Raw genomic sequence first — 143,288 nt, forward strand, 5'->3', positions numbered from 1 at the left:
ATTTAATCCAATTTGTGTTAGCCTATATTTTCTTTATTTTAGAGGAAATAAACCTATATGTTTTGAAGGAAAGTGAACATCTCTAATGGAAATGTCATAGAGGGTTCCATAAGTTGACGAATTCGTATCTTGATTTTTCAATCCATTGGAGTTAATATTTAAATTTGAGACCATCTCATTTCATAGAAAAAATGATTTATGGAGACTTTTGCATACACTCGCAATACTTGTTTAATTACGTGTAAAAATATGGTTAATTCAGTTGAATTAAAAAACAATTCAATTCACATAAAAAATTGAGGTCGATTCATGTAGTTGAACTAACCATAATTTTTGTCGTAAACTAAATTAAACAAGTACCCCGCGGGTGTACAAAAAGTGAATGTTTATATATCGTTACGGTTTAATAAAATCTAAGAAATGTGATCAAAGATTTCAATTTTCTTAGATATGTTCTCAGGCGAAATTCGAACGTAAACAAAATTTGGCAACCACTTCTTTTGTGTCAAATTCAAAATAAGAGAGAATGTTAGATAAATGATTAAAATAAGAGATGAAATAAAACTTTCAAGCATATGACTCTCTCTAACACCCACTCTCTAATTGGCTTAAATCAATGTGGATCATACGTTTTGAAAATAGAACTCACATAAAGTGGTGTGACGTGACATATATTGATTTCATCCAATAGAAGAGTAAATGTTTGAGAGTGTTAAAAAGAAAATGTTGCTAGCATTTCTCATGCTCACATACCACTCTCGAGATGAAACAAAACTTTTAAACAACTCAACCCATTCCTCCATGTTATTATCCTCCTAAATTTAGATTCCTCTTGAATTTCTACTTCGATACATACCTTTAACTGCTTCCTCGGTGATTCGAGAACCAAAAAACTTGCATACTCAATAATCTCAATTGATCAACTCCCGTAGCACCTTCAAGTTGAAAATTTTCAAGCGCTGAAATCAAATCTTTCTCGGTGAGAATCTCAGATGAAGACATTAGCACCCTCATCAGTCATCACATATATTCCACATGAGGCGATGAATTATGGAGACCAACAACTCTCGCCCTATTTGTATCGATAAAATCCTCTAAGTACATCTTCCAATGTCTTTATTTTCCTTTAAACCGTCACTAATTTACATTTTTTAAGTCAAAATTTTACATCAGAATACAGTCAAGTAATCTTCCAATGTCTTTAATTTCATTTAACCTTAAAGGGAGTTGAGTTTACCGAAAGAGACAAGAGTCTACAATGTAACAAGTTAGATTCACGTCGATCCAAACACATGGACATTTTATAGATTAAATCCAATTTGTGTTAGCCATCAAATAAGCTTCATATGTTTGAGCATGAAATGTCATAAAAGGTTCCATAAGTTGACGAAATCCATATCTTAATTTTTATTTAAATTTGAGACAACATCGAGTAGAAACAAAAAAATATATAAAAAATGAGGATTGCTTAAAGAGTTGCACGGTTATTTTATTACTTACGATTAAAGCAAAATGTTTATGAGTAACACAAGTATGATGTGGGATTGTGAGACCACCTACGGAAAGTATATAAAATTCAATATGAATTCCTTTAAAAAATAATGATAATGATTAATAAAAGAATAGTTGTTGATAGATGAGTTGTTTGGTCCACCATGGAACATTACTTAAAATTATAAAATATCGAGTATAAGAAAAATAATTCATGAGCTATACCGTGTTTATGGTTAAGACTGTGATTTGATTGATGTCGGTTTAGAAGTCAACTGGAGGTCGGACCACTTATGAATGATCCATAATAGTTTGGAAGAGAAATTTAGTAAAGCAAAAACATAAGGAAAACACTAAATCAGATTCTAGTAAATGATAGTGAACAGTCACTCGACACAACAAATAATCTTAACATAACACTCAACACAAACATAAAGAAAACAAAAACAAACATAAAAGAAAGGATAATGAAACCAGATTGAATTATGAATATTCATTCATTCACTCAAATGCCCATGCGTTTTCGTTTCGAACTTTTGCTTCTTCCTCCGGAGTGTAATCATTCACGATGTGAAATATCTTGCGAATTTCCTCTGGTGTCTTATCTTTGACATCGTCCGCCACAGTCTGGCAGCAGAGTTCCGTCAAGTTCTTGATATCCAAGTAGTTTGAAGCAAGGAGGATTTCGAAAAGTGTAGGCTGATCAACCTGCTTCGCAAAATCAGCATCCCAGTTCTTAAGATCATCCTCCGAACCTTTTTCATCAGAATTCACCTTAGTGTCAGCCTCGACATGCTTCTTACAGTATTCAATCACCTTCGCCAATATCTTGCCGGTGACGTTAGGAACAGGGATTGCGTTGTTGGCACAATCATCCTCGATCATGTGCTTGATCGTCTGCGATTTGAGTGCCACCGCTTCAGAAACCTCAAAGGTTTCGCCGTCTTTACTCGTGAGAGTGATCATCTTCTTTGTTGTTGAAGACATGGTGATTGGCGAAAAGCCGAAAGGTGTGAAATCGCTAACCCTAATTTTTTTTCTTAATTAGAGAATTTGTGAGCTTAAACCTTTTCAATCGTATTCTCTTATTTATAGGCTATTTTGTATACATATTTTTTTAACGAAATATACGATTTTTCCGATTATAGATATATATTTCCAATTGAAAAATATACGCTTGGATTTAAAATTTTGATTAATTTCAAATATATTTAAATTAGTTGATTATTTCCGTAAAAAAAGACATTCAAAAATAATTTTATACTTTAATATTTTCATTCATGCTTTACAACATATATTTGTTGAGACCACAAAAAATATTTGTTGAGGTATTTTAGGATTCAAACAAAACGTAGATGCATTCCCTTAGTTATTATTTTAGTTGAAAGCAATACGATTTCATTGGGTTTTATTGGTACTTTTGTTCTTATCTTTTTTTTTTTTTTTATGGGATCTATATCTATAATCTTATTTATAAAAGGTCTTAAGTCTTTTGGACAACTTTTTGGAGCCAAAAATGTTGTTGCACTTTTCCTTCCTAATTTTTTGCTGTTTATTTATATTTTTAAAAAATGATCGCGTATCTTTTCTTATCTTATTTATAAAAGTTCTTAAGTCTCTTAGACAACTTTTTTAGAGCCAAAAAAGTTGTTTCACATTTCCTTCCTAATTTTTTTTGCTGTTTTTCTATATTTTTAGAAAATGATCGCGTATCTTATCTTGTTTATAAAAGTTCTTAAGTTTATTAGACAACTTTTTTGGAGCCAAAAAAGTTGTTTCGTATTTGCTTTCTAATTTTTTGTTGTTTCTTTATTTCTTTAGAAAATGATCGCTTATCTTATTTATAAAGGTTCTTAAGTCTCTTACGTAACTTTTGGATCCAAAAAATGTTTTGCAAATTTCCTTCCTAATTGTTTTTTTTATTTAGAAAATGATAGCGTATCTTATTTATAAAAGTTCTTAAGTCGCTTAGATATCTTTTTGGAGGCAAAAAAGTTGTTGCACATTTCCTTCCTAATTTTTTACTGTTTCTTTATATTTTTTGAAAATGATCGCATATCTTATCTTATTTATAAAAGTTCTTATGTCTCTTGGACAACTTTTGGGAGCCAAAAATGTTGTTGCACATTTCCTTTCTAATTTTTTACCGTTTCTCTATTTTTTAGAAAATGATCGCGTATCTTATATCTTATTTGTAAAAGTTCTTAAGTCTCTTAGACAACTTTTTACCAAAAATGTTGTTGAAGTCTAAATTACTTCGGGGGATTAGTTATTTGTCTTTTGGAAGGATTGTCAGTGGTTTTTTCATAACAAGGATTGGACCAAGGGTCAACCATAATGCATATGAATGATTTTTTCATAACAAGGATTGCACCAAGGGTCAACCCCAATCCTATATTTTTTTACATTAGTTTATGATGTACTTACAAAACATATTCAATAGCTTGCACCAAGATGTATGGATTTGGTACATGATGTAGTCTTAATTGGAGAGTCGAGGGAGGGATTGAATGGGATGTTGGAGACTTGAGACAAGTTTTAGAAGCGTAAGAATTTCATTTGAGTAGAAGCAAGACATAGTATATGTAATGTAATTTTATCAAAAGACGAAGTAGTTTGACCTTAGAGGTGAGAGTTAGAGATCATATCATTCAAGTTACACAGTTTAAATATCTTATTTTTTTAGATGCACGTTTCCTTTCTAATTTTTTGCCGTTTCTCTATTTTTTAGAAAATGATTGTGTATCTTATATCTTATTTGTAAAAGTTCTTAAGTCTCTTAGACAACTTTTTGTAGCCAAAAATGTTGTTGAAGTCTAAAGTACTTCGGGGGATTAGTTATTTGTCTTTTGGAAGCATTGTCAATGGTTTTTTCATAACAAGGATTGGGCCAAGGGTCAACCCTAATGCATATGAATGATTTTTTCATAACAAGGATTGGACCAAGGGTCAACCCTAATCCTATACTTTTTTACATTAGTTTATGATGTACTTACAAAACATATTCAATAGCTTGCACCAAGATGTATGGATTTTGTACATGATATAGTCTTAATTGGAGAGTCGAGGGAGGGGTTGAATGGGATGTTGGAGACTTGGAGACAAGTTTTAGAAGCGTAAGAATTTCATTTGAGTAGAAGCAAGACATAATATATGTAATGTAATTTTAGCAAAAGACGAAGTAGTTTGACCTTAGAGGTGAGAGTTAGAGATCATATCATTCAAGTTACACAGTTTAAATATCTTGGGTTCATTCTTTCAACAAAAAAATATTTGGTTCATAGTACAAAATGACGGAGAAATAAAAGAAACTGTAAATTATTGTATTCAAGTTGGGTGGTTGAAATGGAGAAGAGCGTCATCTGTGTTTTTGTGATACAAACGTGCCGTTTAAGTTGAAGTGCAAAAATACCAGAAAGTTGTTAGAACAACGATGTTTTATGGAACATAGTATTGGCGGTTAAGAACCAACACGAGAATAAAGCAAGTGTGCGGAGATGGGAATGTTGTGTTGGATGTGTGGTAAGACTAGATGTGATAATATTAGAAATGGCAACATTATAGAGATAGTTGGGGTAGCACCTATATTATAAATATTGTGGAAAATAGGTTTAGGTGGTTTGGACAATTAGAGAGAAAACCTGTAGATTCAATAGTAAGAAGAGTAGATCAAATAGAGGATAGTCATATTACAAGAGGTATAGGAAAACCTAGAAGAACCATAAGGGGGTGTTTGTTTCAAGGTTAAGGATGATAGTCTCGGGAAAACATGGCTATAGGGAATGATTATACTCATGTTTGTTATGAGGTTGAGAAAAAAATATTAATGTGTATAAAGGTTCCTGGGAATGAAGTAACTTCCCATAACTTCCATTATTCCCATCTAAAGAGATGGGAATGTGCATTCCCATGATATTTTGCATTGATTTGAAAAAAAAAATTGTAACTTCCAATTTTCCCAGGAATGTCAAGTTATTTGCCAAACACTTTTTTTAACAAATACCCGGGAATCAAATTTTCATATTTTCATTCCCAGGTATGTTATTCTTGGGAATAATTTGTGTTTCCCCAAAACAAACGCCCCCTAAGAGAAACTATTTGGAAAGATTTATAGATTAATGAGTTGGATGTAAATATTGTTTATGATAAATATAACATATTTCGATCCATGTAGTCAACCCCATTTAGTGGGATAATGTTTGGTTGTTGTTGTCGTCGTCTTTTGGAAGTATTAACTCATGCTCAACAACAACTATTATTTCATTTCATGATCAACTACCACATTTATTAGTCAATGATATAATCAACTTCCGGTGCATCGCACGGGTCCAAATACTAGTATATATATAAAAGAAAACAGTATTTCGACTCTTTTAGGCTGACTTTTTTGTTATTTCAAGTATACCCTTAACCATATTTTCCTATAATAATGTTATTGATGTTATTAAAAAAATATAAGAATTTTTATTATATTATTGTTGTCAATATGAAAATATAAATATGGTTTGTTGAGCTTGTTACATTTGAAAGCCACAAATATCTATACTTATAATTTTAATCTATATCAAAAAAATTATATAAATATCCTTATTTATTAATTTTGTTACGTCTGCAGCAACTTAATCTAATTTTTTCCCGCTCATTTGCTTTATTAGGTTTGCAATTATTTAACCTAACAAATTCTTTCTAAAAAAATGCATTGCGCACCAATTTTATTCTTATCCTCTTGCCTCTTTTTTTTTGAAGAAAATATTTTCTACCATATCAATGATCTTACGGGTTAAAGATTATTTATTGGTCTCTATTATAGTTGAAAAAACTTGTGCGACGCACTGGTCAAAAGTCTAGTTGTTTGTAATTTACACACGTTAGCGCAATAAAAAAACGGAAAGACGTGCACGTGAGTGTCCGTCTTTTCGCTAGTTATATACAAAGAGAATAGAGTATTTTGGGCTAGTCTTTTTGTTATTACAATGATATTGTTAAACAAATTTTTCTATAATAATGATATATTGTTGTTGTTATTAAAAATGATAAGAATTTTAGTTATATTATTGTTGTCATTGAAAAATATAAATATGGTTTGTTGAATTTGTTACATTTGAAAGTTGTAAATATCTTTACTTATAATTTTAATATATATAATTTTTTTATATAAAATATCGTTTGTAATTTACATGCAATTACTTTTTTTTATAAAATATCGTTGATAATCTACACGCTTTAACGCAATAAAAAAAGCGGAAAAACAGGTGTATAAATAATTTATTTAAATTATTCATCTATTATTCTCTCTCATCTAAACAAGGATTCTCATGTAGAATAGAATAGCCAAGACATATCAAATAATAGAATTTCAACTTGTTTTGTCTCTTCAAAAGAAGATGAAAGAAATAAACGAGGCACCTCATTTCATAAATGGTTAATTATGTTTTTGGTCCCTATAAAATTGAAACCTTTTACGTTTAGTCCTTACTTAATTTTAATAGTTTTTTTAGTCCCTAAAAAAAAATTTATGCACTCAGTATTAGTCCCTGCTCAATTCAAACTTGTTTAATTTATGTGTTAACTCTTGAGTTTTTGAACAATTTTTTGCATACATGTTAAGAAAATTACTAAAAGGTCTTTTGCAAAAATTTGTCACAAAATTTGATTTCTACGTCCTGATTTTGTTAGTTTTATCTTTTAACTTTTGTCGTTTTAAAAAATTCATATTTAATTCCTTTCAAGTTAAAAAATTCAAAATTTTAGTAAATGAACATTTAAATTCAAAATTTTAGTAAATGAACATTTCATAATGTTCTAAACTTGTCTCAAAAAAATCGTTCAAAAATTTAAGAGTTTAAGGATAATTAAACAAACTTTGTTTTAGCAGGGACTAAAATTGAAAGTAATTTTTTTTGTAGGGACTAAAAAACCTATTAAAATTAAGAAAGGACTGAACTTAGAAGTTCCCAATTTTGTAGGGACCAATAACATATTTAACCCTTTCATAAAAAAAATTGATTTATGGAGACTTTTGCATACACTCGCGGTACATGTTTAATTACGAGCAAAAATATGGTTAATTCAGTTAAATAGAAAAGCAATGCAATTCACATAAAAAATTGAGGTTGATTTGAACTAACCATAATTTTTGTCTTAAACTAAATTAAACAAGTGCCCCGCGGGTGTACAAAAAGTGAATGTTTATATATTGTTACGGTTTAATAAAACCCAAGAAATATGTGATCAAACATTTCAATTTTCTTTGCTATGTTCTCAGGCAAAATTGGAACGTAAACAAAATTTGGCAACCACTTCTTTTGTGTCAAATTCAAAATACTAGAGTTCTAGTTTTTGTTGAATCATAATATTAACCATAGTATCATGTCCATGAGGGCCAAGGTTTTTTCAAAAAGAATTCTTGATCGCGATATGTGACATCAAGATCTTTGTTGTCTCTGCAACCACAACACAATTACAACTTCGACCTAGTTAAAATGCCAATCAAAACACATGTTACTCTTGGATTCTTAAGGCATGCATATTCAAGATTCCATGACTTATGTCTAGTTAAGCTTTCATAGTTCGTTACGGAAAATTTTCGCAACTTGGTTTATCCGTCCACGGCAAAGAGGGCAACTTTTTAAGCGCGAGGAGCAAGTTGTACAGCAACACATATGCCCGCACCTGAAATTTAAAGATAGACCTTAGGGATTATGAATTGTATTCACATAAAGATATTGTTTTAAGAAACAAAAATACTGCATAGCTGGGTGACTGTAGCATACAATATTAGATGACAAGATTCGAGTATGATACTATATTATAAAGTGAAGTTGAATGTTACATTACCTAACCTAGCTGAGATGGTCCACCATTGCCAGTTTAATGAATTGAAGATTAAAAATTACTATCATACATATAATGTTTGTGCATCATTTGGCAAACATACATTTCCATGTCATGGTTAAATAACAATCAATAAAGATCAAGCTGAAAAACTGCATGAGAAATTTTAAAGTTGTTGACGAAGTATCACATGACATATTGATTTAACGACATTACTATAAACTACGAACAAATATTGGCAATGCTTTGTGCAGTTTATGATTGTGTTGTATAGGTGACAGGGGGTTGTATTTAAAGCAACATAGCATGCTACTAGCCTACTACCATATAAGCAAAATAAATTTGAATTTGTGACTCAATCGCAGATTGAAAGCTATGGGGAGTATAAGCATCAAACGAGAATAAGATTAGTGACTTACGGGAGAAAAGCAGCATTATATTTCTCATCAAGGCATATCACACACAAATCTGGCAAGTCTCCTTGACCACCTGCTGACAAGTTGTCATCCATTTCACCTTAGAAATGGTCACAAATTCTTACACCTATCGAAACGATCATTACAAAGTTAATAGACTTTTAGCAATTTACCTTCAATACCTTGTTTTGACTTCTTAGCAGCTGCATCTAGTACCCTGCATAAGATTATCAAGTACTTTGTTTAGAATGATCAAGAATAAGCAAAAGAGGTGTATTGGAATGTTGACTGGCGTAGAATCGTAAAGCATATACTTTCACTTAAACTCGGGTGAGATTCCTAAGAGAACAACATTGTATAACTTTTTCTGGTACAGCATCTTTCAATAGTATGTGGTTTTTAACCATTAATAAGAAGAATGTTCAGCATTGTGTACCTTTTTAGTAGTTTACATTGTCGTCGCCTTAACAAGAAGTATTGAATAGTACGGTTAGCTATTAGACACGAACCAACTATTGCTAAGCCAATGGATGCATACTTAAACCACCTAACAAGGACATCGCAGTAAGAGACACTAAAAAAAGATAAAGGCACTTCAATCCAAAACGTATCGTAAGAATCTACCAATTTTTAAAGCAACCTCGACAAATTCCCATGATTTGCAATTATAAGCTGATCAATTGTTTTGGGAGAGACATAAAATGGTCCTGTGCGGGGTTGTTGAATCCGAACGGTGCCAGCATCATCTTTAGCAACCTGATCGTAAAGTTCAAAATTATTTCCAAAGAAATATTAAAAAATGATTGATTAGTAGACAACAAACAACAAGTTTAGAACAACTTACCTCACCAACAACTGTCAAGGTAGTGCCAATAGGAAGTGTTCGTTCAGTTATATTGAAACCAAGCTCCTAAAAACATGGTTTCAATTATATTAGTTTTGCAAAATATTTTTGGGGATGATGACGGAAGAAGAGATAATGGGGGAGGAAAGAGTAACATTCCCACCTTGAGACCTCGGATATAATGCAACGCTTTACTTATAAGCCTTGGATTTGACGGTTTAAATACTTCATGTTTAACAGGTAACACAAAATCTTTGGCCGACTGAGCTCCAACTACATCCACACGATCAGTTGTATCTTCCTATAAATAAAAGTGATGAAATTATATTGAACAACAGAAACAACAAATCGAAAGAAGAATCAACTAGACGGAGAAAGAAAAAGTCACACCAGATACCAAGGAACCTCTTTACTCGTGAACGATGTTAAAGCAGAATCTTTTATCCAGGAATCATTGTGTTTGTGTTTGAGAAAATGTTGTTCTACCTTTTAAAAAAATTATACAATGAGTTAGCAATAATTGTAAAGATTAGAAACAATTATCATGATTTTAAGAATACTATATGTCCATATGTACCGCTTCTTCCACAATTACACACTTTAATCCACTTAGTTCACATTCAATTGTGCTTTCAGATGCAACTCTTCCAGAAATTGCAACGACCAACGGTGAATTTTGAGTATCTAGTAGTTTCTCTGCAATGTGAAGTGTAATTGAAAGCGTGATTAGTCGCGGCAACAACACAACTTGAATAACTACAAGTCTAAGAGTACAAAGTAAAGCAATTCACTTATTCATTTATTTATAGTTAAGTTAAATGCAAAAATAAAGAATTAAAAGTTTTGATTCTATGCACTATAGAAATAGGCATAAGTTTTGCATTAACAATAAGTATTTGTAGGACTAGATATTAACAAGATCTCCGATTTGCAAATGGACCTATTTACTCCGTGAAAACATTTTTTGATTTCATTTTAATTTGTTAATAAGAAGATGAGATACTTTTGAAGTGAGGTTTTGCTTTGTAATTAACTTTGTAAAAAAATAAACTAAAATGAATAATTAATGACAGAAAAATAGCTTCTGACATAAAGCTCAGCAAAAACAACATGATCACAACTAATTATTGGCAAGCAATCCAAATAGTTATCTCAAGGCCTACTAGCACTTTTCAATGAAATGCTACCAAAACTTAGTCCTGGTAGCTACCAATCATAAAAGAATAAAATCAAAGTACCAACAACAATCTAATTCATTCGGAGCGAACCAAATTGATTGGCGTCGGAGCTGATGTATCTGGTTGTTTAACTGATATGTATTTGGTGCAGGTTTATCAAGTTTCTCAAGTAGGTAATATGGACGGGATTGTCACGAAAATATCGGAGCCTAACTCATCCTTGCAAAACTAGCTTGTAAGTTGAGGAGTGCCTCCTCTTTATAAACTCTTCTCAAGAATCCTATCTATCCGATGCGGGACGAAATCCACCCAGTGAGTGTTGGCTGCTAACAGGGATCAGTACAGTTTCTTTTTTGCAATTCTTCATATTGCATCTTGGTTGGTTTGGAAAGAGTTAACTCATAGATGTGTTGATGGATTTTTCTCATAAGGGGAAAGTGAAACTAACTCATGTCTTAGGAGTAAACAAGATACAAAACTAAATTGCTTTAGTCCTGAAGTAGCAGTTTGGAAGGCGGTTTACATGCTTGGTTGCTCACTAGCATGTATGTATGCCCATTTATTGTGGCTGAGGCATCGGACTCAACCGTGTATCTTCAGTTTAGTTGGATGATATGGCTGTGGTAGGGGCTGATTTTCTGCTGCAATTTTCCTTATTTTTGTAGTGATAATCTGCTGATTTTTGCCGTAGTTGATATAGGTTGGGGAGTTGTGGTTCAGTTCTGCGGTGTGTTGGATCAATTAAGCTTTGGCTCAATTATTTTATTCAAACCATTTGTTTATCTAAGTTTCTGGACAGTGAAGGTAATGTAATTATAATGCCATAACAAGCATGTCATAGCCTCACACTTTCAGCAAGTATAACAAGAAAAGAAAAAAAAAAAATTGCAATAATAGTATAAACTAGGCTACTTTGAGTTTATGAAAAAGACACATACCTAGCTCCTTTAACCGATTGACCCGGGTCACAGATTTAAGAATTTCCGCATCCCTGCCCACCAGTCATGAAAAAGACACATACATAGTTCCTTTAACTATTTTTAACGAGTCTTATGCATAGGTTCTAATGTAACAGTTTTCATTGAAGAAAAAACAGCAGCAAAATACTTACTTGCAAATGGTTATTCCAAGATAGTATAGAGCAATTCCACTAAAGTAACAACCGATTCCGTCCCAAGGAATCATTATCATCCAGCTTCAATGGTGATCATACTTTCAATCACCAACATGCAAAATCATTCCAAAACCATCAAAAAATATAAAATTAACCTCCCATTCCCACCCCCAAGATTAAAGTGAGAGAAAAACTTACAAGGGTTTGCAGCAGATATTAACGTGTGTGACTGTTTGTGCATGTTAATTGAGCAAGAATGGTGTCATTTTCAATCCAGGGTTTTTACTTTCTTTTTGTTTGGCAAAGCGTAGGGTTTATACTTTTTTTTTTAAAAAAAAAAAAAAAACAAAGCGTAGGGTTTATACTTGTTGACCAAGAATTATCATTTTTTTTTATTTTTAAGGAAATTATCAATAAACCATATTACATTATTAATTATTTTAAGAGTGTCCTCACGAGAACTTAGCTCAGTTGTAGGAACAATGCATAATATATGCAAGGTCTGGGGTTCGAACTTCGGGCACCACAAAAAAATAATTATTTTAAGAGTGAAAATCCAACAATCATTCGATCGGTGAAAAAAAAAATCCAAATTAGTCCATGGTATTTGCATATGTGAAATATTAGTCCCTAACTCATTGTGTTAGATGGACTAATTTGTCCCCAATATAAAATTGTCGTGAACTAATTTAAGTTTACTTTTATCAAGGAGTGAATTGATCCGCGAAAAAAATAGTGAAGAGTGATTTGGGTCTTCAATCTAATTTTAAAGTAGATTTTAACAAATACATAAAATAAAATATATGTAAAATGGATCCTATGGACTTAGTGTATTAAGTGAATCCACACATTCATGCATTGCTGACTGTCATACTTTCTACATATAAAAGAGAATGATCGATTAAAAAAGAGATAAATACAATGACACCCAAATGAAATCCTAACTTTTGACCCTATTTTAAATCCTAAAATATCACTACCAAAAAAAAAAAAAATCCTAAAATATGTTTTTTTAAGGACTCGACATATATATGTTGTAAAGTATGAATGAAAATGTAATAGTAAAAATTATTTTAGCAAAATAGCTTTTTTGGTCATTTAAGTTTGACAAAAATACCGCCTTAGTCTTTAACTCTTTTAAGTTTCAAATAGGTATTTTAAGTTTTTTTAACTTGTTAATTTAATGCACCTATTTAAAGTTTTTTTAAGTTTTTAAGTATCAAATAGGTCCTTAAAACAGTAATAGGTCCTTTAAATTTTTTAAAGTTTCAAATAGATCATTTATGTTGTTAATTTAATGCTCGTATTCAAAAAAATTAAGCTTTAAATGGGTCCTTAAAACGGTAATAAAGACTTATTTAAAACTTGAAAAACTTAAAAACTAATCCGGTATTTTTCAAACTAGTAAAAGACTAAGAGGTCCTTAAAAAAAAAAGACTAAGAGGTATTTTGCCACTTATTTTTGCATGTCACGGAAATAATCAATTAATTTTAAATCCGAAGCATATCCTTTTCAATTGGAACCGTAATCTGAAAAATCGGAAAAATAATCGGAAAAATCGTATATTTCGTTTAAAAATATGTAACAAAATAGCCTATAAATAAGAGAATACGATTGAAAAGGTTTAAGCTCACAAATTTTCTAATTACGAAAAAAAAAGTTAGGGTTAGCGATTTCACACCTTTCGGCTTTCACCAATCACCATGTCTTCAACAACAAAGAAGACGATCACTCTCACGAGTAAAGACGGCGAAACGTTTGAGGTTTCTGAAGCGGTGGCACTCAAATCGCAGACGATCAGGCACATGATCGAGGATGATTGTGCCAACAACGCAATCCCTGTTTCTAACGTCACCGGCAAGATATTGGCGAAGGTGATTGAATACTGTAAGAAGCATGTCGAGGCTGACACTAAGGTGAATTCTGATGAAAAAGGTTCGGAGGATGATCTTAAGAACTGGGATGCTGATTTTGCGAAGCAGGTTGATCAGCCTACGCTTTTCGAAATCCTCCTTGCTTCAAACTACTTGGATATCAAGAACTTGACGGAACTCTGCTGCCAAACTACGGCGGACATGATCAAGGAAAAGACAGTGGAGGAAGTTCGCAAGACATTTAACATCGTGAATGATTACACTCCAGAGGAAGAAGCAGAAGTTCGAAACGAAAACGCATGGGCATTTGAGTGAATGAATGAATATTCATATTTCAATTTGGTTTCATTATCCTTTCTTTTATGTTTGTTTTTAATTTCTGTGTTTAGGGTTATTTCTGTGGAGTGTTATGTTTTTAAGATTATTTGTGTTGAGTGACTGTTCACTATCATTTACTAGTTGAGAATCTGGTTTTGTGTTTACATTTTGTTTTTGCTTTACTATTTTTTTTTTTTTCCTTTCAAACTATTATAAATTTCTTTTCCAAACTATTATGGATCATTCATAAGTGGTCCGACTAATACTTAACAAAATATTTAAAACTTCCAATTAATGAAATATGTTTGCTTTTGAATCAATATCAATCAAATCACTTTCTTAACCGTAAATATGATATAGGTCTTTTTTTTTTTTTCCCTTCCAAATACTCAATTTTTTGTAATTTTAAAATGTTCCATGATGGACCACTTACAAAGATGGTCCACCAAACAACTCATCTATCAACAACTATTCTTTAAGGAATTCATATTGAGATTCATAGACTACTCCTACGTGGTTTTACAATGCCATATCATTTGTGAGAAATCGTGCAACTCTCTAAGCAATCCTCATTTATAATGAAATAATCATGCTACTATTTAAGCAATCTTCATTTATATAGGGAGCGTATCCGGTGAGAACTAATATCTATCGTGAAAAATGAGAACTACTATAACATCAAATGAGTTGTGTCGCACTCTATACCTACATCTCGTTATCTTCCTTGTAAAAGTGTTTTGGTAAAAAGTATCGATGGGGCAGGCTACGGTGATAAAATTCATATTTAATTAAAAATGATAAAGTTCCACCTTTAGACATTTTTGTTATGTTGCCACTCTGTATGTCAATTGAGCAATATCTAATATTGTCATGTCCAATGCAGGGTTTGATACTTGTTGACCAAGAATCAATTACCAACTTTTTCAGAGGAAAGAATCATTTAACAATTATATTATATTTATAAAATAACAATTATATTATAGTGTTGCGAATTAGGGACTCCAAGACTCGCACCTATTAACTTAGATGTGCGGAACAAGTATACAACCAATAACAGAGACAATTGAAAGCAATAGTGACATATTTAGATATAATCTATAAATTAAGTGTGAAGCGAAAATACAACGGAACCAAAGAACAACAAGAAAAAGAGTAGAGAATAGAGAACAACACACCAAGGATTTGTTCACCCAGTTTGACCCAACAATCACCTACATCTGGAGGAGAGATATCTCCACTTCACTTTCAAAGAGTTCCTTTTTAAAGAGATACAAAGATTTACAACAAATTAACTTCAACAAGCTCTCCTAGAGCAATCCTAATTTCTTCCCTTTTCCCCAAATCTTTTCCCGTGATCAAGACTCAATGATTTCACTATCCAATGTGTTCCCTCAATTGTTCCCCAACTCTAGAATCTAACCCCATAATGCACCAACCCCGCCTTTGATTTTGGTCTCCTAAGATTCACCCAAGTTGCTCACAATGACTCAACCTCTCATGTGTTTCCCATCCCATGAATCTCTCCCCAAAAAGACACCAACCCTTTCCCAAGAGTTCCCTCTTTTGGTTCTACAAGATTCACTTCTTAAACTTTTGAATCTTACCCAAAGACCCCCTCAACCCTTAGTCTCTAAGATCCCTTTACCCAAAGATCCCTCAACCTTCTAAGATCCCTAAATTTTCCTCCTTTGGTTTCATGAGTTTCACTAATCCCCTTCAACAAATAGGTCAAAGACAGCTTATATAATATTTTAGATCTAGACAAATCGCACCACGATTTTCCAAATCACACCACGATCTCCCAATCTTGTACAGAACACTCTTTTCCATGTATGTCAATTTAGAAATATCTAATAGTGTCATGTCCAATGCATGATTTGATACTTGTTGACCAAGAATCAGTTACCAATTATATTATATTTAATAACCAAAACAATTATATTACATTATAGTATTACTTTTTTTTTACAAAAATAAACGAATATTCATTCATTCAAATTGATAAAGTACATCGATATAATATAAATCCAAAGTCGCTAAAAACAAAAAGGATGAATTTACGAACAAACTCACAACATCCATGTTAATAGCATAAACGACAGATCTGCAACGTTGACGACGCAAACGTCATTGATTGAATCTACGCTTTATAAAAGCTAATATTTCAACCTGAATCAAATAAACACCACACTATAGGATAGGAAATAAAAAAACACACCACATAAAAACGGGAAATCAAAATAAACAAATTTGTGATAGACGATGAAATCACCAAAATAAACGAAAGAATACTGAAAATATGTGAAAATCACATATTTTACTAAAAGAGAAATAGAAACAATTCGGAGAGGTGATTGTAGGTTAAAATTGACCTTAAATCACCCTTAATTGGTAGATCAAGAAGAAGAAAAGTTGTATAGTATTACATTATTAGTTATTTTTAAATAAGATTTTAAGGAATATGTGACTCAATTGTAACGCCCAAGGCTGACGAAGGCGGGGAGTGTTCGCCGGTGCACAAGGCATGACAATGTGCGGCTTCTGGCAATTTATAGGCAAACCGTATCACATCAGAATGATAGGGATCTTGACGATGTACAAGTATGTGACTGCATAGTTGAAGGAAGACTTATAAGAATTGTTCGGCATTATCTATATCAACAAGATACATCGTCTTTCTGGTAGCTCGTTCCATAAGAAGTCCACGTTAAGCGTGCTTGACTTGGAGAAATTATGAGATGGATGACCTTCTGGAAAGTTTCTCAAAAACCATGCGAGTGAGGACAAGCACGCCGAAAAGACCTGTGTTTTTGTTAGGTCAATCGACAATACTTAAAGTCGTGCACAAAGGCTGATGAGGGCGAAGAGTGGTCGCCTGTGCATAAGGCATGACAATGTGCAGCTTATAGGCAAACTGAATCACAAACTTATAAGAATTATTTAGTACTACCTATATCAACAAGATGCATCTTTTTTTTTTGGAAAGTTACTCATAAAGCGTGTCAGTGGGGGATGGGTGAACTTCTGGAAAGTATCTTAGAAAACGAGCAAGTGACGACATAACTCGATGAAAAGACTTGTGTTGGTTTATGAGGTCAGTCTACAATACTTAAAGCCGTCTTGGATTAAAAAAAATTATGTCATCTAATTTTATAACATTAGATGAATGTGTAAATTTTTTATATATGAAGTACTATGTCTTACATTTTTTTTTTCTAGATTTAGAAAAAAAAAAATGTTTTTTTTAGTATATGCTATATCTTTTATTTTTTGACGGAATCTACAAAATATCTTGTTAAAAAATATGTATATGAAAACGCCATCAGATATAAGAGAAATACGATTGAACGGTTGAAGCTCAGTCGATCACCATGTCTTCAACAACCAAGAAGATCACTCTGAAGAGTTCCGACGGCAAAAGCTTCGAGGTTTCGAAGGCTGTGGCTATGGAATCGCAGACAATCAAGCGCATGATGGAGGAGAATTGTGGCGACAACGAAATCCTTATTCTGAACGTGAAGAGCAAGATATTGGCGATGGTGATTGAATACTGTAAGATGCATGTCGAGGCAGATTTGGATGCTGAATTCGTTAAGGTCAACTATTCTGATTATCTTACGGTTAAGGCTATTGAGTGCTCTAAGAAGCTCTTCAATGAAGTGAATGAGGCTTGGGGAGTCACAGGAAACGTTTTGGCTAAGGGAATTGATTACTGTGAGAAGCATGTCGATGATGCAGCCGCCAACGCGAGTTCCAGTGATCTTAAAGTTTGGGATGCTAAATTCGTGAGGCATGTTGATATGGATACGCTTTGCGATCTCATGCTGGCTGCGAATTACTTGAACATCAAGGGTCTGCTGGATCTTACCTGCCGGGCTGTACCGGATCACGCTCGTAGGGAAAAGGAACAGATATTTTTTAAGTTTGCTATTGCTTTGGTTTTGTTTTGGATTTTTTTCCGGTAGATTGGGTTGAGGGACTATGTTCACTAGATGAGACTAGTATCTATTATGATTTATTTATGTTTGTTTATGTTTTCCTTATCTTTTTTATTATTGATTATGTTCATTAGACGAGTCTATGAAATTGTAATTGATTTATACTTTATGTTCTATAGTTGGTTTCAATTATGATTGACTGCATCTATTAATTTGATTTCAACAAGCTCTAGTCAGACTGATCTAATTTGAAATATTGTTCAACAAACTCTAGTTCTGACTCATATATTAATGTCCCATGTTTTGGCAACAACTATTTACCTTTTTCTTTAGGGAACAACTATTTACCTGTTTTGGTTCAACTTGGAGGATTCTTTACATGTCCCTCTCCATGTTCCATGGATTTGGTTTCAAAGCTGAGTTCACAAGAGAATTATATGAGTCTTAAGCACATGTTTGAAAATTCTATGCACGTATCAATCATGAAAGGCACATTTATCACTTCTTTGTATATGATTGGCTAATCAATTTGGTCCACTTGATCAGTGATTACAACCACAAACGTTTCTAATGGGGCCAAAACAATACAGTTAACAAGTCAGTGCTTAAGAATCAAGAATATCACATGAAAGAAACATATAAAGTTTAACTTAAAAGTTTATATGATTGCTGCAACAGTTTGATCTCCGTTTATAGAATATTCATGTTTATATTCTTGCATCATAGTTTTTCTTTTTCACTTAAATAATCATATTCAAATATATAAACATCTCTTTCATTCAGAATATTAATCGATCATCAGGCCCCAATTTCAACTTGGTATCAGAGTTTGTCGAATTTAAGGGTCATCTACCTATCTACGCACCAAGCCCAAAAAGAGTGTTGGGTGGAAGGGATGTATTGGGAAAAACCCAAAACCAACATCGGATATATAAGACTCATGATCAGGGACGGACCCAGGAATTTTTAGTAGTGTAGGCCAACCGAGAGGTAGCAACGAAGCTACATATTCCAAAATATATTCAATAAAAAAATCAAGGATAAAAAAAGGGGGATTAGACGAAGACATCATCAGAAAGAAACCTAAGACTTTATTACTTCATCCGATCACAATTATAAGCAAAAACTTTTTATGCTCATTGAATAATTAATGTATCTAAACACATTTATAGACCCAATACATTGATTATTTAATGAATCTAAAAAGTTATTCTTTATTTATAAATGTGACATGAGGAAGTACATCACAATTTTTCTCTACAGTTTTCTCATATTTTAAAAACATTGAATTATTTTCTCATTTTGATTGTCAATTAAAATATCTCTTATTTTCTCACTTTCTAATTTTTCTATGCCTGTTCTTGTTGTTAATGCTTCTTCTCGCTCTCACGGTATAAAATTAGAGTTGCTTTCATGTTTATTTCGATTTGGGGATTTGGTACAAAGTAGTCTTACTATTAATTGGTTTATTTAGTTTATAACTTGGTGTGAGTCATTATTGCCTTATCAAAGTTGTTGATCACACTACTATATGATCATTAGGAAGTGTATGGGTAGTATACTAGTATTTATTTTGGTTCTTTAAAACTAGTGAGGGCTCAGGCCCACAGGACCCTACACGTGGGTCTGTCCCTGCTCATGATAATAGTTTATAAAGAGAAAGCACTCCTCACCTTATAAATTGGTTTTGTAAGTTAGATCCCAAATTTCAACATTCTCTTTTTTGACAAAATGTTTTACATTTATTACTAAAGTAGTATTTTTTTTTTAACATCGAAAAACAATCATATTGATATTGGAGTATTTCTTCCTAATAAATATACATACTCCTGTGTCAATGAAGAAACCATACAGATTCTAGTGTGATTACAGAGAGGTTTGGTTATCTCCTCTAAGAAATTTTGCACTTTTTGGATTCATGTCAAATGTTTTAGCTGCATTTGGAAATAGTGTGGTGTTAAATTCTTTAACTGCTTAGTTGAAGGAGGAGTAAATACTCATGCTATTATTCTTTGGATTAATATATATATATTTACCTTTGTAATATTAGCGGTTTCTGGTTTACTTCTGTAAAATTATTTTTTTAAATTAACCTTATAATTTGAAGATTATTTGATTTTGGACCTTCATGACATAAAATTTCAAAAATTAAGGTACTTTCACACTTGTAATTTGAGAGAATTTTGGTTTACCCCCCTCTCATATCATCGATTTTGTATTGTCAAAATTCATGAAGGTCCAAAACCAAAAAATCTTCAAATTACAAGGTTGTAATCCTTTTTTTTACGGGGGTAAATCAGAAACCACTAATATTACAGAAAGTAAACGTATATTAACCCTTATTCTTTTAAACGGTAGAAACAAATTAACTTAGTTCTCATATTATTAATTAACTTTTCAGTAAGATATTCACAATAGCAAAATATAATCAAATTCCTATTTAGGTGAAGATTTGTTATCAAATATATGTATGATTATGTTTTTCTATCATGCGCAAATTTACACATGTTAAGAATTTTGAATTTGTAAGTTTGTTTTGGAACTTGTGCATTTTACCCTAAATATATAACTTTTTAATAATTAATATTATTTTATTTTTTTGAAGAAGCTAAAATGAAATTTATTCAAAACGCAAAGAATCCTAGCAAGCATAAGGAATGCTTGACTAGGAGACTTAAGTAAGAACATACAAAGGAAAAGTGTGCCGTATATAATGCTTGTCAATATTAATATTATTAATATTAATATTAATAATTAATATTATACTAACAATACTGACATACATTAATATTATACTAACAATACTGACATACATTAGATGCTGAATTCGTTAACGTTGATCATTCTGATTATCTTAAGGTTAAGGTTGCTGAATACTGTAAGAAGCATGTCAATGATCTTAAGGCTTGGGGCGTCATAGGCAAGACATTGGCGAAGGGAATTGATTACTGTGAGAAGCAAGTCGATGCTGACGCCGCGAATTTCAATGATCTTAAAGCATGGGATGCTAAATTCGTGAAGCAGCTTGATATGAATACGCTTTGTGATCTCTTGCTGGCTGCCAATTACTTGAACATCAGGGGTCTGCTGGTTCTTACCTGCCGGGCTGTACCGGATCACGCACGTAGGGAAAGGATAATTTTTAAGTTTGCTTTTGGTTTGCTTTTGCTATGGTTTTATTTTGCTATGTTCACTAGATGAGACTAATGTCTATTATGCTTTTATGTTTGTTTTTGTTTTCTTTATCTTTCGGATTATTTGGATTATTTGTGTTGACTATGTTTACTAAACATAGATGGATGAGACTAGTACTCTATGATGTGTTGTCTTCTACTTTTTTTTTACTCAAGTTCTTTATCAAACTATTTACAATTATCAACAACTTATCCTTTTTATTCATCGTTATTATAGATATTGTTGCATCTACGACCTTTACACTTTCCTTCGATTTTGATATACGAATTAAACTCGGTTTAGTGTGTTTTACGGTGACGAGAATTGATTTTGATAAACTTGATTTCAATTAAAGAGTTAGCAGTAATGAAGATTTGAGACCTAGAAGTGTGTTTCTCTCTATAAATCTCATGTTGGATGGTCAGTTAATACAAAGTTTTGTTCCAACTTCAATTGAACCATCCGCTAGTGGATGGTAAGGTTAATCCTCCGAATGAGTCAGTTATTGAGTCGGATATACAGTTTTCTAACCAATAAATTAAAATATCTCTAAAATTTATATTTTAAAATATTATGCACTTCTAAGTTATAAATTTCTTTAGAGGAAGCTATGCAAGAATCAATATAGAAGAGTTGCTTAACTTACTTTTTATGGGTCATAATATACCACATCAACTTTTAAAATAATCTTTTTAAAAGGAATTTAAAAATAAAAAAAAACAATGGAACAAGGAAATGATGAGTGTCTGTCAAAAAAAAAAACGATGTGTCTTCAAACTGATGACCTTGGATCGTTTTTGTCAAAATCTCAAGGCGGATGAAGAGTTAGCGTGTATCTGATAAATCTCATTTGAAGTTTTTTTTTTTTAATTCTTTGTTAAAAAAATTTAACAAAAATATGTTACACTATAAAAATCTATTTAAAAAAAAAAACCTAAAAATAAACGGGCCAGAATGACATAGTAATCGATTCTTGACAAAAAAAGAATAACCACATAATCTAGCATAATTTATTTTTTTGACAAATATATGAAAGTATTGTAATTTTCAGGGTAACAAATTTATTTCCTACTTATTTCAAAAAAAAAAAAATCATCCCTATTAATAAAAATAAATATCAGTGAATTCAACAATAAAAATAGAATAGCATTGGATACACGTGTATTAAAGTCTATCTACCCTAAAAACACGTAATAAACGCAAAACATATGGAAAAATGTATATACTCATTTTTATATTTTTCTGACATGTTATTTTTAGACAGCAAGAGTGCCCTAAGCCCTAGTGTGGGCATATTTCATTATTTTGCGTTACATTCAATCGATAGGGATTTGGAGAAATCGGCGGCGGCCAAAAGCACCAAAGGACGAATCGTTAGCAAAACGTCACTATGCTTCGTTGTTTTTTTGTAAGTGTTTTGCTAAATGTAATTTTTAACACCTTCATATTTTTGTTTAGAGTAATGATATTTTGACATCCATTTGATGACAACTTTGTTGACAATTTTGTTTTTCTCACTTCTTATTGATCAAAAACAATGGAGAGAGAAAAAGGAAGAGAGAGGATAACAACATCATGTGAGTATGAGAGAGAAAGTTGTCCAAAAATTGTTAAAAAGTAGTTGTCAAAATATCATTTCTCTTTTGTTTACTATAACAACGTGATTAGGCTTAACTCAAAAACTTGATTTTGATTGTGATCACTATTTAGTCAAAAGGTGCACGTGCACGTGCACGTGCACGGGAGCCTGTTGATCCCGAAAAAGATGATGGTAAGAATAGCCCCATTCCTGTGGTGATTTCCAACCCTAAAGTGCTTGATTGCTACATTTGTTTTCAACCCTTAAGCATTCCCGTCTTTCAGGTACGTATCCATTTTATTTTTTATTTTTTGTTCACTCTTTTCTAGTGTATCTTTACTCTAGGGAGCGGATCTATTAAGTTTTTGGTGTGACTAAAATAATAGTGTAAAAAATAAAATTTAAGACTGTACTATTTCACCTAAAATAATAGTTTTAGTAGTTTTATGTAGGCTAGTTTTATTAGTTCAAATTTATTAATTGAAACAAAATAAACAACCAACTTCCTCTAACATTTCATTTTTAAAGACATCTTTCATATGTAAAAAAAAAAAAAAAATAGGGAAAATTTTGGTATAGCCACACCAAGCCATAGGATAGGTCCGCCCATGACTCTCAAGTGCAACGTGAAACTCCGTTGTGTTGTGGTTTTGAGTAGTGTGGTTATAGCACCAAGGGTGTAGGACTCTAAACACACCCTTTACGCTATAGATTTGATATCTATCGACAACGGTAAACTAATGGTATGTAGTTCAACAGATTTTAGATGGACTTTGATATTATCTTTTAGGTTGAATGTAATTCAACCTTACAAAACTGGTTTTTAAGGTAAGGAATATCCCTGCTTATAGACTCATATTTAGGCTTTATCTCATACAATGTGGGAGTCTTAACAAGTATTTCACTTTAGAGGGTAAAGTAATTAATATCAACCATTTATTAGAAAATTAAGGATGAATATTAGAGGTACTTCGTTGCAATCAAGAGTTTATAATTTAACGATACTTAATTTTCTCACTTCAGAAGAGGCAAATTCCTCCACATCTTATGCGGCTTTCTAGGCAGTAGAAAAGAAAGGAGGACCAAGTTGTCCATATGGTGACACAAAATACTTGGACAAAAAAGGAGAAAGATGCATAACAAATTATGTCTAGTAGTGAAGAGAGTGAGCATGATGGTGACGATGAATAAGCTATGAAGCACGGACATGGACACCGGACACGACACGGACACTGACACGCCGACACATTTAATAATTTGAAAAAATCACATAATTCAGTGTAATTACAAGTGTCGGTGTCAGACACAACACGTGTCCGACACTGGGACACGCCTAATCCGAGGAGTGTTCGTGCTTCATAGTGAATAAGTGATTAGAGATAGTGATTCTATTTAAGGAATCACTTTTATTTCTTTTAATTTCTTGAATGAGTTATTTTAAGCCTCAGAGAGGCTTGAGGCCTATTTGCTTTACATTTGGTTTGAATATCAGTAACAATGAACTTTGAATAATAATTATGAATGCCTACAGTTTTATACATCCTTCTACTTTTGAGCTTTTATGTGTATGGTATTAACATCTTGTATTGTTTCCCTAGACTTTGATAAAGCGTTTTCGGGGCCAGACGCAATCCGTTGTTGGATACATATATGTTGGTTATACTTTTGATTGCAGAACTTGCTAACAACCCTTATAAAGAATTCTCTTATTTTATTTTGTTTTAGCAAGTGGTTCAAAGTCTAATTTGACGATTTTCTTTTTTGTTGCAATTCAGTGTGATAATGGTCATATTGCTTGCTCTACCTGCTATCCTAAACTTAGGAACAAGTGTCCCAAGTGCTCATTGCGCATTAGCTCAAAACGTTGTAAAGCCATTGAGAATCTATTGCTATCTATTGAATTGTCATGTTCGAATGCAAAATATGGTTGCAGAGAGAGAATAAGTTACATTGGAAAGAGGAATCATGAAGAACAATGCATCCATGAGCCGTGCTACTGCCCTCTGCCAGATTTTTGTTGCATCATCAGAAGTGTTGTCTAAGCATTTCAGCCATAAACACAGGGATTCTAATACCAAATTTTCTTATGGTCAGTCCTTCATTGTCTCCTTGAAGTCTAATGATGAAACTATTGTTCTTCAAGAGAAAAGTGATGGCAAACTATTTATTCTCAATAATAGTACTATGCTTTTTGGAAATGCAATCAATATTTGTTGCATTGGTCCAAAGTCTTCTCAGTCCGAGTATGGTTATGATATATTGGCTAGATCTCAAGCATGCAAACCGAAATTTCAGTCGTGTGCGAATAATGTGCAACGGTTTACTTTATCAACTCTTTCATTAGAGTTCCTTGTGATTCCATTTGGTTCTTCTGAACCTCTCGAGCTAGAAATTTGCATAACCCCCATGGTACCTCCTATATCCTTTTCTTTGCTTGTTTTTTTTCCTATCAAAATCTTATTATTTTCTTTTGTTTTGAATTTATACCCTAGCATTTAATCTCAAATTCATCAGTTTTTCAAATGCCAAAAAAAGAATGTTACTGTTTTTCTATTTTTTGGATTAGTTCTTGAAATATCAGTCTCAACTCAAATTTTCTTTTATTCATTTTATCATGAATTTCTTTTCCCTGTTGTGCTGTAATAAATTTTGCAATGGATTTTGTTTTCTTTCTGTTGCTTTTATCATTGATTCATGTGTTGGCAAATGTCTTGCAGATGCTAATATACATATTGACCATCTCTGGAAAGAGGATCGCCCTGAGGGTTAAGAGTTCAGACACGATAGCCAGTGTGAAGGAGAAGATTCTTGACAAGGAAGAGATCCCAATGCATATGCAGCGTCTGATCTTTGCCGGTAAGGAACTAGATAACAGCCTGACCCTTGCCAATTACAACATCCAAGAGAAGTCAACCGTCAAATTAGTCCTCCGCATCATGGGGGATTAGATGACCACCGCACAATCCCCCGATTACTACATCCAAGAGCATGCAACCATCCACCTCATTGTCTGCCGCCGTTGGCGACCCTTGTCATGAAGACAATCACCATAGAAGTTGAGAAGTCATACACTATTGATAACATTGGGTCTTCGACTTTTGCATTTCATATTAAGAATTTGACTTTTGTTCTTTTTGTTTTATCTTGAACTGTATAATGTTTATTTTTACTTGGGATGATTTTCAGCAATTGAATTTTCAACACTAGCTAAAATCGTACAGTATTTCTCACATGGATACAATCAGTGACTTCTGCAGTAGAATCTGATTTAATCTTAATTGCAATACCGAAGTATCCTGATAGATAAGAGTTGTGTAACTTGAATCACTCCCTTTGTTTGAAATAAAAGTGGTGAACTGAAAAGAACTTAAGTTGTATTTGTTATTCTCTGAGTGAGACAAAGCTAATTTTGTTAGTAAGTGTGATCATGATGGCATCTATCTTGAAAACGGATAGGGGTGATGGCATTGTAGTTAAAAGTGCGACTATGCTAAAATGCAGGGTAGGGGCATACGATAAAATGTTAAGTTGTTGATTCATGCAAGAGTATGGCAACACAGATGGATTTGGAGTCCCTGCCGTATACTACAAATTGATCTAGAGGTTGGTAGGTCACTGAATCTTGGTAGTCTGAGTTATCTAAAATCTAAATATAGTTGGTTCCGAAAACAAGTTTGAATTCTTCATTTTGTAGCGGAAGCTGAAACATTAACACTACTACTACTACTACTATCAGGGTCTCTATGAAACTAAATTCCAATAAAGGTGTAATCCTCAACACAAATCAAAAAAAAGGTAATCATATTTAACTGCAGCGAAAAGCGGTTACTTTTTTTTTGCGTTGACTTTTTATGAGTCATGTCCGACAGTTATTAGTCAGTCGGTTGGGTTCTTGCTGATATGTTAGAGTTGTTACCCCTCGTTTTATTCTGGTGTTGTCTTTTTTTTCATGGATGTACGGAGGGACTAAATTGACCATAAAAAAATAACATGTAGTATTTGACCTTTTCAGCATTACAGGGAATGGTTAAGTATAATAAGGAAATGATCTGGCAGGTAGTATTCATTTGAACATTGTCACCAATTATGACCACAAAATGATTATGCAGTTACTTGAAGTTTCCTAGGTAACATTAAATGTAACATTGAAGTAAAAGGAATCAGCACAATCCAAAATTTCATATCTTAGTGCCTTTCCAACTCTCTGAATCATCATAGTGGCAACCACTGCATTGTTAACCGTGGGAACAAGTGTTCTCAAGTCGAGATTCTCATAGCACAAAGGATATTTAGCACATTTGCTAAAAAATGAACAAAGCAGCTAATATATGGCACAAGCTCTAAGTATTAATCATCGAGAATATCTGCACATCATAACACATAATCAGTACCTGAAGATTTCACTTTGTAGCAGTAAAACATGTTCAAAACTAAGTAACTATCAGTTTGCTCAAATTCTGCTACGCTAGAGTGCTATAGCGCTGTTACAGACGCCGTTTGACTACATTTTGTCGTGAACCATCACAGAACATTAACGATTGGTTAAAATTCCATTATGCTGCATGAAACTGAAAAATTTGTTTTCACTCGGCACCATCGAAAATTGTCACAAACCCTCAGAAAAACTAGTATCAAAGTAAATTTATCAAAAAACAAAACACCACAGTTCATGAACGACATGGATGACAATATAAAGAAATAGCTTAAGAGTGAAAAAGCAAATCGAAAGCTTTGAAACTCGAAACTCATAACATAGCATCATATAAGCACGATCAAATCGTGGATTTAAATATAGATACCATAAATATAATGTGTGCGTCATTTGGCAAATCTTGCGTATTCATGCCATCGTGGTTAATAAATTCAATAAAGATCAAGCAGGTATTTTTAAAAAAATAAAAATAAAGATCAAGCGGGAAAAATTGCAGGATAAACTTTAGTGTTATATTGAGAAGTATATCAAATAACAAATTATGATTATTAACCACATCACTATAAACTATGACCAAACAAACTATTTAGATCAAATTACATCATGATGCCATTTGTTTGAATTAGTTCACAAGAATTCACATTAACTTGGAGACATTTTATATCACAAAAATGTGAATAGGACTGGTGGCTAACGGAACAAAAACAGAATTATATTTCTGATCAAGGCAGTAAGATGTCTCTTTGACCACCTATTGAGAAGTTGCGATCCATTTCACCTAATAAATAGTCACAATTTCTTAACACATATTGAAACAATCTTTACAAAATTAATAACATAGATCATTAGCAATTTACCTTCAAGTAATTGTACTGACTTCTCTGCAGATGCATCAAGTACCCTGCACAAAAAGATATTAAGTACTTTTTTCATAATGCAAAGAGGTGTATTTAGAATGTTGACAGGTGTAGAATCATAATCCAAATACTTTCACCAGTGTTATTGATGGCGGATGGCAGACCATGGCAGAAAGCAAAAAACCCGCCATATAGAGCCGCAGTATCATCCATGGCGCTGCCATACTTCATGAATTAGCCATGGCGGTTGTCGAAAAATCTGCCACCGGAATCCATCATGGCAAATATTGCACAACACCGAATTGATCAGCTTATAATAGCATACTTAGCTATTATGTTAGCACAAAATATTGTTAGGTCTACGGACGCATACGAAAACCACCTAACAGGGATATCTCTGTTAGATCCGCTAAAATATATAAAGATGGTCCAATCCGAAATTCATTTTAAGAATCTATCAATTCTTAAAGCAACCTGACCAAATTCCCTTGATTTGCAATTATAAGCTGATCAATTGTATTAGGAGAGACATAAAGTAGACGCATGTAAGGTTGAATCCAAATGGTGCCATGCCAACATCATCTTTAGCAACCTGATGATTAACATTACTAAATGCAGGGTTTGATACTTGTTGACCAAGAATCATTTATCAATTTTTATTTCCAAGAAAAGAATCTTACCAAAATTATATTATATTTATTAAATAGATTTTAAGGAATATGTGACTCATTCTTACCAAAAAAAAATAGATTTACTCTGTCATCTATTTTTGGACAGAATCTAAGAATATCATCTTAAAAAATATGTATACAAAAACGCCTATGAACAAGAGAAATACCATTGGAAGGTTAGGGTTAATGATTTCACACCTTTCTGAAAAATCTCAAACGACCATCATGTCTTCAACAACGAAAAAGGTGATCACTCTGAAGAGTTCCGACGGCAAAACCTTTGAGGTTTCCGAGGCAGTGGCACTTGAATCACACACGGTCAAGCATATGATTGAGGAGAATTGTGCCGACAATGTAATCACTATTCCAAACGTCAACAGCAAGATCCTGGCTAAGGTTATTGAATATTGTAAGAAGCATGTGGAGGCTGCTGCAGAGGCGACTTCTGATGATCTTAATTGTTGGGATGATGATTTCGTTAAGGTTGATAACGCTATGCTTCCGGAGCATGCGAGTTTGGATGATCTTAAGGGTTGGGATGCTGATTTTGTTAAGGTTCATAAGGCCATGCTTGAGGTTCAGGAGAATGAGGATGCAGGTTGGGACGCTGCGGCGAGTTTGGATGATCTGAAGACTTGGGACGCTGAATTCATGAAGCAGATTGATCAGGCTATGCTTTTCGAACTCATTCTGGCTGCAAACTACTTGAACATCAAGAGCCTGTTGAAGCTTACCTGCCAGGCTGTGGCGGACATGATCAAGGGGAAGACACCGGAGGAGATTCCCAAGACTTTTAACATTCATAATGACTTGCGTCCAAAGGAAGCCAGCATGATCAAAGGGAAGACAACACCTGAGGAAATTCGCAAGACTTTGAACGGTCAGAATAACTTCAGTCCAAAGCCAAAGGAAGAGGAGGCAGCTCGTCCCGCGGAAAACCCATGGGAATCAATAATTGTGGTTATTTTTGTTTTGTTTTTGTCCTTATATTGCCTGCGTTCGTAAAGGGAAAACAAACTAACTATAAGAGAGGGCCCTAGAAGAAATTCTTATTTACCCATGTTGATTTTGATTGGTACGCATGGTAACTCTACTCACCTTTTATTGATGGATAATGTCGTTGTCACCTTTTTTCTACCTCAACAATATGTACGATACTAAAGATATGAACATCTCTTTTAACAATGATTTATCACATTGTGGGAGTTTAATATCTTTTATTAGACGCAACTCCCATCGATAACATAGTGATGTTTTTACATGTACTAATAAGATACTATTTTTTGTAGATCGGAAAATAATCAGTACCTTGGGTACATCTAGCTATATCTATACATACTGTTGTGTCAAAAAGAGAATTTTATTCTAGTGCAAGTAGAGAAAGGTTCGGTTGTCTGTTCTTATGCAATCCTTCACTTTATTTTGATCAAATCTTTTTGCTGCAGTTGGAATTAGGGTAGTGTTCATTTGTGTAACTGCTTAGTTGAAGGAAGAGTAAACACTCAAATTATTCTTTAAAATTGTTAACTTAGTCCTCATGTTATTAACTTTTCAATAAGATCTTGAAAATAGCAAAATATTAATCAAATTCATCTCTATGTGTAGATTTGTTATCAAATGCATCTATGATATTATTTGCTTAGGTTATGTTTAATAACCTCTCAAAAAAGGTTATGTTTAATAAAAAAAAAATAGTACATAGAAGATAAGTTAATTGATAGCTGATGAGAATATACTAGATAAGCTAGTCGTCAGGTCATATATAGCAGATAAGCTACCATATTGAATTTGTAGTGTTTAGTAATTAACGATTGATGTAATTATAGTCACGGTAAATATCAATTGATGGAGGAAACTAATTAACATTAATAGATCATTTTGAAATATTGATGACATGGTTACATGGCTGGTACAATTCATCATTTTCAGGCTATCAAATTGAATTACTCGTGACTGCCTATGGTGTTTTCTTAACAAATTGAGAATCGAAATTGTGAGTGTCGGACAATTCGGGATTCTGTAATGAGTCAAAGAGTTGAAAGGGGCATTATAGGAAATGTGAATGTGGACTCTTATAAATAAGAGAAAGCCAAGAGAAAAGGGCATGGAAATTGTGATGTCAACATTCTTCTCCTAACCTCTTCTCTTGTTTACTATCCTTATTTTCCTGCAATTTTATTTCCTACCATTGTACTCTCTCATTGTGTTTTCAAGTGAAACATTATCAATTAATTGAGATTTCCTTATATCAATTTTAGTACTGTTACATTGGTGCTTTCATTGAGAGTTGGACCACGGAAAGGGCTACCTATAGGCTGGATTAAGGTGTTCCACCGAATACTGATAGGTGAGTGAAGCCGCCAAAAAGGAAAGGGCTACCATCGGGTCAGTGCCGATAGAGTGAAAGCCGCCGTGGACGTCAGCTCTTAAAGGGCGTGGCAATGTTAGGAGTCCCACATCAAGTATATCAAAGTGCTTGATGTGGTACTTAAGCCATGAGGTTCTCCCACCTATTGGACTAGTCTTTTGGGTTGGGCTCTCCTCATGGGCTTAAGTCCTAACAATTGGTGCTTTCATTGGTGCTTTCATTTTCACCATGGCAGAGCATAGATTGATGACTGATGCTGAATATGCAGAAATGGAGGAACGCCGCAATAAGACATTCGATCGAATTTTTGCTGTATTGGACACATTATTGCAGCGACAGGGTTTACCACCAGTCTCTTCCCATGGTGTTGAGAACTCATCCAAGGAAATTTGTAGCTCTTCCCGTGGTGCGATGAACTCGTGTCAGGAAACCCTACAACAACCATTACATTTCAATTACATATCCCCTGTTGTTGAATCGTCAAGAGAAATTAATCTCCGTTCGGCGGAATTGTCGCGACAAATCAAGCAATCTTATACAAGAATGATCAATTTGTTGCAAGAAGAGATCGATGCATCTGAATCAGCGAAGGATTCTCTACCAACTTTGAACAACAACTTTTCTGTCGTTGAACCAATTGAGCGACATTCTATCACCGGAGAAGATTATGTTGGTTTGACGATAACGACGGAGACGGCGGATGCTCTTTTGGTACCGACGGTTTTGCTTCCCTCAACGGAACAACTTCAAAAGGTACAAGTCACACAAATTTCAGAATCGTCGAACAATCCAATTTCATACGTAATTAATGTGCAAGCTACGGATCAAAAGAAACTGGAAGACGATGTCGTAATTATACCACTTCTACATGATGCGACTTACTATTTCACCACTCATGCGTTAACCATACATAACTTCCCATATGACCCAGGATCATTCGACACACCGGCGGCAATACCCAAAGTAAGCAACCCTCGCGATTCCTTACTATTTGAACAAGAGGTAATGTCACAAACCCTGTCTCACTTTGACAAAGAAATTCATCCTCAAACTATTACCATCTTGTGGAAAACAAACTGTGCAAGAGTTGCTACTGGTTCACTTCTTATTCCAACTTCTCTGTGTCCTATTGTGATTCATATGCTTAGTGCTGGTGGTTATTTTGGGTATGGAACATGTGCAATTGATGCATCCAACAATTATATGTCCTCATGTGAAGCACACAATGTGTTTGTTAAAATGCCACTGAAAACTAATTTCTCTTGGGGTCCTCTTACAAGCTTGCTAATTAGAATGCACATCCATGTATTTTTTATACAAAATGATATGGTGCCATGGATTCATGTTTTGCTTTGTGTGAGTGTACATAGTAAGGTTGTGCCTGCTAGGTTTTGGATGAAATCATCGGAAAATGCAGACTATGCTTGGGCTGTTTTATCTCATGGTAGTGTTCCCGTATTGCAGAGTAATTTTCATATTGTGATCAGGCTTCAAAGTGTAAGCCAATCCTTCAATCCTAGAGCTGATTATTTTTCTGTTGTGGATCTTTCTTCTACCAAGTATACAATATGTATGGTGAAATTTTCTATATGTTCTGGTTCCTTGGTTTATAAACAAAAAGGGGTTGGTTTCATTCACATAGTTAACATTAGCAATATGGGTCTTCCGAGTGATTATGGCCAATTTGGATTTTTTGATCTTTTTCATCATACATTAAATCCAATTACCACACCATTTCCAAGTAGAAAAATTTGTGTTGTCCCCATTTGTGCACACATTGTTGCATCTCTTATCAAGGATATATGCACATGTCTTGGAATTAAGGTCTTTGATTGTGTTCATATGATACCCACTTATGAATTGCATTTTGCCACAACTATTTTCATTTCGGTGCATTTTGACTTGTCAGAGGCATCATTATATGTAGAAGAGTTTATTACATGTGTGATTAAAGGTGATTCAGATGATACTGTGCATACAAAGCTTATAGTTGACCCTATGGTTATCATTTTACCTATTGAGAAGCAGGAGGCTCCAATCAGTTTCTTTTTGCCACTTTTGAATAGTATGTTGATGCTTGATTGTAGAGGTAAAAAGAAGAGTAGTGTTGGAAATGACCACTTTTATGTTCATAGGAACATGTATGCTTCTCTTATTCGCAAGGTTCCCAATATCAAATATCATGTTAATACTAATCCTACCTCATTGCTTGTCTATGTTGGTAGTTATATACAAGATCTTTTAGTAGTTTTTGAAGAATTTTCTTGGGTCTCTTATTCTGATCAAGTGGCTCTTGCAAGGATGTGTCCTGAAGTTAATATGAATTCTGCATTGTACTTGATTGTTGATTGGTTCTATCAGAATTTTTGGTTTCTGTCCCTGTCCATATTTGAGCAGATACAATATCAAGGTTTTCCTTCTCAAGTACCATACGATGGCAGGGAGAGTGATATCAACAATTGGTGTGGTTTGTGTTCTAGGTTCATGTCATGTGGTGATTGGTATGCAATGATGGGGCAACTTGAGAGTTCTCTATTGTTTTCTGCAGTAGACTTTGGTCTTAGATTTGGGGGCTCTACACTTCGGACACTGAATGAAGCAATGAAAGACATTCAGTACCAAGGTTCTATTATTGCCAAAAAATGCTTCATGGTTCCTTTTGTCACAGTAGCCTATTTTGATGAGAATATATACAATGAAATTCTGCACTGTTCACATACAAAAGGTTGCTGCTATTTCAAACAATGGGATCCGGGTGGTAATGGCTATTTTTTCTATACCGAATGGTCTCTACAATTTCATCAATGGGATCCGGGTGGATGTTCTCTTGTTCATGGGAAGGTCCATCTGACTTGGAAGCAAAGGAAAGAAATTACTATCACTCAACAAACATTGAGTCAACCTTGAGGACAAGGTTGATTTTTAATGGGGATGGTAATGTAATGAGTCAAAGAGTTGAAAGGGGCATTATAGGAAATGTGAATGTGGACTCTTATAAATAAGAGAAAGCCAAGAGAAAAAGGCATGGAAATTGTGATGTCAACATTCTTCTCCTAACCTCTTCTCTTGTTTACTATCCTTATTTTCCTGCAATTTTATTTCCTACCATTGTACTCTCTCATTGTGTTTTCAAGTGAAACATTATCAATTAATTGAGATTTCCTTATATCAATTTTAGTACTGTTACAGATTCCAAATTTACTAAATAGTTAATTACTCCCTCAATTGAATGATGTCGGTCAAAAAGTTTTCTTTGTTAATTAACACTATTACGGGTACTAATGTGTCACAATAAATGACATTGTAGCTTGTTCATGTTGATGACACGAAATAAATTGCATGAAAGCTTAAACTTTGTTGGAAAGTAAAGGACTCAAAATAGAAATGCTTGAAAGTTAAAAGACTTGAAATTAGATTACTTGAAAATAAATTGCAAAGAAACATAAAAGTTTTGATTGAAAATAGCAATTGGTGGAAGTTTAAAGGAAATTAAAGACATTAGAAAGCATACTTAGATCCTCATAGCTTGAATCTTTGCTTTAAAAGTGAAACACAATTTTTTTCAATCTTATTGTTATTGCCAATACACACAAACTTGCCATGTTCTCTAGTCCCCTCGAAGTTATTCTTGGATCAAATGTGAACCATCAAATGTATTACCACATTCTTTGTGGACTTAGGAATCTTGATGTTATAGATGGAATTAGTACTCCTTATGCCAAAGGTTTGATCAAATCATTTGGTCTTTTGTATTAAAAATTTGAGCAACTGTGTGCTGATCTTGATGGCCGTTTTCCAAATCAAGAAATTTCAGATTTAGCAATGAGGTGAGGGGTAATCAACACTATCGGCGGTCCTCAATGTGAATTGTCAATTAGAATAAGATTAGTTTGTGAAGGTGTATGAATTGGGTTGAATTGCACGTAGATCTTTCACAATTGTTTGTTTTATGAGATATGTTACGACCGGAAGTATGAAGCAGTACTACAAAGAAGAAAAAGCATAAGCTTTATCCAGAAGAAGATGTACCTATTTTAGGAGGTTACTTTGCTTCAGAGTGTTGTGTAGGTTAAATTTAGACATAACGTAACCAATGAAATATAATAGGACTTTTTTGGCTACTTTTGGAGTATATTTCATGAACCAATGAAATCAACACAACTGATGTGAATTATAAACAATCACTTGCATATTCCTTTGTTGTTCCACCAAACACCGCAAATCACAAACTTCCTACGCGTTAATGGCTGACTGCAGTTGTTCAAGGCTTTTACCTTTGGTTTCTGGAACTACTAAAACTATAAATAATATAGCTAGTGCGTTGTTTGCAGCATAAAGAATGAAGGTACCTGAAAATCATTAAATAAGTAAATTGCATGTTCTATAGAATTCTTGAACTTAAATCGAAAAATAGTTGCCATATAATAATGATAATTGCTCCTTTAAATGAAATAAAGCTGGGAAAAAAATGTATTTACCATAGGAGCTCCAACCCATGAGAAAGTTGAAAGTATAGGAACATAACCATGCACCAAACCAGTTCACTAATGTGGCTATACTTCCGGCCTGCCCTTTAATATTGGCAGGAAATATCTGAAACATAAGGTAATATTTGAGCAAAACCATACTGATTCAGATAAACCTGATAAAGCATGCACGTTTTAGGACAGGCGTATATAGCTCCTCCCGAAATCAAGGAAAAAGAAAGTACGGAGGCGTACCTCGGACATCAAAACCCATGGAATTGCTCCCATTCCTATTGAAAATGATCCTACGTAGACCTAATGTAGAATGAATTCATATTTCTGAGACACATAATAAAAAGGCATCAACAGAGAAAGAGTAGTGACCATACCAGTATACCGGTTACAGCAAGTACTGAGACTGCTCCCATAGCCACATCATGAACCTGTTACTCACATATGGATATCCATTTTACATAAATATTAGGATTAAAAACTTGAAGCTGTAATGTTCTTAGTTGGGATGTACCTTGAGATAGAATGCAACTGCTGTAAATATACATCCTGCTACCAATCCTGATCCAGATACCTAATTGAAACCAAGAAATAGCAATAACAATATACATGAAGAGGTTAAGAAAATGAAAGTTTTAAGATAAGTTTTTTTTGCTTCGAGTTTACCAAAACTAGGGGCTTCCTGCCTGCTTTATCTATGAGGACTGCTCCAACACCTGTGATCACAATCTGTGAAATTAAAAAACATAATTGAGTTGGTTTGAAGGGCGGAAAAAATCAGATTTTCCATGAACTATTGGACGAGTTAAAAATAAGAACCTGAAGGATAGCAAAAAGTATGCTCCCGGTCGTGGAAGGAAAACCTATGACAAAAATACACAAATACACCAGAACAAAATAAAAATTTCATGAAATTAAGTTTTAAAACATGATTTCATTGGGAATTATAGATTATATGCAAATGTAAGACTTTGAATAAAGAGTTACAATTAGAGACGTACCTGCTAGGTCAAAAATACTGCTAGCATAAAAGCTAATCCCATTGATTCCACCCAATTGCTGGCAAGCCATAAGCCCTACTCCAATCTGGTCATGAATAGATCAAAAATAATTATCTCTATGCCTTTACTCTGCACTTTGTTGGATTGAAGAAAAATAGGAAGATTAAAATTTTGATTGGAAATCATGAAATTTGCTTAATACAACAATATGCGAAAGTGAAAAATATACTATCATTTTCCACACACGCGTTGAAGAAAATGAACTGATATCAAAAGTGGAATTTTAGTTACCTACCGTGACTGAGCGCAAATATCTTTTTTGAAACAAATCCAGCACCTTCGGTTTCGCTAGCTGTTCTAAACTAGTTATATAATCCTGTGTGGCAGTGACAGATACACAAACTTAAAATGGCATTATATTTAGAGTTCCGTCTTTAATATTGTGCATGAAGGCAAAGTCACAAAAAAAATATATCCAACAATAACACATGTTAACCTGAATTTCTTCTGCTTCTTGAGATATATCAGCACCTTTACCGCGAAGTATTTGCAATGCTGCCACAAAATCTTTTGTGCGTCCTCTCTTTGCCTGCAGTCATTATTTGGTCGGTATGTAGCACTCTTGGTGTTTGGTGTTGTGCTACTAGCTTCATACTTCACTCTAAACACATTTATATGAAAATTTATTACTTACCAACCATCTAGGAGACTCTGGAATGAAGAACAGACCCAAAAGCAACACAGCAATGGGAATAAGGCCTGCAATTGCAGACACTTATCAAATATTAAAAAGTTTCAATTAATTTATAGTATTCTAAATTTGTATGTTCTCCATATAGTCGTCAAATTGCGAAGAGAACTGACCGATTATAGATAAAGCCCTCCATGAAAGTACTGTTCCAATTATAAATGACGTAGATGCCCCGATAGCAATCATGAACTACAAAAGAAGACGAAGAAGAAGAAAACCAAATTTATAAATCATTGATACCTTATTGCATATTGATTTGGATACCTATATATAAGTTATTAACTTATTACCATGAATTACAATGTGTAGAAAAAACATACCTGATTTAAGGTAGTCAAGGCTCCTCGGTGTTCTTTTGGCGCAATTTCTGCTACAAAGATAGGAACCTTGTATATATTATTCATCAAATGTAATGTCAGTTTAATAACTTGAATATATGGAAGTGTCTCAAAATGGATTTTTCTGAATCAAAACTAGAACTAAAACCAACCACAAATGAAAAAACTCCCATTCCATATCCTGTTGCTAGTCTCCCAATATCCAAAGGAACTATACCCTATATATATAAGAGGAAGAAAAAAAAGTTTGGTTAATCCTTGTAGAACAGTTATGAGTTATGACAAAAAACATCACAAAAGTTTAGTAAGAACCTCAGAAAAGTAAATAACAAGCCACCCTACAATACAGAAAGTGCTTGACACTCTCATTGCCTGCATATATATTGCAAAACCAACTTTTTATTTACCTTGAATACACCAAATAAAAATAATTAACAATTTGGAGGTTAATCCCTGAACAACCATAATAATTTTCCTGAAATTACCCCCTTTCGTCCAACGAAATCGGCTATAGGTCCACTTGTTATTGTGCCAATCATCGCACCGAAAGTCAAGATGGAGCCAAACAAGGAGTACTGCATACATTCATTCAGCGAAAAGCAAAGAAAGTTACATCAAATCCAGGTCTGATTTTCCTGCACTGGAATCAATTCCATTAAGTAAAAGTTATACAAACATGTTGAGCAAATGATAATCATGATTCATGAGTTTGCCACTAAATATTGCGTTGTCAATGTTTGTGTATGTTCTCTACATCACTAACATGCATTTAAGTTTTGATAAATCAAACTTTATACTTTAAGTACATTGTATTAATTTCTTGCTGCTATTTCTTAATTTCAGTCAATTTCCTATGTTTTGAATAAACCATCAATTTGATCCCTATACTATCACATTCTCTCCAATTTGGTTCCTGAACTACAGAAATATATTAAATACTCCCTAAACTATTATTAACCCATCTAGTCATTAGATACCTTTAAACACCGGGGAGAGAATGATAACTCAGAGACTAGATGAATTTAAAAAAATATATATATTAGGAACTACTTATTATATCTCTATAGTTCAGGGCTTAAATTGGAGAGAGGTTAATCGTTTAGGGTCAAAGTGATGGTTTATTCCACGTGTTTTCGTTAGTCCAAAGAGTTGTGCAATTAAATTAAAATTTCAATAGCTACTGGCTTACCTCTGCCAAAGAAAGATTAAGATCCTTCCTGATAGCATCTTGAGTTGGAGATGAAAATCCAGTCTAGAAAAACAAAAATTCTATAAAACTCTTGAAATTGTATAAATTAATTGCTTTTTTGTTTTTGTTGATTTTCATGTATGCAGAGAGAAGTAAAGACTTACACAAGCACCAAATTCATAAGAACCACAAACTGCAACGAACATGGTGAAATAAAGCATCCATGGATGATGATGATCATTGTTTGCATGGACAAGTTGGTTGTTGTGTTCCCCTATCAATGGTTCTCTCATTCCTTTCTGCTTGCCACCTTCCACATCCTCTTTGATTTCCATCTTCACTCCTAATTACTTGTGTGTATAATCTTAGTTCCTTGTAGTATTAGTGGCTATGATAGTGACTGTCTATACAGGAAAAACTGTAATGAATGCTGCTATTTGTTTTTATTGGCCTAATGGCAAACACAGATACTCAAATAAATACAGAAGGGAGAATGTTATGACCGGTTCGAAATTGGAATTCCACATAAAATGTCCTCAGATTCGAACCACTAATCTATAACAAATGCAAGTATTGCTATAAAAGGAAGGCAATTTATTTAGGTATATTACTTTGGAAATCTCTTAATAATTCAAAGACATTTAACATCTAGGACCTGGCTGGATCTTACCTGTTAGAAAAAATGGTAAAGGGGAAGATTGACAGATCTTTAACATTGAGAATGGACATTTGAATGTAGGAAAAAAATCAATGGGCATTTGAATGGTTTTCTTCTTTAAGAATCACACCTTATGCATCTCTTATTCTCTTCATTTTAAAAAAGCGGTTTTTTGGTATTTCTGATTTTTTCATCTTGATGCGGCATTGTTTGATTCTATATCTTGTTGCGATGTTTGCTTAGTTTAGATTTACAGGTTATTTTAGATTCATTGCACATTCAATCATTTTTGATATTTAGGTTACTTTAGTGTTATCACTTTTCTCGAGGTATAACAATTTTATACAATTAACACGAACAATCATGATATTTGGACACCACATCATTTCCTACTCATTCAACATTTTATTTTTTATTTAACTCTCTCTTCTTATCACATCACAAATTTATCACATCGCAAATTTATTAGCTAGTATAATGTGTACACCAAATATTTTCCGAACACAGGTGTGTTTTAACTTTTAATGCATATTCATCTTTTTCATTTTTTAGTTTTAATTGAATTTAGTTTTATTTTGGATCTACACTACTTATTTTTTTTTTTTTGTTAACCCTCCAATTCATACAGGAAATGAAACGCACTCTAGCAATCCAGAGTTCAGCCGAGAGGTAAGTAAAATCTGCCCAAGAATCGTTCCCACCAAAAATTGTTGCTATTTTTATTCTCAATAATTGTACTATTCTTTTGGGAAATGCAATCAACATATATTGCATTGGCCAAAGTCTGCTGCGTCCAAGTATGGTTATGATATCTTTGCTAGATCTCAAATATGCACGAAATTACAGTCCTTTGTGATGAATGTCCAACGGTTTACTTTAGCAACTCTTTCATCAGATTCTCTAGAGGATTGACGAAGTGTATCCCATATTGCATGTAAGACATTTAAGGTGATTGAGGAGCAACATGACATTTGGAGGGACACTAAATCCCACCGAATGAACCACGTAGATCTAAAACCTTATTCAGAACTGGAAAATATATTTGCATTAGTTCCAACATGACATTTCAGGTGATTCAAACAACCCTAATCGCCACTAAAACTGTGAAACCAACCCTTCTGATTTTCTGTAATCAATCCAACTAATTTGCGCAATTAAATCATACTTAGAAAACTTCACCTAACTGCCTCGTCGAAACTACAATCCATCTGGAGACGATTTTACTTACTACTTTATTACTTAGAAATAGTTTGATGCACTTGCCAAACTTAGTTAGTTACTTACTACTTTATTACTTGGAAATAGTTTGATGCACTTGCCAAACTTAGTTGTTTTTTGACGCCATTACTGGGATTTTTTATATTTCAACAAAGCAATTCTCTTTGCTTGTATATATTTAGCTTATTTTTATGTTTGATTTTATTTCAAATAAAATAAATAATATATTTTGTATATACTGGGATGTACGTTTCCTTTTATTTACAGTTAGTTTTTACCTTATTTTTATGGTGGATTCTAGGGTGAGGGATCAATTAAGTCCCTCACCGGTGGACCACAAACAAAATACCATTAAATTTAATGAACGTCTAAGATTGATTAAAATTAAATAGGAGAACATCTATACTTTACCACATACAACCAAACCTCTATCTCATTTCCATCTTGGACCTCTTCTTCTCAATAAAAATCTGCACGAGATGGGTTGCTAGAAATGACAGGAAACTGACAAAAGAGTGCTTGAAGCATCATACTACAAATTATGGTAGATTATTTTAAACAAGAAACATTCCAGCATAGACTTTCAAGCCTTAATCACAAGTTGGCAATGAAATATAGAAAACATAAGCAAAATCAGTCACCTGCAAAACAAAAACATCGTAGATAATTTATCCAATAAATTAATTTCTTAATCTCTGATAATCTAATAACTACGGTTTTAGATTTTTATGGTAATTTGGTTCTACAATCGCTCATCTAGGTGAGAATGGTCCTTCTTCAATTTGAATTTTATAAATTCTTTTGCGGCAATAACAACAACTTCTATTTTAATTTTCACTCATCAACACCACACTGATCAAAATAATAAATAACAATTAGAGGGCAAAGATGATGTAGTTTGAAACTCCTTGTTCAAATACATTAATGGGTACTCTTAAATTGCGTGCTTGCAAAATTATTGTCACAATTTTTTCTTTTCGCCAACCAATTTCTGGAGATTTTTGACAAGTTAGAGAAGTCCCAATGGAAAAGATAGAAGCAAGATTATGTGTGGGAAAGTATAGATATTCTTCTTTTTAATTTTAATAAATTTAGACCATTGATTATATCTGATGGTATCTTGTTGGTGGTCCACCGATGAGGGACTTGATTGATCCCTCACCTTAGAATCCACCTATTTTTATTTTCCTTTGAAGAATGAATCTTAGCTTTAAAAATGAAACACAATTTTTTTCAATCTTATTGTATAATTTACACTCCACTACTTCTTACCCCAAATTTTGTTTCTTTGTTGTGATTGTTGTACTTTTCAATATTTTCCAGAATCACCAATTATTAAGTCTATAAAATTGTAAGGAATTATTTCAGAAACTCCCAAAAAGATTAATTTCAAAGATTAGTTTGAAATTTTTTTAGTATCAAATCATTCAATGTATAATTACAAAATTTTGGTCACCGGGGCAGTATCACTGTTCTTCAAAGGTAAACAAAATTAATCAAAATAATTTCTTTAAAAGTTCCACCCAAAAATTTGAGAGATCTATTGTTTGATTAACAATGAGTCAAAATTTGAAACCACCATACAGCTGTTTCCTCCCGGGACAAAATTACTACTACAGCTAAAAGTGGCTTAATGGTTATGGCCAACCTCTTCACACCCGTTACAAAGTGTAAGCTAACTTTACATTGTTGTGTGGGTTTAAATTTTGACATAACGCAACCGTCCGAAGGGTTCATAATACTTCCTACCTTTGCCTACTTCGAGTTTCTTCTGTTTTGAGATGAATGAGAATGATGAAGGTGTTGTAGGTGAACAAACAGAGTTATTGGTTTTCATAATTCATCGCGTCAAGTGGAATTGTGACGAGGGTTGGTTAAGTCTTCAGCTGGGCTTCTCAAAGAGAAAGACTTGATTTCCTCAGTTGAAAATTGTCAGCTTGCACTTAAAGGTGCTATTGGAGTTGACTCAATCGGAATTGTTGAATATGCGAGTTTCTTGGTTCAGGAATCAACGATGAAGCAGTTGAAGGTAGTTATTGAAGTAGAAGTTCAAGAGGAATCGAAAACTTTGGGAGGATAAGATGTTTAAAAATTGTCTTTCCTCTCTTGAGAGTTGAGAGTGGTTTAGGAACATTTTGCTAGGTGCAGAGGGATAAAGCTCAGTTATAGTATCAATGGATGAAATATAATAGTTTTTAGGCTGCTTTAGGAGTATATTTCATGAACCAATTGTGAATTATAAACAATAAACATTAAACAATAGTGAATTCAATCATCAAATATAGAAACAAACAGTACAAAAGATATGGATATCATCAACTTGCATCCTTTGTTGTTTCACCAAACACTGCAAATCGCAAACTTCCTACGCGTTGATGGCTGACTGCAATTGTTCAAGGCTTTTACCTTTGGTTTCTGGAACTACTAAGACTATAAATAATATAGCTAGTGCATTGATTGCGGCATAAAGAATGAAGGTTCCTGAAAATCATTAATACAAGTAAATTGCATGTTCTATAGGATTCTTGAACTTAAATGGAAAAATAGTTGCCATATAATAATGCTTATCATTACATTTTTAAATGAAATAAAGCTGGAAAAAATGTATTTACCATAGGAGCTCCAACCCATGAGAAAGTTGAAAGTATAGGAGCATAACCATGCACCAAACCAGTTCACTAACGTGGCTATACTTCCTGCCTGCCCTTTAATATTGGCAGGAAATATCTGAAACATAAGGTAATATTTGAGCAAAATCGGTGCCATCTTTTTACAAGTAGAATCATACTAATTCTAATGAACCTGATAAAGCATACACGTTTTTTATAACAGGCATGTATAGCTCCTCCCAAAATCTAAGTAAAAGATAAGCAAAGAAAGGATTGGATGGGGACGTACCTCAGACATCAAAACCCATGGAATCGCTCCCATTCCTATTGAAAATGATCCTATGTATACCTAATATCAGCAATACAAAGAGTAATGTCACATGTAGAATGAATTCATAATTCTGGGACACAATAAAAAGGCATCAACAGAGAAAGTGTAGTAGCTATACCAGTAAACCGCTTAAGGCAAGTGCTGGGACTGCTCCCACTGCCACATCATGAACCTGATACTCGCACAAGGATATCAATTTTGCATAAATATTATGATTAAAAACTGGAAGCTGTAATGTTCTTATTTCGGATATGTACCTTGAGATAGAATGCAACTGCTGTCAATATACATCCCACAACTAATCCCAATCCAGATACCTAATGGAAACAAAGAAATAACAATAATAATGTTATATATGAAAAGGACAAGCAAATGAATGTTTGAAGATAAGCTTTGTTTGTGCTTTCGAATTACCAAAATTAGAGGCTTCCTTCCGGCTCTATCTATGAAGGCTGCTCCAGCACCTGTGATCACAATCTGTGAAATTAAAAAATAAGGACCTGGAAGATAGCAAAAAGTATGCTCCCGGTTGTGGAAGGAAATCCTACGACAAAAATACACAAATACCCCAGAATAAAATAAAAATCTGAGTTCTTCATGAAGTTATGTTTTAAAACATGATTTCATTGGGAATTATAGGTTATATGCAATTGTCAGACTTTGAATGAAGGGTTACAATTAAAGAAATACCTGCTAGGTCAAAAATACTGCTAGCATAAAAGCAAATTCCATTGATTCCACCCAATTGTTGGCAGACCATAAGCCCTACTCCAATCTTGTCATGAATAGATCAAAATTAGTTAGCTCTATGTCTTAACTCTGTACTTGCTTGGATTGACAAAATATAGGAAGATGAAAATTTTGATCGAAAATCACATGAGATTTGCTTAATACAACAATATGAGAAGGTGGAAAATAAACTATCATTTTCCACACAAAAGCCTTAAAGAAAAAGAACTAATATCAAAAGTGGTATTATAATTACCTACCGTGAGTGAGCGCAAATATCTTTTCTGAAATAAATCCAGCCCTTTCGGTTTTGCGAGCTGTTCTAAACTAGTTATATAATCCTGTGTGGCAGTGAAAGATACACCAACTTAAAATGGCATTATATTTGGAATTCTGTCTTTGGCATTGTGCATGAAGCCTGATGACAATGTCACAAAAATATATCCAACAATAACACATGTTAACCTGAATTTCTTCTGCTTCTTGAGATATATCAGCAACTTTACCGCGAAGTATTTGCAATGCTGCCACAAAATCTTTTGTGCATCCTCTCTTTGCCTGCAGTCATTATTTGGTCGGTACTTAGCACTCTTGGTGTTTGGTGTTGTGCTACTAGCTTCATACTTTACTCTAAATACATTTATATGAAAATTTATTACTTACCAACCATCTAGGAGACTCTGGAATGAAGAACAGACCCAAAAGCAACACAGCAGTGGGAATAAGGCCTGCAATTGCAGACACTTATCAAATATTAAAAAGTTTCAATTAATTTATAGTATTCTAAATTTGTATGTTCTCCATATAGTCGTTAAATTGCGAAGAGAACTTACCGATTATAGATAAAGCCCTCCATGAAAGTACAGTTCCAATTATAAATGACGTAGATGCCCCGATAGCAATCATGAACTACAAAAGAAGACGAAGAAGAAGAAAACCAAATTTATAAATCATTGATACCTTATTGCATATTGATTTGGATACCTATATATAAGTTATTAACTTATTATCATGAATTACAATGTGTAGAAAAAACATACCTGATTTAAGGTAGTCAAGGCTCCTCGGTGTTCTTTTGGCGCAATTTCTGCTACGAAGATAGGAACCTTGTATATATTATTCATCAAATGTAATGTCAGTTTAATAACTTGAATATATGGAAGTGTCTCAAAATGGATTTTTCTGAATCAAAACTAGAACTAAAACCAACCACAAATGGAAAAACTCCCATTCCATATCCTGTTGCTAGTCTCCCAATATCCAAAGGAACTATACCCTATATATATAAGAGGAAGAAAAAAAAGTTTGGTTAATCCTTGTAGAACAGTTATGAGTTATGACAAAAAACATCACAAAAGTTTAGTAAGAACCTCAGAAAAGTAAATAACAAGCCACCCTACAATACAGAAAGCGCTTGACACTCTCATTGCCTGCATATATATTGCAAAACCAACATTTTATTTACCTTGAATACACCAAATAAAAATAATTAACAATTTGGAGGTTAATCCCTGAACAACCATAATAATTTTCCTGAAATTACCCCCTTTCGTCCAACGAAATCGGCTATAGGTCCACTTGTTATTGAGCCAATCATCGCACCGAAAGTCAAGATGGAGCCAAACAAGGAGTACTGCATACATTCATTCAGCGAAAAGCAAAGAAAGTTACATCAAATCCAGGTCTGATTTTCCCGCACTGGTTTCAAATCCATTATATAAAAGTTATACAAACATGTTGAGCAAATGATAATCATGATTCATGAGTTTGCCACTAAAAATTGCACTGTCAATGTTTTTGTGTATGTTCTCTACATCACTAACATGCATTTATACTTTAAGAACATAGTATTAATTTCTTGCGGTTATTTCTTAATAAAAGACTAGGAGCCAAGGTTCAACTGTATATTAATCATTTTCAGTCAATTTCCTATGTTTTGAATAAACCATCAATTTGATCCCTATACTATCACATTCTCTCCAATTTGGTTCCTGAACTACAGAAATATATTAAATACTCCCTAAACTATTATTAATGCATCTAATAGATACCTTTAAAAACCGGGGAGAGAATGATAACTCAGAGACTATCTTGATTCTTGATGAATTTTAAAAAAATAAATATTAGGAACTACTTATTATATCTCTATAGTTCAGGGCTTAAATTGGAGAGAGGTTGATCGCTTAGGGTCCAAATTGATGATTTATTCCATGTGTTTTCATTAGTCCAAAGGGTTGCGCAATTAAATTAAAATTTCAATAGCTACTGGCTTACCTCTGCCAAAGAAAGATTAAGATCCTTCCTGATAGCATCTTGAGTTGGAGATGAAAATCCAGTCTAGAAAAACAAAAATAACAAAAATTCTATAAAACTCTTGAAATTGTATAAAATAATTGCTTTTTTGTTTTTGTTGATTTTTCATGTATAGATCAGAGTAAAGACTTACACAAGCGCCAAATTCATGAGAACCACAAACTGCAATGAATGTGGTGAAATAAAGCATCCATGGATGATGATGATCATTGTTGGCATGGACATGTTGGTTGTTGTGTTCCCCTATCAATGGTTCTCTCATTCCTTTCTGCTTACCACCTTCCACATCCTCTTTGATTTCCATATTCACTCCTAATTACTTGTGTGTGTATAGTCTTAGTTCCTTGTAGTACTAGTGACTATGATAGTGACTGTCTATACAGGAAAAACTGTAATGAATGCTGCTATTTGTTTTTATTGGCCTAATGGCAAACACAGATACTCAAATAAATACAGAAGGGAGAATGTTATGACCGGTTCGAAATTGGAATTCCACATAAAATGTCCTCAGATTCGAACCACTAATCTATAACAAATGCAAGTATTGCTATAAAAGGAAGACAATTTATTTAAGTTTATTACTTTGGAAATCTCTTAATAATTCAAAGACTTTTAACATCTAGACCTGGCTGGATCTTACCTGTTAGAAAAAATGATAAAGGGGAAGATACAAGAGGAAATTGACAGATCTTTAACATAGAGAATGGCCATTTGAATGTAGGAAAAAAAATCAATGGGTATTTGAATGGTTTTCTATTTTAGGACTCACACCTTATGCATCTCTTTTTCTCTTCATTTTAAATAAGCGGTTTTCTGGTATTTCTGTCTTTTTCATCTTGATGCGGCATTGTTTGATTCTATATCTTGTTGCGATGTTTGCTTAGTTTAGATTTACAGGTTATTTTAGATTCATTGCACATTCAATCATTTTGATATTTAGGTTACTTTAGTGTTATCACTTTTCTCGAGGTATAACAATTTTATACAATTAACACGAACAATCATGATATTTGGACACCATATCATTTCCTACTCATTCAACATTTTATTTTTTATTTAACTCTCTCTTCTTATCACATCACAAATTTATCACATCGCAAATTTATTAGCTAGTATAATGTGTACACCAAATATTTTCCGAACACAGGTGTGTTTTAACTTTTAATGCATATTCATCTTTTTCATTTTTTAGTTTTAATTGAATTTAGTTTTATATTGGATCTACACTACTTATTTGTTTTTTTTTGTTAACCCTCCAATTCATACAGGAAATGAAACGCACTCTAGTAATCCAGAGTTCGGCCGAGATGTAAGTAAAGTCTGCCCAAGAATCGTTCCCACCAAAAATTGTTGCTCTTTGAAGTCTATGATGAAACTATTGTTCTTTAAGAGAAAAATGATGGAAAACTATTTTTATTCTCAATAATAGTACTATTCTTTTGAAAAATGCAATCAATATATATTGCATTGGCCTAAAGTCTGCTTCGTCTGAGTATGGTTATGATATCTTCGCTAGATCTCAAATATGCACGAAATTACAGTCGTTTGTGAAGAATGTCCAACGGTTTACTTTAGCAACTCTTTCATCAGAGTCTAGAGGATTGACGAAGTTTATCCCATATTGCATGTATGACATTTAAGGTGATTGAGGAGCAACATGAGATCTGGAGGGACACTAAATCCCACCGAATGAACCACTTAGATCTAAAACCTTATTCATAACTGGAAAATATATTTGCAATTAGTTCCAACATGACATTTAAGGTGATTCAAACAACCCTAATCGCCGCTAAAACTATGAACCAGCCCTTCTGATTTTCTGTAATCAATCCAACTAATTTGCGCAATTAAATCATACTTAGAAACTTATAAACTTCCCCTAACTGCCTCGTTGAAACTACAATCCATCTGGAGACGACTTTACTTACTACTTTATTACTTGGAAATAGTTTGATGCACTTGCCAAACTTAGTTGTTTTTTGACGCCGTTACTTTGCTTGTATATTTTTTTTTTTTGACAGAAAGAAGCTTATAGCTTTTCATTATTAATCAAAGTAGAAATACAATGTGGGATGTTAAGATGAACATGGAGACTAGCATTGTATAGTGCTTCCTTAGCTAAACTATGAGCAGCACCATTGGCTTGTCTCCTAATGAAACTCACATTAATTACTTTGCTTGTATATATTTAGCTTATTTTTATGTTTGATTTAATTTCAAATAAAATAAATGATATATTTTGTATATACTGGGATGTTTCCTTTTATTTACGGTTAGTTTTTACCTTATTTTTATTTTCCTTTGAAGAATGAATCTTAGCTTTAAAAATGAAACACAATTTTTTTCAATCTTATTGTTATTGGCAATACACACAAACTTATAATTTACACTCCACTACTTCTTACCCCAAATTTTGTTTCTTTGTTGTGATTGTTGTACTTTTGAATATTTTCCGAATCACCAATTATTAAGTCTATAAAATTGTAAGGAATTATTTCAGAAACTCCCAAAAAGATTAATTTCAAAGATTAGTTTGAAATTTTTTTAGTATCAAATCATTCAATGTATAATTACAAAATTTTGGTCATCGGGGCAGTATCACTGTTCTTCAAAGGTAAACAAAATTAATCAAAATAATTTCTTTAAAAGTTCCACCCAAAAATTTGAGAGATCTATTGTTTGATTAACTAGGAGTCTAAATTTGAACCCACCATACAGACTGTTTCCTCCCAGGACAAAATTACTACTACAGCTAAAAGTGGCTTAATGGTTATGGCAACACACCCGTTACAAAGTGGTAAGCTAACTTCACAGTGTTGCGTGGGTTTAAATTTTGGCAGAACGCAACCGTCCTAAGGGTTCATAATACTTCCTACCTTTGCCTACTTTGAGTTTCTTCTGTTTGAGATGAATGAGAATGATGAAGGTTGTAGGTGAACAAACAGAGTTATTGGTTTTCATAATTCGTCGCCTCAAGTGGAATTGTGATGAGGGTTGGTTAAGTCTTCAGCCGAGCTTTTCAAAGAGAAAGACTTGATTTCTTCACTTAAAGGTGCTATGGGAGATGACTCAATTGGAATTGTTGAATATGTGAGTTTCTTGGTTCACGAATCAACGATGAAGCAGTTGAAGGTAGTTATTGAAGTAGAAGTTCAAGAGGAATCTAAAATTTTTGGAGGATAAGATGTTTAAAAGTTGTCTTTCCTCTCTTGAGAGTGGTTTAATTTAGGAGCATTTTGCAAGGTGCAGAGGGATAAAACTCAATTACAGTATCAATGGATGAAAAATAATAGTTTTTAGGCTGCTTTAGGAGTATATTTCATGAACCAATGAAATCAAGACAACCAATGTGAATTATAAACAATTAACATTAAACAATACTGAATTCAATCATCAAATATAGAAACAAACAGACAACAAAAAATATGGATGTTGATTCATCAACTTGCATCCTTTGTTGTTTCATCAAACACTGCAAATCACAAACTTCCTACGCGTTGATGGCTGACTGTAATTGTTCAAGGCTTTTACCTTTGGTTTCTGGAACTACTAAGACTATAAATAATATAGCTAGTGCATTGATTGCAGTAGGGGTGTTCAAAATATTCAGTTAACTGAACCAAACTACTAACTGAACTGTATTGAACCATATTTTAACTGAACCACTTAATAAAGTTTTGAACTGAACCATTTTTTAAATACCAATTTAAGTTCAGTTTAAAACCAGTTTCTGAACCGGTTTAAGTTTATGAACCGTTTTTTCTAAATATCACAAAAACAACCTCTGAAGCCCAAATTCACAAAATGCCAAAATGGAACCCATGGCAAAAGCGATTGCAAAATCGATGATGAAGATCGAACCCTAGCCCCAAATCGATCCCAAATCACAAATTCACAAAATCAATTCACTTATTTCACATTTTGGCATTTTGATGAGATTCTGAATTTGGAAGCTGGTCTCTGTAAACATGTTCTATGTATTTTGATATTGCTCTTTTGCTTGAACCGTCTTTCTCCTTCAATGCTTCAATTGCTGTGTATATCATCTGCAACAAACAAAACAAAGATAGTGAATCTTGTTAGTTAGTTCATAATTATAATTATTTATCAAGATTTAAGAGAGAGAAACATAGGGTTTAAAGAGAGAGAAGATTACCTCAGCATAAGGTGGGTGGTTGAAAGAAGAAGGAGGAGAAAGTTGTTGTGGTGGTGGAAGAGGGTGGTTGTTGGGTTCGACGGCGAAGGGGACGGTGTTGGGAGGCGGAGCTGGATGTTAGGCTATTTAGAGAGAGAGAGTGTGAAAAAGTTTTTTTTTTTTTTTTATTATATGAAGGAAGAAGAGATAGATGATTGAAGGGTTAGGTGGAAATGTGAAATAAGTGTGAGGTGTGTGTGGTGAAAACCACATCAAGAATAATCTGGTTCAAAAATTGGTTAAAAATGAGCAAACCGGTTTAAAACTGTAAACCGGTTCGAAACCGGTTCGAAATAAATAAACCGGTTTAAAACTGTAAACCGGTTCTGAACCGGTTCTAAACCGAACTGGAACTGGTTTGAAAAATTAACCAGATTTTTTTAAAGTGGTTTTAAAAACTGAATTGTATCCATTAATGTGGTTCAGTTCCAATGCAGTTTAGAGCCATGAACACCCCTAGATTGCAGCATAAAGAATGAAGGTACCTGAAAATCATTAATTCAAGTAAGTTGCATGTTCTATAGGTTTCTTGAACTTAAATGGAAAAATAATTATCATATTATAATGCTTATCATTACTTGTTTAAATGAAATAAAGCTGGAAAAAATGTATTTACCATAGGAGCTCCAACCCATGAGAAAGTTGAAAGTATAGGAGCATAACCATGCACCAAACCAGTTCACTAATGTGGCTATACTTCCGGCCTGCCCTTTAATATTGGCAGGAAATATCTGAAACAAAAGGTAATATTTGAGCAAAATTGGTGCCACCGTTTTACCAAGTAGAATCATACTATTGCTCAAAAAAAAAAAAAGTAGAATCATACTAATTCTAATAAACCTGATAAAGCATACACGTTTTATAACAGGCTTATATAGCTCCTCCCGAAATCTAAGTAAAAGATAAGCAAAGAAGGGACTGGATGAGGGCGTACCTCAGACATCACAACCCATGGAATTGCTCCCATTCCTGTTGAAAACGATCCTATGTAGACCTAATATCAGCAGTAGAAAGAGCAATGTTACATGAATTCATATTTATGAGATACATATAAAAAACGCATCAGCAGAAAAAGATAATGTAGCCATACCAATATGCCGGTTACGGCAAGTGCTGGGACTGCTCCCACAGCCACATCATGAACCTGTTACTCACACAAGGATATCAATTTTACATAAATATTAGGAATAAAAACTTGAAGCTGTAATGTTCTTAGTTGGGATGTACCTTGAGATAGAATGCAACTGCAGTAAATATACATCCTGCAACCAATCCTGATCCAGATACCTAATTGAAACCCAAAAATAATAATAAGAGTATCATACATGAAGCGGAGATAAGCAAATGAAAATAAAATTAAGTTGTTTGTGCTTTTAATTTACCAAAAGTAGGGGCTTCCGGCCTGCTCTATCTATGAGGGCTGCTCCAACACCTGTGATCACAATCTGAAAATAAAAATCATGATTGAGTTGGATTTGGAGGAAACACAGATCAGATTTTCCAAGAATTATTGGTTAATTTAAAAATAAGAACCTGAAGGATAGCGTATATTATACTCCCCATCGCAGAAGGAAATCCTACCATAAAAATACACCAATAAACCAAAACAAAATAAAAATCTGAGTTCTTCATGAAGGTTATTGAAGTTTTAAAACATGATTTAATTTGGAGCTATACGTTACATGCAAAAAGTGATATGCAAGAAAGTATGATGGTGTTAAACTTCGAATGAAGAGTTACAATTACAGAATTAAGTACCTGCTAGATCAAAAATACTGCTTGTATAAAAGCAAACACCATTGATTCCCCCTAATTGCTGGCAGACCATAAGCCCTACCCCAATCTTGTCATGAATAGATCAAAATTAGTTATCTCTATGTCTTAACTCTGTACTTGCTTGGACTGAAAAAATATACGAAGATGAAAATTTTGATTGGAAATCACATGAGATTTGCTTAATACAACAATATGAGAAGGTGGAAAATAAACTATCATTTTCCACACAAAAGCCTTAAAGAAAACGAACTAATATCAAAAGTGGAATTATAATTACCTACCGTGAGTGAGCGCAAATATCTTTGCTGAAGCAAATCCAGCCGATTCGGTTTTGCGAGCCGTTCTAAACTAGTTATATAATCCTGTGTGGCAGTGAAAAATACACCAACTTAAAACGGCATTATATTTGGAATTCTGTCTTTGACATTGTGCATGAAGCCTGAAGGCAAGGTCACAAAAATATATCCAACAATAACACATGTTAACCTGAATTTCTTCTGCTTCTTGAGATACATCAGCATCTTTTCCACGAAGTATTTGCAATGCTTCCACAGAATCTTTCGCACGTCCTCTCTTTGCCTGCAGTCATTATTTGGTCAGTACTCAGCACTCTTGATATGATAATCACTTCATACTTTACTCTAAATATATGAAAATTTATTACTTACCAGCCATCTAGGAGACTCCGGAATGAAGAACAGACCTAAAAGCAACACAGCAGTGGGAACAAGGCCTGCAATTGCAGACACTTATCAGATACTGAAAAGTTTCAATTAATTTATAATATTATAAATTTGTATTTTCTCCATATAGTCTTCTTCTTAGTGGAATTATATTCAAATTGCGAAGAAAACTGACCGATTATAGCTAAAGCCCTCCATGAAAGTACTGTTCCAATTATGAATGACCCAGATGCCCCACAAACAATCATGAACTACAAAAGAAGATGAAGAAGAAGAAAAACAAATTTCTATGTCATTGCTGTCTTATTTCATATTGATTTAGATACTTATACATAAGTTATTAACTTATTATCATGAACATGAAGTTACAATGTGTAGCAAAAACATACCTGATTTAAGGTAGTCAAGGCTCCTCTGCGTTCTTTTGGTGCAATTTCTGCTACGAAGATAGGAACCTTATATATATAATACATCAAATGTAAGGTCACTTTAATAACTTGAACATATGCAAGTGTCTTAAAATGGATTTTTCAGAATCATTTCATTGAAAAACTAGAACTAAAACTAACCACAAATGAAAAAACTCCCATTCCATATCCTGTTAGTAGTCTCCCAATATCCAAAGGAACTATACCCTATATATATAAGAGGTAAAAAAAGGTTCGGTTAATCCTTCGAGAACGGTTATGAGTTATGACAAAAAACATCACAAAAGTTTTGTGGTAAGAACCTCAGAAAAGTAAATAACAAGCCACCCTGCAATACTGAAAGCGCTTGACACTCTCATTGCCTGCATATATGTTGCAAAACCAACTTTTTATTTACCTTGAATACCTCCAAATAATAATATAATTAAACATTTGGAAGTTAATTCCAAAACAACCATCTTATGTTTCCTGAAATTACCCCCTTTCGTCCAACGAATTCGGCAATAGGTCCACTTGTTATTGCACCAATCATCGCACCAAAAGTCAAGATGGAGCCAAATAAGGAGTACTGCATTGTGCATACATTCATTCAACGAAAAGCAAAGAAAATAAATTAAATCCAGGTCTGATTTTCCAGCACTGGGATCAAATTAGCTCAGTTGGTATGGACAATGCGTAAAATATGCAAGGTCCGGGGTTCGAACCCCGGCCACCACCAAAAAAAAATTATACAAACATGTTGAGTACATGATAATCATGGTTCATGATTTTGACATTCTGATCAATATGTTGAGTACATGATAATCATGGTTCATGATTTTGACACTAAAAATTAAAATTGTGTTGCCAATGTTTACGTCTAAGTTTTTTACATCACTAACATTCATTTTAGTTTTGATAAGTCAAGGTTTATAATTTAAGAACATTATATTAATTTCTTGCTGCAAATTGCTTAATAAACTAGGAGAAACTTGATGAATTAAAAATTGTTTAGGGAACTACTTATTATATTTCTATAGTTCTGCCGGGATCAAGTTGGAGAGGGGGTCATAGTTTAGGACCAAATTAGTAGTTTATTCTCTATGTTTTCATTAGGCCAAAAGATTATGTAATTAAATTAAATTTTCAATAGCTGCTGGCTTACCTCTTCCAAAGACAGATTAAGATCCCTCCTGATAGCATCTTGAGCTGGAGATGAATATCCAGTCTAGAAAAACAAAAATAACAAAAATAACAAAAATTCTATAAAACTCTTGAAATTGTATAAAATAATTGCTGATTTACAGAGTAGTAAAGACTTACACAAGCACCAAATTCATAAGAACCACAAACTGCAATGAATGTGGTGAAATAAAGCATCCATGGATAATGATGATCTTTGTTTGCATGAACAAGTTGGTTTTTGTGTTCCCCTATCAATGGTTCTCTCATTCCATTATGCTTACCATCCTCCATTTCCTCTTTGATTTCCATTTCTGTTCCTATCTGTGTGCGTAGTACAATTTTAGGTCCTTTGTTAGTTGGTAGTATTGATGATTATGGTAGTGACAGTGTCTATATATTGGAAACACTGCAATGAATGCTGCTATTTTTTTTATATTATTGGTGTAGTGATGAACACGTACTCAAATAAATACATTCGTGATAAACATGTTTTTATATTATTGGCGTAGTGATGAACACGTACTCAAATAAATACATTCGTGATAAACATGGATTTCACATAAAATGTTCTCAGATTTGAACCACTAACCTTTAACAAATGCAAGTATTGCTATAGAAGGAAGGTAATTTATTTAGGTTTGATTACTTTGGAAATCCCTTAATACTTCAAAGATTTTTAACATCTAGAACCTAGCTGGATCTTATCTGTAAGACTGTAGCAAAAATGATCAAGGGGATACAAGAGGAAATTTGGCTGATGTTTAACATTGAGAATCAGCATTTGAATATAGGAAAAAATTAATGGGCATTTGAATGATTTTTTTCTTTTAAGGGAATCACTCCTCATGCATCTCTTTTTCTCTTCATTTTAATAATAACCGGTTTTCTGCCATTTGTGTTTTTTGTTTTTGTTTTTTTGTGATTTCATGTTGTTTGTAGATCAATTTTGATTCTTTAAATATTCATCATTTTGACATTTACATTATTTTGAATCTCTCACTTTTGTGTGATAACATTTTACAATTTTATGTTATTAACACGGCAGCAATCAAGATATTTAGACACTTTATTTTTTTTTACACTCATTTAACACTTTATCTTTTGTATCTTTTTTTTATACACTCGTATAAGGTTTACACCAAGTATTTTCTAACACAAGTGTGTTATCACTTTTGTTGCATATTCAAGTTTTTCACTCTTTTTTTGTTTTAATTGAATTTTATTTTTATTTTTTATCTACTCCACTGATTTGAACGCATATTTTGTTAGGAAAAAATGTTTGTTTTTCTCGTTAAAGATCTCCAATATAAATTTATTTATGTTGTGCATTTGTTTATCATGAGACTCTAATGTTGTTCTCTTCTATGCAATCTTTGACTTCATTTGGTTATCTATCAAATTTTTATCTATATTTAAAAATTTGTGGGTGTTTTTTATACGGTCAATGTTAATAATTGTTATTATTATATGTTGGAAATGAAATTCAAACTATTAACCTCCTTAGTATTCTGATCGTTAAATCTCAACGTCAATCACTAAGTCAACTTTATATCCTTGGAATTAGTGTAGTAGTAATTTGTGTAACTACATAGTCGGATGAAGAGTAAATACAATCTTATTCTTTTTTGTTTGGTGTTAATCCTCCGATTTTTAAGAAAAATAAGCTCTGACAATTCGTAGTTTTAGTGAAAAGTAAAGTAATGTAGGACAAATAATACTAATTCATTTTTTGAGATTGTATTAATTTTTGAATATGATCTTTAAAATATAGAAATATTAATGAAGTTTATTTATGTGTATTATTAATTTTTTATCACAATTTTTTTAGATTAAGTCTTATTTAAAATTTTTAGAGATATACACAAAATAATGAAAAATCTTGTTGGGCCTTACAAATATTCCGGGTCAGAATCGGGCGCCCATTCTAAAACCCTTCTCTAAATCTCGTTTCATTTCACATTTCTTCCATCTCTGAACCTAAAACCCTCATCGCCCCCAAACCTCATTTCTACGATTCGCTTCAATGGCTACCTCACTCGCTCTCAGAAACTCTTCTTCTAAACGTCTTTCTCCTTTCCTCTTCTCCTCTCAATTCCACACTTCTCTCACTCGTTCACCGATTTCTCAATCACCTCTCACCGATGACGCTACCCATTCTTCCTCCTCCATTCCTTGGTGGAGATCCATGGCTACTTTCACCAGAACGTAATTCTCTCTCTAACACTTTCTCTCTATTCAATTTTTCGAAATCTGAACTATTGAATTTGTTATTGTTTTTTGTTTGCAGAAAGCCTCATGTTAACGTCGGAACTATTGGACACGTGGATCACGGAAAAACCACACTAACTGCTGCAATCACCAGAGTAAGTATTTGATTTCTCCGATTTATTGTTTTGATGTTAATTGAAATTTTAAGTGAAGTGAGGATTTGGTGTTTGGTTAATCAGGGTTTAGAGGTGACGAAATTGATTGATTTTATTTTGTAGGTGCTTGCTGATGAAGGGAAAGCAAAAGCTGTGGCGTTTGATGAAATTGATAAGGCTCCTGAAGAGAAGAAAAGAGGGATTACAATTGCTACGGTTCGGATTTTGTTTTTTGTTGCATTTTGTTTGTTTTGTGTTTTGCGTTTTGAGATTAATTTTATACGCACATGCATTTAATCAAATCATGCCACATAGATATTTGTGGAACTCTCTTATAAACGTAGCACTGTAAAGGGGTTTGATTGGATATATGTGTAACAAAAAGTTTTACACTGTCGGTGCATCCTTGTTTGTTTTTTTATGGCAATGTAACTAATTGTTTGTTTAATTTTCAGGCACATGTTGAGTATGAGACTGCGAAAAGGCATTATGCTCATGTTGACTGCCCTGGACACGCCGATTATGTTAAAGTAAGGTTTACATTTGGAAAAATATCTCCAATAAATGTATTGTTTATGATTTAATTTCTATACAGTACTTTATATATATGTTTAACTGTTTTTTGACCTATTGGAAATAGGTATTGAGAAGTGATGTTTTGATGTTAAAATATGATTGGATATTGTGCTTTACACTATCTGTTTTTATATATACTTGCTAATTAATTAGCTTAATGACGCAAGATGGCTATGTTTTTAAGATTTATGAAGCGGTTGAATATTTTTTTACCCAAGGATTATTTATAATTAAAGGTGGTGGAATGAGCTCAAATAATTTAGGCTTTAACACAATTATGTATTTGATCCATGTCATAGAGATTTGATTAAGTTTTATTTTGGTCGTCGGCTTCCTAACACAATCCTCTCCTTTTATCCTCGCTTGGGACGGAGCCTTGGGGCGGTAAAAAACTAATATGGAAATAAAATGAGCATAGCGGATATGAGAATGTTGCATTGAATATGTAGCAAGACTTGACAAGATAGGATTAGGATCGACCTATCGTAGAAAAGCTGATGGAAACTCAGCTTAGGTGGTCTGGGCTTGTGGAGAAAATACCCGTAGAGTAAGGAGAGTAGATAAGATGAAGGGATGTTGAAAATCTATAAGAGAAATTATTAAGAAAGACCTAAAAATTAATGAGTTTTTAATATATATATATATATATATATATATATATATATATATATATATATATATATATATATATACATACACACACACACACACACCGAACATTATGGCGTCGTTTGATCCATGTAGCCATCATACTTATTGTTGGTGGGATAAGAATCGGTTGTTCGTTGTTGTTGTATGTTTTAACAGAATTCTCAATATTGTCAATTTGGGTGTTTGTGTAACTCCATCCTCTATTAAAATTGAAAATGCAAAGGAGAATTCAAATTAGTATGTATCTATTTCTAATTCTAATTCTAACCATAATATGTAAGGTATTAAAAAAATAAAAAGGTCACTTAAAAGTTTGTCATCGTTTTGCTGTGTCTCAGATGACAGATTTGTGTTGCGCAGCTTAAGTATTACAGCATGCCTTAATGTCTTATCGGGTGTTTTTATATTTGTCTTCTTTTATGTAAATCACAAAATGATTTTTTTTCAGCCATCAACACTATTTGATGAGGAATGCTTCTGCGGTTTTGCGTTTGTTCCGCTATGCATTTATCAAATAATTGTTTGTTTTTGCAGAATATGATTACTGGAGCTGCCCAAATGGACGGTGGTATCCTTGTTGTATCTGCACCTGATGGACCAATGCCTCAAACTAAAGAGCACATTCTTCTAGCTCGCCAAGTAGGTATTCTTTTAGGTCTACCGTTACTTCCTTGCTTCTAAGGTCATCATTCATTTTATTTGTACATGAATTGTGCAGGTTGGTGTGCCATCTCTTGTGTGCTTTTTAAATAAAGTTGATGCTGTAGATGATCCAGAGTTGTTAGAGCTTGTAGAAATGGAGCTCCGTGGTGGGTTTTTCTCTAAGATTTCACCTTCCCACCCTTTTCCCTCTTCATGATAAGAATGAACCTTCGTAGCTTCCTGTAGTCGTCTTCGTAATTGTTAAATTTTGAAGTTGATTTTTGTTAATCATCTATCTGGCAGAGCTTTTGACCTTCTACAAGTTTCCAGGGGATGATATCCCTATCATTAGAGGTTCAGCATTGTCTGCTTTACAAGGTACAAATGAGGAGATTGGAAGAAATGCCATTTTAAAATTAATGGATGCCGTTGATGAATACATTCCTGACCCTGTTCGCCAGCTTGAAAAGCCTTTCTTGATGCCCATTGAAGATGTATTCTCAATTCAGGTAAAAGGCCATGGGTTCTTTTTTTGTTATCTTAAATTTTTGAAGAATGCAAACTCATTGAATTAAATACGAGCTCGGTTATTGTATTCTTACAGTACATGTTAGTCTTGGGGTATTTTTAATCATTTGTTGTTTAGCCTTGAAATTGACACGGCCCAATGCAGCATCTATTCAATATCAGTTGGATGCGATACCTTGACAAACATTGTTGTCTCTTTTGTTCAATTTTTTTATTTAAAAAAAAAAAAAAAAGAGAGAGAGAGAGAGAATATCAAAGTATCACAATCTACCTTGATTTCATATCCAGAATGTCATGTCTGCTGCTTTACATTTTTAATTATTTTTTTTAAGGGACGAGGAACAGTTGCTACTGGTCGTGTTGAACAAGGAATCATCAAAATTGGTGATGAAGTTGAGGTTTTGGGTATGACACAGGTATGTTGATTGAGTCATTTACTGGATTTATGGCTGCCCTTGAATTCTCGTCATTCCTCGTGCTTAATATACTGAAAGCTGATTTATTTTAATTATATATTTTATTTGCTGTTGGTGATGATTAATGTTTTATTCTTGTTTGGACATTGGTCAGTTTTTTATTATCAGAGTTTTGATAAATTCCTTGCATTGCAATGGTGTTTCCTAAAACTAAGTTTTTCCTGGTAGGGTGGTCCTCTGAAAACAACAGTTACTGGAGTTGAGATGTTCAAGAAGATGTTGGATCAAGGACAGGTAAGTTACTGTTATCTTCATATTGAGAGATATTTACATAGTGTATATTAAACTAATATGGATTTTCACATTTTGTAGGCCGGTGATAATGTTGGTCTTCTTCTCCGTGGTCTGAAACGTGAAGACATTCAACGTGGTCAGGTTAGAAGAAATGAACAAGCTTTTCCTCTTTGTTAGTTACTGTTGCAAGATTGAAGAGAACTTTATATTAATCTGTTCTTGTTTCAGTAGAAATTTGTAGAGTTCTCAAATTAAAATGCTAGAATCGATATACCACTTTACTGACGTTGTCTTGTTTTGAAAAGGTCATTGCTAAACCCGGTGCTACAAAAGCATCCAAGAGATTTGAAGCAGAGATATATGTACTCACAAAGGATGAGGGTGGGCGACACACTGCTTTCTTCTCTAACTATAGACCTCAGTTTTACTTGAGGACTGCTGATGTCACCGGAAAAGTAGAGTTGCCAGAAAATGTTAAAATGGTTATGCCTGGAGACAATGTTACTGCTGTGTTTGAATTGATCGTGCCTGTTCCACTTGAACCAGGTTGGTATATAATTTAATGAGGATGTCATTCATTTTTTTTTCTTTTATTAAAAAGGACAATAAGGATGTTGTTTTTGCATGTTACTCAATCAACTCCCATTTTTTCATATGTTGCAATGTTATCCTCATCATAGGTTGAATTTATTATGCACTTTATGCTAGAGTGTGGAAAGCTCACCACTTGTTATTTTATTTTACAGGGCAAAGATTTGCCTTGAGAGAGGGTGGCAGAACAGTTGGTGCAGGTGTGGTGTCGAAAGTGATTAGCTGAAAAGCGCTCTAAGTGAAATTTTAGACACATTCACAACAAGGGGTTAGAAGCCCCAGGACCTGACTATTCTATTGAAAACACAAACCCTGTGATATTCAGCGGTAATTGGATGAACTGAGTAAATTTTAGAGAAGGTTCATTTTTGTAGTTCATAAATTGTCAACTTGCTCTTGATCAAGCCTAAAAAAAACATGCTTTTGATAGCTGCAGACTTTTCCTGCTTTATGAAAAATAATATGTGAATGAATCCTCTCTTTATACGTTAACAGTCTGAATCGTAATTGTTGGGTTTTGCAAATCTTTTATATTTTAAACATTCCTCATTTTGTTTCAAACTTCATTGTTTTTTTAAGCATTGCTCATTTCGGTTGTTTGTTTCCGATATTGATAGGTTGAAGCATGATTGTTACTTGTGCTTATGATATCTTGTGTCTGAACTCCAGCATTGCGATATTAGCACCCAAATTATTTAGTGTAGACAAAACTCTAGCATGTCTATATATCTGTCATTTATTTCTTCTATAGGATAAATTAATTGGTTATACAAGGTTGCAGATATCAATTGATATCGCACTAGTTTAAGGGAATTACATCTATACGGGCATTTTTATTATTTAGTCAGAAATCAATTATTTAAATAAAATGAATGAATCTCTTCAAAAATAAAATGAATGAAATCAATTGTTTCTCTCGTTTGTTCCATCACGGATCGTGATAACAATTCATGTTTTTCAACTTTAACGTATGCTCAACATTATTATTTTTTTAATCTTTTTAACAATTCATGTTTTTGTTCTTCACTTGATTTATGGATGTTCATTTGCAACTACAATTGTGGTTGGTTTTTTTTTTTTTTTTTGCTTTTTTTACGTAGTGCATTATGTAATTTAATAATGAAGTTTATCACTTAAAAATTAATGAAGTTTATCAATATAGTATGGGAAATGCTAGGAACACTTGCTCACACACTCTCTTTTACACACTCTCTTGGTGTATGGTTCCACGTGTCCCACCTTTTCAATTTTTTACTTCCAACCGGCTCAGCAGGTAGAGATATGTTTCAAACACAATAAGGATGTTTTATTTATGCAACCCAGAAAATTTGGAGTGATGCAATGTTTTTTTTATGCAATGTTTGAATGTTAGCTAATATTTCAATAGAAAATCGATTGAATGCTTTGCTTTATACAATTAATAATTGAAGATTTGAACATGGCAGTTGTGTAATCTTTTCTCCATGGCAGCAGCGGTCCGTTTGCAGAGATGGTTTTTTTTTGTTTTGACAAGTGCAGAGATGGCTTTTGAGATGCCAATAATAAAAAATAAAAATAAAAAAGTAATAAAAACATTTCATTCTTTAAATGCCGGTAAACAAGGTAAAGAGATAAATAAGTGGAAACGTGGCACCATACACATGGAGAGTGTTAGTTGGAGAGTGTTTGAGTGAGTGACCATAGCATTGCTCATATAGTATTTATATATTTTCCTTCACTCTAAAAGTAACTTTCTCATATAGTGCTGGTGCACATTCATTGATGCCATCTCAAATTATCAAATTATATGTTACTTTGATAAGTTCACACAAATTAAGAAAAAGAAATTATAAGTTCTTTTATAGAATTATTCTTTAGTAATGATATCGACAAAAAAAAGTAAATGAATGGAAAAAAAATAGTAATAAATACCAAAGTGTATTATAGGAAAATTTCATTTATATTGTAACAATTTTTTGGGTTAAAATGATATATTGTGTGATGGGGAATAATGTAGGCACAATTTCTAGCTTCTTTGTTCCTTTCCTTAGTGTGCTGCACAAGTGTCCATTGCACCTACGATTCAAGTTAAAAGCGAAAAAAGAGCTTTTAGTGGAGTATGTGATTGATTTTGGCGATGTATTCTTGACATGAGTTCTTATTTTATAATAATTATTATTGGCTTAACTACTAAAGAAAGTCAGTTGCTTGATTCCATAACAAAATTCTATATTACAAACTACAATACCAAGCAATGCTTCCTACATCAAACTATGATATTACTATTAACAACAGCATATGATTCTTGACCAATTGTTGTCTTAAAGATTTCTTAGTGGAACTGGAATTGTTTAGCCATCATCACTTTAGAGATCCAAATTTACAGTTCAACAAACTACATCTTTGGAGATGTTACTCAAGCAATACTTAGCACTGCAACTGCTAGCAATGCCGCAGAGCCGACGTAAATATCTCTAATCCTTTTATCGAGTTTCTGAACCATTTCCTCTTCTTTCAAACCCAACTTCCCTGCATTCTTGCTGATGCTGACAATTGTGGCCCTTAGCTTACTTACTGCCCAAGAAAGCCAAACTAACCCAAATCCTAACCCGGTATTGAACAAGCTGGACGCAGAAAGAAGAACCCTTCCACAAGCTAGTTTACAGATTACAGATAGAAGAACAGCAAGGCCTGTCCCAGCAATGCCTGCAGAAATTTGTGTAAGAAACTCAGAAAGCTCGGGACCGGATTTCTTCAGCGAAGGAATCATCGTTTTCCAACTTTTTTTCTTGTTGACCATCAAGGACAAAAGGCTCTCACATGCATGTGAATAGTTTTTGTAGAGATCCCTTTCTCTGTCAATTTTCTTGTTCTTCTTTTGTGATGGTTTGAGTTTCACTTTCTTAGGACTGCAGAGCAAAGAGAAAGTACATTAACTTTATATCTGTTGAGCTAAAAATTACTGTAAGCAATTAGGCATTGTATATTTCAGTAGGTATGTAGGTCAGACTACGAACAACTTGGTAGATGCATTCAACTTAAATGAAAGCACTAATGTGGCCAAACAATTGAAGCTGAAAAGTGTAGTTCATCATGTTGAAAATTTATCTGTGGTTCCATACTTTCATACCCTTGTCTAATGGTAGTATTAAAAGAAACTCTAAAAGAAGATAATCCTTTCTCATCGGACAGGTATTCAAAGAATCAGTTTAGATGGACAATCCTCATAATCTCAGGTATTCATGAAATAAAAAATGCAAGACAGTTATGCATATGTTCAATCTCTCATTAAATGAAAAGCCTTTACAGAAAACATCCATTTGTCTTGCAAAGAATAGCGTGATTGTCCAAATTTTTGAATAAAAAGTAGCTTCCAAAAGAAACATTTACAATAAAAATTGGTTAATCAGAAGAAGAAAAAAAAGTCAATTAAAACAGATACATAGAAACCAAAATATATAATTTGTGTCTGCTTTGTTCTTGAGAATGGATTCTCATTCTTTAAAAGATTACGAGTTATTTTCATTGACTGGAATTTTTTCTCATTGCTTTCCATACCAAACTTAGAAAGCAGTACTTTTGCATTATTCAAACACAAATTAAGCCTAAATACAATAACAGTTATTTCCTCTAGCATATGATAGTGCTCTGTGAAGCTCACTGAAACACAGGAACAAGAAATATGTTTAAATTTTAAACCGCCAAACTACACATAACAATAAGTCTCAATTTGACTATTGTCAACTCAAACAACCCTCAAAGCATTCGATAACACCTAAAACACCAGAAAATAAGATTTATCTGCAGCCCACATTCTTCTTTCTGTGGTGAATACATAAGTTTTTTTTCTTAAATAGACTTTTAAAACTTAAACAACAGAAAGATGCAAATGCACAACATTTATATGCTAAACAAGGCTGGAAGACCAAAATATCAGAGCATATCACAGTAAAAAAAGGTCAACAATCAGGAATAGTAAAATTTTCATAGTGCATACCTCCTTAAAGGAGCAATTAAGGTTGATTGCATCTTCACTGTAGATGGACGACTCTGTCCTTCTGCTTCATTGATATCCATTCTGTCCATATAGAATCTCAGCACATGTACTTGATACAAAACTAACAATAATAGAATGCCAAATCAAGAGACTAAAAAGTGGTATATGATATCTATTACCGAAGAACATAATGAAAGGATCACAATGTAACAAATGTATTGAATAGTTCAAGGCGAACAGCTCTAGAAGAAAGCTGATTCAACTATCATGAATAAAAGGTTAAAATCTATAGCTGGTCTTCATACATGAGCCCCTCTATTAGAGAAAGGTTATCAATTAAGTTCTTACGCATTCCTGTTTAATGCCATCCCTCAGTTGCCAACATAATACAGTGAGATAGACCGACATAAAATTAGTGTAACGAATAGGAAACAAAATGAAAATGAGTGTATGTGTGTGTGTGTGTGTGTGGCTTGTATGTGTCTGTGCGTGTGTATGCTGGAGCTGAACTAAAATGTTTTTTTTATCATATATAGATCAAATTTAAAACGATTGTCAAGAATAAGTACCGAAAATTTAATTCAGACTAACTAAAAGTAACATTACAGTCCTATCAAAACAAGTAAAACAAGAGGTGGGTAATTTCTTGACGTCACAGAAGTGTATACTTCATTCTTTCTGATCATGCGGCTCACGTGAATACACAAAATATGCGCAGGGGTTAATGCAAAATAAACCAGGGACGGTTACAACTGAAATATGGTTCTCAAAGTTTGTTATAACCGCAAAAAGTTATTAAAACGGGGTTATTTTAAGTTAAAAAAATCCAGATAGTCAGATATGAGTTGTCTTCTATTTTCTCTGGTTTCTTACCGGAGGACCGTCTTCTTTTGGCTGAGCATTAGACCTGCTTTCCCATTATTTCTCTCCCTAACTTCCTTTGCACCGCTACAAGTTTAAACCTAAGTTCCTTTACCCTACAGCAGGCATCCGCTATCAATTATGCACAACTTCATTTTCTACTAGGTGAGATCAGCAACATGTATCAAATGATGGCATAATACACTATTAAGCCTTCATCATTAAGACATGTTTTTTATACGCAAATGTTAGTTGTTAATAATTATTAGTAATGTTAGTTTCTAAGGTTTGAACCCTGAGCCTCTTGGTTAGAACTCCTATAGCCTCCCTTACCTCACCTGCCGAAATACGACTCTAATATTTACAAAACATCTAAAAGGATAAAATTTTGACAATATACTAGAGAAGAGATGTATCATTTGCAAACATAATGCAATTCTTAATTAGATGTTGAAAATCTTATAAACATAGAATGGTTGATGCTGATCCAAATATCAACGTAGATTATAAAGAAAATTAGATGATAATTCTGTTTTTACCTGCTGAAGTATGGAACAAGCATTGAGTGCTTTTCAACCTTATGTAAGCTCTTTGACATGTATGACTCAGCAACTACAGAAAGAAGATCTTTCATCTGAATCTCAGTACCCATAAATGTGATTTGACCATCAAGATCAACTGTAATCTTTGAAGAAAAGGCTGAATCTTGAAGAAAATACAGCAAAGGCTTCTTGAGGTCAAATTTGTCATCAGGGTATAAAAGAGATGATGAAAATGGTTGTTGAGGTTCATCAATGCCTGACAACTGCAATTTCATCAAGTCTAACATCAAGGATATGTTTGCACTATCTTTACGCGATTCAGCGGTTCCAGACTTTAGGTGCTTTGAAATTTTATCATGCTTAGTGCATTGTTCAACAATGCCAAAGCCTAAAAGTACAGCATTTGAGCAGGATTCTGTAATAATCAAAAGTAAATAATGTTACTCAAGCCAGAATTAGATACAACATAAAAACATAGGAACTAGCAACATAAATCATCTCATGCATTCATCTGCTCTCATGTTTCCGTGTCAATGAAACAAATTGGTAATATACTATAATTTATGAAGCACTGAAACATACACGACACTGACACATCGACACTGATAAAAATTTGAAAAATGGAAGAAATTGAATGTAAATACATGACACATGCATTGTCATCGTGTCAATGTGCGCCACTAACACGCATTCAATATGCAATATCGGTGCTACATAGTATACAACATCTGAGAGAGAAAGTCAACATTCACTAGTTCTAATATATGATAATGGTTGAATGATAATCAAGCGTTATAGAAAAATAAACGATAAAATGGTTAGATGAAACATACCTTGGGTGTCAACTGATACAGGCCATTGAGGTGAGGAATTAACATTGACAAAGTGATTGTCATCAAACCATTTATTTTGGGTTTCCATCGACTCGGCAGATAGACTTGGCTTAAGAAAAGGACACTGGTAACTGAGCACGTCTGGTTTTGCCAAAGAAGAAGGAAAAAACGTTTGATAGTCCTGTCATGGAAAATATTAAAAATGAATAACAAGCAATTCAAAAGTTATGTATGCACAATTGTCCAGACTATGAAGCAAAACTAGCAATATAGTAGCAACCATATAGACAATAAGTAGCAAAATGTTTCAAAAACTAACGCTGTGAATACAAGGAAGAGTTTGTAACGGAATTTGTTATGCAACCTTTGAATTGTGCAAATTAAGAAACTTAGAAACTAACCTCCCCAAACTTTCCCCCGAAAGTTAAACATTTATGAAAGGATGTTGCTAATAATACGACAACAACAACAACAACAACCATAAACAATTAGAAAACATGAAGAGATTTAGATATGTTACCTTGAGATGAAGTTGTTGTTGTTGTTGTAAGACAAGGCCTGGAGGGTAGGTATGAGAGGCCATCGGACACAGTCTCTGCACCATCTTCTGAAGGAAATCGAGATGAAGATTTTGTTAAGTAAAGTTCGATAATATTATTAATATTTGTGTGGCAGACATAAAATAATACGATTAAGATTTTTATATGACCCACTTGTTTTGTTTGTTTAATATTCAAGAAACTTCCAAAGTCGTTCAACCAATGGCGGGCATGAGCCTGAATCGGAATCCCATACTAAACGACAAAACCAGCTGCATATGTCTCCATACATTTTCAGATTTCACGATTAGTAGTAGTTGAGAGAGGCATACCGACGTGTAGTACGTTTTTTTTTTTAATTACTACTCCCTCAGTCTCATTTTAAATGATTATTTTGTTCATTTCACACCTATTAAAAAAAAATAAGTGAGTATTTTGTTCATTCACATCTATTAAAAAAATGTATAAGTGAAAGAACGAAACAAAATGATTTTGAGTGTCCTTGTCAAGTATTGGTGCATTCCTCTTTGTCATAAATGCAGAGTAAAATACTCCCTCCGTCCCTATATGTAACCACCCATTTGACTTTATTTTTGTCCCTAAATCTAAACTCATTTTCAAATTACTAGATGCATTTATTATTATTTTCCTAAACATACCCCCTAATTAATACTACTAATTTATCTTGAAATTTAAAAAGTCAAATTTAATACTCCCTCCGGTCCTATTTACAAGAGAAAGTTGACTTTTTAGATACATTGAATAATGTATGTATATAGTCCAGAACCTAAACCAAATACATAAATTATTTAATGTATCTAAAAAGTAAATTGTCTCTTGTAAATAGGACCGGAGGGAGTACATATACAAACAAAGGACAATGTGGTAATATTAACACATAAAACAGACATAATAACTACACTGACAGCTTTTCTTAAGAAATGTGAAAAAAGTAAAGAGTGGTTACATTAAGGGACGGAGGGAGTATATTGGAGTGGGAGGGGTGAAATTAGTGTATTAATTAGAGTTATAATTGGATAAAAGTAATTAATATTGTATTGAAAAGTAAAATTGATCTTTTTTTTGTTGCAAATAGTTCACTTATTATGGAACGGATGGAATAAATATCATACTCCCTCCGTTTCAAAATGTTTGACTAAAGTTTTTACATATAAATTAAAAAATATAATAATGATGTCAAAAGACATCACAATTATGTTAAACTAGTCTTATTTATTATTGATGTAATGTTTTGGAAGTAAATGTGTAACGAGTAGCCACTGTATTATATCAATGTATCGAAATTCAAAAACAATCTCTGATTATGCATTTCGTTAATTAAAATAGTCACTCACATTAAAAAGTTCTGTTAATATTGTCGTATCAGTCTTTCACTATACTTATTTAATGTCATGTCAATCTCTACGAGTACTTACATCAGTCTCTATAAGAAAATAGTTATTGTCAATATTGAGATACTATTTAATATCACGGGTTATTTTGACTAACAGAGTGCGCATTCAAACACAATTTTATAATTTTGATACATTCAAAGACTACTGTGTCTACTCGTTCTATATTCAGGATCAAAATGACTATTGCCCCTAATAGTTTCTCTTCCAATTTTTCTTTTTCTTAACGTTTTTACCACTTTTCATTATCATTATTACATATCAATCAATTAAAATGATCAGGGCTGGCTCAAGGGGCGGCCATTAAAGCATTGGTTTTAAACCTCCAAATTTTTTAGCCCTCATATTAGGTCCTGAATATTTTTCTCGCTTGAAATATATTTTTGTAATTCAAAATTTTTAAAAATTTTCGCACCTAACTCGGTTATTAGTTATATAGAGAGTTGTAGACTTTTAGTTCATCTTACAAGTTTAATCTCAAAGGTATCTACTTTATTGATTATAGGGTTAATATGTCTTTACCCCCCTGTAATATAGGCGAGTTCCGGTTTTCCCCCCTGTAAAAAAGATTCTTTCGATTCCAACCCTGTAATATAAAGATTCCGTCGAAAACCCCCCTGAGCACATTTGAGACCCCCCCAGCTGATGACGTGGCATGACGTGGCGCGCTGAGTCACCTTTTCTGCTGACGTGGCGTGCTGACTGTATAATTATTTTTATTTTTTATTTTTTTTAAGGGTACACGTGGCATTTGTCATTTTTTTTATGTCTTTACCCCCCTGTAATTTAGGCGAGTTCCAGTTTTCCCCCCTGTAAAAATTTTAAAAATAAAAACTAAAATCTGGAAAATTTAAAAAAATAATTATTTTTTAAAAAATGCTGGAAAATTAATAAAAATTGAAAACAATGAAAAAAATACAAAAAAAATTTAAAAAAATTAAAAGTCTGGAAAAAAAATTCACATGACATATGTGTATATACATACCACATCATTAAATCAGATTATTTTTTCGAAAAATAAAATAAAAAAGCAGAAAAGACATTTAGATTTTTATCGAAATTTAAAAAATTGGAAAAAAGTTCGGATTTTTTTTTAAATTTAGAAGATATTTAAAAATACTGAAATTTAGTTTTCAAAATAAAAAAGTTTAGATTTTTTTGCGAAATAAAAAAACTGGAAAATATTTAAAATTTTTAAAATCTGGATATATATTTTTTTAAAATCCAATTATAATATGAAAATTAAATTTTAAAAATCATATAATCTGAAGAAAAAAAATTTGATTTTAGTTTAATTAAAAATTTAGGAAAAAAATCTGAGAAGCTTGAATTACATAGGAATATTTTTGTAAAAAGAATTATTAATGCGTGTAAAATTTTAAAAAGTGTCCGCTTACACTCAGGTTCATCGAGCTCGAAAGAGCTTTATGCTTGCTGCTTGAGCAGGGAGTTGTTGGCACTTGGGTTTGTTATTGTGTTGGCAGTCAATCCATTCGCTAAAATTAAATCCTAATTGTTTTTGACAAATGTTCACTGTTCATATTTTTTTTGTAATCTGGTTTCGTCCCCGTACGCGGGTTCGCTGGGTTATGCTCATGATTAGTGAATTTTTGTTAGGATATTTTAGGACTGTTTTGCTTGGTCTGATTTATAACGATGTATTCCCGTTTTGGGTTTTACCTGGGTTAGGTTTTATGTCCCCCCCCCCCCCCCCAGTCTTTGTATCTCTCTCTTTTTTTTTAATGTATTTTTCTTTTTGCTTAATTTTTTTTTAAAAAGCGTCTTATTTAAGAGACATTAAAATTTAAAAAGTGAGTACCTCAAGTTGCTCTTCCAATGTCTTTTGAACTTCGCAAAAAAAATCTAAACTTTTTTATTTTGAAAATTAAATTCCAATATTTTTAAATATCTTCTAAATTCAAATTACTAGATGCATTTATTATTATTTTCCTAAACATACCCCCTAATTAATACTACTAATTTATCTTGAAATTTAAAAAGTCAAATTTAATACTCCCTCCGGTCCTATTTACAAGAGAAAGTTGACTTTTTAGATACATTGAATAATGTATGTATATAGTCAAGAACCTAAACCAAATACATAAATTATTTAATGTATCTAAAAAGTAAATTGTCTCTTGTAAATAGGACCGGAGGGAGTACATATACAAACAAAGGACAATGTGGTAATATTAACACATAAAACAGACATAATAACTACACTGACAGCTTTTCTTAAGAAATGTGAAAAAAGTAAAGAGTGGTTACATTAAGGGACGGAGGGAGTATATTGGAGTGGGAGGGGTGAAATTAGTGTATTAATTAGAGTTATAATTGGATAAAAGTAATTAATATTGTATTGAAAAGTAAAATTGATCTTTTTTTTGTTGCAAATAGTTCACTTATTATGGAACGGATGGAATAAATATCATACTCCCTCCGTTTCAAAATGTTTGACTAAAGTTTTTACATATAAATTAAAAAATATAATAATGATGTCAAAAGACATCACAATTATGTTAAACTAGTCTTATTTATTATTGATGTAATGTTTTGGAAGTAAATGTGTAACGAGTAGCCACTGTATTATATCAATGTATCGAAATTCAAAAACAATCTCTGATTATGCATTTCGTTAATTAAAATAGTCACTCACATTAAAAAGTTCTGTTAATATTGTCGTATCAGTCTTTCACTATACTTATTTAATGTCATGTCAATCTCTACGAGTACTTACATCAGTCTCTATAAGAAAATAGTTATTGTCAATATTGAGATACTATTTAATATCACGGGTTATTTTGACTAACAGAGTGCGCATTCAAACACAATTTTATAATTTTGATACATTCAAAGACTACTGTGTCTACTCGTTCTATATTCAGGATCAAAATGACTATTGCCCCTAATAGTTTCTCTTCCAATTTTTCTTTTTCTTAACGTTTTTACCACTTTTCATTATCATTATTACATATCAATCAATTAAAATGATCAGGGCTGGCTCAAGGGGCGGCCATTAAAGCATTGGTTTTAAACCTCCAAATTTTTTAGCCCTCATATTAGGTCCTGAATATTTTTCTCGCTTGAAATATATTTTTGTAATTCAAAATTTTTAAAAATTTTCGCACCTAACTCGGTTATTAGTTATATAGAGAGTTGTAGACTTTTAGTTCATCTTACAAGTTTAATCTCAAAGGTATCTACTTTATTGATTATAGGGTTAATATGTCTTTACCCCCCTGTAATATAGGCGAGTTCCGGTTTTCCCCCCTGTAAAAAAGATTCTTTCGATTCCAACCCTGTAATATAAAGATTCCGTCGAAAACCCCCCTGAGCACATTTGAGACCCCCCCAGCTGATGACGTGGCATGACGTGGCGCGCTGAGTCACCTTTTCTGCTGACGTGGCGTGCTGACTGTATAATTATTTTTATTTTTTATTTTTTTTAAGGGTACACGTGGCATTTGTCATTTTTTTTATGTCTTTACCCCCCTGTAATTTAGGCGAGTTCCAGTTTTCCCCCCTGTAAAAATTTTAAAAATAAAAACTAAAATCTGGAAAATTTAAAAAAATAATTATTTTTTAAAAAATGCTGGAAAATTAATAAAAATTGAAAACAATGAAAAAAATACAAAAAAAATTTAAAAAAATTAAAAGTCTGGAAAAAAAATTCACATGACATATGTGTATATACATACCACATCATTAAATCAGATTATTTTTTCGAAAAATAAAATAAAAAAGCAGAAAAGACATTTAGATTTTTATCGAAATTTAAAAAATTGGAAAAAAGTTCGGATTTTTTTTTAAATTTAGAAGATATTTAAAAATACTGAAATTTAGTTTTCAAAATAAAAAAGTTTAGATTTTTTTGCGAAATAAAAAAACTGGAAAATATTTAAAATTTTTAAAATCTGGATATATATTTTTTTTAAATCCAATTATAATATGAAAATTAAATTTTAAAAATCATATAATCTGAAGAAAAAAAATTTGATTTTAGTTTAATTAAAAATTTAGGAAAAAAATCTGAGAAGCTTGAATTACATAGGAATATTTTTGTAAAAAGAATTATTAATGCGTGTAAAATTTTAAAAAGTGTCCGCTTACACTCAGGTTCATCGAGCTCGAAAGAGCTTTATGCTTGCTGCTTGAGCAGGGAGTTGTTGGCACTTGGGTTTGTTATTGTGTTGGCAGTCAATCCATTCGCTAAAATTAAATCCTAATTGTTTTTGACAAATGTTCACTGTTCATATTTTTTTTGTAATCTGGTTTCGTCCCCGTACGCGGGTTCGCTGGGTTATGCTCATGATTAGTGAATTTTTGTTAGGATATTTTAGGACTGTTTTGCTTGGTCTGATTTATAACGATGTATTCCCGTTTTGGGTTTTACCTGGGTTAGGTTTTATGTCCCCCCCCCCCCCCCCCCAGTCTTTGTATCTCTCTCTTTTTTTTAATGTATTTTTCTTTTTGCTTAATTTTTTTTTAAAAAGCGTCTTATTTAAGAGACATTAAAATTTAAAAAGTGAGTACCTCAAGTTGCTCTTCCAATGTCTTTTGAACTTCGCAAAAAAAATCTAAACTTTTTTATTTTGAAAATTAAATTCCAATATTTTTAAATATCTTCTAAATTTAAAAAAAAATCCGAACTTTTTTATAATTTTTAAAATTTCTAAAAAAATCTACTTTTTCATTTTTATTAATTTTTTAATTTTTTTTTTGGAATTTTTTCATTATTTTCAATTTTTATTAATTTTCCAGAATTTTTTTAAAAAAATAATTATTTTTTTAAATTTTCCAGATTTTAGTTTTTATTTTTAAAATTTTTACAGGGGGAAAAACTGGAACTCGCCTAAATTACAGGGGGGTAAAGACATAAAAAAAATGACAAATGCCACGTGTACCCTTAAAAAAAATAAAAAATAAAATTAATTATACAGTCAGCACGCCACGTCAGCAGAAAAGGTGACTCAGCGCGCCACGTCATGCCACGTCATCAGCTGGGGGGGTCTCAAATGTGCTCAGGGGGGTTTTCGACGGAATCTTTATATTACAGGGTTGGAATCGAAAGAATCTTTTTTACAGGGGGGAAAACCGGAACTCGCCTATATTACAGGGGGGTAAAGACATATTAACCCTTGATTATATGTATCTTACATTCTTTTTTTCTTCATATTTATATGAACATGATCTTGTTTGTTGAAAATATATTAATAGATGTTGTGTGCAACTAAAATATGCAAAAGTAAAAAGTTAATTTATTAATATTTAGAAAAAGTTAAATCAACCCACCTAAATTAACGTTACGCTTAGATCTTCTAAAAAATAAAACACACTCGCCAATTCCAAACCAATACCACCAAACAAACTCAACTTACTCAAGACTTATTTAAGATGGTTGATTCTATTGACCCGTGTAACATAGCAAATGGAAAATAGTAACACAGGGGAATCATGAACTATGTCATCAATCCCACTGATCATAAAAGGCTCTGAACAATTAAAGATCACAAATTTCTCATTGCTAAAAGGAATTGGTAGCGGAAAATACATAACATCACAACCATTTTCTGTAGGTGGACACGATTGGGCCATTTATTTTTACCCAGATGGCAAGAACGAAGATGAGAACGGTGCCTACGTATCAGTCTTCATCGTGTTGATCAGTGACACCAGCAAAGATGTCAAAGCTCTTTTTGAATTGGTTTTGTTGGATCAGACAGAAAATGAGAAGCATATGGTGCATAGCCAATTTCAAGGGATGCTACCAAGTGAAGCTTACACGTTGATATGTTGTGGGAGTATGTGGTAAGTATATGTTTAATTTGTGTTTTTTTTTTCTTTCAAGTTTCATTGATTTTGATCTCAAATTTATTGGGCTAATCAAGTTTTCATATTCCTAATTCTTTTTTTGGTTACAATTTCATATTCCTAATTCAAAATATATGTTTGTTGAATTTATAATTTATTACTAGCTAATTTATTTTGATGATTAATGGATGAATCTTAGTGGATATTGATTAAGTGTATGTTTGATGATTAACTCATCTAATTTGAACCAAGGGTAAAGGAGTTGAAGACTCTAGGTTTAAACATAGAAAATCATTAAATATTTAATCCAACAATAAACTTAATTAAAAAAGTGTAGTTTGAAATACTAATTGGTTTGTCTTTGTCATTTTATAATAGCAATAACTATTTTCTTAAAAGAAAATGGCAAGAGAGTGTAGTATTAATTTCTCTTTAGTTATTTCCAACAATAAAATTATCGGGGGATAGCTCAACTATGTTATACTAGGGGGCATTTGTTTCAAGTCATATTTGAAGATTTTTAGAAATATGATAGCATGAAAGATATATAATTGGGAGGAATAACGTTCACATAAAGATATGAATAAAATCATTAATTACTATCTATAATTATCGCTTTATTAGTCATTCATATGAATACTTTAAGGGTCTGTTTGGTGCACATGATAAGAAAACAGGATATGATAAAATTATCATATCCCACCTAAATCTTTTGTTTGGTGCACCAATAGGAAAGGATAAAATTATCTCATTGCTTATCCTATCCTATTCATCCTTCATTATTTTAATCCTTTCTTTTGGTTGGGTTAGGAATAGGATAGCAAAATCATTAGCGTGTAATCCTCTTCGACTCCTTGTGACTCCCACTTTTTATTTTTTAATGTCCATGTTTGCTTCTCTTTGTGATCTACTCCTGCTTCTCTCCCACTTTCTCTGTGACTGCCACCCGTCTCTGGTTCATTTTTCCCTTGCCGGAGCCAACTCCAACCTCTTTTCTTTTTCCGGCGACCCTTATTTTACGGAGCCAGAACCTATGAAGAATGAAAATAGCTGAAAATTGAGATATTTCAATGGATTCAATTTGCGATTGCTATTGCTTTTCAATATCAATTGATTCCTCTTCTCTGTAGCTTCGGTGTTGTGTTTTTGCTTGTTTTCCCTTCTTTTTTAGCTCGAAGTTGCGGTGGTACCTGCTGTGTTTTTTATTAATATATTTGCATTTATTATAATACTTTTTGCCATGGCTTATGTAAATGTCAATGAATTTTGCTTGGTAATTATATTATATTTTCCCGTAAAAACATTAATAATGTAACTTTAAAAAAAAATGAATTTCTTTTACAACGAAAATTTTGTTATTAGATGTATATTTTATCATGTCAACATCAATATGAAGTGTGTATCAAATCATGAAAGGATAAAATAATATCATCATGCTTCTTATCATGTGTGCACCAAACATGTGATAGGATAAATGTTATCATGTCACTATCATATCATATCCTTATCCATTTTTTTATCCTATCATGTGTCTATCATATCATGTGCACCAAACGAGTCGTAAATACAAACCAAACACATTTTCTGAATAAACCCGGAAATAAAATTTTCATCCTTATATTCCCAGAAAAATTATTCCAAAGATTATATTTTGTACACTTGAAACAAACGCTCCCTAATAGTATAAGTTTTTCCACTTCACTCCTCTTATAATACGGGGTATTTTAATCAACAAAGACCATTTTTCTTTGAAATGAGTATAACTAACAATTTTCATAAAAGATACGTGTATTATCTCAAACAACGCACAACACTTGACAGAAGTTGGAAATAGTTTAGTTATTAGGTTTTTATATTGGTCTAACTCTTTTCTACAAAGTTAATTTGTATTTGTAAGGTAAGGAATGTCATTCGTTTAAACTCCTTCAAGATCTTATTTTTATTACATGTGAGATTTAAGTTTTTTTCATTAAGAGTAAGAGAAAAGCTCAAAATTAAAAGATTTAAAGTAGGTCGCATTTTCTCTCAAAAAAAAAAAAAAAGTAGGTTGCATTTGTTGTACTTAAAATATAAACATAGGTTTGTACCAAAAAAAATATATATATATATATATATATATAAACATAGGAAAATCTAATTAGAATTTATGTTCATGCAGCGCAAACCCAATTTCAATAATAATTTTTTAAAAAGAACAATCTTATCAGTAGAGTTTCTACTTTCTACATCTAGCTAGTTGAACTTAATTTATTGTTAGCCAGGTCTATGAACAGTTATTTATTAAATGATAGCATAAAACTGGTTACATTAGCGATACATTAAAATAAAACTCTTTGTCCGGGACAATGCATATTTTATGCAAGGGCCGGGGTTCAAACCCCGGACACCCCACTTCTCCACATTTAATTGTGTGAGCTCTAGCCACTAGGTGATAACACGTAAAATGCACTATTATTTTGACTCGTCTTACACATTTTTTTATTTTGATTTTATAAATTTTTGCAATGCTATGCTAGTATTGTGTGTCTATTTCAGGTATTTATCGGTTAAAGGTCGCCACGCGTCAAAATGATGAAATACGGTGAAAAAAGGAAAAAAAGGGTAAAAAAGAAAAAAAGAGGTTAAAAAGTCACTAGTCAAGTGGGAAGTCAAAGTCAGACCAATGTTTCAGAATCAGTTTTCTCACTTCCTCCATATCCTCCACTACTTGGAACATGATCAGAAGCACTTCAGATGAGATTTTTGCCTATAAATAAACCTGAAAAACTCAGTTGAAGGCACCAAAGCTTTTTAAAGAAAAATTTAGTGATTTAGAAACAACCTATTGGCTTATTGGAGTCTACGTTTTTAGTTTCTTTTTCATTCAAAGCAGTCCGGATACAAAAACCTTTATTTCATTGCAACTTTAATTCAGTAGTGATTATTTTATTTGATTACAATTGCGGTTTCCTCATTGTTATAAAATCCCAAATTCCAGTTTATTATTACCCCTTTTTCTTATTCCAATTCGATTGCTTTCCTGTTACTTGTATCCCTCGAGCTATTTTAAACTTTTGGCCGTACACGCGAAAGCTGGCGCCTGTGAGTTTAAAATACGATACCGGTTATGCGAAAGCTAACAGGACCTTTAAATTAAAATTTCTACTAAAAATAACTTTTCAAACGTAAATTGATTATTTTTTCAAAGAGAGTTTTGAAGTTGTAAGGAGTACGCGCGAAAGCGGTCGAATAAATTACAAACTCAAAATTCGGTGTCGTGCACGCGAAATTTAATCCTTTTAACGCTCGAAAATATTTTCTTGTTACAATAATAAAATACAATTTAGCAAGCATCAACGATCGACACGAATTATATTTCGGGCTCTCATCATTTAAAAGTAATTAAAAACAAGTTATTTTTCCCAATTTTGCAACCAAATTAATCTGCATCGCCTTAGATAAACAACGTGACAATAGACAACAATACTTGACATTGGTCTCTGTGAGATTCAACATCTTTTATACTAAAACCCATATTTTCGTGCACTTGCGGACCTATCACTAGGCTACTTGACAAAAAAAAAATACTCATATTCTCATGTAAGCACGCGAAAGAAAAATGGGGATGTTTTATTTTAGATTTTTTTTTTTTGTAGTGGTCGAGTGGTCGAGGTTTGAACCCCGGATCTTGCATATTTTATGCATTGTCCTTACCAACTGTGCTATGCTCACGAGGACAAAAGAAACTCATATTTTAGATTAGTTAAATACTAGTAGTAGTATTTTTTTTTTTTAAAAAAAAATTGAGTAGCAATCAAACTCACTACTTAGGTCTTGGAGTTTATAACATTAGCATACATTACGCATCAACCAATATGAATTTTCAACTAAGCAAATGCTACTATTAGTTATTTGATATGGGTGATGCAGGGGTTTAAAAGAAGTTTATCAAGAAAATAGATCTTGAGACATCAGACTACCTTAGAGATGATTGCCTCTCTATGAATTGTAGCATTGGTGTTGTGAACACTATGACATCACATGTTCAAATGAAATCAAACTCATTTCTATCTTTTCTCCTTGAATATCCAGTCTCTGAATTTGTTCTATTTTGTCTCCTCAAGTTTATGGTTTAGGGTTTAGGGTTTAGGATTTAGGACAATTGTTTTGGTGGAATCTCATGTGTAGATATTGTTCTACATGGAGAAGAATCCTGATTCTTGCACATTTAATTGTCCAGACTCCTCTTTCAAACTGCCATTACTTTATTAATATTAAATTATAGTTGAACCAATAATGAAGTGCACTATGTTCATAATTGTAATAAAACGTTCACACTAAGTAACTCTTGAATTGGAAAACCTTTGGACAATTGTTTTGGTGGAATCTCATGTGTAGATATTGTTCTACACCCTCCGGTAACTAATATAAGCAAAAATCCACTTCATAGATTCATTCAATTAATGATGTATGCAGTCTTAATTATAGACTACATACATCATTTATTGAATGAACCTAGAAAGTGGATTTTTGCTTATATTAGTGACCGGATGGTGTATATCTCATCATAAGCTTCAACTCTCTTAAGTTTCAACTCTCTTGGATAAAAATCAAGGATCCAGGAGACTATTATTATTATTATTATTATTATTTCTTCTACAATTGAGCCATTAGTAAATCCTTATTCCAAGGTTGTTCCTTCTAAAGAGAGCCATCGCCAGGATTCATGGTTTCTCACCATTCAAAGGATGCAAAATAAGAATGAGCCCATGATTGTCATAAGGAAATGTGTGATTTCATATCATTTATACATTCAAAACTATAGTATTAGAACCCTTTATTTATGCTTTTTGAAAAACTCTATGTCTATGCTCATGCCAAATACTAGAGGTAGAGGCATCTATCATGATGATATTTCTATTTTTTTTATTTCTTCTATTATTATTATTTTAGATTTTGTACATCTCGTATAATAGAATTTAAATATGCTATCGTAGATATAGATTCTTTAAATGTCAAATTAGACCCCAAAATGAAACTTAATCCCTTACTTAACACTTTTTATATGAATTAATTAATTTAATATTTCAAAAGTTAGATAATTTCGAATGATAGATAAATTATTTTTACAATTCAATGATATTGAACTATTGTTGGTGCATGCTGATCATTTTTTTTTTTGAGGTGTTTGGTTGAAGAAATGGTGTTTATTAAGTTTTAATTACAAAATGATTGACATGTACATAGATTATGTTTAAGTATTCAAATGAGGCATTGCATTGTGGATAGTTTAAGAGTGTAAACATGATTTACACAATTGATTATTTATATCAGTATATGAAATCATATTGTTTGAGTGTAATGGTTATGCATCAACGATGTAAATATATTTACACCATCGTCCAATGAGAATGCATCACCTTTTTAGGGGAAGAGAATCCATCATTTTTTTTTGAGGGATAGAATCCATCATCTTGTCATGTAGTTTTATTTTGTAGTCATTTGATTTTTTTTAATGATGCAGTCGATTCATTTTTTCAAGGATTAGTCGATTTATTTATGATATAGTAACATTCATTAGACATATTTTTGCAGATATGATTATTCTGTGTGACTTAATAAGTGTTGTCGCATCATAAATGAATAAAACACATCATAAAAATAAAACGAGACGTGAGATCAAATTTCAAACAAAAAAAAAGTGAAATACAAGGATCAAAACTTTATTTTTCTGAAGAAAAACTGAAAATATATATGAACTAAATATAAGAATGGAACGGGTCACTTCCTTGCAGAAGGTTGTGTGTTCGATTCCCTCTGCCGATGTGAGGGCAGTGTTGGTGGGTGATCTATAAGTACCTCTATAAGTACCCTTTGGGCCCGGAGGCGTGCCCTGACCCTGGTGGTGACCGGAGCCGAACCCACCTAAACTTTTTTGTAACCAAAAAAAAAAAAAATAACTTTCAAACACTTCTTCCGATCTTCTTTTGTGAACAAAATCTGAACTAAATATAACTTTCAAACACTTCTTCCGATCTTCTTTGTGAACAAAGATTATTTTATCAGATTCTTTGAATCTTGTTATGTTTAATTTTTTGAAAAAAAAAACACATTAATGTATTGGATTCATATTATAAATCGTGTACATTAATCATTTAATGAATACGTGATATTAATATTCATTTATAATTTATAATAATGTTTTTTTAAGGGAATTTATATTTTTTTTTTGTCAAAGGGAATTTATAATTTAAAATAGTAATTGGGGGAGAGTGAAATGTATTTCTATTGGATGTATATATATTTTTTCTCATTTTTATTTACTTTGTTTAAAAAAAAACATTTTTATTTACCGTTATGTACACGTGTTTGTTATAGAGGAAGGTAGTGGTCCACGACAGGTAGATGCACGTCACATCAATACAATTAATATACTTTATTTTTTTCGTACAAATTACACTATTTTCTCATGTCCGCACAAACATTTTTTTAAACTTAATACAATTAATCAAAAAACTTTCCCTTAAAAAAAAAACATTTAATTAAAAAACTTACCAGTATTTAAAGACATGCTCATGTTCTTACAATAAGCCTTTTTCCGTCATTTCATTTTCTGTGTTTTCTTCGTCATTCATTCCCCCCCCTCTCTCTCTCCCCCCAAAATCGTACCAAACCCTAGAATTTCATCTTCCAGAATCTGACAGATTTCGTTATCACAACCCTAGATTTCTTAATCAAACCCCCATTCCCTTAAATCAATACCCCAAATCATAACCTAATTTCCCGCATCGATCGAATTCCTTCATTTCAACAAATACTTCAATCGACGAAGTTTTTCGCGATTGAATTGAAAAAAACTCTCGATTTCTTTACAGTGGCTCTCGCATGGGTAAGATTCTCCGAGAAACCGCGAAACCATCTTCAAATCCATCATCGCCATCTTCCTCATCCGAACCGGCGACAACTTCGTCGACATCCATCACCGAAACAGTGAAAGGCTCGCACCAGTTCAAGATCACTGGGTACTCGCTTTCAAAGGGGATCGGGATTGGGAAATACATAGCGTCGGATATCTTTTCGGTTGGTGGGTACGACTGGGCCATTTATTTCTACCCTGATGGAAAGAGTGTTGAGGATAATGCTACCTATGTGTCGCTTTTCATTGCGCTTGCGAGTGATGGGACTGATGTTAGAGCTCTTTTTGAGTTGACCCTTTTGGATCAGAGTGGGAAAGAGAGGCATAAGGTTCATAGCCATTTTGAGAGGACTCTTGAAAGTGGACCTTATACCTTGAAATACCGCGGTAGTATGTGGTAAGCTCTTAATTATTTTATTTTTAATTTAAAGATTTCATTTTTATTTTGGTTGGATTATGTTTTCCATATGGGGTATTTCGTTGAATTGATTTTGTCATGTTACATTGTGTGATAGAGTTTTGATTGTTAGATCTTACATGTTGTTGATGATATAGTTTTCTGATCATTTTCTAATGAAGTACTTGTAAGCTAGCTATTATAGGGTTGTCATATCTTATGCTTTAGCACCAACACTTTTGATTGAAGGTGTGTCCGATACTAACACGATACTGGCACATGTGATTACATTCAGTTATGTCGTTTTCATACAATACTACTCGTGTCAACATGTTAGTGTCGTGTTTGTGTCCATGCTTCATAGGTGTTGTGTGATTCTACTATTTGTCTGATGGAGTAGTTTTGTTGAATGATTCAAGTGATGAAATGTTTTGTCTCTTGCTTGCAATGAAGCAAGACACTCCTTGGATTTAGGCATGACACCTACACATATGATAACATTGAATTGTGTCATTTTATCGAATTATTATCGGTGTTTGTGCCGTGACCAGTGTTCATGTCCGTGTCTGCTTCATAGCTTGCTTGGCTGCTCCTCAATGTGTTGTGTGGTTGGGAGGTGCTGTTGAAATGGGATGAATGGAATATTGAGAATGGTTGAGGAAGGGATAATGTCGTTTGATTGGTGTCTATTGGCTCTCAAAAGAACAGCTTATAGTGTGTGTGAATGTATGTGTGTGCAGTCTTACTTGTGCTGTTTTTGCACACATTCACATATCTGATGCTGATTATTTGATATCTTGTGTTTCAGGGGTTACAAGCGGTTTTTTAAGAGGACAGCTTTAGAGACATCTGACTACCTTAAAGATGATTGCCTTTCTGTTAATTGTAGTGTTGGTGTTGTGAGGTCACGCACGGAAGGCCCAAAGATATATTCCATTGCAATACCACCTTCTAACATTGGTCACCAATTTGGTCAACTGCTGGAAAATGGTAAAGGAAGTGATGTGAGCTTTGAAGTGGATGGGGAAGTTTTCACTGCTCATAAATTGGTGCTAGCAGCTCGTTCACCTGTTTTCAGAGCCCAGCTTTTTGGTCCTATGAGAGATCAAAGTATCCAGTCTATTAAAGTTGAAGACATGGAGGCTCCAGTTTTTAAGGTTTTATTTAATATTTTACTTAATATCTTAAATATGTACAGGAAATTGATCGTTAATCATAATATCCGAAGATGGTTCTTTTTATTGATTTGATGAGGAGGATATGCCATTGTTTTGCCTTTTGTAAATAATTACACAACGACTATTTGGTTTCCATACAATTGCAAGTTGTGAGACTTGTGTTGAATGAGAATGAGGCAATATTGAGCATGATAACTATGCAGGGCAAAATGCATGTTGAATGACCTTTCATTGTTCCTTTTATCTTGTTTGCAGGCATTGCTTCATTTTATGTACTGGGACTCACTGCCTGACATGCAAGAGCTTACTGGGATGAACACAAAATGGGCAACAACCTTGATGGCCCAACATCTTCTAGCGGCTGCTGATCGTTATGCCTTAGAGAGGCTCAGGCTTATATGTGAAGCGAGTCTATGTGAAGATGTCGCCATTAATACCGTGGCTACAACTTTAGCCTTGGCAGAGCAACACCACTGTTTCCAGCTGAAAGCAGTCTGTCTCAAGTTTATTGCCACCTCTGAAAATCTCAGAGGTATGCATTTTTTCTCTAAACTTATTATACTTAATCGCTCACTGATAAAGGAGTGTGATATAAGTGAGTAAAATTGACACCGAAAGGTCTAAATTCTGAAAGTTGATATCAACTCGGTAACCATTATTCAAAGTTAAATTAGTTGCTGAATGTTGTCCTTTGTCAGCCTGTCACTGCTATAGCCTCCAGTTTGGACTTGCTGAATGAAAAAATGATAAGCTTTGTATGATTCATATGGTTTTGCTTTTTTTGTCATCCTTTTCCATTTACTACTAATTTGTCCTGCAAGTTCAGTGATTGTTCCAAGTTTACCCTAAAGTCTTGTGTATAACCAGTTGATTTGTACCAGCAAAATACTCTTGTACTTTTATAGTATTCTTAAACTTTATTATCACAACAGAAAAGATGACAGATGATGCACTTGTTATAGAACAATTAGTATGTCGATCTTCCAGGATATGTTGAAACATCTATGCTGTCAACACATCTAATTGCATAAGCTATTGATGGATATCACCACGATTCCATTAGAAATTTATCTGGCCTAACTTGAGCTAATTTGTTGATATTCCCAACCTTTTTTTATTCTTCATCCAAGAACATTTATATCTACTGAACTATTTTTATTATTTTGGTTCTTCAGCTGTGATGCAAACTGATGGATTTGAGTACTTGAAGGAAAGTTGCCCATCTGTTCTGACTGAGCTACTGGAGTACGTGGCTAGATTTACTGAGCATTCGGACTTTTTATGCAAGCACAGGAATGAAGCAATACTTGATGGTAGCGACATAAATGGGAGGCGGGTGAAGCAAAGGCTTTAGTTTGAAGTGGACTCTGAGCAGCTTTCTGTACAACCCTCGTCAACTCTCCTTTTTAAATGACAGTGAGAGCCTTAGTTAGAGGGAGGATGATGATCGTTTATAGGATTAGAGACAACTTTTAATTTTCTTAGCTATATTCTTGTGTAAGAGATGTGTAAATGTAATTTGTGTTGGTGCTGTTACTGTTCTGTTAGGTTTCTGTTATATCTTCGTGTTACTTTTTTATTTGGATAAAAACATCTGTTTGAAAGTATGGATTGCTGCTACTCTTGTTTTTGTATTCTTTTATCTTATGTTTCTTCAATCTAGCAGCGCAAATCATCTTTAAAATAATTGAGACATCCTGTCATAGGGATCCCTTTTATTTCATTATTGTTTAACTTCCGATGTTTGTTAAGCAGCCTTTAGTTTGGTTAAGGTTAGAACAGTAATTGAATCTTCAGAACCCCTTGGTGGTAAATGGATAAGTGACGGTGACTTCAGTCTCTCCTTTATATAAAGAAAATACACGAGACACATGAGAAGATAATGGAGAGTAAAACGTGGGAGAGAGGGATACAGTGAAAGTTATGTTAAATTCCCTGCTGTAACGGCGGAGGATCAACAATCCACCTTGCTGTACAGTGCAAATTTATAATTTATTACTTTTTTTGCTAGTGCAAATTTATAATTTATTACTTTTTTTGCTAAACTTGTTTTGAATTTATTATAAGTTGAAAAGAAAGATAAAAAAGATACAATGAAGGATTTAAGAAGAATTATAATTTATTACGTACTTTTTTTGTACAGTATTATATTTATAATTTTTTGACTGACGTATTATATTATATTTATAATTATTTTTTGAAGGATATATTATTATATTATATTTATAATTAACGAGTGCTTTTAATGTTTCTGACAAAATAGTACTTTTTTTGGTTGGTTTATATAGATGACAAACACAAACTAAAAATCACACACATAACTGTGATGTCTCAAATGAAACTCGGATGAATACGTTCAGTTTAACAATTCAATATTTTTTTGAAAGATCAATGTCAATATTGTTACTTCAATCAAACTTCACCGACTACAAAATAGCTTTTAGTTTTGTAAATAAATAAAAAATGATTGAAACAAAACATATGAATCATGATACATGATTTTGAATTAGTAGCGTATACGATAAAAACAATTACAAAAATTTATAAATAAAAAATATTTATAGAAAATTGATTATCAACTTGAATCCTTGTAAATATTCTTTTAAATTGTTAGATGAATTTCTAGTGGCTATCTGGCGAAAAAAAAAATATCATTAATTTTTTTTTTTTAAAAAAAAACTAAAAATTGCTAGGTTAAATTGTTGAAATTGAAAACATTAATTAATCAAGAAAACAAAAAGGTTAAATCGTTGAACCCTTTGGTTTCTCCCTGCTAGTTCTCTCTCTCTCTCTCTCTCTCTCTCTCTGACTCTCTCCCTGCTAGTTCTCAGCCATATCCAAAATGGTAACGATCCTTTTCTTCTCCTTTTTGATTTCTCATTTTTTTTCGTTACAGTAATTTGATTTTTGCTTTTATTGTTTTTCTATGAAGTTGTTTTTCTCGTACTTCAAAGATTTGGTGGGAAGAGAAGTGACGGTTGAACTCAAGAACGATTTAGCCATCAGAGGAACCTTGCATTCTGTTGACCAATACCTTAACATCAAGCTCGAAAACACTCGCGTTGTTGATCAAGACAGATACCCTCACATGGTATCTCTCTCTCTCTCTCTCTCTCTCTAGGGTTTATTATTATTTTTAATCATTTCAGCTTCGCTTTTATCCAATGAATTTCAAGTACCGGATGGTGTATTAAAATTCAATTCGGAATTTGGGACATTATTTCATCTGATTGTGATTTTGGCTTTATGATTATATGTGGTATATGATTTTTGCTGTTATAACTACCCTCTTAGGTCTCGTATTTAAGAAAAAAATTCGTTTTTTCATATTCAATTGAGGTGTCTGGTCTATAATATATTATAGAGCATATAGATACATCAGTTATTCAATGAATCTAAGGAAAGAACTTTTGCTTATACATGAGACCGGAGGGAGTATCTAGTAGTGTTACCATTAGTTAGTGAAAATTTGTAAGTGAACGCTAGTGGTACACAACAAAACTGCTCTCGTTGCTTTGTTTATCTTTGTGAGAGTTTTATCCGTCCATTCCAAAGGTGAAGTCTTGTCCTTTCCTTCTTATGTTATGTTATCTGTGTAATTTCACAGGTTAAAATAATGATATATGGACATTAGGTATTTCAAATTTGTGTCATTAACATTTGTGGTGTGATGCTGGAGGTCTGAGGCCAATATGGTGATATTAGGATACCTTTTCCACTCCATTTTGAAGGTGTTTTAGCTAAGTATATGAAGAAAAAAAAGTTGTATATTTTGTATTCTTAAATTTAGAATCTGTTTTAGTGTCGTTTGTTGATTATGAGGTTTTTATGCAATTAAAAATGCATATTTGTGTAATCTGTACTCTAGATATTAATCAAATCACAAAAGATGTTGAAATTCGTTGGTGTATTGGGTTCTTAATAGAACCATGCATCTTTTGGTTCTTATTTTGTGTCAGCATTAGGTTCCACGTTTTCATGGTTAGTGTGTCACTTTGTTACTCTTCTTATGTATGCCTCCTCGTCTGTTAATAAGAAATGAATGTGCATTGAATGTTTATGTATGTCATGTGTGGGATTGTTTTTCACTGATAAGTTGTTTTCCTTAGTTTGATCTATGCTACAAGTTACGGCGACAATTTATTCAATGAGATGCCATTTTTTACTTCATCCACATTTAATCAGAGTGGACCATCCGTAAATTGGCACAATTATAGCAACAGTAGGGGGTATTTGTGTTTTGAGTGGGGCTACTGATGTTCATCTTTTTCTATTTTTGTTATGCGAATTGTTCATGAATTTAAAAGAGATAGAAACAGTTATAACATATCCCGAGGGCTTGGAATTTGGGAACTATGTTGGGATTTTGGATGTCAAAATTGTGATTTTGATCCTATGTAGGATCAGAAGGAATGTAAAATATCATAAATGAAGGTAGCGTAACATGGGTAGTAAGATCATATAATTATTTTAACAATAATTAATATAACTTATCAGTACATGTAATTACACAAATGAAACTCAAGAATTTAGAAATTTATTTTATACTTATGGTATTATGAATATTTTTATATATATTATATTTGACAATGGTTATTAAAAGATAAAAATGAGCACTACAAGAATAGTGTAGTTCACAAGAGAAGCTAAGAGGGAAGGTAGTTGGAAGGCCTGGAGAAAAGTCTCAAGTGTCTAAAAAAAGAGTTCGGTGAGAAAAGAAGAAAAACATGAGTTTCAGATCAATGAAACGGAGTAAGAGAGGCTGAGGGAAAAGAGAAAGACAATGAGTCGAGAGGCATGAACAGAGAGGTTGAGGGCCGAGAGACAGACAGAGGGGTTGAGATATGAGAAAAAGAGTCAGATGAAGGATTGTTGTTGCTGGCATGTGTAGCTGGATGTTGTTGCTGGCTGTGTGTCATCATCGGAAGTTTTAGTGCAGTTAACCTTCATTAGGCTTACTAAACTATTACAATTTCACTGCTCCTTCAAATTTCGATGGCAATTCCAGCTGATCTTTTCTATGTAGCAATCTACTCTGTAGGATTGCACAATTATACAAGTAAACAAGTGATTTTGACAAACCTTGTTCGTGAATTTGTTTATATTCGAATAATAGCTTTGTGTTTGAATGGGATGCCCCACAATAATTGTGGCCCTGAATTTTAGGTTTTCTGGTAGGCCATTAAAAGAAGATATAAAACATAGTTTAATATGTTGTATTTTTACACTGTAGAATCAGAGTATATATAGGTTAAATGCCTGTGCATGCTGCTATGATAAAATAGATAAATGAGAGATTTTACAAGGGTATTTGCACAAGGTTTTCAGAATTTACCTTTGTTTTCGAGGGAACTGAACAATATAATTAGCTAAATTTTTAACAAATTTCTCAAATCACCTCATCATCACCTTTTGCATGCAAAGAGTACAATTGTATGCTATTTTCTGGATGGTTGTTATATTTGGCTCTCTTTATTTGATTTACCAGACCTAGCTTGCTTCAGATTTGATTGTATTTTGATTATTCGTTAATCTGTAAATGTTATTGTTTGCTTTCAGCTTTCTGTAAGGAACTGCTTCATCAGAGGATCAGTGGTGAGATACGTACAATTGCCTCCGGAAGGTGTGGACATTGAACTGTTGCATGATGCCACAAGGAGAGAAGCCCGGGGTGGTTGATTTTGTTAATCTTGTAATGTATCATCGTATGAGAATTCTATAGGCTGGAATATCATAGATGTTATCATTCCTGCTTAAGAGAAGAAACTATTACGAATGTCAAGACTATGTAACTTGAGCATCACTCTGTTTTACTGTGACAAATTGATACTAGTGACTAGCGTAATCACCCTGCGTTTCCCTTCCCCTTATGCATCTATTAAAAGAAATGTCAAAACGTATATGGAATTATGCAAGCCAAGTATTATGCACAACATATGCAGTGTTTTTGTATGAATATCTGAAGTGATGATTTTCATGACATATTTGTTGTTCAAAATTGCGTTGTCTACCCAGATGCAACGCATCGAACCCCTTTTATTTAGTAAGTGACTTGTGCAGCAGATATACTGCTTGATGAAGCTTCTTTTTATGGTTGGTTTAAATGATGAGAACAATTAGTTTGTTTACAGATTCAAATTTCTTTACCTTTATTTATTACTTGTTTTAAAAATATTTTTGTTTTGGATAATTTTTCTAAAAATGCTTGAATTATATTAGTAATTAACAGTTAACACTTTTAAAGTTTGAATGTAAAAGTTCAAAGTAAATGGAAATGAATGTTAGATATTAGTTAGTATTTGCTTTGTCCTCGTGAGATTAGCTTAGTTGGTAGGGACAATGCATGATATATGCAACATCCGAGGTTCAAACTTCGACCACCACCAAAAAATTTAGTCTTTCCTTGTCACATTTTGAAAGCTTAAAACCTAAGAAAATCATCTTCCACCATCACCTCACGCTGCTTCGCTGGAAGCTTCGTTTCTGTTGTAGATCTGTATATTTTACTTCTAATAATCAGTTTTTTCTTTCCCATATTTAGTAGATTTCCCTCATTGTTCTGCGTATTCTTTGAATCAAGAGCCTTTAGATCACGGTAGAGTTACAAGTGAGTGCAAGTTTGTCCAATATATTTTTCTAGGTCTTAATGTTTTTACTTTATAATTTGTTGACAAAGAGTAATCTACAACTATTTGTTGAATTTCAAAACTACAATTAATCTTGTTACCTAGAGGATTTGATACTCCCTCTGGTCACTATTATAAGCAAAACTCAACTTTCTAGGTACATTGAATAATCAATGTATCTAGTCTTTATTATAGACTACATACATTAATTATTCAATGTATCTTAAAAGTGAAATTTTGCTTATAATAGTGACCGGAGAGAGTATTTCGCAATCAACCTGTGGTAAATTGGAAAATGTTTTTTAATTTATGTCTTATATATTTATTAAGTTTGGCCGGTAGACAAAGTGACAAACACCATCTGAAACTCACACATATAACTATGACGTTGGGTTCGAATTCTTGTGAAAGTATCCAACATAGCAATATGTACATTGCTAGTTGAGCTAAACTTTACCATCTTTCTTTTATATTTTTAACTTTTGTCGAAATAATTAACTTTCGGAAGGCTTGTTTGAAAAAAAAAAAAAAATTTGGGAATGTTATGCTCTAAACTCTAAAGGAAAGTGCAGAAATTTGATCATTTTGAAGTTCTAGCCCCTTCTAGCAGCAAAAGGAAATATCGTCAATGAAAAAGTGTGTTTGCTTTTCTTTTACATTTCCAATCTCCTCACATTGTATACATCTCTTTTAATTGTCAAGTGGAGAGTGAAAGTTATGTGTGTCCCTTTGCAGGTTGAAGGGATTGGAGTTGTGCTCAATTCAAATTGACAAAAAATAGAGCGACCAACCTCTGCTAAATATTGTTTTCAAAATTAAGATTTTTTATGGTATTTTCATCCTCCAACGCGCTTCACTGTCATTCCAAATTACTTAGCACGCTTCACTTTCATTCCGAATCACTTAACAATTAACATATTGTTATGTTTTGTGCTGAGGGGGGTGTGGCTGCTAAGCTGTTGGGGAGATTATTTTGTTTTTCATTGAGGGGGCTACTGCTAAGATGTGTCTAAATTGGCTGCAAATACTGATAAGCAAATTGCAATGCTCCAGGAGGATACCTGAAGTGCACTAGGAATAAAGATACATATTGACATGTCAATACTATGGACTGAAAGTGAAGCTCTTAAGCACTAACATTAGTAGTCGGACTTTTATTTCAAGTTTCATTTTGAAATTGACAATGTCATTTCTTGAAATTGTGTATTACAAAGAATCACACAACACATTAATAAACCACTTTTGAAGTTCCAAAGGTTCTTTCATAATTTCAAAAAGTTCCAAAGATTCACCAAGTCAAAAAAAAGTTCCAAAGCTTTCATAATTTCAAAAAAAATCAATGTTTCAAAAAGTATAGCTCTGTGATCAACAAGCTTGATTTTAGGATACATAATGGTAGCGTAATACCTACTAAACCTTGATCATCAATTGGGTTTAATTTTCCTTTGTAGCAGGTTAATATTGATGTCCTACAACAATCAGCACTGTAACAATTATAAATGGGCACAACAATTAATTGCAAGATTTCACACAATGCTCATTTATCAATGGCATAACAAATTGCAGCAGATTCAACAAATTCACTGTTTTCTCTATTGTTATTTTATCCAATGCACAGAAAGAGTTCTTAGACTATTGTAAGTTCTAAGATTAATCAAAAAAGCTAAACAAGATATTAAAGCAATAATCATTATTTGTGAATGAACTAAACTTAACTAAACATAGCCACCATTAACACGAATAATTTGACCATTAACCCATTCAGAAGCATCGGTAGCCAAAAAACCAACAACAGGAGCAACATCTTTAGTTTCACCAAGTCTTCCAAACGGACTCTCTTCTTCAGTTTTCTTCACCATCTCCTCCGTTTTCCCATCAAAAAACATCTCCGTCGCAATCGGTCCCGGTGCCACGCAATTCGCAGTAATCCCCGTTCCCTTCAACTCCTTCGCCAGAATCTTCGTCATCGCTTCCACAGCCGCCTTTGACGCCGTGTAAGCTCCCATGTAAATCTTCAACGCTGCCACCAACGACGATGTCAGAAGTATGATTCTCCCTCCTCCGCCTCGCTTCAAACGATTCGATGCTTCCTTCGCGCAGAGAAACGCTCCTTTTAAGTTTATGTTCATGATACGATCGAAGCTTTCAACGGTTGTGTTTGCAATGGTAGGGTACTTGGCGTCGAGGACGCCGGCTGAGTTAACCAGGATGTGAACAGGCGATTTGAAGGCTTCTTCGGCGGAGTCGAAGAGAGATTTTACACCGGCGGGATCGGACACGTCAGCGCGGACGGTGATGGCTCGTAAAGTGGTTTGGTTGGTGTTGATCTCGGCGGCGACGGAATCAGCATGGTTGGAGTTGGAGGTGTAGTTGATGACGAGTCTTGCGCCGAGTGAAGCAAGGTGGAGGGCGATCTCTTTACCGATTCCGCGGGAGGAACCGGTGACAATTGCAACTCGGTCTTTAAGCGGTAGCGAAGCCATGTGTGGTTCTTAACTGATATCGCTTTTCTCTGTATTTAGTACTTGTGGTTTTGGTTGGTTTAGTGTAACACATTTATAAGAGAGAAAAAAAAAATTTAGATTAAATTTTAGGTTAATTAAATAATTAATATATTTAGAATATTGAATAATTAATGCATTTGGTCCAATATAGACTCAATACACTAGTTATTCAATGAATCTAAAAGTTATGTTTGACTTATAAATGTGATCGGAGAAAGCACTTTATAGGTCTAATGTATCCGGCCTTAAAGTTTTGTGATTTTCGTGAGTTAGTCATTTAAGTTTTATACATTTTAATTAGTAAGTCCTTAGTTTATAAATTTATCAGTATCTGTTTAAAAGACGATGATGTGACCGTTAACTTACTGAACAAGCACGAAACATTGCATTAATGTCTTTCTTTGATCAACTATATACCCCTCATATCTCAACCTTCGTCTATCGCCCTACATACATACCATGATCTCCATGTCTCAGAAATAACGATAGGTCCACTCGATTCTCTAACCTCCAATGTCTCGCTTAGTTAGCTAATATAGTTGCCTTAAGCTCTGACAATGCATGCGATTGCAAATTTAGTCTGATGTCTCGCAACTATCATATACAAATGCCTATATACATATCTCTTACAAAAACAAAAAATCTATATTTAACACTTCCTAAATCAAAAGATCAATCTAAAATTGCACATCGAAAAAATATTAAGTGTAAAAATAAAGACATTGATATAACGAAATAGAATTTTATATGTAATTAGATAAAGAAAATATTTCATTAGATTTATAACAACATATATACTCAATCCCAACACAGAGATTAGCTAGACATAATAAATAGAGTATTACTTTTCCAACCCTATGCCTTTCCTTGCGCGCCCTATTTTTTCCCATTTTACCCCTTATCCGGATTATGTTTTCCGAAATGGATTGTTAGAATTTTGCAGATTAATCCGGATAATAAAATCCGGAAATGTCTTTTACCAGAATTTTAAGCTTTGAAATTCGTAAAATAAATGCAAATAAACATATAAACCAGAAATAAAAAGACAAAAAGATAAAAACAACTCATTTTATTAACATATGAACAATACATTACAATAATGTTGAAGCTTTTTAAGCTTATTACATAAGAACCTAAATTTATTTCTAATCTCCTAAGAGCCTAACCACTGGTATGTGATGAGACATATCAGTAGCTTCCCTGTTGGAGGGCAACCAGGGGAGGAGGGAAGAGGAGGGCGGGAAGAAGAAAACAATGCCCCTGAGGGAGGTAGGGGTGCTCAAACTTACGCCCAGACAGGCCAAGCTAAGAACCACACTGACCCACATGACCCCCAGATGAACCGCACTTCTTTGCAGTGCAGTTCCATCCTCATTGACCGTTCATACAAACCCTGAAAGTTTTCAACGAGGCCCTTATCTATGAAAGGCCAACGATGGAAAACCATGGTTGTAGAAGGAAGAAGAGGAGGAGAAAGTGGGAGAGGATGGTGTGAGAAATGGTGGGGTTTGGAAGGCTATTTATAGGGAGGGTGAGTAAAAAAACGGTTGGGAGGTCATAAATGTAGTCAAAAAACGTGGTAAAACATGTTTTCTTGACGACCGACAAAAACATGTGGTGCAAACCACCGACATGACACTGATGCATTCCGAAAAATAAAATATGGAATACACCTTTGTTTTCCGGAATATATTTTCCGGATTAATACGATACTGGTGAACGAGGGAAAAGTTGGCACTTCTTCTAGGGTTAAGGAAGTTCCGGAATGTATAATTCGGAAAGCTTCATCATTGGATTCTTTTGTGTGGAGCCATTAATGTAGGTTTGGACGGTTACAACCACTAACACGTTTTCATTGACTGTACTAATGACCTATGACTTGTTTTAGGCTATAAATAGACTTCCATCTTCAACAAACACCTTCATTCTTCACTTCACCTCTTTTCTTCCATTCTCTTAAAAAAAAAATTAGTTTTTTAGGGGTGTCGGTGGTGTCATGATCATTGTTGACCGTTCATATGAACCCTGCAATTGCATTGCAGCTTGTGTGGGGTTCATATAACGGTTAACAGAGACCCTTGACATCAAAGAAAGACACAAAAAAGCACATAACATCTGGTTCGGATTTCGTTTTTCGGATATCACTAACAATCTGCTTCGGATTATATAATCCGGACCAGGGGTATTTTTGGAAATTTTGCAGGACGCGCGAGAAGGCAGCAGAGTGAGAAAAGTGATACTCTAATAAATAACATTGAAGACGTACGAAAGGATGACGAGGTGTTGCATCAATCGCATATACCTACAAGCCTTCGACATTCCTACCTCGTTTCTACCCCCTCTCTCTCACATACCTCCCCTCTAAACTTGCTAAAAGATTGAATGTCTAAGAATGAGGTTGCAAACCTCTATCATAGTTTCCAAAATTGAATTTTTCGTATGTTGAGTGTGTTGTTTGTCGGACTAATAATTGTTTCTTCCCCAATAAAATTATGTCATGTTAGCCAAGTGCACATCTGAAAGTTTTCTACCGTGTCTTTACCGAGCCAAAGACACTATAGGTCAGAACAAGCATTATAATTCACATTTTGGCAGTTTCTTGCAATAGCAATGCTTCCCTTGCAAAGCATCGGTGCTTTTGTGATTTGCTGGATTTTAAATTAAAATCTGATCTTAAAATGTGTTATATATTAATGTAAAATATATTAATATGGGTATATTGTGCGTTCAATGGGACCTATTTTACGGTTTTTGATGGGTACTATAAGTATTTAAAAAATGTAGTTTACTTGTTTAAAGAACAGATAAGTTTGGAGTAATAAAAAATATTAAGTGGGATTCAGTTATGCCACCAAATTGAATATCTTGAATATGTATATGCTCTTAAATCGTCTCGCCAATTGTTTCTTTGTTGGGAGAGTTGCCAGCTCAGTCATGTGAGACTTTTAAATTGTCGTTACTCTTTGGACGAACCATATGCTTTGTCTGACAAGCCTTTAAATCTAAAATTTATATGCAAACATAGATAAAACATATGGATTTAAAGATTGAAAGATTATTAAAAAAAATCATGAATTTGAAGCTTGAATATATATGCAAACGATAAAAAAAGGGCCAAAAATGCAATAAAAAGAAAGAAAAAAGGCTAAATCATTATCATAAAATGAAGTGAAAAGATCATTAGGGGTGGGAATAGGCCAGACCGCCCGTCAGGGGCCTATGGCTCGGCCTACTAAAAGTCCGGCTCGGCCTAGCTCGTTTAATAAATGAGTCAAGCTTGAGCTTTTTAAAAAGCTTATTAATTTAATTCCAAAACAGGTGTTGCTGCCCACCAGAAAATCCGCAGGCCAAGGGACAGACAACCGCCATGAGGGTGGTTACAAGAGAGAGCTGAAGAGCGGTTCGTCACTAGTGAGAGTTGAGAGCGGTGGTACGTTGGCGTTAGATAGCGGTGACGGCGGTGCTCCGGTTAGAGACCAAAATTGGGGTTCTTCAAATCTGTGTTGTTTGGAATTTTAAATCCCTAATTTTTGAAAGAGTAGACGATGATGATTCTAGGACGATTGAAGAGGTAAGAGTGGGATGGTGAATGATGAATGCCTACGAAATGGTTATGGATTTTGGAATGGAACTTCAAAGTTGCAGCACACGGTGGAAAAATGATGAAGACGGGTCATATTCATGTGAACCGGGTCAAATAGTGTCATTTGGCCCAAACCCGGTTTTAATTTTGACAAAAAAATAATAATAAAATAATGCCACATCAGCATTCTGTTTAGTTATTATGTAAAAATTGACGGTAAGGACCAATTGTATTAACGGAAGTAAAATGCAGGGATTTTAAAAACATTTATAGAAATGTAAGGACTATTATTCAAAGTAGCGTAAAATGTAGGGACTAATAACATATTTAACCCAATAATAAATAAGTGTTAAAATTTAATTTTGCGGTTCGGTTCAGTTTAATTTGGTTTTGAAAAAGTGATCCAAAATTCAATCCAATCCAATCTTATCGGTTTTTACAAAAACAACATCCAAACGCATCCAAAATAATTTGGTTTTTTGTGATTTTTGGTTCTTTTACCGGTTTACGGTTTTATTTTGAATCGGTTTGGATTTAAACACCCATAAATTCATCACATGCAATGAAATAGGTCACAATTGATTGGTCCAATTACGCACTTACCTAGACAATTTTTTTTTTCAAAGATGGTCATGCAAGAAACAAACAAAATACATAATCTTCTTCCGATCACTCTTTTTTCCAACTTCTTTTAAAATACTTCATCCGTCTTATAATGAGTGATCCATTTATCAAATAAAAAAAATTAAAATAAATTATCCATTTGATTTTAAGACATTTATTAATTACTTATTTCCCAATTTATCCTATAATTAATACTATAATCATAAACTCAAAATCAATATAAGTCAATATATTCCGCTGTGCATGATAACGGTGATTACACACTCCCTCCGGTCACATTTATAAGCAAAAAAATGACTTTTTAGATACATTGAATAATTATTGTATCCGATCATATTTATGGATTAGATACATTAATCATTAGATGTGCCTAAAAAGTTGTTTTTTTGCTTATAAATGTGACTGGATGAAGTACTTTATTACATGATAAATGATGTAATTTAGTAAAAAGGATCGGACCCACATGATACTTTCCTAATTAATACTACCTCCGTTCCTTTTTAAGTGTCACTTTTTAATATTTTACACAAACCAAGACACTCAATAAATGTTATTTTTTCTTATACAATAATCTATACTTTTACTATAATAGCCTTAGTCATTTAATACTCCCTCCGTTCCTTTTTAAGTGTCACTTTTGGAGAATTTTTTTGTTCCTATTTAAGTGTCACTTTACATAGTTCAATGCAACATTAAATGTTATTTTACTAATATTACCCTTATTTATTATTGTGGAGAGAGAAATATATGTAATGGGATATTAAGTAAATAAGGTTATTATAGTAAAAAATAGAAATTATTGTATCAAAAGTAGCAATATTTATTGATTGTCTTGGTTTGTGTAAAATGTCAAAATGTGACAATTAAAAAGGAACGGAGGTAGTATCTTATTTCATATATTTCTCTCTCCACAATAAATAATTAAGGGTAATGTTGGTAAAACAACATTTATTGTTGCATTGAACTTTGAAAGTGACAGTTAAATAGGAACAAAAAATTTCTCCAAAAGTGACACTTAAAAAGGAACGGAGGGAGTAATACTTTCCGAAACTCAAACATTGTTGTAATGAACTCCTTTATGTGAGCATTCATTTTCATGTTATTTCTTAAGCTCAATGTGAGTTAAAACCTTTTGTAGTTAAAGATCAGTGATGTTATAATTGAAATTGCATTATAGTATATTGTAGTGTATTTAGCTCCTTTTAAACAAGTTGTTTTAACTTTGATCTTCAAAATTTATTTTGGCCACTAGGTACGCCTGAACACACTACGTATCTTCAGATGGTCTAACTAAGTGCAAATATTATATGTAGGGGTCGGGGTTCGAACCCCGGACACTTCACTTCTTCACATTTAAATTGTGTGAGCTCAAGCCACTAGGTTACTTGACAAAAAAAATGATAAAGTTTCATCGATAGTCTTTTGAGATCAAAAGAGGATAAAGATGAAAACTGGTTGATTTAACATGGACTAAGTTATTATGCTTGATAGAGAGAATGATGTTCAACATCTAAAAATAATGTTTAAGTTTTTAGAGAAGCTTCATAGTGTTATTCTTGCATACTTTGATTTGATATATGAAGTATGAACCCACTAAGTAGTACTCCTATGAGAGTCATGATAATTGAGTCGAAAAATTTATAAGGCCAAATGATCCCATGTTGCCAATTTGCCGTTTTGCAGCATCCTAAGCGCATTGTAAACCGATTTCATAACTAAGTCGCGTCCTTAACTACTACTATTTACCACCTGAACTCTAGCCTCTAGGCAAACCTTCTCTCATTATTACTTGCATTGTTTGCTTCTAAATTTTATTTTACATGTTAAAAACCTAAAATATTATATTTACCTGTCACTTGGAATCTTGAATAGTTAGTCTTACAAAATTGGAAATATTTTGACGTATGAACCTCGCAAGTGTAATACTCTACTTTTAGTTTATTACTCGTCATAACGGTGTATATTTGCACACTTGCATTTTATATTCGTAACAACATATTAATAAAAATTATGAATTAAACATTAAACAACTAAATTATTAAGTTAATGATATTTTAAAATTTCACCAATGACTAAACTAATAAAAATGCCCTTTTGTGTCCAAGTTCACCATCTTCATGTTGATTTCATGTCTGAGCAAAGGGTAAAAGCCTATGTGGTTTCATCAGTGTTTTTTCTAGTATAGGATGAGAAAAACAATTCTAACTCTCTCAATACCTTTATGCAAATCCATGTCCTCAACTTTCTCAAGACCTTTCGAAGAAAATGAAGAAAACACACCGGTCGGGGACCGAGGCCAAAGAAGTGAAGTTCAGATATGAATGTCCAAGGATTTTTCTGCTACTATTGTGGCAAATTTGGTCACATCAAAGATTATTGTGAGCTACTATTTTCTCACGCATCAAATGACGGTGTCCAAGCATGGGGTCCTAGTACTCATATGTCGAGGCTAGGGGTGGAAGCAGTTGACGACTACAAGATCACAACCACCCTGTGAATCCATATTTTTCAACGTAACTAGAGACACAACTTTTGATGGTGCATTCAATACTAGTATCATAAAATCTTTAATGACTTAGCAACAAATTTCCAAAACGGTCACATTTTGTCGATATCCTAAAAACTCCACATTTACCGGCACAATAAATCCATAAAGAGACTTCCATTTTTCAGGTTGCAAACTTAATGCTAACTTAATTTTTCAGTAATGATGAGGACAATTTAAATGCTAACTTAATTGCGAGTAATCATAAGTATATACATCCATAATTCATCGACGACCTCATTCCAATCATAAAAGTAATAGGAAATAATGTCAACGAACAATCTCTCTCTAACTCTGCCACTCACACCCCGAACTTTAAACACTCCTATGGAGGATGTTCGTCATCTCCCTCAATTCAAGACTCAAATTCATATTATTTTTTATCGAGAAAACCAAACTCTAAAACGCCATGAATATTTTGCTCAAAAAAAAAAAAAACGCCATGAATATTTTAATATGAAACTACCAGGACTCGGGGGTAAAGATAGTAGAAGTGGTGGTGTAGCAAACCACATGGATTAAAATGTTTGACTCTAATTTTTTAATATGTGAAAAAAAAAAATTAAAAATTATTACAAAACACAAACAACCCCATGCATTGTCATTCACCTCTGAACACTCACTCTCTCAACACTCTCTCACATTTCTCTCGTTTTGTTTGATGGCTATGGCCGTTCCCGCCCAAACCATCGCCGGCGACGATCGTTTCCCATGGGACGCGATTCTTCGCCAGACCAACTCAGCTTTGATGAACAACACCGATCCTAACGTATGGGCGTCGCAAATCACCTCATCACTCCGTTCCACCGCCGTCACTCTCCCTTCCGTCGACCTCGCTCACCGTTTAGTCTCTCATTTGTTCTGGAACCATCACTCTCCCACCGCTTGGAAGCTTCTAGACATTGCTTCTTCACTCAACCTTCTTCCTCCGTTGCTCCTTGTCGCTCTTCTCTCCACCAGGTTCTTCCACATTTCCGTTACTTTTTTCTTTTTTGACTTTTTCTTTGCAATTTACTCGAATTAGGTTTTTCTTCTTTCTTTCATGATTCAATTGCATTGTAAATTTTTAATCCAAATTTTTTTTATTAATATTATTTTTTTTTGAATGATTTCAGGATTGTTCCGATGAGAAAAGTTCATCCAGAAGCTTATAGACTTTATCTGGAACTCGTGAAGCAAAATGTGTTAATGCTTCAATTTCGTAACAATTCTCCTAACTATGAAATGTGAGGTTCAACTCTCGTTAATATGGTTATGAAATTATTATTCACGTGTTGATCAAGTTGTATAAACTCTAATGTTTAATCTTAAAAAAAAAAAAAACTCATTTTTTAGGGTAATTATCCTTACGAGTAAAAGTTGAGTTCAATTTCAGCACACGGTTAGGGAGTAAACCATCAATCTAACCCCTAAACTATCACCATCTCTCCAATTTAGTTATCTAAATATAATAAGTAGTCCCTAAGTATACACCCTCTGGTCACTGTTATAAGCAAAAATCCACATTTTATGTTCATTCAATATATGATGTATGTGACCTATATTATAGGCCACATACATTATTTATTGAATGAATTTAAAAAGTATATTTTTGCTTATAATAGTGACTGGAGGGTGTATAAAATTCGTCAATTTAGTCCTTGTTATTTAGATATGATTGACTGATTTGCCTGATTTTTATATACTACTCAGTATATTTTTATAGTTTGAGGACTAAACTGGAGAGAGGGTAATAGTTTAAGGACTAAATTGAAGGTGTATTCAAGGTTAGGGTAAATTAGGTGTGTTTGCATAGCAGTTGAATATAACAATTTCAACGAATTTTGCTACTGAAGAACTTTTTTATTAGCTCCTTAATATTTCAATGATTTTTGATACCAAATGTTTGGGATATTCTGTTTATAACAATTTTTATTAGCTCCTTATCATGTTGCTGTCACTGTCTATCCGTTCACCTCATGAACTTGGATAAAATTTTAGAGATTTAATGTGAAAAATGCTATTTATTGCGAATGAATGCACGCAAATCACGTCGTGAGAGCAAAACTGACATGTTTTGATTGGATCATCATTTATTGACTCCCGTGATTTCCGCTAGTCTCTATATATTCCGTCACACAACATTTTTTTATTGGTCCGTTTTTGTTCGCAATTCCTTCATGAGTATATCGTTCGCAATATATAGCATTGCTCATTTAACATATTACAGAGTTTTTCTTTTTTACTTCTCGAAAGGCAGAGTATATTTTCTAGGTTATAGGCAACAGACATTGATTTTAGGCATTTTCTTAAGGATGTATGTTAAAAATATGCATCTAGTGCAATGTTGACAAAAGTAAGTTTTGATTTTCTTAAGATTACAGTGTTATCTCTAAAGATTACATTTTATTTGCTATTATATATTCGTAGGGTTACTTGTTAACTTGTGATAATTACATGCTTTGATGCTTGTCATTAATAAATCACATGCTTGTAGCAATCCTAATTGACTGTAAACATGAAGGAACATTTTATTATAAAGAGAACAGAAACCTGCTCTCAAGCGGCTTCTCCATTTTTTAGTTTTTTTTCTTTCTTTTTCCTGTCTCTCTCTCTTTTTGGGGATGGGAAAGGTTCCTTGTGTATTTGTAAACACTACTAATCCAATGATTTCACAGGATAATGGAATCAATTGATAATGTTCTTCAGCTTTCGCAAGTATACAGCCACAAGGTGTGTGAACCGGGAGTTGCTCTTGTTGAATTTGTCTTCTCAATTTTATGGCAGTTACTTGAAGCAACTTTGGATGATGAAGGGTTATTAGATCATGTTCCAGAGAATAAGCCAAGATGGCTAAGCAGATCACATGATATGGATATTGCTGAGCATGACTGCATCAATGAAATGAAAACTGAGCAGAAGGAGGGGATGCAGAGGAAAAACACAATGATAGCTATTGAGATCATTGTACAGTTTTTACAAAATAAAATGACATCAAGGCTTCTTTCCTTACTTCATCAAAACATGTAAGAACCTAATTCTGATATACCTGGCATCAATGATGCAACATGTCTAAATACTTAATTGAGCCAATCTTAATTTTGATTTTGGAACCTTCAATGAAGAATGTTATCTTTTGTAGGCCATCATACTGGGGATCATTCAATCATCAAATGCAGCTAATTGCATCAAAATCTTCAATTTTGAAGAATTTGAAACACATTACTGCAGACACCCTTTTATCTTTGATGGAAAATATCCATGGGGTTGTATCATGCAATACAAAATCTAAGCTGGAGTCCAATGTAGTCATACCGGCTGGTTCTCACATAGCTTTTGGTGGTCAATGTGAAGGTAGTAGTTGGTCTTCACTTTGGCTTCCTATTGATCTAATACTTGAAGATGCTTTGGATGGAGGGCACGTAGCAGCTTTAAGTGCTATTGAAATTATTACTGGTATGAATGTATGATTGATTTTTTTTTTATTTATTTTAAAACATAATGTTGGGTAAGGTTCCTCTACAAAGCAGAGAATCAAATTAAACACAAGAAGAAAAATCCATAAAATAAAAATTCAATACAGCATTGTTTTCTAAGTTGCCTACTTCTCCACCAACATCCTTTTTTAAAATCCACAGGTAAAAATTGTGGTATACCAGACCTGTTTCATCAGCTGACAGCTTTCACTTATCTTTGTGGTTTGAGTTTAGGATTAACACTAGCTTTGGTGCTAAGCAGAAATGTATTCTAAGTGAGGATACTACACGCTCACATGAAAAAACAATTCAGATGGCACCTTTTGAGGGGCGGGGGGTTGGGGGTTTAGCACATAATACTTTGAAATAGATAAAAAAAAAAAAAATTTGTCTACTTGTTTCTTTAATTCTTCTCTTCAAATCAAGATTATATATTTGATGCTCTTATTGCAGGTTTGGTAAAAAGTCTACACGCAGTTAATGGCACTATGTGGCACAATACGTTTTTGGGTTTATGGATTGCGGCACTGCGGTTGGTTCAAAGGGTAGGTATTAATCAACAAAAGGGAAGGGAGAGCTAATGAATTCTTTATCAAAATTTGCATGATTGATTTAATCTTGTCTATGTGATATAGTCAAGCATCAATGTGGAAAGGTTGTGGTTGCATGTCATTTAAATTTTACTTTGTCAGTGTAGCCACATGTAGTTTTACATTTAATCGATCAACTGATTCTTTATATGCAATCCAGTGACCCTGGAAAATTCCATGCAATTACACTCAGCAAAATCTCAGCATAACGACAATTATAATTAGGGCAATGCTATATTTCTAGAAAAAAAACATCAAGAATTCTTCAAGAATAAAGAGCAACCAATCACAATGCACTATTTGCCACAATTCAAGGAGGTGTGGCTGATAAATAGGAAGTAGACAATTAAATCATGCAATTAAAACTTGCCACATGTGTCTTGAAAAATTCTTGATGCTATTTTTCTAGATAAATAGCATTTTCCTTATAATTATATTATTGCCCGTGTTATTTTAGGAAAGGAATTTGAGTGAAGGTCCAGTACCTCGTCTTGATACTTGCATGTGTATATTATTGAGCATTACAACCAATGTGGTCGCAAATATTATTGAAGAAGAGGAAGGTGAACTGATTGAAGAAGCTGAGTGTGGCCCTACAAATCAAGGAAAGAATCAACAGGTTCTGGGGAAGCGTCGCGGGGAATTGATAACTTGCTTACAGTCATTGGGTGATTTTCAGTGTTTGCTTACTCCACCTCAAGCTGTTCTCATGGAAGCCAATCAAGCTGCTGCCAAGGCTATTATGCTGGTATCGGAAAACCCTGTGGGTAGTGGGCACTCAAAATCATTGAGCAACTTGCCCATGAATTGTTGTGAGTAATTTCTTTGTTGTGGTAATAATCTGTAATTTCCTGTTGGTTAAAGAATTTGCGCTTCTGATTAATATGTTCCCTTTTTATCGGTATGTTTTAACTGAGGTAGGGCTAGGATCAATTATTGTAGTAAATCAATGTTAAATATGATAAAAGGGATCTGTGGAAAAAGAGAAAATATGGCGGGGCTAATAAACTGTTCACAAATTTTTAGAACGAAGGGCAGCAATTTTTTTTATTTTTTTTTGGCCTTCCTCTTTCATATCATAACTCTATTTCGTAAAAGCCTGCTCATGTTTGTTTCAAGCCTCTTTGGTGTACAAGTGACACTGTCGATTTTTTCTCTTGCAGTTGGCAATTTACGGCATCTGATTGTTGAGGCCTGTATTGCAAGAAATATAATTGACACATCGGCTTATTTTTGGCCTGGCTATGTGAATGCCTGCAGCAATCAAATTCCTTCCAGCATTTCTAACCAGGTGGATGGCTGGTCTTCATTGATGAAGGGATCAAAGTTAACTCCTGGGTTAGTTGATGTCTTAGCAGCAACTCCCGCTTCCAGGTAGGCTCCATTGATGACTCATATCATTCCTATGCTCTGTACCCTGTCACCTGCCTCTTAAAATGGTTTTAGAAGAGAATGATTTGGGGAAGGTGATTGATTAAAGAAACTATCCAACCTGGAAGGTTTCTTTTCTTGCTTTCTTGCAAATAAAGATTTTCTATATCTCCTGAATGCTGGGCATATTAGATGCTCTTTTTTAAAAATTTACAAGGTAAGGCAATTGAATTTAAGCTCATTCATTTGATTAAAGCTTAGCGGATATCGAAAAGGTTTATGAAATTGCAATCGATGGTTCGGATGAAGAGAAGATTTCTGCTGCTACCATTCTGTGTGGTGCATCTCTAGCAAGTGGATGGAATATACAGGTAATCCTAACACTTGCTACAGAGAGAATACAACTGTTTTCTTGCTTAGTTTCTATTACAATTTGGAATTAGAGGGAAAGTGTGACAAAAGATGAAAAACAATAGAAAATGAATATTGAGAATTTAAGAGAAACTTTAGTTTAGTCTTAACTATCTTTCTGTACAATAGCAAGAAAAAATGACTAACTTTCTAAATATTAACAAAAATGAAGTTGTGCCTATACATTTGTAGAGGTTCAGATACATTTGTAGGATGTGTGTTAAAAGTCTCACATTGGATGAGACAAGTGTTGTACATAAGTTTATATAAGTGGGGGCAGTCTTCACCATACAAGTTGGTTTTGTAAGGGTTGAGTTAGGCCCTACCCAAGTTCTAAGAGTTAACAAATTCCAAATGTAATTGGCTTGAGAAAGGAGTAATGAACCATCTTTTAGGCATTTGACTTCATAAACAAGACAACAATCTAGTCCAAAAGTATATTTCAGTTTGCAATACACTGCTCAATTAGATCCATAGAATTGTATGTGAAAATGATATTATCCACATACCAGAACAAAATGACAGTGTTGAGAATGATGAAGAGTGAAGAATGAAGGATTAAGTTTTGCTAGACTCTAGGCCACAATATTATTATTATTTGGAATTGGTGGGTGAGTATGAGAAAACGTGAGAAAATGAGAATTTGACACAAACTTCAGACTAATCTGAACCATGTTTCTAATTCTAACATTAATAGCAATGAAGTTGTGCCTCTGTATTTATAATTATAGAGGTCAAGATACAAGAGAGGCTGGTTACAACTAAGTGCTAACTATAGCAGAAAATGTAAACAAACTTTAACAGAAAGACTAAGAGAAAGTATTATGTTCAGCAGGCTTCTAGTAGGACCGAGCAATTTTTTTTAGCTTTTTTGGTGTCTCCGGAAACCATCTTTAATTTGTCTGTAATTTTCTTTTAGTTTATATTATTATCTTTGTTTGCAGGAACACACTATTATTTTTATCACAAAGTTGCTCTCACCTATTTGTTTGCCTAACACTGGGAATGAAAGTCATTTGATCAGCCAAGCACAATTTCTAAATGTCCTTCTTGTTGGAATCTCATCTGCAGACTGTGTTCATATTTTCTCCTTACATGGTTTGGTACGTTCTATTTAATAGTCTTTGACTTACACATGTAATTGTCAACTACCCTTTCTCAATTTTTAAGGTGTTTGTTTTGCAGTCTAGGAACGTTCTCTGAATCAATTAAGTTTAGTTTAAAGGGAAAAAAAATAGTTTAAAAGATGATGGAGGAAGGGGTGTTCTACCAGAGAACTAACTGATGGTGCATGTGCCTTGTGTTCAGAGACGGACCCAGAAGTCTTGAGTAGTGAGGGCAACGCACGCACGCACCCACCCACCCACACGCGCGCACGAGCAAACACACACACTACTTTAATTTTGAAAACATAAATATACATCATAATTCTTTCCAAAAAAAATATACTTCATAATTGTTCTCTTGGATTCCGCGTTCGGTTCTTAATAATAATCATTGTGGAGAAAACTCTTACAACAATTATAGTTGTCACGCACACGCACGCGCGCGCGCACACACACACACACATATATAGGAAATATATCAAGAGTGAACAACATATTTTCTTGTCTCCACTAACGTTATAGAAAGATTGTTATGTATATAAAATAAGAAAATACTAACAAGCACCTTTAGGACATTTTTTAAGCAAACAAAAGTGGTAACTTTTGCATAAAAAAAACTGTAATATTACTAAGTATTTTCAAAACAAAATTTATTTTTATGAAATCCTTAAATAACACCCTTAGAGCACTTGTTTACATGAATATTAACCAAAATATTATTATTATTATTATTGTTGTTGTTGTTGTTGTTGTTGTTGTTGTTGTTGTTGTTCTCATTATTATTATTATTATTATTATTATTATTATTATTATTATTATTATTATTATTATTATTATTATTATTATTATTATTATTATTATTATTATTATTATGTCATATTACAAAGATCATTATTTGTGTTGAAAGTAATACAAATACTATTCAATTTTTTCTCCAAAAGATAGTGAGGGCCAATGCCCACATTCTCTATAACTTGGGGCCATCCCTGCTTGTGTTTCTGATGCTGATACATATTGTTGTTTTTTCATTTCAGGTTCCATTACTTGCGGCAGGGCTAATGCAAATATGTGAGGTTTTTGGCTCATGCGTTCCTGATGTCTCATGGACTGTCGCAACTGGAGGAAAACTCTCTCCTCATGAGGTGTTCTCTAATGCATTTACTCTTTTGCTTAGATTCTGGAGGTTTGATCATTTACCCATTGAACAAGTAGGGGGCAATGCAGCAACTCCACCACTTGGAAATCTACTTAGTCCTGAAAACCTTTTATTGGTTCGAAACAGTAGAGTTGCATCATTTGGAAGATCAGCAAAGGATAGTCTAAAGCTCAAAAGATTGTCAAAAATTGTACGCTTTTCTAAGGAATCTGTATATATGGATTCCTTTCCAAAACTAAACTTTTGGCATCGAGAACATCAAGAACGCATTGCTTCGACCCACTCTCGTCTTATGCCTGGATGGCCTGTTCAAAAGATTGTTGATGCTTTACTAAGGATGATGTTTAGGAAGGTAAATGTTAGTTCTGAGCCTTTGACACCTACGACCTTAGGAAGCAGCAGCTCTTCTCAATCCGGGTCTGCATTGGATGATGCTTTAGTGAAACTAAAAGTGCCTGCCTGGGATATCCTGGAAGCCGTTCCCTTTGTGCTGGATGCTTCTCTGAACGCTTGTGCTTATGGAAGAGTTTCTACCCGTGAATTGGCTACAGGTTTGCCTTGTTCTATTTTTAACTCGAGTTATATTGAGTTGGTTAGGATTATAACGAGGGATTAATGCTTTAAAATGTATAATTGTTACAAAATGTGGGGTGAGGACATCTACATTGGAGTACAGATCTCCAAATGAATGTGTAGGTTGAAAAGGGAGGCATACTTAACTATATTTACTTCTCTTTCTTAAAGAATTATAAAACTAAAAATGTGTTTGGAACAATATCTTTTAATTAGTTTCAAAAAGATGGAAAAAAAGGTTCAAAGTTGCAACTATAGAAGACTAGTTCAATATTTCTACTGAAGAATACCTACTTTAAGATTGTTATGAAAATTATTTTCAGAATATATTCATTTAATTTTATTTTACTTTTATATCTTTCTTTTTTATAGATAAATTAAATATACTTTTCTTTAGATTGAATACCCAAGATCGTTGAATACAAATTTCATGGTAGAATAATTTTTTATAACAATTCTAAATTTCCATACACTTTTTTAATAATTTCTAATTACTAAACAAATAAGGTATTGTATTTGATATATTTCAGACAAAATAAATTATATTTTATAAAAAATTTAAAAAATATTTAGAAAAACTAAATAAATATTAATACTCTATCATGTTTGAAGTTATGTCACTACAGTAGTGAACTGCAGGCTTTCTGGGGGTCAGGATTCGCTGCAGTCAATTGTTTATGAGCCATTGGATGTGGTTTATTTATTTCACGACCCTTGATTTATTTTAATTGAAAAAATCCAAGTTGGGAAGAGAAAGAGAGAGTTGCATGCTGGGAATCTAAATATATCCCACAAGCTACTGAATCTACAAAACTGCTGTAATAAATTGAATTTTGAGTATAATTCACATAATTACAAACTTGGTCTTAGATCACCATGATGCTTTATTATTTCATGGAATGGAATAATTTTTTCATTAAAATTTGTCTTGATATTGAAACCACGTGTTTGGCAAGCTTATACTGGATTGTTAATACTGATACTTCTAATATTTGTTTGGATTGTTAGTTGTGTAATTTGACTTCTTTGTGTTTCTATTTGTTTGTCTTAAGGCCTCAAAGGTTTAGCCGATTTTATTCCAGCATCGTTGGTTGCCATTGCAAGCTACTTTTCAGCTGAAGTTACAAGGGGCATATGGAAGCCAGCTTTCATGAATGGAACTGATTGGCCTAGCCCTGCTGCAAATTTATCGCTTGTTGAACAACAGATAAAGAAAATTTTAGCAGCCACAGGTGTTGATGTACCAAGCCTTGCTATAGGTAATTAATCTTAGTCACCACTACATTTTTTTTTTAAAAACAACTGTAATGACATCATTGCAAAGACCCATATTCAATGGGTTGGTCCTTGACAAATTAATCAACTAGCTGCATTTTATTACAAAGGTCCATTATATTAACAGTATGCTAAATTCCCTGTAAACAGATGAGGACTCTCCAGCTACACTTCCTTTGCCTTTGGCAGCTTTCGTAAGCCTATCAATAACATACAAACTTGACAAAGGCAAAGGAAGATTCCTCCTTCTGATTGGCCCAACTCTTAACACCGTTGCTTCTAATTGCGCCTGGCCCTGCATGCCCATTTTGACCTCTTTATGGATCCAAAAGGTGAAGCGTTGGCGTGACTACTTTTTGCTACGTGCTTCCGGAACTGTCTTCCACCACAACAAAGATGCTGTAGTTCAGCTGCTAAAAAGTTGCTTCACATCCACTCTCGGACTTGGCTCTACCTGTACGAATAATAATGGTGGTGTTGGTGCCCTTCTTGGTCATGGCCTTGCTTCCCACTCTCCTGTTGCTCCAGGGATTCTCTACTTACGAGTGTACCGGTTTATTGGAGATATCACGTTTTTGAACAAAGAAATCATGTCTATTCTATTGCTTTCAGTTAGAGACATAGCAAGTAGTGAGCTACCTAAAGGCGATGTAAAGAAACAACTAAATAAAATCAAGTATGGAATGAAATGTGGACAAGTTTCTCTTGTCAGATACATGGCACGGGTCAAGCAAGCTGCGTTACTTGGTGCTTCATTGGTTTGGATATCAGGTGGACAAAAGTTGGTTCAATCATTGATAAGAGGCACTGTTCCTTCCTGGTTTTTATCGGCTGATACGTTGGAGCAGGATGATGGAGAAACTGGAGTGCTGGTTGCTATGCTTAGTGGCTATGCACTGGCGTATTTTGTTATGCTTAGTGTGGCATTTGCATGGGGTATTGACCATTATTCAGTTCCACCAAATCGACGAGCAAAGGTTATTGCAGTTCATTTGGACTTCCTTGCAGACACAATGGAGAGGTTTACAGCACTGAGTTGCCATCATGCTACTTGGCAAGCCTATGTGTCAGGTTTTGTGAGCTTGATAGTGTGTTGCACTCCAATGTGGATCCGTGAGGTTGATGCGGAATTGTTGAAGAGAGTAAGCAAGGGATTAAGACAATTGAATGAAGATGAGTTGGCTCTTCGCCTTTTGGAAATTGGAGGGATAGGTGTCATGGGTACAGCAGCTGAAATGATAATAGAATCTGAACTTATGTTGTAATTCTATCAGAACTAGCAAATACTAAACTATTAACACCTTTTAGGCTTTAACTGTAAATGAAGGTAGCAATCTTTAGTTTTAGAAAGAAAAAAACAGCTGTTTATATACCTTGCAATGATTTCCTAGGTCGTCACAATGTTCTTCGTTTACATTAATCAATTACAAGTGACAACAGAACAATTTTGTTTCCAAATTGGCAAGATGAAATACTTTTTTGCCTATTTCAGTAAACTCCTGATCAGATGGCCTTTATACAGGCAGTGTGTTTTTCGGTAATTTGCTTCTGTCAATATTTTTTTTCAGTAACCATTATGGGAGTGATATACATTTTGTGAGTGATATATTCAAACAAAAAATATGTGAACATGGTAATGCTTAAATGCATAAAACTATATAGTTGAATCCCCTTTCAATAGTTTTCTCTTCAATCTTGTATGGTATCAGTTAACAGCATCAAGGACCAGAGCTAAGTGCCATGTGAAATTTATGGTACCCTGTTATGGATGGACTTTGCATCGATGCAAGAGATTTGTTCAGAAGAGAGTGTGGTGAAGGCTCCTCTAAATTGAGCAATTCACTTTAGAGAATAAAATGAGTACTATCAACCGTTTATAAGATTGATATTATGCATAACATATCATAGGTGGTTACAATATCAACCATTGATTTTTTCACTTTACTAATTTATTACTTTAAAGAATCAATTCCGAATAGAGGACATCATTGAAATACTGTCTTATTTATCACCTCTAAATATGGTCGAGTCACTTGCTTAGAGGTACTAGAACTCGGTAATGTTACAAAGCAATATCAACTTCAATATTTGAGAAAGAGTAAGGAAACAAGAGTAAACAGCAGTTGCTTTGGTATATAATTACAATTAAATTTTTTATCAGTACTCAAACTTTTGACTATTTAGAAATGAGTAAACCATCAAATTGGTCCCTGTTGTTGTATCAAATTCTCCAATTGATCCCTGACTCTATTAATAACTCAAAATGGTCCCTGTCTTTGTCAAACGTTTCTCATTGATCCCTGACTCTATTAGTTGTTTTGTATTTTGAGTGTTAATTGCTCAATGTCTTTTGGATATTATTTAGTGGTTAATGGCATAATGTCTTTTGGATCTTATTTGGTATGTTAATGGCTTAAAATAGAAAACAACTAATAGAGTCGGGGACCAATATGAGAAATGTTTGACAAAGACGGGGACCATTTTGAGTTATTAATAGAGTCGGGACCAATTTGAGAATTTAGTTTGTGCTGCACACACATTGTTGTCATTTGATCTTTGACAAGGTGTCAAATTAATCGTAGACACCTAGAAAGGAATTGATGTAAGGAATAATCATTTCAATGATGGATTGTTCTAGGGTATTTCTGAATGTACAAGGGAAAAAGGTTAAGAGAGTCTGTCTTAAATTAAACGAAAAAATGTTTATCTTTGAATAAAGTTTTGGCGGTCTCAAATTAAAGACAACTCTTCTTTAGAGAAATCTTCATAAAGATGACAATGGGTCAATGCAAGGCTGATTGCATCATCAGTCACTGGGAATGAGAAACAATCATGATGAAACTATTGAGTATCTTTACACATAATACAACCATATATTGTCCACGGCTCATCCTCATCAATTTTTTTTTTATTATCGTATCATAATTATTGATTTACAAATCTACAACTGAGAGGGAAACTCAAGTAATAACAAAATTTACAGAGGATAAGGAGGGAGGAGGTGGATTGGGGATAGTATTTCTTCCAAGGAAAATGTTTGTTTTCACGAAGCATTGCTAGACGAAAGAAATCCTGGCCACATATCCCATTTTCAATTGCCGCATGTATTCCACCAGTTTTTGTTTCTTTTTTGTTTTCGTACTAAATAGCAAAGCCCTTCTTCTAAATAGTACTATTGTTTGCCTCAAACAAAGTGCAGCTGTAAGACTTCATTTCATAGGTAGACAAACCTGATATTTGGTCAGGTGGGACAAAATCACCATTGGTCAAGAAAAACCCTGGAAATGGAAGTGCGGTGTCAACTAAGCGGTACCATGACATCCCTTCTGGAAGCAAGGGTAAAACTACAGTCTCTGGATGATCATCTGCATTGAAAGCAATAAATAAATCTCCTAATATATCAGAAGATGCAGAGCTCTCTTGAAGCTCATTTTGTTCAGTCTTCAAAGTCATGGCCAGGAACTTGCAGGATGGATCTTCCCATCTTGGTGGAGCCTTGTCGATTCCTCGCCATTCAATGTTTTCTTCTTTTAAGAAACTCCTACTCTGAAGAAGATCACTCCGCCTCGTTCTCAAGGAAGTCAAAAAGGAAATGAATTGTGTAGTTTGCTTACCAAAACCTGTTTTCAAAGCAGCCCAATTGAAGGGTTTTGTGTCACCGTATGCAGGAGAACCACCAAGAGAGTGACCACACTCGTCTCCCATGTTCAAAACAGGTACTCCTAATGACACAAATAAGATGAATAGGAAATTACGGATTTGTTTGAGTCGTCTTTCAAGAACAGCAGTGTTATTAGTAGGTCCTTCTTCTCCACAATTCCAACTCAACTCCGCCTCTAGGTCAGCACTGCTGAAGCTGACTAAGTCCACAAGAGAAAGTCCGAAATTCCTGGCAATGTAATTAAAAGAGAATGATGGGCCTCTTCCGTCAGAATACAGGTCCCCACTGCCACAAAGTCTTGTTGCAAGGTTGCTAAGAAGACTTTCACCTCTTAGAAAGTTCCTCACATCGTTGCGGAAGTTTGTATTTATTTCAGCCCATCTCATCCAATGAGGAAAGCGAGTCTCCTTTGGTTCCATGTCATTAGGATCCCAGCAATCTGCAATGATTTTAGTTTTCCACAGTACTGGATCAAAAGCAATTGCTTCGACCAAGGGAGGCCGGGACAAGTATTCTCCATGAAACCCTCTCAACAAATGTGAAGCATTTACAAAAGAGAAACCATCAATGTGAAACTCAGTTACCCAATGCCTAAGGCTATCCAAAATCAAATTTTGCATTATAGGATAGTTACAATTCAAAGTACTGTGTACTTTCAAACCACCAATCCCATTTGCATAATAATAAGACAAATCATCAATACCTTGAAGAGCACCGGTCTCAGCAGTATTAGTGAACACAACTTCCATTATAACTTCTATCCCATTGGCATGCATAGTTTTCACCATCTCTTTCGTAGAGTTTACAGTAGATACAGGATCACCAGATGGTCCGTAAAGGTTCATTGGAGAGAAAAAATGACAAGGAAAATAAGGTCCCTTTTTCTCATCAAATGTGAAAACTGGCTCCAACAAAACAGCATTGACCCCCAGATCTTTAAAGTGCTGCAATTTTTTAGCCAAACCAGAAAATTTCCCAGCTAAATCACCGGAAAGTTGACTCGATTCATGCTCGGTAAAACGCTTCACATTCAACCTATACACCACTAGTTTCTCCATTTCCAAATTCGGATGATAATCATCACTCCAATCAAAAGCAGGTTCCTTTCTCAAAAATCCAAGGTTCTTTGCTGAACCAATACCATACTGAAAAGAATTCCCAACAATTCTAGCATAAGGGTCCAAAACAACACCTTCAGCAAAACTGTTATTCCGGTTAGCTCCTCTGAAACGATAACCATAGCTCACAAAATTCCCCGCACTCTCAAAAGCGATATGCCAAATATCACCTGACTTATTGACATAAGGATCAAGATCAATCTCCAAAGCAGGCTTCTCCACACCACTATCTTCATCATCATCATACAAACACAATACCACACTCTCAGCATGCCTTGAAAAAACAGCGAAATTGATCGACCCATCACGGGAAAATGAGATCCCCAACGGATCCGGGAGACCCCGAAGAAAACCAACAGGCACACAGAAATTCCTTTTCAAATGGGTTCTAATTTCCAACCCAGAAAATCTCAACAAAAAAGACAAATACAAAGGAGCTTGTTCAACATCAAATTCCAATTCGACTGAAAACTTTCCAACAGAATTTTCCACAAAAGTACTCACATTCATCCCTTTTCCATCATCCAAACTTGATGAATCATCCCTATACAAACCCCAACACAAAACCAATGTTTCACCTTCAACATTACTTAACTCTAAAGAAGAAACCTCAATATAAACAAAAAAACAATCTTTTTTGTTTTTAACATAAACCTTAACCAAACCTTCACCAATTTCTGTCCTAAACAAATAAGACAATGATGTTTTGATGTCTTCTGATTGTGTGAAAGGAATGAGTTTCTTCAGCTCAGTTTCTTCTATAGACAACCTTGATGACGTGGCAAACAATTTTGAAGTGTGATTATGAGAAAAGGGTATAATGAGATCTTGCAAATTTTGAGTAAGAAATTGGTTGTGATGCTTAATTTGGATAAAGGAACATTTGGTTTCATATTTGTGGTGATTAAGTGGAATCAGTGAGAATGAAAATGATGGCAAGAGATTTGTCATCTGGGTTAGTGAGGTTGATAATTAGAGTGTGAATTCAAGTGATGCAAAATTACTAAATAGGATTGAAGAGAAATGGAATGATTGAAGATGGTGTTGTGGGTGGGTGGGTGGGTGTGGTTGGAGATTGTGTTGGTATCTAATTATGGGACCGCACAAGGCACAACGTATCTAAGTTTGTGTTATTGTTTGGGGTTTAGTTTAGGAGGGGTCACTTTTTTTTGGTTTTGTTTGGAGAATCTGAATCACATTTCTTTCTTTCTTTGCTTTTTTTCCTCACCGTTGGCTAAGCCATCAAAAATGATTTTCATTTTGAATTATTTTCTCAAAAAACAACAAACATCTCTTAATATTTTTTTCGAAAAAATAATTTAATAGAGAGATTGATGTAATAGACCTATGAGAAATAATATTTATACAATTATTTTGGGACAACTATTTTTCATTTTATTATTGTGTTTTCCGTATGCAATCCGTATAAATGTACGGTGTTGAACAACATTTTTGTTGTCCAAATAACATTTTTTTCTTATCATAAAGATATTGATTTTCCTTTGTACCAAAAAAAAAATGTTGATTCTGATTCTGCTATATCGGTCAATCAAATATACATACTTTTCAAAGTTTATCTACACTGAACACAGTATTTTCTACATTAATTACAACAACAAAATAAAATAAATACTTACAGACGTGTATATACAACAAACAACATTTTTCCTTGGCAATTAAAGAGCAACAAAATGTTACTTGGAGCTGGAAATATATCCAATAGTATGAATGATGCAATTGGTTGTAGGCATTGCTTCATGTTATACTTTACTCCATGGCCATTTATTGGAATCTCACATAGCTACTGTTGTAGAACTGGCTGCACTGCTAGCTTCATTATCAGATTCTGGCTTGCTACTCCGACAAGCTCTCTTTGTCTGAATAAGAGGATTCTCCTCTTCATCATCAATGTTCACTTGTTGTTCAAACTCATCACCCTTAAAAACTGGGTGTACGTATGCATCCTGAAGATAATGTCTCAGGTTCAAGTTTGGTTCAATAGCCCGTTCAAGTGTATCTTTCACCATGGCATCCTGTCATCAAATCTCATATATCAGACTAATGAGGTCAAATACTAGACTAACATTAATATCTGATGTCAACTATGTTCACTCTCAATAGAGCGGTGATTGAAGCCGCATGACATCAACCAGTTCTTCTCTATATTAAAAATCACACAATTTAAAACCTTGTTTTTGGTCTTAAGTTAACTAACATACACAATATTTAATATATGGAAATGGTAACTGCTTAACCAACCTCTAGGGGGTATTTTACGAATGCAGATTCGAAGCGCCCTTTGCAATATATGTGGAACCAGATTGTCAAGACAGGTTGCGCAATAAGTAATAGTGTCGACTTACTTGTACCTCTTGTACTAAGCAATCCCATCAGAAGAATTTGAGATATAATCAAGCCGATAACTACTCGACGGTGGACATCTGGCCAAAACGTTGCTCCACTCTCGTATTGCTGGTTATACACATTGATAATCTTGTGACAAGAAAAGGAACCACTAATCAAGCATAATCAGAAACAAAATGATGATATATATCTGCTTAATAAGTTAGTATGTTTATGTGGAAAAAAGTGGTGAAATAGTTTAATAGTAATACAATACGTGAAGCAATAAAACAGTATACTAAATGTCAGTTCGGTCATAAGATTCCTCTTTATTTCTTGTTTAGATATGCATTTATCAAGGAACAAAATATGTAGCAAACTCTATTCAGAACTCACCTGGTGCCGATAGACCATGTAGGAAAAAGCAAAGAAGACTACAATGAAGGGAAGAAGTAAAGGTGTGACTGGAGCATAGACATGCCCCAGCATGAAATATAACTGGATTCGAGGTTCAGATATAGCAAAATTCAAGCTACCGGGATCCATAGCATTCTGTCTGTCTTGCTCCGTTTTCACTAAAAATGTGTTTTTAAGGTGGAACGTGATTAACGAAGATAACCTGAGGATTTCTCCAGCTATTCCAGCCCACCCGTCTATCATAATGTATGTCATGAAAAATGTGGCTTTCATGGGGATTGTACTGCCAACAGTTTTTGTGAACCTGCAAATATTGTTAATAGAAACATCATGTCAGTTGTTGTCAATCTTAGTGCCGAAATGAAAGCTGTCTAAACTCATCAAGCTCAGAGCCTACTCTGAAGAGGGTTCATTGATAAGATGCTCGAGTTGCTGAAATGCCGTTCCTGTTACAATGCTTCCAAGGAACACATTGACGAGAACAAACAAGTAGTATTTTGAAGCTGATCTCCGTTCCAAAACAGAGAGCGATGAGTAACCTTCTATTTTGGACATTGCCATGAGGACACTTGGAAGCAATATGAGAAATAATTTTAATGCTAGCCCTGGCAGAAATCCTTGAATAACAGACTTTACAGATGGCCTGCAATGAGTAACTCCATTACTCTACAGAATGACATAAAGATGCCGTACATTCCATTTCAGCAATGAAAAAAGGAAACCACAACAGTAATTATCCTTGTTGATGATAATTCCCTTAAGTAATATGAAGAAGGCAAAAATGTATTATGTTACTTTGTTCGAGGGGAATTAGACAACGTTTTCCAAATTATTCAGATGGTAAGCATTTAGGGGTCATGAAGAGATTAATTGGCAATTTAGAGTACAAAATTAGTATGCTAATTAACTTGTACTATATAAGATTGAAAGCACTTACTTTTCAATTATTGATTTCAAGAAAGGAAGGACCTTCTTGATTGACTCAATGTTAGCTAAAGATTGGACAAAGGCTATAGGTATCATAAAGAAGAAAGTAAGGAAAAACAAAGAGACAGTCGTGAGCAATCTTCTAAGATTCAGGTCAAAATATGGAATTGCAAGATTTTCCCAGTAGACATCCCTAGGCTCTGGAGCCCATTCTGTCAGCCAAATGGTAGGATCACTAGTTTGTTGAGTTTGAGCGCATACAGCCGCCCCCCATCGGGTTTTGAATGAAACAAATGCTGCAGGGATAATAGCATTGGGGTCGTTTATAACATTTTCTCTTTCTTCAGCTTCCTGTTGAAAATGAACACTGAAATTGTTCGTTTATAACAAATGAAGATATTATAAGCGGGCACACAAGTAAAAGCGAATGGGAAAATTTAACAACAGGTATCTAATCTGTTATGACTAACTATTGATATCATGAATGGCTATCCTTCTATTCTTCTCCTTCACTTTTTTCCAAATTGTAGCCTCACATTATCATGCCCTTAAACATTCATATTATGACAGCTAAAAGCTCAAGTAGCAGTCGCTCTTGAGATTATAACAGTTAATAGACTAGCCATGTGTTTACTTTATGAGTTACTGCTAGAGAGAACGTAAAGTATACTGGCCGTTTACAATCTGTAGAACAAGGAGATGACCAACATAACTAGCGAGACAACCTAAATAATAATCAACTACGAGCCAACCTAATTAGCGTGCAAAACGAGAGCATAGAATGAAATTAAAAAACCCAAAATGTCTTGAACTACTTGCCTAACTGATCTGCATATCCATTTTATCCAGTGATGAAGTAAAAATGATAACAAACTGCCATATTTTGATTATACTTCTGAATATTAGAAGGCTATATTTAGATTAAGGGAATGTCGCAAAATAAAATGGAATAGAATTATTTCTCATTGTTTGGATTGGTTTAAAATAAAATGGAATGAGATGAAACCAATGAAATGTTTTATATTGTAATCTATCAAATATCTATAGAACCACTCTTATCAATTTGTTCACTTCCCAAATAAAAGAATCGAAAATTCACTCCATTTCATCATAAAATGTTTTGACAATGATATGGTAATTTTAATTTATTATATTCTGCTTAGTTCCACACATCTATAAGTCAATGCGTTATATGGTCATGTAAATGAATGGATAATAAAATCTGAACAAAATATACTAACAAAAGTGGCACTACTTACTTGTTCGCTCAACTTCTCAATCTCTGCAGTATAGTAATCAATGGCATCAACTTTAGTCCCCAAGAGACCCATCATACCTGTCTATATACATAGTAAGATATCAAATTGTGAAATATACAATAAAATGAACTTTTCCTGAAAAGAAAGCTACCCGAGTAGTTGGTCTCTTTGAAGGGTCTCTTTCATATTTGTTATGATAGTAAACATGCCAGTTTTGCAATCTCTTCTTCTCTGCAACTATTGATGCAAGCATGTTTGCATTATAAACAACCTATAATTCAGAAGAAATTAATCACATGTTAGACCACAGGAAATCACAAAAATAATGCTAGTTCAAGATTCATAACAGAAAGTCTTTGATTCGCAAAAGAAAATCTAAATAAAATTACAGATGGTGTCAACATACTTGATGCATCAGATAGTGATCAGGATGGTTGACGTAAAAAAAATGTTCAATGTGTTCACTGACTGATTCATCCATATCTGGGGGAACATTCCTAACCAAGACCTATGGAATAAAAGAAAGAAAAGAAGTGATTACTAACAAACAACATTCAGCTTGCTCAAGGACAACTCAAAATTGGCTGAAGCTATCTGCTCAGTTCTTGCAGTAACAGAAAGTAATGCTAATATACAACTGAGATATGAAAGCCGCAACCCAAAACTCCATTGGAAAGTGGCCCCATAAAAAACCATAGAATAGTTTCACAAGCTGATAACTAGTCTAACTGTTCTCATTATTGTCACAAGTACGGAAAAGGATTTGCTATTACTACTATTTCCCTTGCATATGTGTACACACACACACACACACAATCACATATAGGCACACACACACAATCACATATAGGCACATCCTTTGCGCATCCCATAAAAAAAAAAAAAAAAAAAGAACTTTCAATATTTCCCTTTTGCGTATAGAGCTTGACGAATACAACTGGTCTATCTTAGAGTTTCAAATGTATTTAATGTTCTGCAGTAAGAGCATCACTTAATCATCTTTTCCGAACTAATAAACTCCAAAGCATTCTAATTAACATTGCTATGCATGTTTTACCTATGAAGGGAAGAGAAGCAATCTCATTGTTGCAATAATCATGTTTTCCTTATAAAGACTTACAGTAAATTGATCTGGACGACGACGTTCAGATGCCAAAAATCGCAATCTCATTGTTGCAATAATCATGTATTCCTTGTAAAGACTATAGCATGTCCAAGCTGAGAAGACATACGACATACCAATATGCGCCCAAAACCTGAACAAAATGATGTGAAATTTGTAACATATAGTATGAAGCAGCCAGATTATATATCAAGATTCGTGATACAAGGAGTCTAAAACTCTATTATGACAAAAGAAGTCAATTCAGTTATTATTCGGATCTCAGACTCTTAATTGGTTTGTCTAGAATAAAAGACAAAAATCAAATTTACAATGTACTATTTACGAGCAAAATATATAACTCCTTCAATTCTCAATAATATTTGTGGTGTGTTAGGGAAAAGGTGAGTTACATAGAGCTTGAACAACTTTGTGAAATGGATTAGCGCACCTCTTTGATCCAAATGGAATGTTCGATATTGAAAGCTTGTCAATATCGCTAAATGTCAAACCCTTGGCTGCTGGTGCTTCCAAAGTTTTTCCAGTCCAGTTAATGGGAACCAAAACTATAAAAGCCAGTAGGGTAGTTGGGACAAATATTTTGACGCTGTACATTAAATGACTAAATATTAGAAAACAGAAAGGTTTGAAATTGCAGTCACGAACACTCAAATCTTGACAGTAATTTAAACCATTAAATGGAAACTGGGTGCACGTTAACTAACCCAAGAATATAAATCCGAATAAAGACGGCTGAGTCAAGGCCTGCATGATCAATAAGCTCAGGTTCAGGCATATGCAATGCTGCAGGCATCCAATTGAGGAACCTAATGTAGGTCCCAAAGTCAAGGTTAACAAATTTCTTGACAATTGATCTGGAATTCGTTGGGCTGCTTCTTATCCCCTTCAGATACCATTTTGGGAAGTAAACCCTATCATTAAAAGGCTGAAGTCGCAACACTGCAAACGCCAAAAGGAACATGGTTGCGGAAAACAGATTGATGCCAGCAGAAACACCAATGTCGGCTAGAGTCGCCATTTTCTTCTCCTTTTAAAGCACGCTTTAACCTACACATATTTTAAAAAATAAGTAATAAAATTGGCTTTCCAATTTTCAAATAGCAAGACTTCTAAATTCATTTCAGGCAATATTCATCCTAACATTGTAATTATAATATATTATATTAGAAATGTTTTTTTTTTTTAAATTAGAAAGGTGGAATTATTATTAATAACGCTGATATAACTCGTTCAAGGAGGTTACAAACTCTTACCACTGAGCTCACACCTCATAGACCGATGATTCAATCTTTCACAAGACACTTACAAATAATGAATTAACCAATTAACAAATATCTTTGTCAGAAATCACAGAGCATGTAGTGAATAATATGGTTACATGTTTTCATAATTGCATTTCTGAGAAGATCACGAAACAATTTTCGTGACATTCAACATTATTTATATAATTCCTTAAAAAAAAGTTATTTATATAGCATTTATCCCGCATTGAATTGAATAAAAACAGTTTTCTAACTAATTTCTACACCGAACCATCCAAAATTTGTTCTTCACATTTCAAATTTAAAACGCGGAAAAGTGTTGCGTTATCTATAAATTAAATTATAGCCTTACATACAAGGATCAATGCTCAATTCATTTATGTATATTCAAGCATTCAAGCGTCTAATTAAATTTTTATGATCGTATATTCTGCCATCTCAATGCGAACAAAACATAATCAAACTATTTTTGCTAAGGCATTTTCTAAAATTTGAAAATAAGCATAAAAAGAAAATCTAGAAAATGAGATTGAAATGTGAAATGCAATACAGAAACAAACCGTTTGTTTTATATGGAAGAAATTCACGGTGCTAATCTTCTTCTTCGTCGGAAAGTTGAAGGCATGTTTGATTTGGCGGGAAAATGAAAACAGGATTGAAGCGAATGTTGTAGTTAATTTTGGTGATTGGTTCTTCTCAACGTTAAGAGAGAGAGAGAGAGAGAGAGAGAGAGAGAGAGAGAGAGAGAGAGAGAGCAATGAAATGAAATGAAATGCAGAAATGTTGAGAGCGAAGAAAGAAGGCGGCAATGGTTACCGTTCGTTGTTTGAGTGTACGGTGCAGAGCGCCAAAACCTTCGGACTTCTCTCTCATTCATTCCTACCTACCACCCTTTTTCAAACCTTCTAAATAAGACAGACCGACCGACTTCAAATATATAAAAAAAGGAAAATGTTAACATGTGCCCAAAGGCATATGTTAAGGAATTTAAAATAGAAATGGTTGTCTTAAAAGTTGTGCATTCAACTTTTTAAAATCAAAGTTTTACTCTTTTCCATAAAAAATTTCTAGTTTTGGATTCCTTAACTTGTGCCCTAAGGGCACAAGATAACAAGACCCATAAAAAAAGGGCAGTGCTATTTCTCGCGAAGAAAATCCTCGCGAAAGTATCACGATTGACAATTCCATATAATGTAACCACCCATTTGATTTTATTTTTGTCCCTAAATGTAACACCCTTTTCAAATTACTAGATGCATTTATTATTATTTTTTTCCTAAACATACCCCTAATTAATACTACTAACTTGTCTTGAAATATGAATAGTCAAATTTAATACACATACAAACAAAGGATAATTTGGTAATATTAATACACAAAACAGACACATTAATTACACTGATAACTTTTCTTAAAAAATGTGAAAAATATAAAGGGGGGTTACATTAAAGGACGGAGGGAGTAAAAGTTATGAAAACTAGTTGCACAAGTAACAGCTTGCCACAGCCACACCACTCTCTCCACTTTTTATTGGAACAATTGCCTGCAGAGCATTGAACCGACTCTATCACTTCTATCAAACAACCTTTTCTCTACCTACTCATTTTTAAAACCAATCATATTTAACCATAACAAGAGAGCTTATTACATACTCCCTCCGGTCATATTTATAAGTAAAAAATAACTTTTTAGGTTTATTCAATAATTAATGTATTTGGTCACATTTATAGACCAAATACATTATTTATTCAATGAATCTAAAAAGTTATTTTTTGCTTATAAATATGACCGGAGGGAGTATGTGTATATATAATGATATAGAACCAATACATGATCATTTAAGACCAACATAAAAAAGGAAAGAGCAATGATATTCTAACAACAAAAAATCAACAACTTTTGTGACAACCACCAATTTTCAAAGAAAAAGTAGATAGTGACACGGAAAGCAAAGCAATAGAGAGAGAAAGCAAAAAGATAATGTGAGTATGAGAGATAAAGTTGTCACATAGGTTGTCACAAAATGGTTGTTAGAATATCATTTCTCAAAAGGAAAAGTCAAGGACAGTAACAAACAACACACAACATATGTTTAAGCTAAAGGTGTTGATATTGTTTGGACAAGATGTCTTACTTTGTTAATTAGAAGAGTAATGATATTTTGACATCCATTTGATGACAACTTTGTTGACAACCTTGTTTTTCTCACTTTTTATTGGTCGAAAACAATGGAGAGAGAAAAAGAAAGAGAGAGGATAACAACATCATGTGAGTATGAGAGAGAAAGTTGTCTAAAAGTTATCAAAAAATAGTTGTCAAAATATCATTTCTCTAATTAGAATGAGTGATGGTTAGTGCCTGTAGAAATTTTCTTGTGTCATGAAGATTGAACGGTGAAGTAGGTAGGCTTAATTAGAGTAATGAAGCAAGATTTTTCACATTCGTGTTTTTCTCGTGAAATTACTTTCGCTGTATTGAGCATTATCCATAAAAAAATTACACTCAAAATATTTTCTTACGTATAGTTTTATCAAAGTAACGAGTCTTGGTCCTCGTGAGCTTAGCTCAGTTGGTAGGGACAATGCATAAAATATGTAAGGTCGGGGGTTCGAACCCCGGCCACCACCCAAAAAACCCAAAAAAAAAATAACGAATTAATTATTTTAATTATCGATTAGTATGATTTATTTTATTTTATTTTTTACAATTTTAACTTGGTTGTTAGAGTTTATTTGTTGAGTTCCAATCTACTTGATGGTCGTTTATTTCTTTCTAATTATTATCGTTTCAGAATAATACTCTTGAATTAAGAAAATGGATTTTTTAAGGTTTTTTTCAATTAATTATCGATTAGTATGATTTATTTTATTTTATTTTTTACAATTTTAACTTGGTTGTTAGAGTTTATTTGTTGAGTTCCAATCTACTTGATGGTCGTTAATTATCGATTAGTATGATTTATTTATTTTTTATTTTTTTTACAATTTTAACTTGGTTGTTAGAGTTTATTTGTTGAGTTCCAATCTACTTGATGGTCGTTTATTTCTTTCTAATTATTATCGTTTCAGAATAATACTCTTGAATTAAGAAAATGGATTTTTTAAGGTTTTTTTCAATTAATTATCGATTAGTATGATTTATTTTATTTTATTTTTTACAATTTTAACTTGGTTGTTAGAGTTTATTTGTTGAGTTCCAATCTACTTGATGGTCGTTAATTATCGATTAGTATGATTTATTTATTTTTTTTACAATTTTAACTTGGTTGTTAGAGTTTATTTGTTGAGTTCCAATCTACTTGATGGTCGTTTATTTCTTTTTAATTATTAATGTTTCAGAATAATACTCTTGAATTAAGAAAATGGATTTTTTAAGGTTTTTTTCAATTATATTTGCATTTTAATCTACTGATAAATTCATATTTTTTGCACACACACTTTCTCTTTCTAATAAATTTTATAAACACGCTCAATATGGTTCTTAAACTGGTTATCCAAGTTACAAACACACTCAGTATTTGCGATAATATGGTTCAGATTATATAATCTGAACCATTTTCTACTAAATTATTGGCACAAGAGGAGTGTATAGAGACTTCGGATTGTATAATCAGAAAAAAGCAAGGATCACGCCCTATTTTTGTGGGTGTACGGATTATGAAATCCGAATTAATGAAAAAATTATTATTTTTCTCCCCAAAATAGGGGAAAATCTCTTTAGAATTATAGAATATTAGAATTCGAAATTTTAATGAACATTTTCGTAAAAAAAAATAAGGCGCATGAGAAAGTTATAGGATGAAAAAGGTAATAGTTAAGGAGCTATAGGAAGCATATGTTTAAAACCATGTACTCCCTCCGTCCCATTCTCATATTATAAGCAAAAAAAATAAATCACACTTGTTAAGAAAACTAAAATATAGTAGTTTGTAACATAGTTTTTTGTGTTATCTTTGAAATAAGTTTTATAGGAAGATGTAAAAACAATTTTCATTGGTAGTTGATTATAGAGAAAATGAAAAAGAGAGCAAATTGGATGCACTTTACATTTAATTTTCCTTTGGAAAAGATAATTTTTTGAAAAAACATAATTAAATATGATAAAGTTGGTCTTTTTTGCTTATAATTTGGGACAAAGAAAATGAATTTTTTTTTTTGCTTATAATCTAGGACGGAGGGAGTATCTCCTGAAGCTGAGCAGCCCATCAAGTCACACCTTCGGTCATGCACCTCCCATGATCCTTCTTTGTTATCTATTGAAGGTATTAAATAACAATTCATCTCGTATAATTTGCGGTTAATATAATATTAATATCTCATGTTGTGTTATGTTTGATCTTAACATTTTGGGTCCTATTTTTGTTTAGACTGGTACATGAACAACCACATGTGGCATCATCCCTCTCTTTTATACGCTCTACTTGTCAAAATTAATATTAAAAATAAGTCAACTCAAAAAAAAAAAAAAAAAAAACAAAGCAAAACAAAAACATTGTTCTTCTCTCTTCTCTAACCCTCAGCCATCTACAGTCACTCTTCATAGGCTTCGATTTCTATTCATCGTCGCCTATTTTGTCGACCATTGTCCCTTTGTTCTCGTCCTCTCGTCACATCTGTGCCACCACCCGAACGTCATCGCCAAAACCTGGCCCATCGTCATGATCTTCGTCAAAGACACTTTGATATACCAAAATATTGTTGGTGTTCGCATTTTGGAGGAGACAACAACGAGATCATAACAGAGGCGGTGGAGGGAGGAGGAGAAACAGAGAGCAATGTTGGTTGGTAGTGGAGGGTAGGGTCAGGTTTCTTTTTTTGATTTGGGTAAATCTGAGAGAGAGAGAGAGAGAGAGAGAGAGAGAGAGAGAGAGGGGGGGGGGAGGGAGAGTCAAAAGCTAAGGATGGAGGCAAGCAAGGAGAAGGCGGTGGCGGCAAGGCAATCAGAGGGCGGCGATGGCAAGAGGGGGGCTGGAGGAGGGAGAGAGTTCATAGAAAATGATAAGAGAGAGTTCTTGTAGGGTGAGAAAAAATGGGTATGTGAAATCCTGATTTTACCCCTTGATTTTTAACAAAATTACAAAGATGACATCCACATGTATAACAACAATGTTGAAAAAAGGGGTGTCAAAGAAACATTATTCATTTTTGTTCCATCTACACATGGTGATCAACATTTTCCTACTATAGTAGATTTGTCTAGCTTTTATTACTAAAATCTTTAATTAAAGTGTCCAATCATGTCAAAAAATTTGTCACCATATGATTGAAACTCAACATCACATTACTCCCAAAATACATTAAAAAAAATCGCATTACTCCCAAAACTATCAAATCTAATAATGACCCAGTGCTTTCTCTTCCAAAATTTTATGCTTCTAAATGTCTCATTCATAAAAAAATAAAAAAAAAAAATCATGTGTAAAAACCCCACATCAAAATGGTCGTGTTGAGAAGAGATACCAACAAATCCTCAATGTTGGAAGAACCCTTATGTTTCAATCCAAATTACCTAAGTCATTTTGGTTCTATGTTGTTATTCATGTTGTGGTCTTAATCAATAGAGTTACCACACCTCTATTGCAACACAAATCTCCTTTTCAAACTTTATTTAATACCATTCCTAAAAAAAAATCTCTTTAAAATTTTTAGTTGCTTATGTTACGCTTCCACTTTACAAGCACACTGAACCAAATTAAATGTTATATCATCTCTGTCTATTGAAGGTCTTACAAGTTCAATGCACCAAGATTCATGTTCTCTACCATGACAATCAAAGTGTTGTCCATATAGCTGCCAACCTTGTCTTTCATGAAAGGACCGGACATCTTGAAATAAACTGTCACAATGTTAGAGAGAAATTACAAGCTGACATTCTTAAATTGTTACCAGTTTCCTCCAAAGATTAATTAGTTGAATTATTTACCTAGTTTTTGCTTCCTCGACCCAATGCTCTACTATCCAAATTGAGTATTGTAGATATCTGCCAACCTCCAACTTGTGGAGGGATATTGCACCATGAGCAAAATAAGGGAAATGAGAATGTAAATAGCAGTAGCTTGTAGTACAAGTACAATAGTGTAGTACAAATCTAAGATAGTACATGATAGATGGCAGTATAATATCAACAATGTATGAATACTTGATGTACTTTCTTATTCAATCAATTGAAAATTTACACTTTCATTCACTTGACAATACTGGTACCGTAAAGAGGAAGGTGATGGTCTTGCATGGCAAGTTTTGTAATGTCCAGTTCATTCATTTGTACACATCTCTCCCCTTATTTTATGTTGATGTTGATTGGACTAGAGTGAAGAACGTGGTATTGATTGTGCCCTGATTTCTAGTCTTTCATAGATCTATTATTCTCTCCTCTTTTTACCATTTTGGTTAAATTGATTAGGCATGAATTCTCCATTGATAGTTGTAGTATTTTTCTTATATATTTGTATACTTACATTTATTATCAAATTTATCAGTTTTTCCACTGTATCGCACTCCACATTCCTTTTCTCATGCACTAAAATATTAAATATTTTGTCCTTTTTTTTTTGGTTTGAAGTACAGTACGCCAACAGTTGACAAGTACTGAAGAGTGAAGACATACGTAGCGTACGGAGAAAAGCTCCCTGCACACACGGTGAGATTTTAAATGATTCAAAGACAGTTTCTGGAGGATAAAATTATCCCATAAATCAATATTCGAAGATGAATTTTGTGCTTACAAACTGAGTTCATTTGTTATAGATTTAAAAAAGTCGATTTTATTTATGTATTTAAGAATGATTTTATGGAAATATACTTAAAAATAGTAAAAGTTATTTTAAAATTATTTGTTATGAGTTAAAATAGAGATTTTGATATCCATTAACTTAAATATTCATTGTTAGATATTTTATATCGTAAAAAAATTTAAAAAAATATCTTTTAAAAATGATTTTTATGAAAATCTATTTGAAATAGCTTCTTACTTTAGAGATTATTTAAAATTGAGTAAATAGTCAATTACCCCCCTGAAACTGTAAGTTTCGTCAATTACCCCCCTGAAATTAACAAAACTTCAATTATCCCTCTGAAATTGCACAACGTTAATCAATTTATCCCCTCCGTCAAATTTTTCTGTTAGTCAACAGGACGTTTTACAAATACCCCCCTGAAGTTTTGCACTTATGTGCAAAATGCCCCCTGAATTTGAAAATTTATATAAACTTGCTAAGTATGTTAGCTGTTCATAAAATGTGATCTAAGATATGTTTCCAATCCATAGTTTATGGCAATCAAACTTCTTTAAACCTTGTCTGATCAAATATTTTAAAGTTTAGTGGTTAAAGCCACCATGGACTATAAACATATTTTGAAAGAATCATTAGGATATACATCACACACTCATGTTAAAATATGTAACTCATTGTTATGCCAATATTAATATCAAATGCTAATATGTATAAGTAATATCGTCGATTCGTTTGGTAAAAAAATAAAAATTGTTTACCACGTGTGGCCAAATTGAGTGAACCTATTATAGTTTTCTCAGAACATTAATGAGTGAGACAAATTTAAATTAGATAAAATCAATTAAAATATATTGTTCATGCTCAAACCTTCAATTTTGGAGAACCCCCTCCCAAGCTTGGAAGCTTTACTTCTTGCTGATGCATCTAGAGTGCAGTTCTTAAGGCCGTAGTCTAGTTTTCTTTTTGTTTTCTCCTTTTTGTTTTCTCTATTTACCAAAAAAAAAAACCATCAATTTTGGCATCAATTGATTTTTTTTGATGAAAAGGCATCAATTGATATGTGCAGAGGAACACCATATGTGAGTTTTTTGTATGATGGTTATTGGAACAACAATGACCCATAACTATAAGAAAAAAATATATAAATTTTTTGCAATCACTTTTAAGGATAAGAAAAAAATATAAAATTTTTCAAGTTTAGGGGGCATTTTGCACATAAGTGCAAAATTTCAGGGGGTATTTGCAAAACGTCATGTTCATTAACAGAAAAATTTAACGGATGGGGTAAATTAATTAACGTTGTGCAATTTCAGGGGGTAATTGAAGTTTTGTTAATTTTAGGGGGATAATTGATGAAACTTACAATTTCAGGGGGGTAATTGACTATTTACTCATTTAAAATTCTATCATAGAAAAAAATTATAAAAAATGATGAAATATTTAGAATGACATTTTTAGATAAGATATTTAAATGAAATTTTCATTTGAAGTTTTCTTTAAAAAATTCTTTGTTAAACAATTATAAGCAAAAATATATTATACTATAAAAATCTATTTGTAAAAAGCTAAAATTCCTTGTATTGCTGCATCTTTCTTATAGTGTCCATCTCTAATAGTAAAAAATAAAGTTCTTAAATATCAATAATAAAGGTGTTCACATTAAATTTTACGAGCATATTCATGGTGGCAAAGCCAGGATTATTGTAAAGTTCGGGCGAAAAAATTTTGCAACATATTTATAGGGGCTTACATAAGAAATTGCAAGCAAATAATAAAAGAAATTAAAGAAATTGTCCAATTTATAAAGGTTTATACAAGAAATTCATAGGGATTTACATAAGAAATTGCAAAAAATTTGGGCCGGAGCCTGGGGTCACCGGGCCATAGAACCGCCCATGCATATTTATAAGATTGATTTTTTAAAAAAAATTAAATATGGTGTTCACAATATACAAATTATCTTTTTTTTTTACCTTCTTTAAAAACATCTTATTTGTTTACCTTAAAATTGATTAAGAAATTAAAATAAATCTGATATTGAAACGGAAAAAAAATGATATTAATATTATGCAATTTTATTCAACATGAAAATGTAAAGTAAGGAGGATCTGTCACAAGATAGTACATGATCAGTTCAAAAAATAAAAAGAAAAAGAAGAAAAATACATGATCGCATGTCACAAGTATAAGAGATATACATTTTTTCTAAGCGAATCAATATACCCAATATTGAGTAAAATTTTAGAGAACTGTTCACACCTTCCTCTAAGGCTTCTCATGGTCCTGTATTTAATGCTACGTGATGTTTTTCACTCCCATACACTGTTCATCCAATCTAATGGGACGTTTTTGTCTTTTAGCAAGGATAAGTACAAGTATAATGCTATAAAATATGTTTAGTTGCACTTTTCAAAGTAAATCTGATAGGCAAGTCTGATGAGAGATCTTTTATCCCTTCCATAAGTTTTCACACGTATATGATCTATGATCTATGTGCTATCTATATGCTAATACTTTCCGTGATATCTTTGTTTTTAGTTGCCTCCAAGCCAAACGTGTGGAGTGTATTGGAACCTAGCACATAGAGTGTTTTATTGATTTATTTATTTGCTTTTTACATTAGTTATATTAATTTATTGATTACTCACTACCTATAAAAAAGGTTTGACACTACTAAAAAAAATTATTGATTACCATCTCTGTTTAAAAATAAGTGTCATTTTAATAAAAAAATTGTGTTTTAAAATAAGTGTCACTTTTAGTTTCAATGCAATGATAAGCAAAAATTATTCATTTGTTATAAAGGGATCATTCGTTATTTAATACACCCTCTGGTCACTAATATAAGAAAAAATCCACTTTTTAGATATATTCAAGTAATGATGTATGTGACATATAATAAAGACCACATACATCATTAATTGAATGTTTTTAAAAAGTGAATTTTTGCTTATATTAGTGACTAGAGGGTGTATTGTTTATTATTTATTAAATTCAAAGAAAGCTATGTATAAGTACCAAATTATACTCCTTCAAAAAAAAAGGTATCAAATTATACATCATCAGTTGGAGAAGGTAACCGCCTCTTTCCTGTGCTATATATATGGACGTCATAGGTAGAGAGCTGATCATCATCTCTATCTGTAGTTTCCTATTGATGTATCCTTCTAGGTGCTATGCCCTAACGATGAATTCAAATTTTCCATCCCCCCCCCAATCGATCTGTTTTGTGCTTCCTTTTCTTCATCTATAAATACCCTCATTGTCTTCTCTCATCTCACACCGTTTTACGTTTATTTAACTGATTTGAGAATACATCTTGAGTGTTGCATCAGTTTTTAGAGTTATGGCATCTGCTTTTGATAACTTGTATGAAATCAAATCTGGAAGAGAGGCTTGGAGAATCAAGGTTAGGGTTGTTAGGACTTGGAAAGTTCTAAGTTTTATGAATCCAGGACCCTTTGTACGAAGGTTGTTTTCTAATTTGTTGGTTAGAAACTCCATGAGTAATCCGGTTAAGGTATGGGAGCAGACTTGGGAGCTTCTGCCTGATATAATTCTATACTCTAAAAGACGACTTCTTATTTCTCAAGAATCCTGGTGAGTTGGTTTGAATTGTTTTGAGTGTTCTTCAACTTCACGCGAACAACTAATTCATTTATGTATTTTTATTTTCAAGACTGCAGACTTCATGATATCTACAGAAGATTTGAAGCAGTTGTGTTTGATGGAGATAGACAAGATTCTTCGAGTCAATGGTAAAGCTTTGCGTGAATTTGATTGCATGCCAAAGATTAGTGGCAGAGATGTTGAAGAGTTTGATAATATTTTACTGGCCAATGAACTCTCATATGACAAAGATGAAATGCATTCCTTACACAATCAACATTATGCTAATTTGAATGAAGACCAACTATTGGCATATGAACGTATTGTTGAGGATGTGAATAAGGAAACGTGTACTATGTTTTTTGTTGATGGTTACGGTGGTACTGGTAAAACCTATTTGTGGAATGCTTTGTCTTATCGCTTTCGTTTTGAGGGGTTGGTTGTACTCAATGTAGCTTCGAGTGGAATTGCAGCGTTGTTGTTGCCTGGTGGTAGGACGGCTCATTCTCCGTTTGGAATCCCCATGACCTTGACTGAAGTATCCTTTTGTAGAATGAAAAAAATTAGTCATAAGGCTCAACTTCTTCGTCGAACAAGTCTTATTATATGGGATGAGGCTACAATGATAAATAGATTTGCAATTGAAGCTTTTGACAGGTCATTGCGAGATATAATGAAGCCGGCTTCTGAAGGGGAAGATGCATCCCATGTTCCCGACATCCCATTTGGTGGAAAGACAATTGTTTTTGGGGGTGATTTTCGTCAGATATTGTCGGTTGTTCCTAGAGGCTCTCGTGCGGATATTGTTAATGCAAATATCAATTCATCGCAATTACATGCTATTTTTACTTAAAAACACATGCCTTTTTGTGATGCATTCTGGAACGCAATGATTGGAGTGGACTGTTTCCTGTGATGTGGTTCAGTTAACTTGCTTTTGTTTGGATGGCTATTTTTTATATTGTAATATGCCTTTCTCATGTCATAGGTACATGTCATTTTTAGAAGATACCTTTATTCGATTAGAATATAAGTAGTTAGGACATGTCATTTTTAGAAGATACCTTTATATTGTGAAAATGTTGGAACTAAATGCAGCATATTGATGGTATATATCATTCACAAGTTGCAGAGAGTTATTGATTATAGTTCAATCACAATTACATATCACTCCAAACCTATGATGATAATTGTAACAGATGAAGCTAATTTTACAAAGTTTCACTTTTGAAACTTATACTCATTTGGATGCTAATATTGATATGTGGTTCAAAATTGATGTTAATGCTATTGCTGCTGCTTTGCTACTGCAGACTTAGTGATTTTTGGTATTCATGATTTGGTAAAGGTGGTCGAGGACTGTTCGTTTATGAGTTTAAGTCCTTTTTGGTGTTCATATTTTTGTGGGATTTTTTGTGTTTTTATATTTTAAATGTTTGCGTGTTTGTGTGTTGTATTTCCATCTACCTCTGTTTATTTGCTTGTGTCGTGCTATTTACTTCATGATGGACACGTTCGTATAGGAATCCTTATGTGCTTGAAAGTAGTTAGGAATCAAAGAAGTTACCTTGTGTATAGGAATCCTTATGTGCTTGTGTATAGGAATCAAAGAATAGTTTTATGCTTTAGCTACCTTAACGTTTTAAGGTGTAGCTTGAAAGTTTTATTTGGACAAGTGTCATTTCTAGAATTGTAGTATCGTCTCACTACTCCTATTCTCTTTCCTATTAGTCCGTCTTTCTTCACCTTCTGGAATATACTTTGATGCTTCAATAGTTGCCTCATCAAAAGTGTCGATGCCTGCTATGGTTTCAAGAACATAAGAAGCATCTGACACATTCCTTCAAATTGGCCTGTACGAAACCACACAACTGATGTTACACATTTATTTTAGAACAATGTCTTTTGACAGGGAAGGTTGTGCTTGCAAATGCAAGAATATATTAGCCTGTAAGCATTTCCAATTTTCCACACACACACACACAAGATTTTGGCATGGTTCTTTTTTCCATCCAATTTTGCTCTTATCAGCAGTTATAAATTAAAAGTAAACAGTAAATGAATACACCAGTTAGCAATTTGTTTCTTTTGTTAAAACGTTTGTTTCTCTCTATTGAGAGAAATCAAAATGACAAAATAATAGTATTGTAAACAAAACTATTTGATTTTGTTTTTATATTTTAAATTGAAACGAATGTTATACTATAAATGTGATAAAATAGACATACTAAATTGCTCAAAAAAAAAAAAATAGACATACTAAACACAATAGAAATGCGGAGAAACCATGTACAGGCTTACCCGAGTCTTACCCGACTGTGTCTTACCTTGCGCTAATTGGAACTACAATTGCTCTAGTGGTGAGACCAACTGTTGGCTTGATGCCCACCACTGAGTTAAGACCTCAGGGACATAAGAGTGAGTTAAGACCTGTGTCGTGCTGTTTACTTCATGATGTACACGTTTGTATTTTTGTATCAAATTAGTATCGTTGTTGTGAATCTTTGTGCAATTGTGTATAAGTGATAGGCTTTTGTTCATTCTTACGCTTGCTGTCTTAATGTCTGTTTGGGTCTTACGCCTTCGCCTTGGTGTTGTTAATCAACGTCTGTGTTGTCCGTGTATCGCACGGGTTACACACTAGTAGACATACAGTTCAAGAAAAAATTCTAAAAAGGTACTACTTGGTTAATAAAAAGCAAACTAGGTCACCTCAAAAAGAAAAAAGAAAAATCAAACTAGGTATAAAAATAATCTCACTTTTTTAATTACATACTACATCCGTTCCTTTTAATTGTCACTTTTTAACATTTTACACAAACCAAGACAATCAATAAAAGTTACTATTTTTGATATAATTGTTTTTACTTTTACTATAATGACCTTATTAATTTAATATTTCATTTCATGTGTTTCTCTCTCCGCAATAAATATCTAAGGGTAATATTGGTAAAACAACATTTAATGTTGCATTGAACTTTAAAAGTGACGGTTAAATAAGAGTAAAATTTTTCTTTAAAAGTGACAATTAAAAAGGAACGGAGGGAGTATGTTGATTAAAAGGTTAAAAAAAATCTGATATTATAAGATTTTTGTTTATATTCTTTCAAAAAAAAAGATTTTGTTTATATGAAAACTTAAAATAGTAAGTATCACATTTATGAGGGGAATGTGTCACAATATACGAGATAGATACATAATCGCAAGTCACAATTTTTTTTTTTTTTTGAAACGGCCAAATAGATACATAATCGCAAGTCACAATTAATTTGTCACAACACAAAAAAGGCACGTGATTAATTCGTTTATATTTGAAATTTTTTACTTAACAGGTATACAAATTTTATCAACAAAAAAATTATATACTTTTTTTTTTTAGAAGAAATTTTATATCATCTACAATGGATTGAAATTTTAACATCCCTTTAACCATCTTTAACTATCTACAATTGTTCTTTAACCATCTTTATTGGAAGATTTCAATCCCTTATACCATGTACAATGGAGTCCTTCTGCTATTTGAACAATTGTTTTTTTGACATGGACTCCATTTTTAATTGTTCTTTAAGTTGTCCCAGAATAATTATTTAAATAACATGTCTCGTCAATTTTTTCAACGACACTCATTTGATAAATACTCTTTATTGGATTGGAACATATAAATGCTTAGAAAAAAGTCACAACATATATTTATAATATTCTTTCCTCCAAACACTTTTTTTTTTTTATGTTTTTATATAATAAAAAGCTAATACACGCCTTGACCAAAAAAAAGAAAAAGAGCTAATACACGTATTATTATAAATAAAAAAACTATTTCTTAAAAATATATTATTATAAATAATAATTTTGACCAAACTTTTATTATAAATAAAAACTAGTATTTCTTAAAAAATATTATTATAAATAATAATTTTGACTAAACTTTTTTTGGTCAAAATACAATGAATTATATTTTTTTTGACAAGATACAATGAATTATTTGTGTTTTGTGAACGACTAGTGTTTTTTTTAACCAATATCTTCTGCACTTGCAGTGGTTAATTTATCAAGTCGGGTATGATCACATTAGATGACAGAGTTCACTTTTAAGATATTTAACATTGTAGCATACTCAAAAATGAATTCGAACCCAAGATCTCTGATTAAATTGAAAAAATCAATTATTTTCTCATCTAAGTGTTTTTAGACAATGACTGGTGTATTACGACATATTATTGATTATATTAATTCTATACAAACATAATTAATTAGTCATTTAAATTAATTATTTTTAGGTTAGTGTAACTTATTCCAAATCTGGATAAATGGATAGCCTACTATTAGACGGTCAACATTCAGCGTAAAATTTAGTTGAATCTCTATAACATAAATCAAATAGCTAACTACAATTAGTGAGACATAACCTAATTATTGTTGTAATTATTCAAATTATTGTCGAATTGCAGTGTCTTCATGTCCAAATAGTACAACTCAATTTTTTTTTTTGGGTTACCGTGTTATAAGTAAAAAAAATTCATGCTTAGTAATGACTAATTTCCGTCGAAAAACCTATGAATCACACAATACGAGTTTTTATGCATGAATTGAATTTTTTTTCACACGCAAGAGTCAAAAATCAAACCTATAATCATTGAGTCCATATCCCTTATCACTCAAATCGGTTCATTGTTAGTATACACCTCCATATGCTAAGTCCTTTAAAAAAACTCTATATACTAAATGCCAACCCAAACACAACCTTTTAGTGTAACCGATTCCATATCGGGATAAAAAGATAAACTTGTACTATTACACAATCAACATCCAACACAAAATTTAATCAAATCTCTATAACACAAATCAAATAGCCGACTCAACTTATCAAGATAAAACCTAATAATTGTTATAATCATTTAAATTATTGTCGAACTTTAGTGTCGTCCCTATATCCAAAAAATCCAACTCCGTTAATTTTTTTACATTACCATGTTATAAATACAAAATTTTCACCGCTATATAGCAGTGATTAATTTCCATAAAAAAATATATCAAACACAAAATATAAACTCTTCAACCTTAACCAAATTTTTTCTCATCACTAAAATCAATTCACTCTTGGTAATTGGTACTCCCTCCGTCCCGGAATAACTGACCCATTTTCTAAAAAAAAGTGTCCCAAAATAACTGACCCATTTCAATTTTCAATACAACTTTCTTCATTCCCAATACAATATAACACTAAATAATACTACTTTTATCATTCCCAATACAATATATTCCACTTTCCCCTTTATTTATACATTTTTCTTAATCTGTGTGAAATGAGCCAAGGGGTCAAATAAATTGGGACGGAGGGAGTATATAACTAAGTGCCAACCCAAACACAACCTTTTTATTCATAAGTTTTTTTGTTTTTTTTTTTTTATTCATAAGTTTTTTTGTTTTTTTTTTTTACAACACTGAAATTTAGGTTTTTTTTTTTGTTGGGACTTGAGAGAATGAATATAAAAGGGGCCGTTTTTTATTTTTTCGAGTGAGAGCAAAAGGGCGCAGTTTATGGATTGCAACCAACACTAAGCTTCACTCACCGCGGCGCTTCTCAACTACTTCCCATCCCATTCCCTTTCTTCCCAAACCTCTTTCACTGTAACTCTTAACTCAATTCGATTTGGGTTTTTCTCTTCATCCCTTTCATTCTCTCTTTTTTTTCTTCGGTGAGTTTTGGTTCTCGTTTTCGTTTTTCAATGCTGTCAATTCTATCGAATTTTTCATGCACCGTTTAATTATCATCATTGATCGAATTTTTCGTTTTAATTCATTCATTATGCAGAAATCGTGAAGTAACATTTGAACGGAACGGTTTCGTGTTGCTGTTATGCCGCCTGGACGAAGAAAAGGCGCCAAGAAATCAACGGCCACCGCTGGTTCTTCACGGTCCCGGCGGCAATGGAACATTGGCGATCTCGTTCTTGCCAAGGTTAAAGGCTTCCCTGCTTGGCCTGCAACGGTATGTGTTTTTTTCTTAATCTTTACTTAAGTTTTGAATTTCTTTGTTAATTATGCTGTTGTGAATTACACTGGATCATTTTTATTTTTTTTTGATTTTTTGTTGTGCAGTGATTAGGGTTTATCATTGATTAGGTTAATTAGCGGTTTTGTTTTTCTGTTCTATTTAATTGAAAGTTATTGTGTCTGATGAGTGATGGCTTTGATGAGTTTTCAATTTCCGTTACATTAAGCTTGTGTTGGGGTCTTATAATTTGGTGGCACATTGATTTTGACTGAATCTGATGATAATCTTATGGAGATATTTAATTCAAAGCTTTGGATTTCTTTGTTAATTATGCTGTTTACACCGGATCATTTTTTATTTTATTTTTTGATATTTTTTCTGCTGTTTTCTGGTGTGAAGTGATTAGGGTTTATCATCGATTAGGTTAATTAGCGCTTTTGTCTTTCTGTTCTATTTAATTGAAAGTTATTGTGTCTGAGGAGTGATGGCTTTGACGAGTTTTCAATTTCAGTTACGTTAAGCTTGTGTTGTGGTCTTATAATTTGGTGTCACATTGATTTGGACTGAATCTGAGGATAATCTTAAGGAGATATTTAATTCAAAGCTCCAATGTTATGCTTGATTTTTTTTAGTGGGGTCTAATGGCTTCTCAAAATTTGATTAGAAATGGTGATGTATAACAGAAGGTAGATAGATCAGAGGGTTAAGCAAGCATGGGATCGTGCCTTGCAATTGCAATATTTTTAGCTTATGGTCATATATAATATATAATGTATCTTGTATATGTGTTTTATTTTGTTTGAGGCAGTCTCATACTATGAAGCACTACACTGACACCGGATACAACACTGACATGTCGACACCGATAATGATTTGAGAAAATGAATTATTTGAACATAAGCACATATGTCGCCGTCAGTGTTCGACACGTCTTTGATGAGAAAATGAATTGTTTGTTTGTTTTTAGAGAGATTTAATTTGGCTGATTACATTCTTTTGCTGAGGACAGGTAGGTGAGCCGGGGAAATTGAAATGGGTCCGCCCAATAACTACAGCTGATCGAAAGAAAGTATTTGTTCACTTCTTCGGAACTACTCAAGTGTATGTATTCTAATCCATATCTCATTTGATTGAAATGAATATGCAATTACTATGCCTTTGCAATGATGTATTGTATAACTTTGTGAAAAATGTACACTGTTTGATGTTAAAAATACTATGGTCAGACAAAGTTACATTAGCTGTATGATATTGTTAATCCTGTGTTTTTGACTTAGAGATAACACGGTAAATAGTAAGGCCTAAATCCTAATAATGGCGTGAACATGCAGTAGTCTAATTGACGTGTTTGAGATTTGGTATTTTTTGGAAATTCATTGTGGGCTGTGGTGTTAGTAAATAATTTTCCATGTAAATGGTCATTCTTTCTAGAATTTATTGATTAGGCAGGTTCATAAACTAAACACATTGTTGATGAGGGAAATGCTAGGCATTATAATTGTCATTGAGAAAATCAAGTATGTGAATTTAACTGACTTCATAGTTTGTTATATAAATGTACACGAGTGCATTTATTTTATCGCAAGCTCAACTATTGATTTTCCATAGTTGTAACTCCTCCACTTTTCCGCATAAACTGAATACCTAACTTTAGAGGAGTCAAATCAATACTATTATTATGTTAAGGCAGCTTTCTTTTTGCATGGATATTTGGAAAATTTGAGAGTATGTTGTCTATTTTAATACTCTTTATTACCAAGACAAACTGATGGTTTCAATAATTGTAGTTCACCTGCGATGATAATGTTTGTTTATTCATACATGTTTTTACTTAGCTTGCCCATATATTGTAACAAATAAAAAGCAAGTATGGATGATGGCGGAAGCACGGTAGCTAGGGCACACAAAATACAAAAAATTGGCAATTTATTATAGGAATCTAATAACAATGCATTGACAATGTAGTAATATTTAACTTAGACATGTAATCATATTTCCACCACATTGATCTTTGTGCAAATATTTTAGGTAGTATTATTTATTACAGTGTAGAACCACAGTGAGATATGATTGGATGTCTGTGTCAAATTTTCTTGCATTGTCGGTGCGTAGTTATTAAATTTTTACAGTAATAAAAGACTAATAGCATAAAATAAAAGCTATGAACTTAAAAACACATCGTAAGAATTAAAATACACCAAAATTATCACAAAATTCACAAACTTAAAGATTGAACAAAAAATCCTAGAAGAATTAAGGGTGATTTAGAAAATAGAGGTGTAGACGGATACTAGAAAATAGACAAATATAGAGAGATAAACAGAACAGAAGAGGGGGAAGAGAAAGGAAAAGAGAGACTCAGAAAACAGTGAATTAGACAAAACAGAAAAGGAAGAAGAGAGTATGAAAATTAGAAGATGAAGAAACAGAGAGGTTGTCTGATAATACGCTGTTCATTGGACGTGAGTTATTCGCTTTAGCTGGTAGAGGAGATTCGTCAAGTATCGGGTTTGAGTTTGACCTGAGAGTGAAATGTTTGAATTGCAACAGAAGATGTATGGTGTTTAGGGTTTAAAACACGTTTTTTTCTTCTTCTTTAAATCTAAAGAGATGTATCCAAGCTAATTCGGTACAACAGTCAATAAAACATAGAGAAAATTACACTAACCTCCACTGAGGTTAATGTAAATACAACCAACTACCCTTCTATTTTCCTAAAAATCATTAACCTCACATGCCATTAGAATTTTCTGACTTCCATTAGAGAAACAACAAAACATTATTCTGCATAAATTGGTATTCGTCGTTCTCCAACCGAATCACCATGCCCATATCACTTACACCACCAGATTCACCATGTATAAATTGAATTGCAACAAAAGATGTGTAGTGTTTAGGGTTTAAAACACATTTTTTTTTTTTTAAATCTAAAGAGATGTATCCAAGTTAATCCAGTACATAGTCAATAAAACAAAGAAAATTACACTAACCTCCACTGAGGTTAATGTAAATTCAACCAACAACCCTTCTATTTTGCTAAAAATCATTAACCTCCCATGCCATTAGAATTTTCTGACTTCCGTTAGAGAAACAACAAAACGTTATTCTGCATAAATTGGTATTCCTTGTTCTCCAACCGAATCACCATGCCTTTAATGATAAAGGAATGGGTCTCACAAGTGATTTAGTTAAAAAAAAGGGAGGTCTGTGATGAGTGAAAAATTAGAGGGGGGTGTGGGTTATATTTAGAAAACCTTCGGGGAGGTCTGTATAGTTTTCCCTAAAACAAATTAACCATCTTACTGTATTAACATTTGAAAATTTAGACCCCCAAACTTCTATATTAATCAAAGAAAACATTGTACTTAAAATTATTTTGTCCAGAAGAAAATGTACTCTTTGTTGCTTGTAAAGGTCAAAAGATTCAGTGTGAAGTGTTAAAGTCATCATCCTCAAACAGAGCAGGAAACATTGATATTAATTTTCAAATTTCTATAAATCAGGTTCATCTTGCATCTGTTTTGTCTGATTCGATTTCTGCCAGTTTGCATAGGTTTGTATCAATGTGTCCATAAATTGTCATAGTTATGGTTTTGCTTGGTTTTGGTTTGGACCATGTCCGTTTGTTCTCCATATTTTTCGGCAGTGAGAACCTAGTGTTGGATTTGATTTGGAGGCCAGGTCCAAACATTCTATAGGATCACTGTATGTCGTCTTTCTCCTCCATAGACAAGTGGAAATCTCCGATTTAGGTTTGGCTGTAAATCTTTTCCAAGGATCTGGACAAGAACTTGATCAAAAGCCTTACTAGGTTAGAAGAGTTTAAAAACTTGATGTTTTCTCCTCTCTTGAAGATCTTTATTGGCTTCTTTTTATTTTTGTTTTAGATTCTGGTACAAGTCCATCTTCTGCCATAGTTCTGGTTGACTTGTTTGTTATGATGATTCAATGCTTTAACTCTTAAGATTATAGATTTAGGTTTTAAAAAATATTTTGGAATGCTCCCCAATGGTGTCTCAAGTAACATAAACTTTTGAGATACCTCCATCTAGATTATGTTCAGCAACCGAGTTGTGATTATATATCTTCAATATCCCACATTTTGTACTTATTATTGTGGCTCTAAGGTGGATTGTCGAAGCGATTAGGTTTGTGCTTTGCCGTTAAAGCCACCTTCACCAATCTCATCCACTGTAAATAATTTTTTTTCATCCAGCTTTAGAACTAGCAAATTCTGCGTCCTTCAAATGAAAGTGTTGCTTTTAGTAGGGTCAAATAGAATGGGTTGTGGTGGTGAAGGTATTGGGTTTTCAGAAAGGAGGGCAAGTTGCATCAGAGTCCTTATGAGAACCTCTGACACCATGAAAAATAAAGGTTCTGTAATAATTTTTCTGTATATAAATGTACAAAATATATAACATACATTCTCCTATAACTATAGAGAATTGATAATTACCATTTAGGTGACAGCTACCTATCTAATCGATGACAGATAGCAAATTTATAAAAAGAAAGAATATATGATAACAATTTATGAAATGAATAGAAATTAAATGGAAACAATATATTTTTCAGATCAGAGAAGATTGTTGAGATATTTGAAATATTCAGTTATAATAGGATATACAGAGCTTATTTGAATCTGATCTATCTCCATCCAATTATTTACAACAGAATATTTCAAACATCTCAATGAAGATATTGCAATAAGGCATGATATGTGACTTAATGTTGATGTTGATTCAACCCTACGCTTTTGCGGATGAAGAGGAGGAAATGATTTAGACCAAATTGAAATGGGAAGGTGGAGTTTGTAAAGTAGATTTTGAATTTCCAGTTTGACGTGATTTGGTGTTGATTGAATCCTATGTTTGTGCGCAAAAAGGGAATGAAATGATTTACACCAAATTGAAAGGGGAAGGAAGGATAGTAAAGGAAGTTTTGAAATTTCAATTTCCAAATCAATGGTTTGATTGAATGAATGTTCACGGTTCAATTTTTTTAATTTTAAGTTAATTGCGTTGTATTTAAGAGCTTGTATAACTGTTTTCAATGTGGATTCGATGCTTTGATTGAATGAATGTTCAGGGTCATTATTATTATTATTATTATTATTATTATTTTTTTAAAGTTAACTGCGTTTGTATTAAGTACAGTTGTCTTAATTTGAAATGGCATCTTATTCTGTAGTGCTTTCTGCAATCCTGCTGATATTGAGGAATTTACTGAAAAGACGAAACAGTATCTTGCCGAACAGTATCTCACGAAACGCCAAGGAAGGAGTGAATTTGTTCGTGCCGTAACAGAGATTATTGAAATTTACGAAGAAAGATATAATGGAGTTGATGAAACCAGCTCTGCTGGTGAAGATTCTAATGCAGACGAGGTAAATTCACCTGACCTATCTGTCAACTCAGGGTTCAGGGATCAGGTGGATACTCCTTGGGAAATCAATTCACAAATGAAACCATCAAATTCTGTGACCGGCAAACAGGAGCTAGTTTATGCAGCCGAGGACGACTTAGTTGTTGCACCAAGGGGTGAATCTTATATTATTCAAAAGGCCA

At 33.3% G+C, this 143,288-nt stretch overlaps 13 protein-coding genes and 7 pseudogenes across 19 annotated transcripts in view; 11 read left to right on the forward strand and 9 right to left on the reverse strand.

The window, feature by feature from the left end:
- Nucleotides 1–1,833: 1,833 nt before the first annotated feature.
- On the reverse strand, nt 1,834–2,536 carry LOC146910012 (SKP1-like protein 4 pseudogene; annotated as a pseudogene). Its single transcript, XR_015017847.1, has one exon. The product of XR_015017847.1 is annotated as an SKP1-like protein 4 pseudogene (transcript).
- Nucleotides 2,537–7,788: 5,252 nt separating this feature from the next.
- LOC146910013 (E3 ubiquitin-protein ligase SP1-like) lies at nt 7,789–11,845 on the reverse strand. The gene is made up of 11 exons (XM_085729402.1): nt 11,820–11,845; nt 11,702–11,754; nt 10,163–10,281; nt 9,976–10,071; nt 9,749–9,886; nt 9,586–9,651; nt 9,382–9,497; nt 9,178–9,288; nt 8,915–8,958; nt 8,745–8,841; nt 7,789–8,163 (listed from the first exon to the last, which is right to left on the reverse strand). The coding sequence occupies exons 1-11, from the start codon at nt 11,843–11,845 to the stop codon at nt 8,055–8,057; spliced, it is 975 nt and encodes a 324-aa protein (XP_085585528.1). The 3' UTR covers nt 7,789–8,054.
- Nucleotides 11,846–13,528: 1,683 nt separating this feature from the next.
- Nucleotides 13,529–14,234, forward strand: LOC146910014 (SKP1-like protein 1A pseudogene; annotated as a pseudogene).
- A 3,139-nt stretch (nt 14,235–17,373) lies between these two features.
- On the forward strand, nt 17,374–18,197 carry LOC146910015 (SKP1-like protein 1B pseudogene; annotated as a pseudogene). The gene has a single exon (XR_015018280.1). The product of XR_015018280.1 is annotated as an SKP1-like protein 1B pseudogene (transcript).
- Nucleotides 18,198–19,359: 1,162 nt separating this feature from the next.
- LOC146910016 (E3 ubiquitin-protein ligase SINA-like 7) lies at nt 19,360–25,974 on the forward strand (annotated as a pseudogene). Its single transcript, XR_015020244.1, has 5 exons — nt 19,360–19,399; nt 20,827–21,098; nt 22,893–23,045; nt 24,537–25,170; nt 25,479–25,974. The product of XR_015020244.1 is annotated as an E3 ubiquitin-protein ligase SINA-like 7 (transcript).
- Nucleotides 25,975–28,946: 2,972 nt separating this feature from the next.
- On the forward strand, nt 28,947–29,726 carry LOC146910017 (SKP1-like protein 1A pseudogene; annotated as a pseudogene).
- A 4,933-nt stretch (nt 29,727–34,659) lies between these two features.
- LOC146910018 (putative indole-3-acetic acid-amido synthetase GH3.6) lies at nt 34,660–50,004 on the forward strand (annotated as a pseudogene).
- Nucleotides 35,098–39,577, reverse strand: LOC146910019 (sugar transporter ERD6-like 7). The gene is made up of 18 exons (XM_085722957.1): nt 39,011–39,577; nt 38,847–38,909; nt 38,143–38,232; nt 37,970–38,029; nt 37,810–37,875; nt 37,640–37,705; nt 37,433–37,508; nt 37,263–37,327; nt 37,065–37,157; nt 36,864–36,944; nt 36,569–36,653; nt 36,387–36,430; nt 36,234–36,296; nt 36,082–36,141; nt 35,945–35,998; nt 35,811–35,870; nt 35,568–35,682; nt 35,098–35,438 (listed from the first exon to the last, which is right to left on the reverse strand). Exons 1-18 carry the CDS (start codon nt 39,179–39,181, stop codon nt 35,323–35,325), a joined length of 1,428 nt encoding a protein of 475 aa, XP_085579083.1. The 5' UTR covers nt 39,182–39,577; the 3' UTR covers nt 35,098–35,322.
- Nucleotides 42,939–47,014, reverse strand: LOC146910020 (sugar transporter ERD6-like 7; annotated as a pseudogene). Its single transcript, XR_015017624.1, has 17 exons — nt 46,838–47,014; nt 46,666–46,728; nt 45,935–46,024; nt 45,762–45,821; nt 45,602–45,667; nt 45,432–45,497; nt 45,225–45,300; nt 45,055–45,119; nt 44,857–44,949; nt 44,652–44,732; nt 44,353–44,437; nt 44,077–44,206; nt 43,920–43,979; nt 43,781–43,834; nt 43,621–43,680; nt 43,335–43,449; nt 42,939–43,203 (listed from the first exon to the last, which is right to left on the reverse strand). The product of XR_015017624.1 is annotated as a sugar transporter ERD6-like 7 (transcript).
- A 54-nt stretch (nt 50,005–50,058) lies between the features above and the next one.
- Nucleotides 50,059–55,317, reverse strand: LOC146910021 (sugar transporter ERD6-like 7). The gene is made up of 19 exons (XM_085722958.1): nt 55,089–55,317; nt 54,931–54,993; nt 54,265–54,354; nt 54,089–54,148; nt 53,928–53,993; nt 53,748–53,813; nt 53,534–53,609; nt 53,344–53,408; nt 53,162–53,254; nt 52,957–53,037; nt 52,658–52,742; nt 52,433–52,476; nt 52,282–52,344; nt 52,127–52,186; nt 51,990–52,043; nt 51,834–51,893; nt 51,516–51,630; nt 51,367–51,384; nt 50,059–50,292 (listed from the first exon to the last, which is right to left on the reverse strand). Exons 1-19 carry the CDS (start codon nt 55,257–55,259, stop codon nt 50,195–50,197), a joined length of 1,428 nt encoding a protein of 475 aa, XP_085579084.1. The 5' UTR covers nt 55,260–55,317; the 3' UTR covers nt 50,059–50,194.
- Nucleotides 55,318–56,917: 1,600 nt separating this feature from the next.
- LOC146910022 (elongation factor Tu, mitochondrial-like) lies at nt 56,918–61,535 on the forward strand. Its single transcript, XM_085724967.1, has 12 exons — nt 56,918–57,155; nt 57,238–57,313; nt 57,437–57,529; nt 57,769–57,843; nt 59,075–59,179; nt 59,259–59,349; nt 59,486–59,691; nt 60,043–60,126; nt 60,355–60,420; nt 60,499–60,561; nt 60,726–60,966; nt 61,167–61,535. Exons 1-12 carry the CDS (start codon nt 56,974–56,976, stop codon nt 61,235–61,237), a joined length of 1,353 nt encoding a protein of 450 aa, XP_085581093.1. The 5' UTR covers nt 56,918–56,973; the 3' UTR covers nt 61,238–61,535.
- Nucleotides 61,536–63,181: 1,646 nt separating this feature from the next.
- LOC146910023 (uncharacterized) lies at nt 63,182–67,847 on the reverse strand. The gene is made up of 5 exons (XM_085724968.1): nt 67,744–67,847; nt 67,224–67,404; nt 66,388–66,805; nt 64,988–65,068; nt 63,182–63,899 (listed from the first exon to the last, which is right to left on the reverse strand). Exons 1-5 carry the CDS (start codon nt 67,825–67,827, stop codon nt 63,407–63,409), a joined length of 1,257 nt encoding a protein of 418 aa, XP_085581094.1. The 5' UTR covers nt 67,828–67,847; the 3' UTR covers nt 63,182–63,406.
- A 13,705-nt stretch (nt 67,848–81,552) lies between these two features.
- Nucleotides 81,553–85,075, forward strand: LOC146910024 (BTB/POZ and MATH domain-containing protein 2-like). The gene is made up of 4 exons (XM_085724969.1): nt 81,553–82,277; nt 83,086–83,434; nt 83,711–83,987; nt 84,631–85,075. Exons 1-4 carry the CDS (start codon nt 81,850–81,852, stop codon nt 84,807–84,809), a joined length of 1,233 nt encoding a protein of 410 aa, XP_085581095.1. The 5' UTR covers nt 81,553–81,849; the 3' UTR covers nt 84,810–85,075.
- Nucleotides 85,076–86,164: 1,089 nt separating this feature from the next.
- Nucleotides 86,165–89,435, forward strand: LOC146910025 (sm-like protein LSM2). The gene is made up of 3 exons (XM_085724970.1): nt 86,165–86,300; nt 86,388–86,546; nt 89,015–89,435. The coding sequence occupies exons 1-3, from the start codon at nt 86,298–86,300 to the stop codon at nt 89,132–89,134; spliced, it is 282 nt and encodes a 93-aa protein (XP_085581096.1). The 5' UTR covers nt 86,165–86,297; the 3' UTR covers nt 89,135–89,435.
- A 2,158-nt stretch (nt 89,436–91,593) lies between these two features.
- Nucleotides 91,594–92,620, reverse strand: LOC146910026 (NADPH-dependent aldehyde reductase-like protein, chloroplastic). The gene has a single exon (XM_085724972.1). It carries the CDS (start codon nt 92,562–92,564, stop codon nt 91,797–91,799), a length of 768 nt encoding a protein of 255 aa, XP_085581098.1. The 5' UTR covers nt 92,565–92,620; the 3' UTR covers nt 91,594–91,796.
- A 7,146-nt stretch (nt 92,621–99,766) lies between these two features.
- Nucleotides 99,767–110,815, forward strand: LOC146910027 (mediator of RNA polymerase II transcription subunit 33A-like). The gene is made up of 12 exons (XM_085724973.1): nt 99,767–100,297; nt 100,453–100,563; nt 101,995–102,342; nt 102,459–102,772; nt 103,246–103,337; nt 103,840–104,194; nt 104,546–104,756; nt 105,010–105,124; nt 106,109–106,267; nt 107,305–107,977; nt 109,052–109,258; nt 109,425–110,815. The coding sequence occupies exons 1-12, from the start codon at nt 99,861–99,863 to the stop codon at nt 110,537–110,539; spliced, it is 4,137 nt and encodes a 1,378-aa protein (XP_085581099.1). The 5' UTR covers nt 99,767–99,860; the 3' UTR covers nt 110,540–110,815.
- A 1,292-nt stretch (nt 110,816–112,107) lies between these two features.
- DBE1 (debranching enzyme 1) lies at nt 112,108–115,307 on the reverse strand. Its single transcript, XM_085724974.1, has one exon. The coding sequence runs from the start codon at nt 115,002–115,004 to the stop codon at nt 112,437–112,439; it is 2,568 nt and encodes an 855-aa protein (XP_085581100.1). The 5' UTR covers nt 115,005–115,307; the 3' UTR covers nt 112,108–112,436.
- Nucleotides 115,308–115,594: 287 nt separating this feature from the next.
- Nucleotides 115,595–122,294, reverse strand: LOC146910029 (hyperosmolality-gated Ca2+ permeable channel 1.7-like). 3 transcript variants are annotated; one of them, XM_085724975.1, is made up of 12 exons: nt 121,945–122,294; nt 120,827–121,169; nt 120,553–120,708; nt 120,120–120,255; nt 119,406–119,507; nt 119,151–119,270; nt 119,000–119,080; nt 117,751–118,091; nt 117,211–117,456; nt 116,793–117,117; nt 116,313–116,546; nt 115,595–116,086 (listed from the first exon to the last, which is right to left on the reverse strand). In XM_085724975.1, the coding sequence occupies exons 2-12, from the start codon at nt 121,138–121,140 to the stop codon at nt 115,847–115,849; spliced, it is 2,295 nt and encodes a 764-aa protein (XP_085581101.1). In that variant the 5' UTR covers nt 121,141–121,169; nt 121,945–122,294; the 3' UTR covers nt 115,595–115,846. The 3 variants fall into 3 exon arrangements, with proteins under 3 accessions (XP_085581101.1, XP_085581102.1, XP_085581103.1); XM_085724976.1 differs by lacking the exon at nt 119,406–119,507 and having other exon boundaries at nt 121,945–122,282; XM_085724977.1 differs by lacking the exon at nt 120,553–120,708 and having other exon boundaries at nt 121,945–122,089.
- Nucleotides 122,295–131,579: 9,285 nt separating this feature from the next.
- On the forward strand, nt 131,580–132,849 carry LOC146910030 (uncharacterized). Its single transcript, XM_085725098.1, has 2 exons — nt 131,580–131,717; nt 131,804–132,849. The coding sequence occupies exon 2, from the start codon at nt 131,809–131,811 to the stop codon at nt 132,577–132,579; it is 771 nt and encodes a 256-aa protein (XP_085581224.1). The 5' UTR covers nt 131,580–131,717; nt 131,804–131,808; the 3' UTR covers nt 132,580–132,849.
- Nucleotides 132,850–137,243: 4,394 nt separating this feature from the next.
- LOC146910031 (protein HUA2-LIKE 2-like) overlaps nt 137,244–143,288 on the forward strand; it is a 13,666-nt gene continuing 7,621 nt past the window's right edge. Inside the window, exons 1-4 of the mRNA XM_085730325.1 lie at nt 137,244–137,422; nt 137,539–137,715; nt 138,731–138,822; nt 142,912–143,288. The exon at nt 142,912–143,288 is cut by the window's right edge and continues 1,522 nt beyond it. Coding sequence (XP_085586451.1) covers nt 137,584–137,715; nt 138,731–138,822; nt 142,912–143,288 — 601 coding nt within the window. The 5' untranslated portion in view covers nt 137,244–137,422; nt 137,539–137,583. The remainder of the gene's footprint in view (nt 137,423–137,538; nt 137,716–138,730; nt 138,823–142,911) is intronic.

This window comes from Medicago sativa, chromosome 7, assembly GCF_051527215.1.
Source record: "Medicago sativa cultivar Bolivia chromosome 7, Bolivia_mono, whole genome shotgun sequence".
NCBI classification, from domain to species: domain Eukaryota; kingdom Viridiplantae; phylum Streptophyta; class Magnoliopsida; order Fabales; family Fabaceae; genus Medicago; species Medicago sativa.

Coding starts and splice junctions, on each gene's coding strand:
- LOC146910023 (XM_085724968.1), bottom strand. CDS start 67,827: ATGGTGCAGAGACTGTGTCCGATGGCCTCTCATACCTACCCTCCAGGC. Junction 67,405..67,743: donor AACAACAACTTCATCTCAAG/GTAACATATCTA, acceptor TTTCCATGACAG/GACTATCAAACGTTTTTTCC. Junction 66,806..67,223: donor TGTATCAGTTGACACCCAAG/GTATGTTTCATC, acceptor TGATTATTACAG/AATCCTGCTCAAATGCTGTA.
- LOC146910025 (XM_085724970.1), top strand. Junction 86,547..89,014: donor AAGACAGATACCCTCACATG/GTATCTCTCTCT, acceptor GTTTGCTTTCAG/CTTTCTGTAAGGAACTGCTT.
- LOC146910030 (XM_085725098.1), top strand. CDS start 131,809: ATGATATCTACAGAAGATTTGAAGCAGTTGTGTTTGATGGAGATAGAC.
- LOC146910022 (XM_085724967.1), top strand. CDS start 56,974: ATGGCTACCTCACTCGCTCTCAGAAACTCTTCTTCTAAACGTCTTTCT. Junction 57,314..57,436: donor TAACTGCTGCAATCACCAGA/GTAAGTATTTGA, acceptor TTTATTTTGTAG/GTGCTTGCTGATGAAGGGAA. Junction 59,692..60,042: donor AAGATGTATTCTCAATTCAG/GTAAAAGGCCAT, acceptor ATTTTTTTTAAG/GGACGAGGAACAGTTGCTAC.
- LOC146910019 (XM_085722957.1), bottom strand. CDS start 39,181: ATGGAAATCAAAGAGGATGTGGAAGGTGGCAAGCAGAAAGGAATGAGA. Junction 37,509..37,639: donor CCTTGACTACCTTAAATCAG/GTATGTTTTTTC, acceptor CTTCTTTTGTAG/TTCATGATTGCTATCGGGGC. Junction 36,142..36,233: donor GCAGGAAGCCCCTAGTTTTG/GTAAACTCGAAG, acceptor GGTTTCAATTAG/GTATCTGGATCAGGATTGGT.
- LOC146910026 (XM_085724972.1), bottom strand. CDS start 92,564: ATGGCTTCGCTACCGCTTAAAGACCGAGTTGCAATTGTCACCGGTTCC.
- LOC146910029 (XM_085724975.1), bottom strand. CDS start 121,140: ATGGCGACTCTAGCCGACATTGGTGTTTCTGCTGGCATCAATCTGTTT. Junction 120,256..120,552: donor ATTCCATTTGGATCAAAGAG/GTGCGCTAATCC, acceptor CATTTTGTTCAG/GTTTTGGGCGCATATTGGTA. Junction 119,081..119,150: donor CAAAGAGACCAACTACTCGG/GTAGCTTTCTTT, acceptor CTATGTATATAG/ACAGGTATGATGGGTCTCTT.
- DBE1 (XM_085724974.1), bottom strand. CDS start 115,004: ATGACAAATCTCTTGCCATCATTTTCATTCTCACTGATTCCACTTAAT.
- LOC146910021 (XM_085722958.1), bottom strand. CDS start 55,259: ATGGAAATCAAAGAGGAAATGGAGGATGGTAAGCATAATGGAATGAGA. Junction 52,187..52,281: donor GCCGGAAGCCCCTACTTTTG/GTAAATTAAAAG, acceptor GGTTTCAATTAG/GTATCTGGATCAGGATTGGT. Junction 51,894..51,989: donor TTGCCGTAACCGGCATATTG/GTATGGCTACAT, acceptor TGCTGATATTAG/GTCTACATAGGATCGTTTTC.
- LOC146910013 (XM_085729402.1), bottom strand. CDS start 11,845: ATGAAAACTGTTACATTAGAACCTAT. Junction 8,959..9,177: donor CAATGTAAACTACTAAAAAG/GTACACAATGCT, acceptor AATCTTATGCAG/GGTACTAGATGCAGCTGCTA. Junction 8,164..8,744: donor TATAATGCTGCTTTTCTCCC/GTAAGTCACTAA, acceptor TTTAAATTTCAG/GTGCGGGCATATGTGTTGCT.
- LOC146910024 (XM_085724969.1), top strand. CDS start 81,850: ATGGGTAAGATTCTCCGAGAAACCGCGAAACCATCTTCAAATCCATCA. Junction 82,278..83,085: donor AAATACCGCGGTAGTATGTG/GTAAGCTCTTAA, acceptor CTTGTGTTTCAG/GGGTTACAAGCGGTTTTTTA. Junction 83,988..84,630: donor CACCTCTGAAAATCTCAGAG/GTATGCATTTTT, acceptor TTGGTTCTTCAG/CTGTGATGCAAACTGATGGA.
- LOC146910027 (XM_085724973.1), top strand. CDS start 99,861: ATGTTTGACTCTAATTTTTTAATATGTGAAAAAAAAAAATTAAAAATT. Junction 104,757..105,009: donor GCAGCAACTCCCGCTTCCAG/GTAGGCTCCATT, acceptor ATTTGATTAAAG/CTTAGCGGATATCGAAAAGG. Junction 109,259..109,424: donor TGTACCAAGCCTTGCTATAG/GTAATTAATCTT, acceptor CCCTGTAAACAG/ATGAGGACTCTCCAGCTACA.